The following is a 144,179-nucleotide window of genomic DNA, read 5'->3' as shown; positions in this document are numbered from 1 at the left end:
GGGCAGCTGGAAGGGGCACAGAGAAGGTTTCTATTTTCTCAACAGCCTCACAGCTCTTCTTGTCTTACCTTCCAAGAAGGTGCTGACAGAGGGACACAGTAACACAGGTGGGAAAACACGACCCTGATGGATGGCTGGGAACCTTGAGGTCTGTGTTCTTTGGAGGAAAGGGCTCAGTGCCCAGCAGGCTGACCATGGGGGGCTTTAATGCCAGCTCTGAGGTGCAGAGCCTGAGGCAGTTGGCCTGAGTCTCAGCTGGAGCCCAACACCATACAAGCTGTCACATATTATGCTCAGGACAATGCCATTTGCAGAAATGCTGGTGGGCAGACACTACTTTCATGGAGATCTTTTGATGGCTTGATAATCAAGTGTGACAAAATCCATCAGCAAACAACCTCACTGAGCCTGCTGGAAAATCCTCTGACTTCTCACTGCCATGTTCCTCGGGAGGTTATTCCTACAGAGCTGGGTGGGAAATGCTGCCAGCATGTCGTGGTGGTGATGAACAGCAGGAAGTGAGCACACAGCACCCAGGGCAGAGGAATAAAGGTCTCTCAGAGGTGACTGTGTGCCAGGAGAGGTGCAGCAAGTGCCTGGCAGGCAATGCCTTCCCCCTACCCCCTCCACCCAGGGGAGGCATTTACACTGTCCAAAACTGGTGCTTTCTGTGGCCCGTGGGTGTTGTTTTCTCAAGACTCCCACCGTTGACTTAGCTGTGAATTCAGTGGGAGTTAAACCAAATTAGTGCATGTTGGAAAATCCTTTTCAAAAGACATAGTCTGCCGTCATGGGGATGCTGATGGATGCCTTCCAGAGCAGCTCCTAGCCCTAGCAGGATCGTCACTGAGTGCTTGGGGGAGTGACAGACTCCACCTCTGGGATGGGTGGGAGGAGTGGGGACACCTGGCTGCTGACTCCTTATGGGCAGAGCCACGGACAGTGCTTGGGAGGTGATCCCACCTCCTCCTTCCCACAGCTTCCCTCAGGAAAAAACATCTATCATGAACTTGGTGGCTCTAGAAGATCTGTTTGTTGCTGTCTTGGAGCCAGTCCTATCAAGAAATTCTCCTTTGCAATCCTAGTAGCAGCATGAAATGTTCACTCCTGTTTTGCTCCAAAGCTATTTTTGATTAGCTGCAGATAATTGTGCTGACTGTTCAGTGGCAGCTTCTCTGCATACTTAGCCATATTTGCATGTAGCAAAGAGTATTGGACCAAAAAAAAAGATGTTTCCTCATTACTTTCCAATATCTCTGATTCCCTCTCATCCAAGCACAGAAGCAAATCCAGCAGTAGTGGTTTAAGAATTAATTGTCTAACAGGGAGCTGGAGCAAGCAGATTATGGAAATCCTGCTTGCATTATCTTTGGAGAAATGGCTGTGGACAACCAGTAGTTTCCAAGCAAGGGGTTTGGTTTTTAACTGATTGGAAATCAGACATGGCAAAATCCATCAGCAAATAGCCTGAATTAGTGTACTGGAAAATTAACTAATAGCTGGAGTTATGCTCCTCTCCGAAATTATTCTTTCTGTGATTTGACAGCTCTAGTAATCCAATTGCTGTGAGTTTAATTTCATATTTATCTTTCTGTGAGAATGTGTTTTAATGCCTGCTTCAGCTTGCTGCCTTCTAATGAAGACTTTTGTTAAAAAAAAACCAAAAACAGAAAAAGAAGGTGTTTTGCCAACTAGATTGATTCCACAGTGAGGAAAGCTGCAGTGAGGAGTTCCTCGTGCCACATGCTGCAAGCAGGGGTGGCCATGGTGGTGTCCACAGGAAAACCTCCCACCCATGGCAGGGCAGACACTGCTGCAGAGGGAAGGGGACTCTGGGGAGATGCTGCTGCACCAGCTGTTTTTCAGGTTTTTCTAGGCCCTGTTACGTTCCATGTTATAATGCTGTTTCTTTGCTGCTGTAGTTTCTGGCTGTGTGTGGAGGGTGTGTGTATGTGCACTCACTCTGCCTTTCTGCATGAGAAAATCTGTACAAAATTCCTTTCTGCAGTGCCCAAATGAACATAATGACTAAACGGTGAATAATCCAGTAAATGAGACATTTCAGGAATCATTTCATGATATGAGAAGTGAAAATCTGAACAAACACATGGTAAATTAAAGAACTTTCCGTGAGGGTGGGGGTTTGCCAGAAAAACATGGTTAGTTTCAAATCTACATTTCTCTGTGATTACAAATCAAGGCAGAGAGATCCTTTAATTTGCAGAGGGAAAGAAAAAATCACTAATGTAAATCAGCACCTCTAAGAGAGCTGCTCTGTGCTAGACACTTGGAGGTGGCTCTGTTTGGGTAGAATCTCCTGCCTGGCAGTGATGGGGTGGTTGTGCACTGGGGTGGGAATATGTTGAAACCAATAGAGGTCAGCTATGAAAAAAACCCCTGAAAACAAGAAATGAAGGCAGTCCTGTAATATGTAATCAAGGCAGAAGCAGAAAGCTCTGTCTCCTGCTGAGATAAATGTTTTCAAACCTGGGAAAATCATAAGGCTGGAAATCCTGTGAAGTCTAAGCAAGACAATTGAGACAGCTACCTTATGAAGATTAATTTTTTTTAAGGCACAGTGCTCACACTTCTAGCCTTTTTCTCCTGTTTTTGCCATATTCCAGTGTCTGAAGTATATTCCTGATAATTACCATGGGAAGAGCCAGTGTGATAGTGATTCCCTTGCAGGGAAAAAAGCCAAAAAAAAGCCCTCGAAGCAGTGACTGAGTTATATTTTTTAATTCTTCAATGATTGCCTCAAGTAGGTGAAAGCAAATCTCAGATAATGGGTCTAGAAAAATAATACCATTAAGGGTGTGCTCTCTATAATTCCTAATGGAAATATCCAGGCTTATGTGCTTGCAAAGGATACTCCACCACCTTGCTATTTAAAAAAAAAAAAGGTAAAAAAAAAAGGTTAAAAAAAAAAGTGTAGAGCTGCTAACCTTTCTTTGCCACTCAGATTTTAATGCCATCCTCAGTTACTTGTATACAATTTTTCTCCTTTCTTCTGGGCTTTGTTTTGCATCTTTTGCACCCTTTGATCTTTGCATGTAATCCCACACCATGCCAATAGATACAGTAGGATTTATCCCGCAGAATGTGGCTGCAGACCTTTCCTTTCCATTTTTCCTGGCTTTGCCTTGTCCTTCCCTCTCTGGTGCCCTGGGGAGGCTGGGGCAGGGCAAGAGGGAAAAGTGGAGATGTGAAAAGAGGTATCTCTGACACTGCTGCTGCTGTGAGCTTCTCCCAGAGCTTTTGTGGGGATGAAGAGATGCAGGTGCCTCCCTCATGCCTCTGTTGGTGTTCAGAGGGAGAATCGTCCCTCCTTCTAAGAGTTTGAACCCCAGCTGCTGTGGTGTCACTAGAACAAGGGCTCCTGTCCCTCTGCTTTCATCCTGGCTGATAATAACATGCCAACAGAGGTGCTAGAACAGGATGAGGAGACATGAAAGGGACTACATGAGAATTTCTGCCTTTATTTTCAAGTGATAACCCTCGTGCAATGTTACATCAAATAAACGGATGGAAGGACTCAGTTGTGTTGCTGTCCTTTTTGGGCATTGGGATTGGCTCTTTTTAGACCTGTCCTCAGTCACAGGGCAGAAATGTGTGTTAGTATTGCTTTTCCACAACTATCTTCCTTCTTTACACTGCTGGAAGATGTGCTGCTGCTTTACTTCCCTGGAGCTGAAGGAGAGAGAAGATTCAGCTGCAAGAGTTGTGCACTTTATTACCTAGGAAGGACACTTGTAATTTAATCAAGTTACTGCCTATTTACAGACTCCTAAAGATACTGACTGCCATGAGATGGGCCCTGTTTTCAGCAGTTTTTCCCCAGGAACCAACTATGGAGTTAAAAAATTATTTAACCATGGTAGCCAGGTGTTGCCAAAGCAGGAGAGTTGTTTTCCTGTAGCAGTTCATATCCTGTAGGAATATTTTCACTGCACTCAATATATGGGTGTCAGTTTCTTTTTAGGGTGCAACTTGCTCCTTTTGCTCTCCTGTTGCAATTTGCTTTCTAGATCAGTTAATGCTAGAGCTATAAAGCACAAAAGAATTAGGCTATAAGCCAGTTTAATTGAGCACAGCAAACTAAACTGCTATATCACAAATAAATAAACTAGCTAGAAACCATTGGAAAAGGAAAAAAATAACTATTTACATGTAGTCTATTAGAAAGAGAAATGGGACTGTTCTTAATGAAAGGCTTCTGAAGGAAAACTTACTTTGAAATGCTGTGTTTGCCTATTAAAGGAAAATTAATGTAAAATCATGCAAAATAGCTTTATTTTTATCTTTGCTCATGTGTCTGCTTTCTCTCCTTGTTTCCCCCTCTGCTTCTCCACTTCCTTTCCCTGCAGAAAAAAAACCCCTTTCCTTATTTTCTGTTCCCTTCATGAGCCAGGTGTTTAATAAAGGGATCTGAAGGTTTTCATTTTCAGCCCCCTCTCCTCCATGAAAGGAGGAGGAGGACTGACAAAATATTTACTTTGAAGAGGCAGTTAAATGCCTGGTCATAAAGCTTTCTAAAGGGGATTTTTGTGGGGAAAATAGAAATTTCTGGGCCAGTTTCAGTAGTAAAAGGGCAATGCGGAGGGGACACACTTGATTTCTCAGCATCTCTGAGCAATATTCTCCTTTTCCTGGGGCACACAGCAGCTCCTGGCAGAGTCTGAGGCCAATTTTTCAGCCAGGCTATGGCAGCCACTGAGCCCGACATTGTCTCTCCCCTCTCTATTCCAAGTGTGTTCATTTGCTCTCCTGTTCACAGGCTTTGTTTTCAGGATCCAAATGGCAACGATGGAGGACTCCCTGGAATGTTTAACCACTGCCAGGCTCCCCATTGTCATTTATAATTGTTGGTAATTCCCCAGAACAAGCAGCACTTACTTTACATAACAAATCCTCTTTTTTTTTTTTTTTTTTTTCCCCTATTTTCTGCAGTGGTATTCCTATTTTGCACTTCTCCAGTTTTATCTTTAATTTTACTTTCACATGCTTTTTAGTTTTCCTTAGGCCAAGCCCAACACATTTAGGCAGCCTGACTTTTCTTAATCAACAGCCTCTTTCTCCAAAATTTTGGTTGCTGTGGTTTCCTTGATACTTCACTGGCAACTTCATAAACTTAGTAAAGAAGTTCAAATCCTTAATGTGTTAATCCTACCAGCCAATGGAGAAGGAGTGACTGGGAGTCCTAAAAAGAAAGGGAAAAGGAAATTTTTAGGGGCATGTTTGTTTTTAATGAAATTCTGTGATTGACTGTGTAATTAAGAAATTAAAACTAATTTAGCTGGAAATGGGATTTTGAAGAGAATTGCTCTAAGACAACTTAACGCTCTACAGTGGATTAATCCTCATTTCTATTCTGGATTTCTTTTGTTTTGTTAGTGCAACAGAAAAATAAATCCCTTCTGTAGAGAGAAATGACCCTGGCAGGGAGGCTGAAATGTGCCTGGAATCACAATCCCCTAATATAGCTGAGCTGATCATGGTACTTTATCAGATTTCTCATGCAAATAGATATTTTCTCCAATATGGTATTAAAACAGTGTGCTTATTGACTACAGCATCAGCAGAGGCAAAGGTAGAAGGGATCCAGACAGAACCAAAGCTGATTCTGCCTGTCTGATCTTGTTTTCTCTACTGCTCAACCTCTGAAATAAAAAGATGTAATAAAAAAGGCCTTTCTCAAAACCTGTTTACTCTCAAGGGCTCACACACTGAGCTCTGTCCAGTTCCTCTCTTAATTTTCCGTAGAACAGTGGAAAAAATTCCAAGTACATCTGTTTCCTTATCTTGTAAACAGATGAACCTAAAGGCCTTCCTAATGGTGTCAGCAGTTTGAGTTGCTACTTCTGAATTGTTTGAGGTTGTCCAGGTAAGATCAGAAAGTATTTCCATTTGGTTCACTTTTGGTTGGTTTGTAGCTTTCTAATTCCCATTGAACTTTAATAACAGCGAGATAATAATTGCTGGCATTTGATAAATGCTGGTTGCTTCCTCTCTCTGCAGGACTCTCCCTCCATCTCCAAAAGGAGTCCCTTCTGAGCAGATTTAGGCAGGAACATGTGCTGAAGCAGAGCTTTGGATGCCTCCAACACTTCACCCCCATGCTCTGGAACCCTTCCAGCCCGTTGGCGTGCTCTCCCTTGTAATCCAGGGAAATCTCTGCAGCAGCCAAAGGCATATTTCCACGATGATGTCTTCTGCCTTAACGAGGACAATCCTTTGGAGTGCTCTGTGCATCTGCTGTCTTGTGGAGCTGAGTATTTATAAATGTGCCACGGAAATGGTATCTCGCTTTGGCTCTCTTTCCTGACTCACTTCTGCTTCGAAATGGCTGGGAAGGAGGAATGAAATCTTTGCATGCTGACAAATATTACAATCTCAGAAACTCCAATCTGGGAGCCCCAGGCTTTTCTCCCCCTAAATTCTCAGGATCTCCTCACCATTAATGACTGGTGGAAATCTCAGGCAGCATGCCAATAATTCTGGGAATCCTGACAGCCATCCCAATGACCCCATTCCTAATCCAGCAGTTGGGGTGAGCAGGACCCTGAATCCATGGCATGTCCTTTATGCAATCTGTGTGGGACCAAACAGGGATATTTCTTTATTTCTTTATGTATGTATTTATTTATGTGTGTATGCACACTTGTGTTTTACCATACACAATACTTAAGATTGATCCTTTATTACATCTAAAATAAGGGTGATTTTTTTCCCTGAATAATAATAATTGTGAAAGCAGTGAAATTTTGGAAGAGGTGGAGTGTGTTGAGCCATGGAGGTTCAGAAAGGGGCAATGATATTCAGCTTGCTAGGGAAGCAAGAGGTTTTTAACTTCAGTTTTTATAGCTGTATCTAGCTGTTCTTTTCCCTGCCTGCCTTCACACTGAGTCTGTGGTTGCCTGAGGCTCAGAAGAAAGTCTGAGTATCAGAAACCTGTGTTGCAGGATGAGGAGGATCCTTTGATGGAGACATCAAGATGCACTGGTTTTTTTCTTTTGTGATTTTGTTGAAAACTGATAATTTAATTTTTTTTTTTACAATCTTAGAGTTTCTCATTTAACTTTTCCCCATACAAATCACCAATTGCTTCAAAATCAAGCTAGTTGAGACCCTTTATTTGAAACAGCAGAGTTCATCAGGAAGCTGTAACTCATTGGAGAGGACACTGAAGTAGGTTTAAACTCAAAAACTCCTAAAACTTCCAAGTCAGAGAGTGCTGTTCTTTAGAAGGCTTGCTGAGTTAGCACACTGCTTTTGCATACAAACTACAGAAAGCTGTTACCATCACATAAGCATTTTTCAACTTTCTGTAGAATGTATGGATTCTGGCCTTTTCCATGGCAAATCTCTGGAAGGGCTTGGTTTTCCTGAGTTTTGAAATTAAACTTGCTGACTTCTTAGTGTGAAATCACACTTTTATTTAAAAAACTGACTTATTCTTAATGGCATTTGAAAGGTCTCTAAATCAGTAATCCTGTTATAAAATAAACAGGGGTATTTTTTTTCCTAGCTGAAAGAAATGGTGCAGTTTGACTGGAAATTCATTTTTTATTGCTGAAAAATGTTATGTAGCTTTTTTTGGTTAAACCAAGCAACCCTGTGTATGGAAAACCTAGCTCTGGCCACTAATAACGATAATGATGATGAGTGTGATGATGTATAATAATAATAATAATAATAACAATAACCCTCCCTATCCTCATGGCCTCCTTTGGATGCTCTCCAGGACTTTAGTGTCTTTTTTACATCATGGTGCCCCCAGCACTTGAGGTGAGGCTGCCCCAGTGCAGAGCAGGGCAGGGTAATTCCCTTCCCATGGAAGTCTCATTCTCATCCAGCCCAACCCAGTCTCCAGGTCCCAAAATTTGGATTTGGGATGTGCACAGCCTGGCTGTCCTCCCCCAACAGGCATGAAGCCTTCCCGAGGTGGGGACAGGCTTGGTGGCACTCAGCAGATGGTGAGTTCAGCCCTGGCAGCTCTGCCAGACAAAATGAGGCAGAGGCTGTGGTGATTTTTTAGTTCTGATGTCGTAACTCTCCCGCTGATGGCAAGAAAAATATGGGATCATGAAGAAGCACCTAGTGCCCTCTTCAAGCTGCCAGCCTCACTCAGAATGTAGCAGCTTTTCAAAAAGATCAGCAGAGAAAAACACATTTCTCTCTCACAAGCCCACGTTTTCTGAAGCAAGTAAATTACCTTCTGAAGGTTTTAATCTGAAACAGCATGATTTCCTGTAAGGAAGGCATGGAGCATCCATCTAGATGGCTAAAGCAAGGCATGGCTCTGAAAGCAGCCACAGGCATGGCTCTGTGCAGGCAATCCTGAGCAAGTCCAGTCATTGTTGGTGTTATCAGCCTTGCCTCTGAAAGAATTGAATACATAATGGGAGATTGCAGTTCAGCACTGTTATTCAGCTGGTGCTGAGACATGGGGAGAAGCTACTGTTATTATGCATTTGAATTATGGGGCAGGAAGATTAATGATGTGCAAATTAGCTTCATTCTACTATGAATTTTTGCTTTCATTAGCCACTATCATCCCCCAATGCCAACACTGCCTTACATTAACAATGCTCAAATAGTATATTAAATACCAAATTATATATTGACTCATCTAATTTTCTGTGCTGAAATGCATCGAATACAGAGAAAGTTTTTGCTTCTGTGAACCCCTGCTGCCCCTTTGTCAACAATTGCTGTCAGAAAACATTCATGATGTGCAGCTTGCTTTAAATTGCAGGGCTTTGTGACTCTCTAGTATTCTTTAGCTTTTTAATTAGAGACAAAGTATTAACTCAGTCTGCAGTTCTTGGTGATTCTTACCATATCATTATCATATCATCATTTTCCATTTCCTGCATTCCTTATGGCAAAGGGATTTTATTTCCTGGGAGATTGTTAAAGAGAATTACTGCTTTGATTGTCACAATGCAGTATTTTTCTACCAGGCACTTTTTTACCTTGTGAAGAAGCTGAGAAGTGTCAGCAGTTGCCTTCTTCACTCTGGGGTTATGTTGTCTGTGTCAAACATATTTTCTCATTAATCTCACTGTTAAACCTTTTTTTGTCTTTTCATATAATGGCGGATAAGCGTGAGTCCACGTGCAATGTTTGACAATTCCTTAGTTTTTGACTCTGACCTCTATGTAAAGAAGTATCTTGCTCTTTGAAAAGAATAATTAATTTCACTGAGACTACACAGGGGTTTAAAATACCAGAGCTGCAGCACAGAGCAGAGTGTGTCCACATCAGAGCTCGTGAATTCTGCCAGGACTCAAAGCATTAGGATGCTGAGCCAAAGTGTGCCAGCTCTTCTGTAATTTGAGGTAATGACTTTTCAAAAGCTCTGACCAAGTTTAAAGACCTCCTTCAACCTAGCTGTCTGTGGGTAACTCAGCTTTTAAAATAGCTCTGACTTGCCTAAAAGTCACCTTTCTTAGGGGCAATGAAAGAGAAGAATAATACCTCCTGGTACTTCTTTTATGCATTAGACATAAGACTATCATTAAGGCAGGAAAGCTTTAGCTCAGGGAAATATAGACCATATTTAAGGCAATTTTTTAATGAAAATAGTTTTAGGCTGTGAACAGTCCAGGAGAATCTACCTGAAACACTGAATCAGAAGTGATAGTGAACTTAGCACTTGTTTAAAAAAAAACAACCTGGATTTAATACTTAATTATAACTTTCTGGAATTTAAAAAATTATATTTTATTGCCCTGGGTATATAAGTTCTGTGCTAGGATTTTGCTAAATGATCTGCTAAAGAAGGAAATATTTTCCATTCATAAGACATATTGCTGCCAGAAGTTTTAGAAATACACATCCACCTATGTTTATGCCCTCATGGGGCAGTTTGGTTTGAGTTTCCAGCTTGGAATCTCATTTACAATGTGCTGTGATGATCTGAAACCTTTTGTTTCTCAGTGCATCTTTTACTTGAGGAGAGGTTTGCTGCAGCTGTTTGTAAGATAGGAAAGGTGTGCAGTGATGGCTGAAAACATGGGAAACCTCTGAATTCAAGAGCAGTGAGTATAATGTTTTTGATAACAGCATCTTCAAATTGCTTGCAAAAACCAAAGAATTAAACCCCACAAAATGCACATTTCCTTTAGCCACCTGCTGGACAAATGTCTTTCCTTTGGTTTTCACCCAAGGCTGGGTGTGAATTGTCATCCTGCTGCCTGTTAACCTGACATGAGCAGCAGCCAGCTGCCAGTCAGGAGACATAACTCAATACTTGCAGAATTTAATTTCTGCTGCTTCTTTAAGTCCAGTCTGGCATCTGCACAGTATTTAAAAGTCCTACAGGCTGCCTGGTGACCTGTGACACTCCATCAGTGGATGTCATGTTGTCAGAGTTGTGTCTTCTTGTGTTGGTAATGGAAACTCATTTTTGTTTCTGCTGCTTCTTCCTTTGGGCCCTGTGGGACCAAACCAATTGGAAAAAGTGAGTTACATGATATATTTATGAGTTTTACTTGCAACATAATTCTGAGTGGATATAGGGTAGATTGAGTTTTGTGAGTATTACAATCTCTGAAAGGAAATTGAATGGGCATTGGATCACAACCTTTATCCAGTAGTGCTGATACACAAAACCTGGACTTTTGGGAAGACTAGGGAGAGAACAGACTGTGGTGATCAGAAACAGGGTGGCTGTGTTGGAAGATGTTAGGATGAGCCTCGATCCTGTATGTTGTTATTCCTTAAATAACTTTTAAAATGTGTCCAGTAAAGAAAAACCCAGCGTGAGCTTGGGCAGCCAGACCTAAGGGACAGGGAAAATCTCTTCAATACACAGATTCCTGAGAGGGAAACAACAGGTAGCACCAGTCAGGTCTGGGGATGTAAAGTCCAAAAATTGCCACTTCAGGAGAAGCCAGGCAGCTTCTCTCAAACTGTGGTAAATTACTGATATAAAGCTTTTCTGTAATATTTGAATTAGCTTTGAGTATATATGTCAGTGTTCTGTTGGCTTCAGAAGGAGCAGGGTCAGTGCTTATTTTTGGCAGTTGCTTTGTCATGTTCTGATTGTTTTGCTTCTAATCTGTGTTCTTATTTCTAATTAAACCACTGGAATCCCATGTTATTTGTATGAGTAAGGGTGACAGAGTACACTCTTAGCAGAGCTGATACCTGCTGAATTAAGGAGGGAAATGAATAAATACATAAATAAATCCAGGATGGAAAAATAGAGCAATAATTTGAAACAATCCTGTATGAAAGACCAGTGAGAGCAGCAGCCTGAGCCCTGGAGCTTTTGCACCATCCTGCCTGGGTCAGAGCTGGAGATTTATGCATGCATGAACAGGTAAAAAAAGCCAAACAAAAAGCCACTAATTTGTTGCTGTTGAGCCGCTAGCAGAGAAAGAAGACCTAGATTCTCAGCGTGGCATAAAAAAGAGAGCTTTTATTATTTGATTCCAACTTATATAGATTTTTCAGAGGTCACCCAGATTGGTCAGTTTGAAGCCTCCCCCTAGGCCTGATTGGCCAGGCCTGAACTGTCCACATCCCGAGAAACTGTTTTTAATAACATCCAAACTTTATCTTTGTTTATAAAACACAGGAAGAAAAGAGAAAAAGTTCCCATGGGAAAGGTCTGTGCTAGCCACACTAATTTGCCACAGCATTTGATTTTCAAGCCCACATCTGTACATGCAGGCCTAGAAATTAGACCAAAATGCACCTCCTTTGGGAAAGTGCTGGGAATATTCTGCACAAGAGGGTGAAATGGCCTCAGGTTTGGCACAGAGCTTCCTGTTGAGGATTAAATAATTTCTGTTGAGCTCTGGGTGCTGCCAGGGCTATGTCTGTGGCTCCTCCTCAGGTGTGTAAGAAGACTCTCAGCTCTGTCTCATGGCTTCTACACAATTGATGCTTTAATCTCCTGCAAATTCGCACTAATGAATACATCTGCACTCCCCCCACCACTATACATTTAGACACCAGGCAGGATAAACAAGGCAAATACAGTTATTATCCTTTTAATTTGACCATATTGTAGAAATGTCAAAATATTAGCTGGGAAAATTAATTCCTACCATTTAGCATATGGTTTTGCTGAAATGAAATCAAGGGGATCAGTCATCTCCCTTCAAGTCCTCCCACAACATTTTTACGGAAATCTTTTCCAAAAACTCATTTGAAACACCCTCGTGCATTTTGCTGGCAGGAAGTCAGAAGACAGTTGTATTTCTACATCCCTTTCCCATTTTCCTTTCTAGTGGAAGATCAAATAGGCAGGAAGATACCTGGATTGGTGGTGGTACCTCAGCATTGGCTGGATGATGGCCTCAGACACCTGAAAACACTTCATGAGCAGTAATATTCAATTTTCTGCTGTTGTAGCCTCAGGAACTGCCTGCTTCTTTCAAGGCTTTGCTCCAGGACTTGGAGAGCTGAAGGTTTTTCATACTGAAGCCATTGGAATTCTTAGAGAGCGTTTTTCTCAGAGTATATAATTTCCTTTTGGGTCAAATCACAGAACCTTTTAAAACTGTATATGCTTTTGTTTCTTTTCTGTGCAAATATAACCTCTATTTCAAGGTCCTAAAGGTGTCACAAATGTGGATTTTTCTGTATGTGCCCATTATTTATTGGGAAAAGTCAGTATTTTGAGACAATGGATTTTGGATAATGCGATTACGGATTATAATATTTTAAATATAATATTTTAAATTATTGCAGGGTTTATGCATTATTTAGGACAATGCTTGTTGAAGGGGACAGTTAGTGCATAACCCTTATCAGACCTGGCACAACTGAACAGGTTATATGGCATTACATATATAAATATATATGAGATATATATAGCACTGCCACATCTCCAACTGGGACCAAGCACAGAGGAGTCACCACAAGGGGAATAACAAACTAAATTATTGGAATCTCTTTCAGGAAGCACTTCATCACCCTGCCTTCCTGAATTATTTTTATCCTCATCTGTATGTATGCACAGCTGAAAACAGGGTGCATGCTGTGAGCATCGGAACTGTCCTAATTGCTCAAGGTGAAAAATGAGAATGTTCAGGGCTGTTTTGGGGAATGGAGGGAGAGATGTGAAGGAATTTGTAACCAGGCAGGAAACTGGTGGCATCTCATGGCTGTGAGATGCAGATCACAGCCTCTGCCAAACTGAATTTACCAGGACCTGAAGCAAAATCATATAAATGAGTGATTTTTAGATTGGTGCCTAAACATTTATATTCTGTATGAGTACAGTCTTTGTACCTCCAGATTCCCTTCATAGCCATGACTACTACACAGCACCATGTAGCTGCTCTTCTACCACAGAGACTGAAATAAATGTCCATCCTTTTCCCCATATGACTTAACAAAAGCTACTTTTGTTGGCTGCAAATAGCAGGAAATTGGGGCTCTCTCCTCTAAGGACAGGGATAATGTCTACTTTTTCCCACTCCTCTTTTTGTGTTTCTTCTTGTGGGGTTTTCAAGCCACCTTTTAACTTTTCTGGGAGCTAGTGATGAGTTGAAGGGTCCAGAGCTGCCATCCTGGGTGACAAATTGAAAGGCAGTAATCTGCAGATCCCTGCAGAATTTGAATTAATGACACTTTTTTTCAAGTGCTTGAAGAAGAGGGTAAGGAATGTCAACCTTCTTCCCTGCCTTTGCACGTTTTTACCTCTCTGCTGTAGTTTTGGAACTTGGCAGAAATCAGGGATTGTTGTCACTGGAGAGACCTGCAGTGATGAGGAAACCCCAAACAAAACTAGACCAGTGCTTGTTTCTGAATGTAAAGCGAGGCAAAAAAGCATCTGGGCATATTTGTAAATATGTCAAGTGCAGGGGATGAAAAATTTTTGATTAAAAGAGTATTTTGCTGGACATTTTCTACTCAGTGTGCACAGGAATGTCATGCACTACTGCAGGGTTCACTGGACTGCAGCTCCTCCAAGAAGTTTTCCTTTCTCCAAGGACTCTTGCACATAGATTTTCTCATTTTCCTCTTTCTCCTCTATTTGTAAAAGAGTGGTACAGATCTTAATTCCTGAAAGGAAGGTATTTGCACAAAAGTCAGGGATAGCAGCTGAGGTATTTCTCTTGAGGAACTTTCTTGTGGGAAGTGTTGAAAGGTCCTTGAGAACAGGTGGCTGAAAAACTGAGAACTCAAACTCCAAATTAATTGGAGCTAATCAAGTGATTGCATGTCTGATCAGCACAAATCACCTGATCCTGTAATTTTCATGGTTCACAAGAAGTATTTATCTCCAAGGAACGGTTTGGAATTGAGAAAAGATGTACATTCCTTTCTGAAACCATTACAGTTCATCAGCAAAATTGCTCAGTGGAGTCAGTGGCTGCTCCAAATCCTTTCTAACACTGAGCAGTGTTGTGTAATTCACTGCTGGGCAGGAGCCTCCAGGCTGTAAAGGGACCTTAAATATTGGTGCCAGGGGGAAAGTACTGTGGATTCCTGTGGTGTTGTGCTGGAGAGAACAGGAGCACAGCAGATCACCTGCTCTCCACAAAAAGATGTTTTACTGAACTTCCTTGACTACCTGACCCTTTCTGTATTTTTTCTCTTATCTGTGACATAAATTCTTGTCTTTTAGGACTTTTTTTTCTCTTTTTCTGAATGCACAGTGTCACTATGAGGTCAATTTTTCCTCCTTCATAAGGAGCTGATATAGGGACTGGAGCTATTAGGACTTTCTGCACAGCTAAGCTTTCTAAATCTGTGACTTCCATTACATTTTTGTCTGACTTCTGAATTTTTTCATCCTTAGTAAGACAGCCTCAATGTGATGCCACCGTTTTACATTAGCCAATAGCCTATTCTTAACGATGGTTTCAGCATGACTTTTATTTTTTTTTCTGAGCTGTATCTGCAGGTTATGGCCATTTTTTTTTTTAGTTTAAATAGGACATTATTCTAATGTGGATGTGCTGGTTAAAGTATGACAAGGATGTCTGAGTATGCCTTGAGCCTTCCTAAGGAACAGAGAGATTTCAAAGCTACTGGGAAAGCAATTTGACAATTTTTCTGTAAGAAACACAAAACCCTCAGTAATTCAGCCCAAAACAGGTTTTGTATGAGTGTAGTGAGTGAAGCACGGTCTAACCTGCACATGCTGGGCTGTTGTCACCGAGACCATGAAAGGACAAATCCTGGTAACAACCACTGGAGACCACCAAGCATGAAGTCTCCACTCCCACAGGGCTTTTGCACAGTCCTGAGAGGAAAAATCTACTCCTGGGATTAAAGAATCTATTTTATTGAACATGAACACTCCAGAAACGCTGCAAGCAAATTCTTGGTTTTGAAAGCAGATAGTTTGTTTGCCTCATGCAATGGAACCCAGAGATGCCAAATTTCCTTTAGAGCATGGTTAGAAGGCTCCTGCTGATGCTGAGCTGGGAGAAAATTTCCCCCTCTGCTCGTAGTCAGCCAGGAAACTCCTCCTCAACACTGATGGGGATCCTCAACCTCTTGCCCTCACCAACTCAGTGGATTATCTCACCCCTCACACAACTGCTTATCTATAATTGTTCACACTGGAAGCAAAAAAAAATAAAAAATCCTGCCACCACTGAGTTTAACCTGGTGTCAGCTCGGAGCACTGGCAGCTAAGGCAGTTTATCTCCTCCTGGCCTGGATGGAGTGAGGGGATTTCAAAGCAAACTGGTTCCACTCCTGCTGCTGGCAGGGGAATGAGCCCACCCTGTGCTGGTGGAGCTTTGCAAGACCTAAGTGCTTTGAAGTGTGCTTGGATTGCTCTGTGCAGTGCTGCAGCTTGGAGCAGAAATATATAGAATGTGTCATCTACCTGCCTTTTCCCCCCCATGTAACTGAAGATTTTTTTACTAATACATACGTTTTATGGTGCATTTGTTCTGCTTTGTTTGCTCATGCCATTTTCATTTCCTTTTGTAAGAAGAGTACTAGATTGAAAATAACTGAAATTCCAAAATTAAAAAAAAAGAAATAAAATAAAATAAAATAAAATAAAATAAAATAAAATAAAATAAAGAAAAAGCTGGGCAACAGCTGTCAACAAAGGAAACTTGACTAAGGACCATGCCTGTGTGTGTGGAAAGGAGGAAACTCCCATGGCTCTTCTGCAGCACTGCTTCTTGCTCTCCAATAAAAAGTGTTTCTAGGATTTTCCTCTAGTCACCATGCCATCTGCTGCTTCACTTTATGCCCTATTGTCTTTGGATTTAATCACTTTTATGTGACAACAGCATCATTGTGTTCTGGCTCTGTTCTGGAGGTGTGCTGCCTGTGGAGAGACAAACACCACTGGACCCCAAAGAGTTTGCCTGAAAAGAACTGAAATGAAAGAGCAGAGGTTTGATGTGTGTGACCCCTCAAGGGACATCTGAGCTGGGATCAGGACTTCTTTCTGACTTCCAGCTCAGGGTACCAAGTCAAGTCTCACACAGGCTCTCTTCCCCTGAGCTGAAGTTTACAGGGGCCCAATGTTTTAGTTACCTGCCTGGTTCGTCCAAGTTCCTGCTGTCTGTTCACACAAAACCCAGTTCATTTTCCTTGGCAGCAGTTCGTCATTTCCTCATGTGATCAAGAAATGAAACAGCAGCTGCAGTGCAACCTTCAGTCTCTTCTCTGCTTCAGTTTTAACTGTGCTGCTTTCCCCTCTGCTTCTCTGGGGATGCTCCCATCTACCTTCTCTCTGGGATCTGGCATTTTATCCATCTCAAGGGCACATTTAATTTTTTTTCCCCCTTTCCTGTAGGCTACCCTTTGCTTTTGTTATTCTTCCAAATTACCACGGTCTAGGGCCATCCACCACCATTGGTTACACCCATTCATCCCCATTTAGCTGTGGGAAAATCAATGTCAAACAAGCTGCTGTACCAAGGCAGCAGTCAGTGCTGCTGTCAGCTGGTTGTATTTAGTACTAGAGCTGAGGTTTTTTCAAAGGGAGAAACTGTTTCTTGAAGCTGGGCACCCTGTCTGTCTTCTGCAAACACCTGAGCCTGTTAATCTGCTCTCACAAAATACCTTGTTGTCACTGAATCTCTGTGCTCTTTGTTATCTGCCTTTCCACAGTAAAGGCTTTCTGTCCTACTGTGGTTAATTTGAAGCTCAGCAACAGAATTCAGACTCTTTGGATCGAAATCTGCAGAGAGCCAGTAGCCCTCAGCTTGCTGAAGCTCCTTAGCTTGCAGGTTGGGAGACTTGTTAAGTCTGGCAAATATCATAAAAGACAGTGATGTGGGAAACAGAAACAACTAGAGGCACTTTTGAAAAATATTCTAAATACGCAGGGATACAAACCAGCAATGTGGATTTCTTCTCAATGCGATTAAAATAAAAAGAACAGGATGTCATGAAAATAGGTTCTGACTGCATGGTCCTTCTGAGAAAAACAGGCTCTGGTGGAAGGACAGGAGGGTTTGAAATCGTGTCTGGCCACCATTTCAAACAGACACAGTGTGACTGTTTGCAGGAGCTGCAGTGGGTGGTTACATCTGGGAAGGGCTCTGAGTTATTCCCTGGTTTCAGTGCCCACGGGGACAGGCTGCACCTTGGGTTATTCCAGACCAGCTGGGCAAAAATTGGCAGATGTAGTTTTGTTGTAGTAACACCATCACATTCCTGATTTGGCAATTCTGCTGGAAGAGAAATGGAGTTCAGGACTTCTGTTGTCATGAGGCTCTTTGCTGTTAGATGTTGAATGGCTTTAATCTCATAAAAAATCAGATTGCCTCAAACTGATTGTGGACATTTTCTCCATGGTTTTTGGGTGGTTGTGTTTCAAACTAAACTTTTTTTATAATCAAACCTTTTTTTTTTTCTTAATTTTTTTTTTCTTGGGGGTGGGTTTGGAGATTAGCATTGGTTTTGAAGCCCAGCTACATCTAAAGCTAATTTTTTCCCTTCCACCTGCTTGAACACTCCTTACACCTCCCTTAGGGATTTATTTTATCCAATTACCACAACTGCTGGGCAAAGCTAATTTTGAGACAGGCTCATGGACTGGGGAGAAAATGTTTCCCATTGAGTCCTTGAAAAGCTCTTGGAGCATCAAGACTGATAGTCCCACCAGACCTTGTCTCAGCCCTGATTAGATCCTGCCTTGCTTTATCATCTTGTTTGCAGTGAGATATTCCTCTGAAGGAAGACTAAATCAAACAGCTCCTTTTCTATCAATTCTCATTTGGGAAAGGTAGTGCTGGATACAGATATTTTCAAATTTAAGACCAGAAGGTCTGCTTTCTGCTTTCAATTCCCAGCTCTGCTTTTCATTCCCTCTGAACTCAGGCAAATTACACATTCTGCTTACTGGGTTTTTTTTCCTAGCCCTTTTTTTGTTTGAATTTCTGATATTATCTTTCCTCAGCTTCCCCTTCTATCTGTTTAGATGCTGTCTTTAACAGTGTGCAGTCAATCCTGCCCTGCAGCAGAAGGGCTGAAGCACCAATGCTCCCCAATTCCTGGATTTTAAAGCAATTTCATTCCCAGCCTGACTGAGGTGTTTCAAGAAGTGTTGAGGCAGCTGGTTCTGGTGTCAGCAAGGGAACATATTTGTAACCTCTTCTGATGGGAGCTGGAAAGTGTCAGTGTGTGAATTGGGTAGGAAGATATATTCCTAAAGTCCAATACCTCAATTCAAAATTACCTTCAAGGCAGCACGATGGATTGCCAGGATTTAATCTTTAATGAGCTTTTGTCTCTGACTTCATAAAACCTAATGTGTCTTAATACTTTTTATCATCCTTGGTTAAAACACAGCAAGCCTTTGGATGAAATTAATATTCAAACGAAGGGTTTTCAATTCAAAGTGGTAAAGAAAAGCAAGGTTTTGTGATTTTTTTTTATTCACTAGAGGTGTAAAACAATACATGAAACAAATTCTTCTTAAAACAGTAATTTTTATTTCAATGCACTCTCTCCAAATTTGGTTTAAATCATCCCAGAACTACCACATTCATTTCCAGCTCACATTTGCTGTTGCTGCTACTAGATTATCATTATTACTTGAAATCAAATGAATATGACATTCTGACCTGCTAGATTGGAAACTATTTTCTCACCTTTTTCATTCTTTTAATTTCTAGAGTTTGTAGAAAGCACTTGTGTTTGTGGTGCAGAAAAAAAATATTTACCATCACTTAACCAGACAATGGAGTTTTTCCCAAAATCCTTCTAAACATGCTAACCAGCCATTTTGAAATGGCTGTGGGAGGAGAAATATTAATCTTAAAGGATCAGTCAAATGCTGTGAACTGCAAATAGCTGAGAGAATGTGCTGTAGCAGAGCAGTGGTTGGGCAGAGCGAGGGGTCTGTGTGTGCAAATATCTGACACAAAGAAAAGCAGCAAAGCCCTGCAGATTATGTGTGATGTTCAGCAGCCCCATATCAGTGCAATTGTGGGGAGAAGGAATTTGTCATGGAGACAAAGAGGGATTTGTTGGAAAGGTATATTTTGGAAAGGTTTCCTGCTTGCAGTCTGCTCAACAGCTTATATGATATTCATAAGCTGCTGTTCTAATCAGAGTACCTGGTCTGTGAGCTGTTTTGTTGTGCCTAATGGAGAACTATGACAGAAGGAGAGAGAATTTTAAAGCTGACACATTTTCAATAAGCACTGTAATTAAATTCTCCTCTATCCCAGTCTTTGTGATGAGGAAATTTTGCTGAAATACTTTTTGCCCCTAATTAAACACTAGAATGTGCACAGCTTTCTTCATTATAATGTTCCTTATTGTAAAGGTGAATAATATTTGGGTTTTGATGGGAAAAGAAACCCTCTTCTGAAGTCCAGTCCTTTGCTCTTTCAATTCTGTTAGGCTTTGTCATGCTGAGTGTTGCTGATGTGCTACAAGGCACAGTGGCAATTTGGGTGGTGGCCTTTCAGCCATTCATGCCTTGCAGTTTCAGACTAGCACCCATTTTTCAGTCTGATGCTAACTTGAATCCTAGCAGGGATAATTCTGGCTGATCAGAGGCTTTTTTTGATAACATCTGATGGATGTTAGTCTCCTGTTTTATAGCTACAAGCTGTTGAGTAAATTAATATTTTAGATGGGAAGAGAAGAATGGGAGCGTGTACGAACATAAGAAAAAGGGAGAGAGTGCTTTTTTGAGTGAAAGTACTTTGTAAACAAGTAAAGGAAAAAAGGATTAATTATTCAATGTATCATTTCCCACTCCAAGACAATCTTTCAGTCTGGTTCCTGGTCCAACTTTAACAAAAGCAGCTGGTGGAAGCAGAAGAGATAGGTAGATCTCATTTGTATAAACAGATCAGCCTGAGAATGACTCAGTCTTCAGTTTTCCACTCTAATTCTCATTAGCTCTGTGACAGCAATGGCCATTCCAAGGGTTTCATCAGTAGCTGTGTCACCCAGCTGCTGGCATTGTGAGGGCTTCCATCACTGCTGGACATCTGCAGAAAGGTAGAGCATGTGCAGAAAAGGCCATGCAAAGGGAAATCACCCAGCATTTGTGAGCACTTGACACCTTGTGCACCACTCAGGCAGGGAGGGAAGGAAACCTGCCACCATCACCTCCTCCCATGGCAATACAGAGGGACAGTGGTAGAAATGCTTTGCAAACTGACAAACCTGGTGCATCATAACTACCATTTTTAAAGGCATTTGGTGACGTGGAGTGAAATTTCCTGTTTGGGAGGCTTAGGAAGAAAGGGAGCCTTTGTTATCCAGTGACACAGCAAATGCTGGTATTTTTAAACATAAACTCAATACATCCAGCACATTCAAGTAAAAGAGTACTTGCTGGTGAAATCTATTCCAGGGATTACTAACAGCTTCTAGAGATGCTGCTCTGACCTCAGAGATCCCAAAGCCCGATTGACAGCATCCCTTGAATCAAACTCATTGTAATCCTGCTGATAATCAAATTATATTCTTTATAATGTTTGGCATTGCATCTCAAAGGAGCCCAGATTTTTTAAATATTCTGTTTAGTGCCTGCAAAATGCATGATGGAGATGGATAGAACAGTTTGGTATAGAAGAAGCTGCTTTTAGGAGCCATCTGTGTTTTTATTGATGAGAATGAATTTTAACTAATGAAAGTTTCAGTGGTGAATGTTGTGCATATTGAAGCAACTACACAGTGTGATTAGATTTTATGCAATGAGGTAAAAAGAGAGGTGGAAAATCCTGCACAGGCCATCTGCCTTATTATGAGGTGCAGGTGAGTGTTGGTCTTTTCATTTTGCCTCAGTTCTGAATTGATAGTTGCAAAATTTTCAGGTAAATTTTGCAGAAAAGAGCAAATGTGCTTGAAAATAGGGGTGTTCACGTCCTTGCTGGGAGTGAAGTGATCTGTGACTATTAAGGTCATGATGGGCAATTATGTCCTCAAAATCTAAAGACCTGGATTTCTTTTTATGGTGCAGTTTACAAGAGCCTGTTCTAAGAAATAAAAAATAAATAAATTAAAAAAAATAGACAAAATCCTGATGGTGATTCTTCTGTATATGAATAACTGTTCTGGGGTGCTTGGAGGGAAAAAACCCCAAAACATCAGAAACAGAAATGCCTTTATCTTCCTGGAAATGAAAAATGAGATCCTTTTATTCCATTCTTAACCTGCATGTCATTTTACAGGAGAGATTAGAGGAAGCTATTTCCCCTGCCCTTCCCCACCATCACATTTAATCTCATCTCTGATGGCACAACACTGTAGAAATAGTAGCAAGTCCCTGTAACTAGTTTCAGTTTGTTCATGCCGTGTTATTTTGGTTCCTGGAGATGTGACAGCAATAAGCTCTTTTCTTGCTCTATGTAACCTTCTGTAATTTATTGTTTCACACAAAAAAAAAGCCAAACCAAACTGGTTTGTTTTTGGATAACTGCTGCTTGTCTGAACATGAGTGAAAGGAGTGAAAAAGTGCTATTTTCAGCCTTGAATACCTAGAAAATGCTGGATATTTAAGAAATAATTACCAGGAACTCTTGATTCTTCCTCTGAGCTTTCCAGCATTTGTGTTATTCTAATTTTTCTTTTCGGGAAATATTAGATGCCTTTTTTCCCCCACTTGAAAGAATGCAAGTTGAAGTCCTGGCATTTAGAAAAGACATCAGGTGTACTGAGAGAGCTGCATGAGAGTGCAGGTTTACTCCATCCCATGAGAGATGTCTGGGATTCAGCCCCTTTGCTCTCAGCTCTGTTGCACTTTGCTCCTGCTGAGGTGCTGGCCACCATCACAGCATCCGAGACTTACATCTGTTTTTATGGCAACTCAGTATCCTGGATGTCTTAATTTTCAATATGCAAGGATATATGTAATTGGCATGGCAAATCCACAGTCTTTCTGTTCTTTGGATTTGCCTGCAGCTGCTGTTTCCTGCCACACTAATTTGATGTGGTACTTCGCAGGAGACCTTCTCTGAAAAAAGACAAAAATAAAGCTGGAAGGGGGAGGAAAGCCAGCAGAAATAGCTTTTGCTTTCCTTGGCTCTAAATGACAGGGGAAGATGTGTGGAGAGGAAAGAAGTCAATATGTGAAATGAAAATGAATGTGTTTGCACAGGGACCTGGTCACCAATATCTAAATCCAGCACTTCAATATTTCAGACTTAACAAGTTTGTGTTTTTTTAAACACAATTACCTCCACAAGGCTTACAAATTATTAGTATTTTGCAGGGGGATTAGAACACATCATTAAAGATGAAAGGCTCTTTTCAGAGCTGAGTTTTCAATTGCATCCTTGGAGACCAGGAATGACCTTTCAGTGAGCTTTGGGAAGGCAGTTGAATCCGAAAGGTGGATCAGCATGAGGCTGCTGAGCAGTGATGCCTCTCATGGAGGGGTGATGGATCATTAGAGGGGTCACTTAGAGTTTTGTGTTATTCAACTTTGAAATGGTTTTCAATACTCTCTTCATCTGGCTTATTCTTCAAAAAGCAAGAAATACAAAAAGGCTTCTGTTATGAAATGCTATCAAATTGTTAGTCAGCGACTGAATACACACACCAGCTCACTTGTGTTAAGCCGGTATTAGGTCTGAAGGAACCTGTACAGCTAATTCTAAATAATGCCCAGAGATTTTGGTTTTAATTAAACAGCATTTACATTCCTAGCATCCATTTTATTACCTTTTCTCCTTAGGAGAAGATATCTCTTGCCAGTGCTATTTGCCCCCAGTAAATCTTTCAACTTTTTAATCTCCAGCAAATGCCTTTGCACAACTGCCAAAACCTATAGATATGTGAGTTTTGTGGAACTTCACAGCTCCCAGACTTATTCAAACACTTCCACCCTTCCTCCACACTTTTGCCCATTGCTGCTGACACTTCTCCTGTGTGAGAAACCTCGGTTTTGCCAGCCTGTTCTTCTGTGGGAGAAATATTTCACAGGACAAGAGGGAAATTGAGGAGATGGCAAGGAAAGAAAACTCTCCTCTTCTAATATTTTGTTGTACAAGTATGATTTCCTAGGGTTTGGACTTGGAGGGATTTTTGATAACTCTTTTTCTGCTTCTGCCTTTATGAATGGCTAAGTTTTCATCTGTTATAAATTGCCAGAACTGTGGGGAAGACAATGGAATACTCTAAATCCTCATGGAATACTAGAAATCCATCCCTTACAATTCAGGAGCAGAATGATAAAAAATTTTAGGGAAAATTGTGCTCTATAAAGATACTACAGTTTTTCAAGCTTTTCAAGCATTTTATATTGAATGGCTGGTAAGAGGGACCTCCTTACTCATGTATTAGGATGTTTTGAACTGAAAACACTGCATTGTAAAACCTTGCCTTTATTTTGTGACTTGTGGCTTTAAGATGGGAATAGGTGATGGGGATGCTGAGTTGCTGAAATAAAAATGGGCTCATTTTCAGAGCTGACACTGTGTGCTGGCTGAGCTTTGTCTTGAGAGCTTTAGGGCAGTGCCTTGACATTTTCCAAGAGGCATCATGAGAATTGTGCACACATTTTCCCCTCGGGAACTCTGCATCTATAAGCAACTCTGTGTGCAGAGCATTTAGCTGGCTGTTGAATTGTCTCATTTGTACTTTTAACTAGGAGGCATAAATATAGATGCCCTTTGAAAAAATGTGTTCTTCAATATCAAAACAATGTGAGAAATGCATCCTTTTGCTGTTGTTGCCCAAATGGGTCTGGATCTGGTTATGCTTGTTTATGTCATGATGCTTGTTGAAGGCATTTTGTCCACTTGATCCCAAACTCCTCCCACCTGTGGCAACTGAACACCTGGAACTGAAGATATGTGATATATGCCTACATATAGATCTATATAGAGATATATATATCTATATATATATCTATATATCTATATATCTATATATCTATATATATATATATATATATGCAACTCTACTGGAAATTAAAGACGGGGGGAAAGGTGTCTTTCCAAACTGAAATTGTATAAAGTGATTCCCAAGGGGCAGTGGAGGGAGGAAATAGTCAAATTAGAGGCAAAGCAGGAGGCTGGATAGTCCTGCTTGAACAAGGTTGCCACAGGTTCAGTGAGGACAGGATCTTGATTTTTTTTCTGTCTTGAACAGAAGAATAATTCCCTGTCACTGGCGCCTGCACCAGAGGGATTTTGGGTTTTTTCTTTAGTGATCTCTGGCCAGGATTTAGAAATGCTGAGCAGCCTCTACATGGGGCTGTTGAATATGAGCAGTTTCTCATCATTTATACTTGTATCCACTTGATTTCAGCATGTGGTTTTTCATGGGCTCCTGCTGTTAGTGATTAACCCTGTGTGGTTTTTTCTGAGGACTGGATTTTCCTGTATTTTTCAAAGGAAAAAAGCCTTAATTTTCCAGAATTAAGAACTCCTAAATCCTACAAGTGTCATAACAGAGTGTTAAGAAAGACCTAATACAACCAGAATTAAATTTTAAGGCTTAATATATTTTAGTATGTCAGAACTGGAACATAAGTGGTTATTTGTTTTGCAGTGGTGATTAAATTTATTTTTAATAGATCTCATTGTGAGAGCTGCTATTTTGTGCCTGTGCCTCACTGAATCCTCACAGTACTTGACAGCCCCTCTGCCTGCATGGCTTTGCTCCCTGCTTTCTAATTCTAGCCCCTGTGTATGAAGTAATTTCATCCAAGCGATCTTCTGTCACCTTCAGTTGACTTGACTGTCCTTTCAAAAATTCCTTGGCCTCTTCAGACTGGCACTGACTTTGCCAGCTCACTTCAAATCCAGCTTCAGTTTGTATCTCAGTGTTAACCATCCTGGCTTGCTTCTCACCCCTGTGACTGGACCACTGATAGCCAGGGACTCTGCAGCAGTGATTCTTCCATCCTTGATGCATGGTCATGCTGAGTCATTTCCAAATTCATGCTAATTGCATTACTTCTATTCTCACAAGAGCAATTAGTTGTATGATGCTGATGTACTCCAGTTGGCTAAAAAACCTTATTTGACAAGCAAAACTCTAGGGTTTTTACCTCCTGAACAGATACGTTCTGTGTCTTTTTTGGAGCATATTTTAATGTGTGCTGTTTTCCCAGCAGCTGGAAAAGATGGGGGTTTGTTTGTTTGAGCTTTCTTCATCCTGAGATATTAAAATTTCAATACACTCCTGTGATGCCAGGGGCTGAGTCTTTGAGCAACGTGCCTGACCTCTGCATCTTCCAATAGAGTGTTCCCTTATTTTGGTGCACATTTTAGGAATGTTTTAAAAGTGCACAAATAACCTTGTGAACTCCTTAGTACCCTTTCCCCTTAATCCTTTTGACTCTGGAAAAAAGATGCCTTTATGGTTTATTCATTTTATTTATTGATCTCTTTCCCTTTCTTCTACAAAGGTTACACTAAAGTGTATTTTTAAACATAAACTCAATACATCCAGCACATTCAAGTAAAAGAGTACTTGCTTTCACTCGAAAAGAACTATTTCTGCAGGGAAGTTTACTCACAGAAAGTTTATTTTGGCCACTTGTCTAGTGGCCAAAAGAAGGTGCAGGAACTGTCACCTCCTGGAGAGCCAAGCCAGGAGAAAGGAAAGTGAATAGAGTAACTGCTCCCTACAGTAAATAGAATTTACACAAAGGCTGAGGTTGCTGAGAGGAGGCAGCCCTGTGAAGAAAGAAAAGCAATTTTCTACTGGGACACCTAAAGAAAGGATAAAAGGATAAATTACAAACCCACAATGCCTGGGAAGGGTTAGGGGAGTGACAGAACAGATTAGGCTTGTCTGTGGCCCTCAAGAGAGACACTTCCATTTGTTGTTTTGACATTGGGCAACAGACTAATGCTGCCTCACTTACAAAGCATTGCTATGTAATCCTGAAAGAAAAAGGTGTTCTCCAGTTTCACTGGATAGATGTTTAAAAAAAAAAGAAAAGAAAAAAAAGCTGCTGTTCAGCACAGAAGTGCTCTGAGAGGGCCACCCTGGGTGAAATGCTTGGCCCAGGGGTGAGCTCTGAAGAGCTGACCTCTTTTGCAGGATCCAAGGTGGCAAGGTGTAGTGCTGTGATAAAATCCAGACACTACCACAGGGAAGTTCCAATGTTGAAAGCAAGGTGAACATCTTTTGTTGCTGCTCACAAGGCTGAAGGAAAAAGCTGAGGAAGTTAATTCTTGGACCTCCATCAGCCATTTGGTGTTGCTTGCCCACCAGACAACACCTGCAGGTTGTTCTCATTTTGGAGCTGTAAAGCTGCTGTTCCCAGCATCTTCCCTGTCCTGGGGAATGTGCTGTGACACTTTGCTCCTGGCTATCCCCATGCCAAGGGCTCTGCAGGGACACCTTTCAGTGCTGTTAAATACTCAGTCCTGGGACTGATCCTGTTGAGTGGGGTTATGGGGAACAGAAGAGCTTATGAAGTGGTGCTTAGCTTTGTAATAACTTCCTGAGAATCAGTGCTCAACCCTCCAGCAGATTAATTTTTGTACTACCCAATGTCCTACTTGTTTGTGAATAACGTTCCCAATCTAATTGCTGCCACTAGAGCTGAATTGAACTTTGGTGACACTGAAAAGGTCACACTGGTGACCTTTTTTGTTGCCAGACAGATGGGGAAGAAGAGGGCAAAAGGGTAGGATGGGGAAGAATAGGACAAAATATATATGATAAATACATCACATGACAAAACTGATCTGAGAAAGCTGTGGTTGAACATTACTGTCATTGACACAGACATCCTAGAGGTTATTCTCCTTTTCAGACAATTACAGGAATCACAAATGGAGAGAAACTACAGGAGTAATTTTGTCCCTTTGATTGCAACTCAGTGCTCCTGCATCACCCTCACCTGGTTCTCTGCACATCCACAAGCACTTTGCCGTGGGATACTACTTAGCTTAAATTAATCCTCAACTTATCCAAGCCTTCTGAATGAGGATAAACAACATTTAGCTTTCTAATTGTTTTGGAAAGAGATGGAGTCTCACATCATAGAGGGTGGAGGTACTCTGGTGTCAAAAAGGGAGGAGGCAGTCTGCCATCACAAAGGATGGAGGGAGTGTGGCACCATCGGGCAAGGGAGCTAGGAGAAATTTTTGTTCTTTCTCTCTGCCCTGCCTTTCCTATTTCTTCTGTTAATTCCTTGTATTTTCTGCTCCTTACACAGTGAAACAAAAATGGTTTTCCTTTTGTTTCTAGCTCTTTTATCTCTCTCCTTCTTGTGAATTAGCACAATGCTGAAAAATCTGGACTGCAAATCAAGCAGAGATTGGACTCTGTAAATGGGAAATTAGATCTATTTTGCTAAAAAAAAAAAAAAAGAGTTATATCTCAGACCTAAGAAAAGCTTAGATAAAATTCTCTAAGACTATTGCTTTTAGAGAGTAATTTCAACTTACAAGAGTGCTCTTCATCCTAAGTGTGGGCTAAATGGAAAATACAGATGAAATAATTTTATAAATAGATTTTAAATCATACATTCATTCCCTAATTTTTAACTTAAGCAAAACTTAGTCAACTGCCTTAGCACTAGATTTTCCAATAATTTTTTAAGTACCGTCTTTATTACCATGGAGGATTATTTAGCACGAACTGGCTTTATAGAACAACATCAATTTAATTCCTCCAACATTTGCCTTGTACACCCACTATCACAAACACAGATGGCACGTGGCACAACAATTTTTATTAACACGGTTTAATAAGCAGAGTTCTCATTTGTGTTTTTTTCTGCACATCCACCTTGACATGAGGCAAAAGAGAGAACCTCAGTGAAGGAAAAGCTCTGCCAGGCTTCAGGCTGGCTCGACTGAAGGTTGGTACCCATGGAGGTGATGCAAAATTGAGCTCAGCTCCATGCTGGAATGCAAAACTCTCCCAAGCTTGCTTGGATCTGAGCTGTCTGTGCTTCAGTGGCAGGCTTGCCTGGCTGCTGAGCTTTGTGCTCTGCAGTCCCTCAGGACTCTTTGGATGGAGGGAGAGGAAGAGAAGAAGTCTGGGAGAAGGGAGCTCTGCTGAGGCGCTGGTGACAGCTCAGGGGTGTTGCTCTGCCCCAATGCTCACCCTGGCAGCAGCTGATGGCTAATTAGCAAATCCTGTTGGTGCTTCGCCTGCCAGCTCTTGTTGCTTTCCTGTTGACTCTCCCAGTTTTAACACGTGCCATTCTTCATGTTTCATGTGCATCCCTGTCGCTGTTGAGCCGCTAGCAGAGAAGAAAACCTGGATTCTCAGTGTGGCATAGAAAACAGAGCTTTATTATTTTGATTCCAACTTATATAGATTTTTCAGAGGTCACCCAGATTGGTCAGTGAGAAACCTCCCCCTAGGCCTGATTGGCCAGGCCTGAACTGTCCAAATCTCGAGACACTGTTTTTAATAACATCCAAACTTTATCTTTGTTTATAAAACACAGGAGAAAGTTCTCATGGGAAAGACCTGTGCTAGCCACACATCCCCTCTTCCTTTTCCAAAACTGGGCTAGGAGGGCTGAGCTTGTCTCACCTTGCAAAGCTTCTCTGCCACGGCAGGAGCAGTGCACAGCCCTCTGTGTATCCCTGCCCTCACAACCCAAAAGATTTGCTTCCTGAGCCACCCAGAAGAGCATGTTTGTAATACATTGAACCGCTGAGCCTTATATAGCACAACAGGCGATGGTTTCTCATTTGCTTTATGAATTGTTTAATTTAAAACAATGATAGGACAGTGGATCTGAATGCACTGGTTGACCAGAGGTTGATGTAGATGATTCTACTGAAAAACATACAGGGAACTGGGAAATGTTAGTATTCTCCTTCAGGACTGGGATGGTTTTTTCTGGGATAGAGTTAACGTTCTTCATAGTAGCTACTATGGGGCTTTGTTTTACATTTCTGCTGGAAACAGTGTTGACAAGACAGTGATAGTTTAGTTTTTGCTGTTATTATATGAATTCCACCTTTTGTTTTTCAGCATTTGCAGTTGACCATTACAGCTTTTGACTCTTTAGTTCGTTATTGGTTACATTTCTGCTATTTGCAGTAGTCAGTCAATGAGTCATACACAAATTTATAGCTGTGTTTGCCTCTTACTGTACTTGTTTTGATCCCCCTGACCAAGTGGTTTTGATGTGCTTTAGTTTAGGGAGTGACTGTACTTGGGATTCTGCTGCTTGTTCTGGTTTTCTTTACTGTCTCCATCTATGGCAGAGCTGAAAGATGCTGGACATCACCCCTCTGGAATTTTAAGATTACTACAGGCTGCTGAATTAAAAAGTAACAATTGAAGGAGTACTACTGGCCCAGAATGAACTGCTTAAATTCAAGTGCCTCCAGTTTGGAGGGTAGAAGGTTCCCAGCCATCCCAAAGATGAAGTTCAAGGCAGTTGAGGCACACAACACACAACCCCACAAATCACCGAGGAAAAGGAGTTGGAACTGATGATAGAACTTCATAAATTCATACAAGGAATGTTACAACGCAACAGAGAAATCCATGTAAAGAGAAAATAGAACTTGTGGCTCGTGTGTAAGTATTTTTAAGGAGCTTCCCCAGCTCTGCTTCCTACCCCAGTGGTGCAGGGAGACAGGGAATGGAATCTGGAATACTCAGCACTACAGATCTAGACCTCCACTGATGCAAGGAGCAAAAAGGTGACTGTGAAAGTCCAGACTCCCTCTGCTCTCAAAACACGACAATCTTTTTTATAATCATCCAATTTTATGATTTTCAAAAGGAAAATTGTATTTATCAACACAGAAACTTTCTGAAAAGCTTTGAGAAAGACACAGATGCAGAGCAAGGCCTGACAAAGGAAAATGATGCTAATGCATAAGGCTTGTCAAGCTGTTGCTGATATGCAGAACAGAAGTAATTAACTCTCCATGAATAGATAAATTTGTGGAGTTAGGAACCGACTCTTTTCCACAGCCAGCTTAGCAAAATAACTGCATCCTGTGGGCTTTGCCATGAAGTTATCTGCATTTGGAAGGCTGGTCCCAGAGTTTTAGTCAAGCTGTGCAAATACTCTGAGCACATTTAATATATGTAAATTAAATTAATGTTAAATCACTGTGTCTCTGTGGCAGTGAATAATACAGGAAAAGCAAATGGGATGCACAGCAAAAGGAGGTGATTCAGCTGTCAGACTGTGTGCATGAATATTTCCCCAAACTCTTCTCTGAATGGTGAGATTACAAAAGTACAACTTTACTTGAAAGAGCATATATTTAATAACTTTTAAAATGGTGATATTATTGTGTCCTGATTAATCCTGTACTGCACCAGCTTTAGCTTTAATGTTAAAACTTGATAATTTGGTTTTCTAAAATTAGCCTGCCAGGCTATTGTGATAATGGCTGCAAGTTCCCCACACCCCTTTCTTAACGACTGTACTTGTCACCTATTGTCCTGCCTTCCCTACTCCACATAGTCCTAGCCACGCCCCCAGTTTTCCCTATTGGTTCCTGTACCCTAACCCCACGTGGCCCTGGCCACTCCCTCGGGTTTCCCCTATTGGTTCCTGTACTCCTAACTCCGCCCCTGTACCTCCCCTGTACCCAGAGGTCACTGGGCCTGTGTGCTGTCCCTGCCCCTCTCTGTTTCCCTATAAAACCCCTTACCCTCCGCCATCTTGCTGTCTATGCTCCACGTGTGTTTATGCTCCACATGTGGCTGTGCATGTGAGGCCTTCGCCCTCGAGGCATCTCTGCCTCAGGGAGGTCGTTGGCCTCTGCTGCACCATGCGAATAAACATCTTCCATGGACACAACGCATAGACCCTCCTCGCCTCCTTTATCACCGCCGGTTGTGGAAGCAGACGAACCAGAGCTAGCCTTATGGCTCCCCAGCCGGTGAGAGCGCAGTGTCCAGCCCTGGGACAGAGGGTTTGGAGCACTGAGGCGCTGAACTGGGCTGGGTAGAGAAGCTCTAGGGTAAAGTCTGCTGTAACATCCTCTAAACCACAACACCAGGCTATGCCTTACATTTCACTATTTTTGTGAATACTTCTTTGGACATTCCAGGCCATAAAAATCAGCCCCCAAACTTGCACTGTAAAGCAAATAAAGTTCCTTCCTTGGGCAGATGAATTATTAATTGAGGTTGGACTTTTTTGGTGCAGGAAGTTCCAAAGTGTTCAGATTTGCAACAAGGAATACAATGATATCTCCAAGCTCTTACCGTAGGCAGGTAGACATAACACTGATGTCTGTAATGGGTTTCTGTCAAAGTTTCTTTTCTGTTTTTTTTTTGTTTCATAAAACCAGTGGCACTAACATTGACACTCACAGACTTTTAACAGGAGTGGGTAAAGGGACAAGAGCATGAATAAAAGTTATTCTCTTTTGCTGCTTCTTAGAGAAAGCACATTAAACTTGCGTTGAATGAAAAAAGAAAGTTGCCTCTAGGATAATTTTCAAAAATAATGTGCCTTATTGATGTTTTACACTAATTGGGAGGGAATTACTGAAGTGTGCAAATGCTGTTCTAACCAAAGTTCCTCAATAATCAAGCACTGAGGGACTTCTTCCCCTAGAGTCACTTGTTTGCCAATTATTTCTGAGGTGACTCATGCACATAAAGGAAGCATTTATAAAAACATGTGCAGCCCAAATATATGCTGGAATTATTGGTGTTACAACAGCTGGCAAGGGCCTTGTACAGAGGTGGGAGCTCCCCTGAAGACAAGTGCTACCTCAAAAAATCGTAGATGCCTCAGAGTGATTTATTTAAATCGGTAAGGGTGGGAAGGAGAGGGAAAGAGAAGAGCTGAGATGGAGGTTTTGCTCTGGCAGCACAGCAGAGATTGTCAAAGGAGCTGTTTTTTCTCCGGAGGTGCAGCGTCAAGAAGTTCAGGCTTCTGTGGGGATGTCTCAGCCATTGTCAGCAGGAACAGAGGAGCTAATTCCAATGGTTCTGGCACATTTCCCTTTAATGTGCGTACTAACGTTCACCTTCTGTTCAGGAACAATCACACCGAAAATTCTTGGCATGCAAGCATCAAATTACTTGGAAATTTCTGTTCCACAAGGACATTCTGTGCATTTCAAAGCTGACAATGAAAAACAAAACAGAATCCAAAATCTTCAGCCATTTCTTTTGGATTTTGAAAGTTTTCTGCACACTGGGTTGTTGATAAAACAAAAGTATGAGCCTGGGTCTCATGAAAATCAGTCCTTGCCATGGGAACACAGAGCTTTTGAATGCTCAGCTTTGCAGAGTGCCCATCAGTCATTGCCATCAGTCTTCACAGTGTCCTGTGGCCAGAGAGCTGCACCCTACCACCCTTAATAAATAAGATGGGAGGCAATTGGTTTTTGAGACTTCAAAAGCCAAAGTGAATATTTCTAGATATTCATCTTGATTTGCCTTCTAACAGTAAAATATCAAATTTTCTTTTTTCAAGCTGTGAAAGCTTTCTCCTTTTCCCTGGGGCCCAAAGGTCCATGTCCAGGTGGACCTGCACACCAGGTTCTGCAGGACTGCAGTGGGGAGATCTCTTTTGCTCACCTGAGCAGCAGCAGCAGACCTGGAGCACCTTCTCATGGCAGAGTTGCTCATGTGTCAGAGGATGAGAGACTTGGGATACTTTTCCTTTTTCAGGCTTGCCCCCTAATTTGTGTGGGGAGAAAACCATTTCTTTCCATGTGTTTCCACCAGCTACTCCTCAAGCCCTCTCTGAGCCTCTTGCTCCACGGAATGCAAGCGGCCAGGAAGCCCCAGGGTTGGGTGCCACCAAGTGCTGCCTTCCCTGGGGCATGATGCTGGGATGTTTTCTGTCTCACTGATCCTCTCTGTGGCTGTGGAGGGGAATATGGGGTGTGCAGTGTTGCTCTGGCTGCTGAGGACCCTTTGCTTTGAGCTGATGATGGTCAGGAGACCTTGTTTTGACACTCTCCTTGTTCAGCTGGGATGGAAAGTGCTCTGGGGGTTGGTTATTTGTTTTGTGGATTATACATAACATGAATGGGAAAGCAGTGAGATCCCAGGAGAGCCCTCTTTCATGATGATTAAAGCAAGAGAGATAAAATTTGAGGTGTTCTGTTACTTTCTTTTTTTTTCTTTCAGCTACCTGAGTATAGCTGCACTTGAAAGGATTGCTTGATATGAGGGCAAAAAACAAATTCTTCCTTTCAGAAATGGCGGAAGATACTTCTTTATTTATATAGCTGGGGCCAGATTCATTCCTTTGATCATGAATTGCAGCTTGTCAGTTACCAGTATTATTTCATACTTCGTCTTTTCTCATGTAGTTTCTCTCCCTTTTGATCTTGCTCTGTTACTTCTGCCAGTTGTGCTACGTGAGGAGAATAAGCAAACTTCAGACCTGAATTGGCGCTGGAAAAAAACATCTCTCTAGCTAGTAAATTGCTCTTGTTGGATGCCTTGGAAGTTTGACCAGGAAGCAAAAGCTTAGTGGTTATCCTGGACAGTAAAATGAAGATTTGTTTCTGGCATCCATCTGGCACCATCTGCAGAGCATTCCCCTTGCACTTGGCTCCTCGTGGGCTGCTGTGCTGTGGTGCAAACCAGGCACACAAATCTGCAGTTTCTCTGCTCTCTGGAGCAAATTCCAGGGAAGACTGGAGAACTTGGTGACCTTTTTTCTATCAGGAGCTCTGGAAGGCTGGAGGCTGCAGTGTAGATTTTTTTTTAACTTAGAGGTTAGGGCAAAAATCTTAAATATGCTCCTTGTGAAACCTGGGGGGACAAGAAGCTACAGAGACTCCTCTTCCTCCACACTGCTGTGGCAGGTAAACTAAAATACACAGATGTTATATTGTTTTCCTATTTTTTATGTCTATGTCTGGCTGCATTGTTGATTCAGATCTCATCTTCTAGCTGTAAAAAGCTCATTCTTCTTAAATCTTTTCAATAAAGGGTAATTCCAGGATACAGAGCTACAAAGCCTTCCCAGCTGAATATGTAAGTATACTAAATACATTGATTTTTACAATTTTAGACCTTTTCTTCACCCCCACCTTTCTTTTAACCTCAAAACCACAGAAATCCCTGTCCAGTGGCAATTTACCTCTGTAAGCGATATCAGCAATTTGCATTCTAACAAAGAGAATTTTTCTGTCCAGCTCATTGGAATGCAGCAGTTATCCTGTGTCTGCTGTGAGCTTCTGTGTCCTGCCCATGTCCCTTTGCCTCTACAGCTGTGTGATGCCCCATGGCTGGTGGAAATCTCATCTAAATTTAATTGTAATAAAATATTTGGAATATTGGAGAACACTGACCATCATTGCAGCTGCAGGTGACCCCGATGAGGCACCAATTTGCTTCAGGGGTGGCCCAAGGGCCCTTGTGGGAAGCCTTCAAGAAATTTCCTCACTGACATTTGACCCTTTTTTGTCTTCAAATTTCATGTCAGGCTCAGCTTCCAAGTAACTTATTCCAAACTTCCTATTTTTGTGCCTTTGAGGAAAATGAAGTGTAGCTTGCCCATTCTCATGCATCTTCTCATGCATCTTTTAGCTTCGTGGCTGTTTCTTCTCCCTATGGTTTGAAAACTGTTTAGTGAGGATATGTAAAGAGCCAAAGTTACTTTTTGTAGACTATCACCCTTTTTTTCTGTACAAGGCCTGTTAACATCCTAAGAGAAAACACTGCCAGTTCCTCGATGGTGAAATGTCAGGCAGTGGGGTTGCATCATCCCCAGGCTGGCAGGGGCATCAGCTCAGTGATGTTGTACAAAAAAGGAATAAGTTAACCATCCTCTCTTATCCCAGGCACAGCCCTGGGGAGGGGAAAATGACTTTCTGAAGAATCTCCCAGGCTCAAAAGAACACCCCTGGGCAGTGTGTGCTGGGCTGGGGGGGCACAGGAGCAGCTGGGGACAGAGGTTTCTCCCTGGCTGGGGTTTGGTCTGTGTGGATCAGGCCAGTCTCTTGTGGTGGGCTTGGTCTTCTCTGTAAGAAAGGGTTCCTTTGGTTTGCTCATTTGTTTTTGTATTTATTTCCCTTTGGAAGTGCAATGCTATTCAAAGGTGACATGCTGCTTTCCATGTGTAACTTGAGTTAAAATTTTGGGAAGTATGGGCAGAAATGTGTTTGGCTTTGTATTTAATTCATCACCCAACAGCCCTCATGAAGATACAGTGTTACAGCAAGTCCTGATCTGAGAGCTCATTAATGCTCCAGGTAAGCTGGGCATGCACAGTGGATGGATGGATGGATGGATGGATGGATGGATGGATGGATTTTGTCTGTGGCTCTTGGGGTACACAAGCTTTGTGTCAAAGTGGAAACAGAAGAAAGCAAATAGGCCACAATGGGGGCATCTAATTCTATTTTAATGCTGGTAAAGGACAAATCCATCCTTTTTGGGGAAATGTTTTAGAGGCTGATCTGTATTTTGTCATTACTGTTATCATGAGGCAACAGTAACTGATATATCTTCAGCCTGCTGCCTTGCTTTTTTAATACATGTAATTTAATCTTCAAAAAGCTTTTCATATTGCTGCAGTTACACAGCTGACAAAAGAAGGCAATAAAGGGGGGAAGAAGAAAAAGACTAAGTAAAAATAAAACAAAGTAAGTGAAAAATTAAGTGGACAGCAAATAGAGACTATAATTTCCTAGTACTGTCAGCAATCTGGTATGAGAAGATGAAGAAGCAGGGAAGAAGGCGATGATAATGATTTTGATAATAATTATGAGGATGAGGCAATGACAATGATAATGAAATAGAAATCCTGGGGCCACGTGGAGCATGCTGGACAGCAGCAGGGCATCTCTGCATCCTTCACAGGTTTTGGGAATGCCAGTGATCTGGGCTGCTGCTTCCCACCTGAGTGATTCCATGCCAGCAGCAGGCTCTTGGTGGATACAGATGGTGGCAGGCAGAGGGTGGCCGAGGTCTCAGAGATCAGCTCTCCATGCCCCATCAGCTCTGCAGACACAGGCAGTCTCAACCCCTTGCTTGCTTGCCAGTGTCTCATTTTCACAATTTGTTGTTCTAACTGAGCAAGTGAGCACCAAATCTGACTCGAAAGCAAGCCGCAGAAGGCTCTGTGTGTCGCTGGAAAAGCAAGCCTGATAAAATAAAACAGATGCTGCCATAAATAATAAAGCAGAAAGTCTGTTAAACAGTGCTTCCCTTGAAGAAAAGGCAAGTATTTCATGCAGCGTATATTGAATTTTCCGTGGTTTATTGTGTTTATTTTGACCTGTGAAGCTGCTGAAGCCTTGGCTGGGTGTGTGTTGCTGTGAGGCTGCATCTGCTCAGAAGGGTGTGCACCCAACACTGAGAAACTGCAGAAGCTGAGTTTTCCAAGCAATACCTCAACAGCGGCACTCTGGCCTTTTAGAGGAGCCAGTTATTGAGTTTTACATGCAAAGAAACACAGCTGAGGAGTATTTGTTTGAACTCAGAGGATCCCGACTATTTTTTGAGGTGTATAGTTTTTAGGAGAACAAGACTGCTTCTTGCAGGCTGCTTCCTTGCAGAAAACCTGCCAAGATAAAATTGTGAGATGTTGTGAGGGGAGGGTGCTGTAATGGAAACCTCACAGCTTCAGGGTAGGCTCAGCTCTCTGAGAAAGTAAGAAAAGATAAACCCTCAGTCTGGGATCCTTCCTGAGGATAAATGTTACAGCACTTCTGAGGGTGCAGAAGAGGCTTGGCAGATTTGGGAGCAGAGTCTTGAGGAAGGCTGGAAGATCATGTATACTCTTTTTCTCAGTGGTTTTCAGATACTTTCCAGACTTTGGCATTATTGAGAAGACATTCAATGATTTAATCCATATTAATCCCTCAGTTTTATGGATAACGTGTGGCTGATATGATGCTGAATTACTGCACTCTCAAGCAAAAGCAACAGCAACTATTAATGAGCAGTAAAGGAGGAGGGAGAAGTGGTATTGTGGCAGTGATCCAGGAATAACATCAATATCTGAGCCTCTTTTCAACCTGTCTGTAGGAAAGGGCTTTTTGTGTTTGCTTTTTTGTTCTTGCATTTTTTTCCCTTTGGAAGTGAAATGCTATTTAAAGGTGATCAGTTGCTTTCCACATGCACTGTACCTCTGTTAAAATTCAAACAATGTCATGTCATTACTAGTTTTAGCTTTGTTGACATGTTATTTTGTCCAAGACATTCACATTTTAAGGTCCTTCACTCTGACATAGTCTCTTTTTTTTTTTTTTTAATTGGATTTTTGGTACAGTCTAAACCACCTCTGTTATAACTTAGCCCTAGTACCTTTACAAGGCCATTTGGAGCTGCTTGGATTTTGCAGTGCCCTGGCACACTCAGGAATGTGTTTCCCTCATGGTGTACCATTTTTTCAATAGTTCCTCAGGGGTGGTTGGTTTGGATGTGGTAAGGCTTGTGCTCTCACATAAACACCATCAGACCCCTCAAAAAGTAAATTGATTCATGTTTTAGGGTTCCTCTGAGAACTGTTTTTACACGTTAGGGGAAATAATTCCACAACTTCTATGAAGTTTGAATTTCCTGCTCCTTGTCAGCCCTCACACCTCTTTAGAACTGATCATTGAGAAGAATTTTCCCAGTAAGTTGATGCTAAAAAAAATATTCTTTGTCTTTATTTAAAAAAAACCACTAACAAAAGTTTTGCATGTTACGACATTTAAGATTGATCTTTTTATGGCCTCACAAAAGGAAGGTGATGGAAAATATCCCTTCACCCTGCTTCCTGCACTAGCTGCTGACAGGAGGAACACCCAGCCTGAAAACATGAGCTTCTTCAGCTCCAATTAAACTTCCCTTTTGCTGTAACAGATGCACATTTTCTGTGGATCACCACAGACTTGAGTAGTATCTAAAGTTCTATATCTGCTTGCAGTGCTGATCAGAGAACAGATTGGTTTACTCTGAAAAAAAGCTGAGATTGGTGGAAGCTCCCCCTCCTCATGCCAAGTTCAGTATTTGCAGAGACCATGTGCAAGAATTTATTTTATTTCCATTTTAAGCTTCAGAGAAAAATCTAATGTAGTACATACGGCCTGAAAGATTGGAGTTTTTAAATAAAATATCCATTTTGGAATGTGTCATTCTGAAACATTTGTGATAGAATAAGGTCCAACTTCATTTTCATGAGATTTTTTTTCTTGCAGTTCTGGTAGCATTGAAGCAGCATTTTTCACTGAAAGAACTCTCAGTTAAAAAGTCAAATTCTCTTTGGTTCTCTCTAAGGGCTTGACCTTCTCCCTACTACTCAGGCTGGCCAGCATTTCTGCACAGCCTTCATTTAGCCTCCCACCACACCAAAGATTTTCTCCACCATTCTGTGGTGCTCTTCTGGAAAGTTATCCTTGCCTCTGTTTGCATTTTTCCATAGAGTTGGAAGTGGATCCCTCATAATCTCAAAAAGGAAAAATATCACAGGGCCTGTTGTTGGTGGTGAATTAAATAGAGAGGAACAATAGCTGTGCTCTAAAAGGCATGATATTTCTTTTTTTGTATGGAAGGGTGATACTTTAGAGTGTCAGCTGTGAAATGACAGCAACTTTGCCCTGAAAAAAATTCCATATGGTGACTAAATAGAAAGTTACAGGTAAAAAATAGAAAGCTAAATGCTCACAGGTTGTACATGACAGCATTCCAACGAATCCAGTTGGACCTAGAAAGATACCTTAAAAGCTGGCATGTGGAGACCAGATCAAACTTTGCTTCTTGGTGCAGTCTTGGTTGGCTTTTTCTCTCTCTTCTGGTTAAGGATGTTCATGCTTAACTTCTCAGCTTTGATAAGTGCATTTCTGTAATTGATTATTTTTTATTTTGTGGTGTTTTAGTGAAGAAATTCTTTAACAAATCTAGCTGCTAAGGTGGTCATAATCCATCAAAAACCCCCAAAGCCTCAGCTACCCCACTTTCCTTATCTCTACCCATACCATGCAAGCAACCAGCAAACTTAAGCTCCCAGCTCTTTAATCTCCTTGTCTTGAGCAATGCTATAAATTAGCAGAGTACCTTTATTCACCACATTCCATTTTTTTTCTTGTTAGAAAACAAATTCAATTAGCTTTATTCTTCCAGAATGAAAGGCAACGTTGTGGGAATTGTGCTTGAGTTGAAATGTTCCATTTCTTGCTAATATGTTATTGCCAATATTTGCTTGTTTGTTTGCTGTGTGTTAATTTTTGGATAAAACAGAAAAGTCCAGAGACAGCTGGATATACATTAATCTTAGCTAAAAGCTTTTCAGCATATTAACCCTGGAAGGCAAAAAGGATATGAACACAGCTGGAATAAATGATTGTTTTCTATTTCAAAGAATAAAGCTCTTTAGTTTGGGGATTCACACTGAGTATTACAAAACTATCTACTCTGGCTTTTTTTTCAGACTTCTTTTTATAAGTATCACAAGAGTAACTCACTATACCTCTATTTCTGTTGAATTGATGAAATATATCACCCAAATCCTTCCCATCCCTCTCCTGGACTACCAGTGGTAACTCTGCTTTCTTAGGGATTTTATCTGTTTATGGCAGATTTGCTGGGAATGCATTAGCACTCAGACCAAAATCAGGGAGTGTGAGACACATGCACAGATTGGTGTTTGTGCCACACCATATTCCTGTTGTGCCCTGTAGTTTCCATCTCTTACTCTTTGGTCCTCCAACTCAGAACTAAAAAGCAAACAACCCCCCTCTCCCCATTGCTTTGATCCTGAATGTTTCCACCTCCTCTTTACATATTTGGGACTTCTACACTTCAGCCAGCCTCCAGCAAGGCTTGCTGCAGAGGAGGCTGTTGCAGCAATTCCAGCTGTCTGGCAAAGGCATCTGCTGATGGATGCAGCACCACAATGTCACTGCTGGCCTTGGGGGATTTAGCCTGTGGAAAGGAAGCTGACACTCAAAAGGGCACATCAATTACAGAGATGACTTGGTGACTCCTTTCAAAAGGTCCTGATGTGGTGCAAGGGACAGATTTGTACCCATAGTGTGTGGTAGAGAGGTCTGGACAAACACACTTCAATTACTGCAAAATTTTTGTTTTTAAGCCAGTGCCTGACTGCAAATCCATATGGACTCTGTCTTTCTCCCTCATCTTCATCACATGAAAATTTCATAAAGGTTTCCAGGTTCTTTCCTTGCAATACCAGACATGGACACAAGCCTCTTTTTAGGGACCTGCGCTGGTTTGGGCTGGAGTGGAGTTCATTTCCTTCCCAGTGGTGGAATGGGTTGTGTTTAGGCTTTGGGTTGATAATGCAGAGGTGTTGTTGTTCTTGCTGAGCAGGGATTGCACAGAGCCAAGGCCTCTCCTGCCCCTCACACAGCCACGCTGGGAGGCCTGGGGGTGCCTGGGAGGTGGGGAGGAGACACAGCTGGGACAGGTGACCCCGACTGACCCAAGGGATGTTCCAGAGCCTGGAACACCATGCTCAGGGTAAAAAGGGGCAGGAAGAAGGAGGAAGGCAGGGACATTGGGAGTGATGGTGTTTGCCCAAGTCACCCTTCCAGGGAACAGGGCCCTGCTCTCTTGGAGGTGCTGAACACCTGCCTGCCCATGGGAAGCACAGAATTCTTTGTTGTGCTTGTGTGCATGAATTTTGCTTTCCCTATTGAGCTGTCTTTATCTCAACCCATAGTTTTTCCAGCTCTTACCCTTTTGATTCTCTCCCCAGCCCCGCAGGTGGGGGAGTCACTTTGGGGTGTTTGGTTGCTGCCTGGGGTTAGACCACAACGAGGACCTGAGATGGTGAGAGCTCAACTGTGCAGCCCAAGGGCTTAGAGAAAGCTTCTGATAGCCAAAAACCCCTACAACCTCTAGTTGTGGTTGGGTATTGGGGTCGTAAAATGTGTCTGGCACATTCTCGATGACAGACTGATTTCTCAGAACATATTGACAGGCAGATTTGGGGAGAGGATATTTTAGATAAGAGTGGTGAAAGAAGTGTTCCAATATGAACATCCAGGAGTGTTCTGTAGTTTGTTTTCCAAAAGCTCATTGAAAAACAAAGCATAATGAAAAAGGAATTAAAACTTTTACTGCCTATGTCATTGTATTTCCTGTTGAGCTAAATGTTTTGATGAGAAATATTGCAATTGAGTTTCAGCTGATCCTTTAGCATTGGTTTGGTAGGGACTACCTCAAGACATTCCTGTAATAACATAAGATCACAACAAAATTTTGGCTTTGGTTTCACCATAGGCATTTATTTCCTTTGTGTGTTTCAGTATATGGGAAACAGGGAAGAAAAATTCAGACCATCCATTTTATTCTTTCCTGGGGTTTATTAATCACCAGAAAGCAAGCAATACTTCCTGTAGAGTGTGGTTATTATTGCTTTGTTCTTGTTTCTAATATAAATATTTTTGAGATGTCCTTCTAACTGAACATGTTCGCCTTAAATCAGGGGTTCTGTTCTGTTTATTAAAACCAAACTTCTCCTTATTGAGTATTGTTGTAGAATTAATTACCAGCCTGTTATTGAGTTCCTTGCTTTTCCAACAAGGGAGGATTAAAGCAGCAGATGCTTGGAATGCATCAGCCAAAGCAGTTTTCATGAAGCTTTCCCCAAATTTCCTGTTCTGTTATATACACGCCTTGACCTAGAGATCAGAGGAAGGCACTAGAAGAAACCCCTCCTCTTTACATCCAAGAAGTCCCTACTAGGAGGGCCTGAAGAGAAGACAATATTCTGCAGGGTGAGTGTCCTAGGTTGCAATATAGATGTAGTTAAGTATTCTATTACCACCAGCTGTGGGCCATTAGCTGCTATCACCCACTCCGGATGACAGGCAATGGGCCATCCGTTAGCTGTTATCAGCTGCTAATGACCCACCCCGCATGACAGGCAATGGGCCATCAGGGACCCACCGTGTGACTCATGGACTTATCTCATCCCATTGTGAGATGCTCTGCCCAGGAGGGAGGAGCCAGGTGTTCCCACCTGGATATAACCTGGCCTTAGAACTGCCTGAGCTAGCCCTGTCTACTGGGTTTCCAGAGGACCAGAGCTACTACTGGATCTTCAGCTGGAGACTAGACCTTCACAGGATCACCGCTTCAACTGGACTACTTCAGTTGGACTGCTACTACCACCCTAACAGGGTGTTAGGTTGTATCTGACTTTGTCAGTGCTTTTCCTTGTATTATTTCACTTATTTTTAATTTCAATCTTGACTTGTGATCTCCCACTGGTTTGTTTTCAAACCAAGACAGTGAGCAATTTTCTTGGTGTCCTCTCTCTGACAGTCTGTGGCAAGAAACAGCCCAACCTTTTGCTTTATCCTCTCTTCTGCTAATGTCCTATGAACTCCAGGGGCGATGCTGACCTGCCAAGATCTGCCCCCAGATGTATCCCACCCAGCCTCTGGGATCTGTACCTCAGACACAAAGCACATGGAAACCCATGGGTAGCTCAGCTAAACCAAATGGCTTCAGGTACACCAGGACAGGTTTTTTGGATGAGAAACATGGTTAAAATGGCAAAGAAAATAAAAAAAAAGGTCCTGCAGCTGCTTTGGCAAAAGCTTCATGTTTTTGATGAGACCACACCCATGCCATCCAGTTTTAGATTTTCCTGTTAGTTCTGATGATTTCTGTGTGTCTTTCAGTGAGTAGCCATTTGCAGCACTCCTGTGGTGCAGACTGGGTAGACTGGAAGAGCAGAGCGTGGGTTTGAATCACAGATGCAAAGCACACACTTGAAAGTGTGTTAAAAACTGCTTCCTTCCCTTAGGCCATGCAGATGTCTCTGGCTCCCTGGAAAACAGAGGGAAATGCCTCATTGCCTGTGATGGAGTGAGGCAGAGGTGCCACGGTGGGGCTGGAAAACCTCACCTGCAACATGGGGAGCCATGGCAAAGGCAAGGGCAGTGCTCCAGGAACTGGGCCCTGGAGGAGAGCACAGCAAGGGACCCTGGGCCAAACCTTGGGAAGTAGCCCTGTTAAAATCTGCCCAGAGCAGCAGGTTGCAAGTTTTACATGGTTTTTTGGATGAGAAACGTGGTTCTGACAGAGTCTCTTCAGGAATAAGGCTTGGTCCAGAGCACGCCGGACCTCCAGTGTGGGCTGGTGTTAGTATTGCATTTGGGAGCCTCTAGTGACTGCAGAGGTTTGGGCTGCAGCAGGGAAGGGTGTTCTGCAGCTGGTGAGGAAGGACCACAGCCAAAATATTCTTTCCTCAAGTGTGGCGAAGAAGTGAAAGGGAGAACTGGACTTGCCCAAACTGTCCATTCCTGCCAGCAAGGAATGTGTGTCTCTGCAAAAGATTGCTGGAAGCTTTAGTGCCTATGTAGCCCTGTCATGGCTGAGGAGAAAGGAGATTTCCAAATTCCAGTGGTTCTCCCATGGCCTGATTTCCTGTTGTCTGAACACTCAAAACTGGGAGGAGGAGCTGAAAGAGTGTTCAAGTAGTCCAAGTATTCTTGCTTTACTTCTGCCCTGAATCAGTTCCACTTCTGGGCACTTTTTCTGAATGTTTGTAGTTCCCTTTCTGTTGGTGTAAGGTGAAGGACCTGAGGCAAAGGAGCAGGTCCCCAGCTAAAGGCAGCAGTCAGTGATGTGCTGACTGAACAGAAAAGCCTCCATGCACAGGCCAGGAGGGGCAGTGAGGCATGGCTGGGTGTCAGGGAGGGTGGGAGCACCTCCAGCAGTGTAAAAGCACTGCCTGCTATGCTTTGAGTGCTTGTTGTTTATGGGCAGTGCAGGGAAAAGATGGGAAAGGAGGAATGATGACTGCACAGCACAGACAACAGAAGTCACCTCCTGTGCCATGGAGCTCCAGCCTAGAAACTCCATAAAAATGCAACTGTAGCTTAAGCAGTGCCTTTTATTCATGTGCCATTTCTGGGGGTAGTATAACAAAATCTGCGAAACTCACAGTGTTGCATGATTGCTTTCCTTAGGGTTTGGGGCTTTTAAGGTTTTTTATTAGCGGGAGATGATTTCTTTAACAAACATCCATGCAGCTAGCAAAGAAAAGAGGGAAGGATTTTGAAATGTCTTTGAGCTCCTCTATCTGCATAATAATAGCAGATACAGAAGAGGGAGGCTGTGTCTCCTTGCTAGATAAATTCCCAACTGGCTTTTTCTGGTGGCTGCTGGGAGCACATCCATTCAGGGGAATAGGAGGTGGACTGTGGGGTTAAAATGATAATGGAGTTTATACAGCAAATCCCAGCTATCACTAACTCACTGGAGGTGGCATTTCCTACTGTGCTCCCACCTACCCCAGCAGCATTTCACAACATAAATTCTTCCAACAAAATCCAGGCGTGCTTGAGGAAGGTGGCTTTGCAGGGAAGAGTTGGATATTGCACAATAATAGTATCAATGATGCAATATACTTGATTCCCAGGCCAGCAAATACTGGAGAATAGAGGAGGTAGGTCCTATGCTGGGGAGTAAAAACCTCAAGGTCAAATGGAGCACAGCTTTTTGGATGTTTCAAAGGTTTCAACAGTTTTCAGTAGCCCTATATGAAAAAATGGCATTTTAAGCAGCAACTCTAAGGCAGTAGAAACAAACAAAACCCATTTAATTCACTAAAATGGCTTAAATTAAATCTGTGTAGCTGGCTAAGGGGAGAGTATTCTCAAATGTTACCTAGATCAAGCCTTTTTGGTTTGTGTGTTGTCAAAGCTAAGGATTTAAACCCAATTGTCACTGCTAATTCTCACTACAACAAAGCAGTAGCTATTCATACCTACTGCAGAGGTATGTTTTCCCCCATATGTTTCTCCATTTTCCAAAGTAAATTAAGTGTTGGGAATAGCTTGGGTGAGGGTGACAATGTTTTGTTTTCTTGGAAATAAATACCAAATCTTAGCTCTCTTTTCTCCCCTTGTCCTTCTGAATGTGTGAACAACCAGCAAATGAACGTGGTCTCTGCTTTCCAGTAAGAATAAACAATTCAGAGGAACTGGCTGTGATATTCCTGTTTGTTTTTGACTCAGTGATAATGCCTTGGTAACAGCAGCCTGTAAGTCACTATCAGCATTTAAACATCATCTATGGAAATTCCAGAGATATGTAATTTGCTCCTTGGTATATAAAAGCTATTCCTGCTGAGAGTAATGTGTTGAATATAATTCTTACTCAATTATGAGAAGCACACCATAAAAATGGTTGAAACTTGGTAAGGGAGCTGTAACATACCCAATCTGTCTATTTACTTCGTTTTGTATATTTAGCTGCTTTCAGTTGCAAGAGCAGTTTGAGAAGGGGAGTGGGTGGTGATTATTTGTAATTTTACATATTTATGTATTTTTAAAGCTGCTTTTTGTTCTCTTTATTTCTGCAATATGTTCCATATATTTCAGCACAGTGGGATGCAATTGTAGTCTCTTCCAGTTGTAAAACCCCTAAGAATTACTGAAGTGTTGCTTTAATGAAAATGATCCTTTTCCACTCTTCAGCTGATGTGCTTTCTTATAGAAGCTCCAGAAATGAGCTCTTGGCACATGAAGTGACATTCCAAAGGATTTCTCATCCTTCCTTTAAAACAGAGCAAGTTAAACTGTGTTTGCCTCAGCTGGGGAGGTGGACCTACCACAAGAGCCTTGTGGGGCAGAATACTTTATTTGTGGAAATCAAAATGTTGCTTTCTTTCTGCTCAGTTGCAGTCTGGCCTTCTCAGCTTGCCTGAAGTAGTGGAAATATTATGTTTATTTCTTAGCAGGCTCTGTTCAGTATCCCACACTTCCCTCTTAAATATCTGGTATTAGCAACTGCGGGAAACGTGATGCAGACTAAATGGAACCTTTATTGATTTATGCAGTGGCCTTAGTGGGGTTTTTTTTGTGGTGTGGTTTGGTTTCTTGGGGCCCCTTCCCCCCAGAAAAAATTTATTCTTTGGGTTAGATACACTCTCTTCATTCTACCCTTGTGCAGACCACGGAGCTCTGGCATCTGGGGATTTCCTGCAGATGGAAAGGAAGCCACGAATTTTGAAGCTACTGAAATCCTTGGAAGCTCAAATCTCTACAGCTATTCCAGACAGCCTTTGAAACATTAAAGCCAGTTTTATTACAGAGATTAGTTTACGTTACATTCATTTATTAAAACCTAAGGACATCTTTATAAAAACTACTGTATATAAAGACAAGAGCAGTGCAATAGCAGTGTAAAACACATTTTTGGTTTACTTGGCAATCACTTTAGAAAGACAACATGATTCATAATATGAAGTCAGAGAATGCTGCAAAAAATAGGACAGGATTAGACCAGAAACTAGATTAGCAAATCACTGGACACTGGCACGTATCGATTTCAAACATCGTGTTATGTAAACAGTATTCTTGTCAATGTATCAATAAAGAGAAATCACTGCAACCCTAGAATTTCTAGTTAGCTTAATTAGCCTAAAGTAGTCTGCTGACTATTAAAATAGACTATTGTACTGTATACATATTATCTTCTGAGTAATTTACTACTTTTGTAAAAGGAGGACTAGAAGAAATGCCTGTCTTACAGAAGAGAACTTTAGAGGCTGAGATGTTTCTTCCTGACGAGTAGTTGAGGTTTTGTTTTTGTTGCTTTACTTTTCATACACAGTCACAGGTGGTGGAATAGAACTGACTTTAAAAAATAATTTTGACATTACTTCACCACTTCTTCAAGTGGACAGTCCTCATACAGAAATTACAGCCGTAGTAAAACAATAAAAAACAGGTGTCTAAAATAGTTGCTACAATATGCTGAAGGATACATTAAGAGGCCAGATTATTGTCACTCTGGTTTTTGTAAAATTGCTAACCAGGCACAAAAGATGGTTAATTACAACACCGAGTCCTGCACAAGCTTTGTAACTTATCTTTTTATGTCCTACGCTATACACAGCAATTTGCTAAGAAGTTGGACACAGTTCTCAGTGAAATAGAGGAGAGGAAATTATTTGGACAAGGGAGGAGGCTTCTGGAGCAGGAAGGTCACTCAGAGCCACTGAGACAGAGAGATGCCATTGTCACAGAGGGTGTATAATTTATGCAATTTTGTAAATGTTAATTTTAGACCCCTCATTTTTCCAGCCATATCAGGATGGACGTAGAGGAAAATACAACTCTTTTAGTCCAGATTGTTTATTTTAGAGAAAGACTGTGTTTGAACCAGCCTCTTTCTGCAGAAATACAAGAAAAATTCATTGCAATTTATCTGGTTCACCATAATTTTGATCAAGGAAATGCAGGGGGAGGTCAGAGCACAGCTTCAGAGGTGGCTGAGATGTTCAGGTGACTGCTTGGGTACCCAGAGCTCTTCTCCAGTGTCCCAACAGCAAGGGACAAGGGCTGATAGAAATGGTGGGAGGGAAATACGTGGTGCACTATTTCCCTTTAATTTAAGGCCCAACTAGCATTAGTCCTATTCAGGATATTATATTCTACTAAAATAGAGAGACCATTGAGTGATTGTAACAACACAATTGATGAAAAATTGTTCACCAGCTACAATATGGATTTATCCATAAATTAATTGGTAGTCAAAATCAGAATGTCAGCCAGAGAGTATCTACCTTATATTAACTGGCTCTGTAAAGAGAATAAAAGAAAACAAACAAAAAGCACATCCATTACAAGGTATACATGTACTAGAAGTAAAGCATAAAACTGCTCATTAATAACGCACAATTCCCAGAGGGAAAAAAACCCTTACAAAATACAGTAAGTCACACAAACCAGTATCTAATACAAATTCCTTTATGAACATAAGCTTTTTCCAAAGCTCTCTGTGGCAGTCATCACCTCACAATGAAAGTAGGTGCTGGGAGAAGGTAAAAGGACCAAGCAGTCACTGCAGAGCACCAAGGTAAGACTGGTTACTGTGGATACTTTTTTGGGTGTCTGCAGGGATTATGGATCTTGGAGCCAATAAGGAAGGGTGGAGAATTCATTTATTCCTGCACAGTTTTAGTCATTTACCATCCTGAACTCCAGTAGCCGTGAATTAAATCACTGAGAAGAGTATCCCTTTGATTTCAAGAGAAGACTGAAATTCATTCAGCCAAAGAAATACAAAAGGAACATTTGATTACTCATTAATGAGGTGTCCCTCATGTTGTGGTTACATGGTAAAATGTATGGTTATTTTAAAGTTACTCAGATTTGCAGGACAAAATATTAGACATGAAGGATTAAACTGGCATTATCATGGCTTTGTGTTATGATTTCCAGGTGAACTCCTCTGTTTGGCTGCTATCGCCAGGTTCTCCATGTATATATCTTAAATAACTGAATTTCACAGGATTTCCTCATGTAATTGATACTGTATAATTTTAAAATAACCCTGTCACATAGTAAATTACGCCAACCAAGTGCTCCACGTACATCTGTGGCAGAGCCATTGCCTTTCTGTTTTATAGGCAGATTCTGAGATTCGTGTGGGGTAAACTCTGAAGCCAGTCAGTGGCTGAGGAAATTGGACTATTGCCTTGTGAAGTACAGGGACAATGGTATTATTGCTTTTGATATATACAGTTTGTCGATTTTTTACTGTTTCTCTTTTAGCTTCAAGGATTATGGGAGTGCAATAGTGTTACATCCTAATAAAGTTGCTCTCTTCAAAAGGGTGTGTGAACCTGAATTTAAGACGTGCTCAGATGTTTGATGTCTTAGAATCACTGCCAGTGATCAAAAAAGGTGCATTAGGGTTGAAGGGATTGCTACCCTGCAGCTGACTCAGTGAAAGGGCTCTGCTTACCTTGCAATGCATAGGACAATGTGGTTAACAGTGAGGTGGACTGCCAGCATCTACCCTATTGTGACCAAACGTTCACCAGAGAACTTTGGAAAAACTCACATTCAGGATTCTGACACTTAGATTAGGCTCAAATGGCAATTGATGGATGGGGAGGCAAAGAAAAGTTATCTACCAAAGGTTTGTCTTGTGGTTGTTTTCCACCTTTGGGTGGATTTGCCAGAGCAACTTAATTTTCTTCCTACTGAGCATTTTCTCAAATATGATGCTTTCTTTCAGAGATAATATGGTCAGTCTAGAATTAAAATATTGCTTACAGACTACTTTCTCCTGGAGACTCTTTCTGTATCATTTGCCTGTAGAAGTTGTTTGAATGGTGTCTGTCTTCAGGTGACTTGCTCAATCTCCCTCTTGTAGTCTTTCCTGCTTATCCATAATTTTTTCAGCTCTTGTCATTTAGTTGATTTTCTTGAAAGCTGCTCCTTGAAGTCTGGTCTTACCTCTCCCATCTTTAGGCACATCAATATATTTTTCTGGAAGACATAAAGCACAAATGTTTCCATAATGCTTCATGAGCACCCAACAATTATTTCCTGTAAAGAAAAACTTGTAGCATGCTCAGATGTGGAGGCAAGGAAGGGGAAGGAAAAGCATGAAGAAGAAAGAGGAGGTGCTAAGAGGCTTCCATCTTCCCTCCTTGGTCCTATCTGAGGATTTAATCCTTCACCCAAAACTCAGTCACATGAAACCTGTAAGGATTTGACAGCTAATTCCTTTCTAATAATCAAATAGCCTAGACAGCCTCATTCATGTTAGAAATACAAAGAAAAAGTTACGTTGTTTTGTTTTGTCACTGTCCTTTTTTGATATTGGTAGAAATGCGTATTAACATAACATGCAAGCCTGCCTCTTGGGAGGTCTGCACAGAAATGAAGTTTAAGGTGAGTTGTTCACATCCAGAAGAGAGTCCTGGGAGATGTAGCTATAACTAATTAAAAAAAATAGCTGGGGAAAGAGAAACTGAAGAGTATGAGAACATATCATGGCTTGCAGGCACCTCTGTCCTTCACAGCACCTTCAGCTGTTTCTTTTCACTCTTCTGTAGATTGCCACATGTGCTTTACATCCTACTAAATGCTTTACTAATCTGCTACCTGCATAATTTAAATCACTAGATTGTCTGACATGATGCAGGTTCTTTTAGTTTTCTATTTGCTTTTAAGCAAATGTTTAGAGATGAAGCAGATAGAGCAGGCATTTGGGTGTTCCAGGACAAAATGCAGTTTTAAACACATTGTAGCTATCAGCCAGTTATTCTTTTCCGCTACCTGAGTGTCCCAAAGCTGCTTCAGGTCCTTCTTCAGGCTAATGCAAAATCAAGAGCATCACCAAGAAGGTGTAAAGTGAGAGTTCCTGGATCCAAAGACCCTAACAAAGTTTGTGAATATTTGTCTGCAGCACAGAAGCTAAAATATCACTCCTGTGAGCAGCCTGGATTTCCTGCCAATTCCTCTCATCTGTCTAAAGTTTTGGGAGAATGAGTGGGAGGATGTGAACAGCAGAGCCAGCAACACACAGACCCCACTCAGCTCTGAAAACCTCTCACAGCAAGTAGGAAGTGTTCACCCTGCATTTTCCAAGCTGGCTGAGGCTGGTGCCAAATCCACAGCTTCTCCCTGAAACCAAACCCTGACAGGACAGCTGCTAGGCTAAAAGGGCCTCTTTCCCCTACCAACAGGGAAACAGGGTGTGTGATTGATTCATTGATTGATTGACTGATGGCTGGACAAGTAAGGTTAAGGGGTACTGCTTCAGATCATTCTGCAATAGCAGGATCCTATTAAAAATACTTGCATTTTCCTAAGAAAGATGAATGCTAATTTCCATGTGCAAGTGTTACATTCCAGTCTCCCAACACAGCATGCCTGGCAACAGAAACCCTGTATTTGTCACTCCTGGTCACTTCTACAGAATTATAATGCATTTAGAGCTGAAGCCTATCCTCTGGAAGTGGCTCAGGGTGCTCCTATTCCCTAGCAGAGGTTATTGTCACTGGACAGCACCCCTGGCTGCCACTGCTGCTCCTCATGCTCGTTGAACAGCACCCAGTTGAGCCACATCAACAGGGGAGACTTTAGATCTGATATTGGGAAGAAAATCTTCCCTGTGAGAGTTCTGAGGCCCTGTCACAGGGTGCCCAGAGGAGCTGTGGCTGCCCTTGGATCCCTGGCAGTGTCCCAGGCCAGGCTGGATGTGGCTCTGAGCAGCCTGGGATAGTGGAAGGTGTCCCTGTCCGTGGCAGGGGTGCCACCGGATGAGCTTTAAGGTCCCTTCCAACCCAAACCATTCTGTGATTCTATGATTTGCATTGCCTGACAAGAAAGCTGATAGCTAGAAGACTTGCCTACTCTTTGACAGCACTAACTGCTTGGTGGCTTAGTTCTGCTGGAATGAAATGCCATTCATTAGTAATAAAGGAAGGATTCAGAGTCTCTGGAGGCAAGTTTTTTCCGAGATTTCTGCCATTTTTCTGACAAACGAGGTAAACAGTTGCCACATTCACCATTACAAGGCCTCTGGTTAAGTTAGTGTTGACATAAAAGCACCATGGATCACCACAGTCCCTTCAGGCCTCAGATACACCCTGGACTTACACAAGCTGTGGCTCTAAGTTCACAGGAAAGCAAACAGTCTCTGCAACTGTTCAGGTTTTGCTCTGGCACTGATCTGAGACCTGCTGTGATCTGCACCCCATGAGGTTCTGCTGCAATGCCTTTGAATCTGGTCAGTGGGAGAAGGAAAAAAGCTCTCTCTCTCTCTCTCTGTTCACAGGAAGAGATGGGATACCAGGGTAACAAACATCTTTCTGCAAAAAGAAGCCTGAATGGCTTTCCTTACAGGAAATAGGAGTGTGCCCTCCTTCCCCAGAAATGGAAGGACAAGGCAGGACAAAGTACAATGCACTAGGCTTCCAAAAATCCTCACCAGACCGAAAGGAAGGATATGAGAAATTAATTGCAGGACAAGCACTAAGTGAAAAGCCATTCAGTTGTCTAAATATATTTCAAACCAGAAAGAAATAGAATATAATCTAATCCGTCTGCCTGTGGAGTCTGCCAAAGAGCAGGGAAATAATTTTCATAGCCTGGCATCTGTAGACTCCTCTGGCTATATTATACAGAGCATATAATGTTATATCCAGCATGTATACTGAAAGGTTGCTCAGGTTACCAAGTCTAAGTTAAGAAATTCCTCAATGAACGCTGCTGATTCAATCACAATTTGGCCATCTTGTTTGCGTGAAAGAAAGTGGAAAATCTCAGAGTTTTACATGGGGCTCCTCATCTTTCTTAATTCGGGAGAACACTGAAATAGCTGAATGATTCAGGTTTTTCCAACGCTGAGAAAACACCAACAACAATTTGCTTCAGATTGTCTCAGCACCAAAGAGATTGAATGTTTAGGTTTCTCTGAATTGACAAGGAACACTTCAGCATTAAGCAGTGGCCCTGGGTGTTGCCATGTTGCCATGAAGGAGCACTGGATTTGCCCCTATTTTTATCCCCACGCTGAATCACCTCACATTTAATAGCTCACAGATGCACCTCTGGTCAAGCTGTGAAATGCATCCTGTCACCTGCATGAGGTTCTGATGCGAGGAAGACCTTAAATGGTGGCAAATCAATTTTGTCACAGCCACTGTGTAAAATGACTGCCATCACTGATAGCCATCGCCAAAGTTTCTAAATAATAATAGCTGGCTCAGGGCTGACAGACATCTGGTACTTAAGAGTTTAAACAGAAGTCAGGCACTGGGAATTTTCAACTTGAAAAACAGACTGAAACTTCGACTCAAGTGCTGTTTCTACCACAGCTGACAATTCTGCAAAAATTGAGAGAAATGTCAAAATATGTTTGAAAGCGAGTACCTCAGGATGGTGTTAAGGTTTAAACAGAATAAATGTGCAATGCATGCCTGATCCACCAGAGTTAAACAATCCCTTCCCTGCAGACCTAGGAAAAGAGGATGGAAATAGCTGGGAAGTGTTACAAACAAGAGGCTTCTTCCCTGGTTGGTGTGCTCTTGGTGGCTGGGGGAAGCACATCAATGGGGTCAGCTGAGAGAATCCCTTTACTAAGGAGCCAGAAATGTCTGGGATGCTTCTGCCTATCAGTTGTTACAAATCACCACGGGGATTCCTAACTGGTCTGTAAGCTCCAGGGAGGCACAGGACAGGTGGGCTTGTTAAATCTTGATCACACTCCGTGGGGACATTTTGGAAGGGTTCCTGTCTCAGTGCATGCATCAACTGTGTTCAGATGGCAGCCTGTTACTTACCTAGTGCAGGTGGGAATGGCAGCGTGAAAGGTTATTGTGTACTGGATGAGGCACAGATGGAGAACTGCGAACTACAGCTTGTGCGAGTCACGATGTGGGGAGGGGCTCCCGAGTGCTCAGGTGATAGAGCAGCTCCTTGTCAGTCCAAGGGAAGGCTCTCAGCAGGATTCCTCTGCCCTGCTTCTCCTTTGGAGGATATGAACCACCCTTTTGCTATCAGAGCTTGTGAACTGCTGTCCTTATTTAACAGGACCAAGCCATTAGAACAGTTACAGCAGTGAGCACAAGAACGTGCATTTAGCTGGTGTCTTCTGAAAAGGCAAGGTGTACTTAGAAGCTTTCTGCAACGTGCCCTGAGCAGTCCTGGGATGTGCTGTGTACCTCAACATCCAGGAGGCTGTCAGGAGAAAGCTTCTGCTGGGGTGGCTGAAAGATTACACCATGCTCACAGCAGTCCTACTATGCAACAGCAAGCCTGCTTTGCATAGCTGCAGCTGGGAAAGCCACGGTCATGTGAGAAATGCTGACTGCTCACACTGCTGCTTTGCAGGTGGGAAAATACCATTTGGATTATTTAAATTTCCTTTGCATTGTGCTTAGAGCTGTGTATTTTTTCTGGCTGCACATCAGCACGATGGCTGCGAGGTCACACACGAGGTGTGAATGTCACCTGTCAGGCTGCTCTCCATCCCGCCTGGGAAATGCAGGTGGGGAACAGGCATGTGCTTAATTCCACTGCTTCTTCCCAGCAGAATCGCTTGTCTGTGTAATGGAAGCTAATTATCACCCAGGGGCATCATGTGTCAAAAAGGTGATTGCTGTCAGCTCTCTCAGACACTGCAGCACTGTAGAATGTGTTCAGGAGTGGAAATGGCTGTTTACAATGGAGAACTAGCAAGGATGCCTAGGAAAAATCAAGTGCACAAAGTGTGAAGCCAATTTTAAAGACGTTTCCATTTGAATAGATTGTAATGAGTGCTGATAAATCTGCTTTTTAAATTGCTCACTACATTTCTTAAGAATCTTCCCTCTTACAGACCAGTTTAAGCTTGTGTAACTCCCATAAGAGCCCGGAGGATATAATCCAAACTGCACATCACATCACATCTCATCACTTCTGAGAGCTGCTCCCTGGCTTTAAAGGGACTTTGGGAAGATCTTGAGCTCCAAAGGGACAGGCTGGCTTGGGCAGAGGGAGTTGCTGGGTCAGGGGAGGTGCAGGGCTACTGTCCACACTACTGGGACATACAGGAACTTGAAAGATTTAAACTCCACTGCTGCTTATTTTCCAGATAAACCTAAACCCAACACTAAGACCTTCTGATTAACAACAGCTGTGTCCCCACTGGTGTGCAGTGCCCTATGAGACTGGGTCGCTCACACCAGTGGAGGGGTTTTGTTTGCCTCTTTAAATGACTTTCAAATTCGGTTCTGTGACTTTGTTAATATTGAGTTCAGAGATGGTTTTCAGAGGAACACTTTGTCTATAGCATGTGTTTGGGCTTCACACTGGTAGGTCCACTGGTTTCCTGTAGAGTCTCTGGAATATCTATAACTTCACAAATTAAATACATCTTTTGTCCCATCAGCTGGGGTGGGAGGGAGAGGAATGAAACCACACAGGATACAATTTTCTCTTTTTTTAACTGATGGCCATATTTTTACAATACTCACTTGCAAAGAGCAGTGATGTGAGACCAGTTGGGTTGCTAACATAAATAAATATTACCTTCTGTAAATAATGGTTTCTGAAGTAATCCTATGCTCCTGAAAATCAAGTCTTTTCCAGTTAGTAGCTATGTTTTTCATTTGGTACTTCCTGAATTGGTTGACAATCCTGAATGCTGTTCTGGAAAGGAAAAACATCCAGGAGAATTTCTGAGGGTTTTTTTTTTCCTTTTTCTTAATGGAAATATGAAACATTCAAAGTTTGATTTTCAAGTTTTGAATGGAGGAGAAGATGAAGGTTTGAGGACATAAACGGAAAGGTGATCACTGAAAAGCTGTGGTTTTCCTCACTAAAGAGTTGCAATCTGACTTTTCATGATCTGAAATGTTTTCTGCCTCCTCTTAAGGTTATTGCAGAAAAATACTCAAAACACCCTGGGCCTCCCAAAGTGTCTTAAAAGAGTGGATGGCCAATTGCAGGTAAACTGAAAATTAGTTGGACTTATTAATTCTCCAGATATTTATGAAACCCTTGTGTCACCACCAGGCTGCCTGAATCAGATGTGCCGCTTGAGGCTGAAATTCATCTGGCTGATTGTTGATGAATTTTCCTGTTCATGTGTGGCAGCCATTAAACAGCTGATATACCTGAACCGAAATTTCTTTGATTCACAAAACCCCCAATGCTGGTTTTGCTATGTAAACAGTTTGAGCTGCCTTCAATTTTTTTCAACACCCCAAGGCATCATAGTTCCAAGCTGAATGTGGGTATCATGTAAGGAACTCTAGACTTATTATTCCACTTGAGACTGTGCTCATTTTCACATTTTTCACATAACTGGAGTGACCAAAGAGCTTTAACTGCACTCCTGCCATAGAGGAAGATACTTAAAAACAGAAGATAAGAGGAACTATTGATAGAGGCAAGAGAGTATTTTTTTGTCTGCTTTTTTAAGGTACAAGCGTGTTGCTTTGGGAAGGAGATTTATTGCTCTGTGTAGTGCAATTTAATGGCATAGATAAAAATTATAAAAATGTGCAAAACTAGTACAGATTTCTCTTAACAGCATCTTCAGTCTCATACTGCCACATGCAAATATACAATTTTCTATGTAAATAGATCCAACTCTGTTTTACAACCCAGTACCACTAAGTGGAAGGGTTTCTGCAGTCTCCATGTTCTGGTGAGAAACCTTCTCCCCTCATGTTTATTCAAAACCAGATTTGATTAACACACACAGACCTATAACATCCTAAAACATTTTGATGGAAAACCCAAGGCCTGCAGGTATTTCCTCAAACACAGCTACCTCTGGAAAGAGAAGCAGCTTCTTATCTCCATGTGGAGCCCTAGATTTTTTTCTCCCTGTGTCACCAAGTCCCATTGGCTCGGTGGCAGGAAAGGTGAATCCCTGGGGCTCAGGACATGCCAAGGGATGCTGTATGTTCCTGTGGGTGGGGGAATGGATGGGCACTCTCTGGAACAGGGCTTGATATTCAACTTGTTCTTGGCACTGCTGTAAAAGCATTTTAAAAAATCTGTGAACTTGAATATTTCTGCATCAGTAGTAAGGACTGAACTATCTCTGGTTTCAGCTCATCCCAATTTCCCAAAAGCTGATGTCACCAGCTTTCAAAATCAGTTCCTAGAGAGTGGCTCTGACATCCCTCAGGTACTGAAATATTCTCCATGTTTGCTGAGCTCTGTTACAGCAGTGCCAAGCCACATCTTAGATCCAGGAGAGCACAGTGCAAAGTACAAGAGGCTTTACAAGAGCGTGTCTTTCCATGTTAAAATTCAGGTACATGATGGGAGAAAGAGGCCTCCTTTCCTGCTGACTGACCATTTGGATTTAGCAGATCTTCTAGAAACTGAAAGAGAAGTTTAAAAAAAAACACAAACAGTAAAACTTGCCATGTGAGTTATGATGCAGCTTATTAGGACACTACCCTTCCCTGCTTACACAGTCTCCACATGCACTGAAAATACTGATAGGAGTATTTTAAGAAACCACAAATACCAAAACCTTGGTTTAACAGTATGGTCTGGGTCAGAAAGAAGAGCACTTATAGAGTAATCTAGTAACTTCTAATATTTTAAATCTTGTAGTATTTTAAATCAATTTATTTATAAATGAAGGACATAATTTAAAAGGCTGTCTATGCAAGCTGTTCTCAGTCTTGCTCAGAGTATCTTCACTTATGGGGATGGTCAGTTCTAAGTGTTGTAACAGGTCTTTGCAGGTTACAGCTGAGGTTAAATGCAGCTCATTTATACAGGACAATGTTGTTTGTACCTTGGCATTAATTGAACTGTACAGAAAAGGTAGTGAGTGAAGGAGAAGTGTGGCCAGATGTAAGGAATGCATGTGTTTGTTTATATATGTATTTATCTGGCCCACAGTTTCTGTGTATAATCTCAGACATTTTATATACATGTGTGGCTTAGTTTCTTTGTAAAGCTCAAAAATAATCTAGTGAGCTAAACAACAGCTCAGGTCAGCCTACATCAGGTGATTATCCTGCTCTTTTTGCCCCAACACTGTCTGCCATCGTGCCATCAGCAAAATTCAATCTACTGAAATTGCTGCCCAGCATGTCCTGATGTCCAACAGAGGCTAAAACCCAACCCCTTTGGTGGAAATTGAACTGCTGAAACATGCTGCAAGGGGAAAAGGGGTCAGCCAAGCATCAGGTTGGAACGTGCTGGTAGCATTTGCAGAGCTTCGAGGTGCTGACTTCTTTCGAGGCTCACAGAAGCCAATAAAACTAAAAGCCCCTGAGATTTCACAAGGCTTGTGTTAGAAGCAAGACCAGAGTTTCTCCTGGATTTGGTTTGAAAGAGGGCAGCAGTGTTGGTTTCCAAAGCAGATCAAATGAATGCATTATTGAGCTGGATCCCAGCTGGATCACTGAGCAATAGCCCAGGCTCTAGTTGCCCTGCAGGAGGGTGGGTGCTGCAGGGCAGGGGAGGAGGAAGGTGCCCAGTTCCAGGGAGTCCCTCTGCCTGCTGGAACTGCTCCTCAGGCCCCACGCAGCCTCTGCACTTCATTTCACTGAAATCACAACCCCTTTCTTCCTTCCATTTCCGATTTTCTCTCCTGAGTATGGACAATCTTCTGAGACAAGATGTATGTGCTGCTTCCCTTCGCCTTGCCTCGCCAGAGGCTCCAATTGCTCCAGCTGCACAACCATCTATTTAGGAGTCAGGAATCAGTTCCAGCACTTGAATTTTGAGCACCAAACCCATGGTTTAGCCCAGAGTTGCGTATTTACTCCAAGTTGAACTAGCTTTTTTATTTACCTCTGCAAAATACAGGAAATTCTGTCATTTCTGGAAATAAAATGTGTATTAATGACATGTGAGAAAAAGCATTTTACACACAATTCCTTTTACCAAAGAGCTTTATTTTCTGCTCTCACTTTTCAGTATTCTAGTCTTTTCAGACAGAGCTCAAGAGAAAATATGTAGCAATTACTGTGTTGAGAGCTTTCATTGTAGGATGAAACCAGTCATGTTTCCTGCAACTGTTCCTTCTGTGTATGTTTTTCTTTTCACACTGAATTTACGTGGCTGTTCTGGCAGTAGGAAATTTTAAACTACTTCTTTTGAAATAAGTTTCTGAAGAGACTTCAAAAAAACAACACAGGACTGCTTTTTAACATTTACCAAAATATCAGCAGCTAAAATAAATAGGAGTAAAGCCTTTGAATTTTAATCTGGTTTTTGTCTGTCTTCCTGTTGTAGATCCAGTGTACGTTTCCTTGCACACAATCATCCAAGCAATAAATATTTTTTAACTTTGCTTCTTTGCCATCAGAAGCAGAGGGGTAACATCCAAAACATCACCATTGGTTACAGCACTACATGGAAGCAATGTTAGAAAGATGATTTTATGCAGAAATGTTTCTTCCCTCTTTCCTCCCTGCCTTTCCCATGTAAAAAGCAATAGGAGAAATTGAGGTGTTTCGTGATGTGGAAAGAGAAGAGGCCAAGGAGCTGGGCAATTTCAGCAGAGTGCAAAAAGCAAGAACATGATTTCTCTTCTGTGGTTATCTGAGCTGTATGGCTGGTTTTTCACAGAAACATGTTTTGACGCCAGCGGTGGAATGGTGACTGGTTTATTATTTTTAAATTGTCTCACAGCTGCATCTAGCTATGGGTCTGCTGGGGTATCAAATGTCCTCTGGCTGCAACAGGAACTTTGTGCATGGCTCAGTGGCAGTGTATGACCCCTGCTGAGTAGCATTTCCTGAGTCACAGAGAAAGGAAAACAGTGCTTGGTTGGTGTCACTGCACTGAGGAATTCCACTTGGTATGGCATGGTTTGAATGATGATTTATGAAGCATGGAAATTTTTCGGTTTGATCCATTACGACTGCCAGCTGGTGGGTCATTCTCCTTTTGTTCTATGTTACTTTTCATTATTTGCTTTTTTTTTTTTTTTTGCATCTGTGTGCACATTTCATATGGTGGATCTATTCTGTGCTCATTTTCTCATGACAGAAATTGGAGCTTCTTAGAGTCGCCCAGTGATAACTGCAGCTATCAGGTGTGCAGTTAACATCAGATGACAGGTAGAAAGGCTATAATAATTCAGGATGATTAATTCAACAAAAGCTACTACACTGTAACAGACCCCACTGCTGGATGCTCTTGTGTCCACTATAACCTCACAGCACTTCCACACACCAAGCTGGCAGCCTGTCACACACCAAAATAACCTTCAGTGCTGCTATCCCCAGTGGCTCTCTGTGCCCACAGAACCTGAGGGGTGAGGGCTGGGCAGGTGGTGCTGAGATGAGGCTTTGCCCAGAGATTCCCATTCTTTGGAGTGATTATGCAATCACTGCACAGTCCCACTGCCATCAGCAGCTATTATGCAGCAGCTGCACCATCAGGCATTTATTGGAAGAGGTGGGGAGGAAGGAGGCCACATATTTGTCCCCTGCAGTCCTGAATGGCAGAGGATGACACAACGGGAGGCAAGCATTGTGTGAGTTTGGCTGTGCAGCTGTTGGTTTGTGTTTTTCTGACTGCTCAGTGAGCATGACGGGCTTGTGATGCTAGAAAAATGTGATGATTCTTGGGTCACACCAAGCCCTGCAGCTCCAGGCTGGGCTGGAAAGCTGGGAAAGGCCCTGGGGGTGCTGGGGACAGTGGCTGGACTGAGCCCAGGTGTGCCCAGCTGGACAAGAGGCCAGTGGCACCTGGGCTGTCCCAGCCATGGGGTGGCAGCAGGGCAGGGCAGGGACTGTCCCCTGTGCTGGCACTGCTGAGGCCACACCTCGAGTGCTGTGTCCAGTTCTGGAACCTCAGGACAGACATGAGGGGCTGGAGGGTGTCCAGGGAAGGGAACAGAGCTGGGAAGGGTCTGGAGAGCCAGGAGGGGCTGAGGGAGCTGGGAAAGGAGCTCAGCCTGGAGCAAAGGAGGCTCAGGGGGACCTTAATACTCTTTACTATCTGGAAGAAGACTGAGAACAGGTGGGGGACAGTTTCTTCTCCAAGGTAACATGCAGTAGGGTAAAAGAAACAGCTTCAAGTGGCACCAGGGGAGGTTTAGATTCGGTATTAGGAGAATTTTCTTTACTATAAGGGCTGTCAAGCATTGGCAAAGGCTGCCCAGGGCAGTGGTGAAGTCCCCATCCCTGGGCAGATTCCAAAGCCATGTGGATGTGACACTTGGGGACATGGGTTTGGCAGTGCTGGTGGAATGGTTGGACTCAGTGACCTTACGGGTCTTTTCCAGCCTAATGATTCTATGAAACTGATGTTGGTGTGATCCTTCTGGGACTGCAGCCTCACCCATTCCCCAGATCAATCTGATTTTTAGAAAGCCATTCTGTTAGGGTCTTCAGTTTGGCCAGCTGTGCAGGCCTGGCTTCTCATTCTTCCCACTGTTGCTTACATCCCACAAGCTCCCTTGCCAATTTTAAAATCACAAGTAATGGGTGCTCTGCTGCATCTCAAGACATTTCCTTGATCAACTGCCAACTTTAAAAGAAATGCACATTTGGAGGGGATGAATCCCACTGGCAAATTTTAGCTGGATAAATAACTTCTATAAACTCATCTTCCAGCATAATGTCAAAAAAAATTAATCAAGCCAAGCTTCCAAGCAATTTCATCCATCTTAAGAAAGGTGGCATGAAAAACCCCCTGGAAATGCCTCTTTCAATGTGTTGGTGAGGATAACTAGTAGATACAGGAGTTTTAGATGGCTAAATTGACTGATTTTAATCCTGCTCTTTATCATCAGTAAAGATTTGTATAATTAGATCTTCCAGGTATTGGATATTTTTCTGTCTTTGTTTGTTACAGTCCTCTACTATCTGAAATCTCCTTGCCATGATGAATTTACCAATTGAGTTCAAATTGCCTTTTAATATTCTTTTAGCCTTGAGCTTCTTAAACCTCTTAGTTAGACAAACTTTCCAGAAGTCAGATAAGCTCTTCAGCTCCTCCTGAATGCTTTTCCATCTGTCATTATGATTTTTCCTGCTACAGTCCCTAGGGAAGGTGGTGTTTAGTATTTTTTTTTAAACATTCCAGACCATGTTTGCACTTATTTAACTAGAATAAAGGGAAAAAATAAAACTGAGGTAGCTACTTCCCTCACAGGTAGAAGTTATTAGTGTAACAAACACTGAAAGATTAGGATTCAGAATGGGAAGATGTTGATTATTAATCACTTTCCTAATGCTCAACCAGGTTTTTTTCCCCTATTATTTCACTCGTCTCCAACTCCTTCAAAACCTGTCCCTTGCAGCCCAGTATGGTTGTTGGGCTGCTTCAGGTATGTTTACTTCTGCTTCATGTATTGCCAAGGAGAACACAGGAAGAGTCAGCCTGAGGCTGAGCCAAACTTTTCTTCAATAACGTCTCAATTAGGGAATATTTTTAACACACCCACAAAAATGCATCCCCATTTTTTGTCTTCTTTTTAGTTGTTTATGAAAACACTGGGGCTCTTTTTAATTGTGATGCCTATTTTTGTTATGGTCTGAGAAGTTTCAGTGAATCTTTTAAAAAAACAAAATGGAGTCGACTCTCAGCCCTTCATGTAATTTTCTTTAAAATGTCTTAAAATGCAAATTAAGCAGGTGTTCTGGTTGCTGTTCACTTCAGCAGCATAAGAGAAGTTTGGGAGGTTTTTGGTGAGTGAAAGGCTGATCTCTGGCTGCCTTCCAGTCACAATTCCTTCAGACCATTTTTGGTGAAGCTGTGCTGGAGATGAGCAGGTAACAGGTGCTCCCTGTGACTCACTGCTTTCCAAAGGCTGTGAATGCAACAGAAAATGACTCTGCCTCCCTTCTCTGCGTGACTGATTAAAATCTGTATCGCTAATCAATGCAGAATATAGCTAATGAGTGTTTAATTAATTTACTGTGATTTCTGATGAAGTTCCTTTCCCACGTGCCAGCCGTGATTTCCAGCAGGCAGGAGGCAGCCTGGGTGGTGTGTGCCCAGCAGAATTCAGCTCAGAGGGATGCTCAGCTCCTTAATACACGCAATTCCTGCAAGCAGGAGGACTCCTTTGTGCATAAACTCCTCCCTGATGTACCAGAGCAAAAGCCCTTAGGGCAGAAAGATGGTAGGTGGACCTTGTTCCAGCTTTGAGCCCAACATTTTTCTGCTGTGAGCCACTGTGCAAACACCTTTCCATCCTGTGTCTGTCCATAGTTCTGTCTCCCCAGTCCTTCCACCTCTGAGTTTCTGTGGAAACTAAGTCCATGTTACCTCTACATAGAAACACCAGGAAAAAGAGAACCTACTGGGAAGTGAAGTGAGGTAGCTTATTTCCACACAGAACCACTTTTTATACATCTTTTTTGCCCTCCTGCATATTCTGATGGGTGCCAAGTTTCAACCAATTATTCCTCTGCTGCTGCTCTGTGGAGGCTACATACTGTTGTGCTGTTTAAATTCATTTCTCCATTGTCTGAAGCAATGTGTTCCACTTGTTCTGTTTTGGGATCATGTTATCACCAGATGTGGGACTAATTAGCAGCATTTCTAATTGTGTTCCAGTGACATGTCACATTCCTGCCATTTCATGTCTTAAGCTGGTTTTACCTCTTCAGCATTGCACATTTCCAAGGAACTTTTAATGTGGATTTCAAACTCTTTTCAGAGGCATAGTTTTTCTTCCTGCAATGAACTGTAGATATCTGTATGGATGTATTTATGACAGTGTTGATCATGTAACTTCCCCAAAACCTTTTAAGTTCCTGAAAATTGTCTGCTGATTGACATCAGCCTTCTCTCGTGTCTTGATGAAGAGTAAAATGACTCAGATTTCAATGCTTCTTGATTTATTTTGCTTTTGAGACCTAAACTGCCATATATCTGATATCTTGCTAATAATGAAAAACTGTGTTCAATTTCTGGCCTTTCCTTGAACTGTTCAGTGACACATCATTATAAAACCAAGGTCATACAGACATGTTTTATCACTTTTCTGATGAAATTACTACTGTGGTTGTTTTCATCATGATCTAATCAGGGGACAAGGACAATAAAAGTAAGGATGTGGTAGATTCTTGACCTCAGCTCTCACTGAAAATAATTGTCTGCCATTGTTACCATTTATGGTCCTGCCTTCAGCATTATCTCACAAGTTTCTGATGATTTCATTAAATGTCTGGTATTCCACAATATGCCACCATTTCACAGAAATTTTAGCTTACTAAAAAGATCTTCTGCTACCCCATAAAAGGATTATTTATTACATATGGCTTTTTGTTTAATAATAACTCTGAAAATAATAAATAGGTCTGCACAGGATCTTCAGCTCTATTACCTGCTTCCTCCTCCTTGAGTTAGGGAGTTACTTGTTTTTTTGGCATCCAAAATATACATTGGGAGCTCATTTTCCAAGGTGAAAGCAATGGCATCTTACTTCAGAGACTCTTATCTTGATTTTTCTTCTTCCTTCTCACGTCTGTTAAAAGCACCAAGTGTATATAGACAGTTGTTGTGGGGGTACTCTGAGTAGTCCTCTGGGACATAAACTACTAAAGATGGGCAATATTCTGTCTATTTTTTTATTTTATTTTTGAAAAGCGCTTTCTTTCAGTTCAGAACAATGAATTAAACTAAATCTCCTACTTAGAAATGCTGTTCCCACTCTGCATAAATGCAGCAAGGCTTGTCTGTTTAGATCATTAACTCCAGCTCCTTAACACCTCCCCTTTTATTTTTTCTACCACTGGAAATATCTTTGGCTGATGCTTAAGTTTCTCTGTCATACTTCAGAAGCCAAGTGAGGGGCTTATTTTATTTTTCCATGCATATTTAAAATGTGTAACACATGCAGGTGCTGTTAAAATTACTGTTAAGCATCTGGCACCTGAGGGGATGCAAGAGGTAGGACTTCCTCTAACTACTGAAGTATTTATAGAGTCGTTGAAAGTTTACTGGTTTCTGTTGTGACAGAGGAGATGGAATTGGTTGGTACAGTTTGAGATGTCACACGCCTTCCTGTGTGATGCCCCAGTGTTGTGACACTATGCAGTGAAATTGTGGGCTTAATTGGAGCTTTCTGATTTCACGAAAATTTTGTGCTGCTAGCTGCTACTTCAGTGGTGTCATTCCAGATCTGTATCATGTAGATGAGGTAATGATCTCACTGCAAACAATTCCATCCTGAATAGATAGAAAATTTAAATATGGAGGATGTTCAGATCTGCATTCCAGTAATTTTACTAGCTTTCATTTCTCAGTGTACAGAGTTCATTCAGCAAGAGGACTCAGATAACCTTCTAACCACTTGCTTTTGTGCTAATTACTATTTTCTCACAGTTCATTACAACATTTAAGTTAAGCTGCTTCAACTGTACAGTTCATTTAAAAGAAAGCTGATGAGTGCAACAGTCCCAATTCAACGAAAAGGCTGAGAAACAGCTAAAATAGGGAATATTAATCAGCCCACATCCCATGGATCTGAAGTGAAGAACAGAGAGAAATCAGTGTGGGGTCTGTAATTTACAGAGCCAAAGGAGAAGGAGAATATGGCATGAGATGAACAATATGTACTACATATGTATCTAAAAAGATGCAGTTTATGCATATTAATATACACAAAGGTTTAAGATTCAAGTGGGCAAAACCCTTGCCTATTGGCTTAACTTCACATGCTAACAGTGAATTTCTAAATACAAGGAAGAGAGCAAGCAGGCACTCAGTAAGTTACATATCTTGAATGATTTAAGTGCAAATGATAGAACCAAAATCTCCCAATTTATTTGCATGTCATGGTATTGAGGCAAGCAAACAAGACTCAGAGCATTGCAGGTTTTGAGCTGTTGGTTTCCTGCCCTGATGGGCTGGTTTGGGCTGGGGCAGAACTAATATCTATTTTTAAAGTTATGCAGTTCCCAGCAAGCAAGGTAAGAATATTTAGAAGAAAATACACTCAATAATATCTGTTATTCTACACCAATATATTCCAAAGGGAATGGAGGCCCACATAAAATGGAAGATGTTGCCCAACACACCTAATCTTTGTTACCAAGCAGATTTTGTCAATTCCCAGAGAGTTCTTTCAAAGAAGCATAATTTAAGTATTCAATTTTATTTCTTTCCATCCTTTTAAAAAACCCAAACAACTACTGGTGCTCTGATTTGCCACACCTAGTCTAATATAAAAGTCTGTGTAGGGGCTCTAAATAAAAACTGTACTTTTGCTCTATGATGCAAAATTTTGCATCTTTAAAACACCATCATCCTACTCCTGTTCAGCAAAGTAATTTTGCACATGTGAAGTTAAAATCTTTCTTATTTACTTAAAATGGAAGGAGGCAGCTTTTTTCCCCTTGCTTACTGTAAATAACTTGTATCAAGAGCAGCCCCTGCACTAACTCCTCTGTCCCCACAATGGCTCATGATTTTGGTGATCTGTGTTCACAGTGACCACTGCAGCACCAATGTCCCATGACACAGGCAGGACTGCAGCTCAGAATTTGGTATCAAAGCCAATTCTTTCATGTAGCCTTTTTAGCCATCAGCAAAATATTTATGTGTTTTTTGAACAGTTGGTGTGGTCATGCTCAGTTACCTGCTGGCTCCTAAGCTCTGCCAGTATTTTTATAGGCTTTATTCTCTCTTTGTGTGTAAGTGCTTTGGAAGTCATCTGAAAAGGTGTCATGTAGCAGGTGAATAGCAGCAGGCTAAAAACTATTCTATTTGTTAGCCAAAACACAATGTACCCCAGAGGAATTCACAGCAAAAGCAGATTCCAGCATTTAATAAAGGAAAGTAAAATAGACTTGCCTGTGCCTAATCCATTCCAGCTGTGTAAAGGAAATAACAGACTAACCCTGCTGGGCTGAATCCTTTCCTGGTTCTAGGCAAGCAGCAGGTTCCTGAAGCTGAGTCACGGAGCTCGTGTGTGATCACAGCCATGGCCTCTGCCTGAGGCTGTGCAGAAAGGCAGCCAGCGGGGAGGCAAATGGAGGACTCCAGAACAGCCTTTGTGCCCTGGGATTTGCATCCTGGGTGCAGGTCAGGAGGAGTTTAACATCAGCAGAGCAGGGCAGAGGGAGCAGGTCTGCCCCTCACATCTGGAGCACAGCACAGCCTCGGAGGGCCTGGAGGGCCTGGACAAACTCTGCCAGGCTGCCCTGGTCCACACTCCTTTCTAGCCTGACCATTTTAATTACTATTAATTAACAATATTACCATAGTTGTGAGAACAAGCTCTTTCAGCAGTCAGAATTTCAATTCCCCAGCTTGCAAGACTTCATTTTATCACCTCCCTGGCTTTTACTTGGTTGAGCATCAGGTTGGATGCTCCTGAGATTAATGATTTTCCTTCCTATCCTTGTACAACACTGCAAGAGCAGCCAGCACTTTGCCTAATGGATTCCAGACCTCTTTACTTGTAATAATATTATGGCTATACATGGTTCTCTTTGTCTCAAGTAAACAACAAAGTGATCCACTGTGACAAAATGTTTAAACATCACAGGGATAGTCCTACCCACTCTATATTATTACTAGCTCGATTTTTCTCTCAGACATCCCCAATTCATTGCCAACTCATAGCATTTAAACTAGGACAAGGAAAGAAATAAAAAACAGTTACGTAATTTTTTTTAATCCAAGAAGATCCCAAAACTACTTTACAAACTGTAGGTTAATCCTGACATCCTTCTTGGGACAGTTTCTTACACTGTCACTACTCTGCAGTACTCAGGGGATTGTTGCTGAGATTCTTGATGTGCAAGAATCCCTTTCCTATTATTATCATGTAGTGTCTTCTGGAATGGGCATATTTTTAACTCAGATGAATGTAGTACAGGAAGTTAACATCTGTCATCATGAAAAGTTGCAAATCGCTTTGGAAAATGTTCTCAGCAGTATTTAAGTTTCTATGCCTGGGGGTATATTCATACCTCTCAGGATGAAAAGATTTATTCTGCATTTTTAAAATGCTCATCTGTAAACAGGAATCATTCTTGTAGTCACCTATATCTATATATATATACACACATATGTAGTGTATTTGTGAGGTGCTAAAGAAAAATGCTTATTTTCTCTACAGACAGAAAAGTTGGGATAAGTTTAGGACACATTAAAATGGCAACATAAACTGAAAAGTTGATTTTTTTAGACTGGAAACCTGGTGTTAACTAAAGCAGGTGTCATCGTCTAGAATAATGGAAACTCAGGTTTAAAATTTGAAAGCAATATTTTAATAGATCTGGTAATTTAAAAAATATTGATGGAAATGATAAATCCAGTAAATCCATTACACTTCTTCACTGATAGTATGATTACATTTTAAGAAGGCAGCATTGAGGTCATTCATCAAATATAGACTGCAGCAGAAAATCTGCTTAATTTCTGTAGGGCAAAATTAACATATTTTCATGTATATAACCTGCAGATTATCTAACAGAGAAATAAATAGCCAGGCAACCCACTCCCCACTGTTTTAGAAATTGCTGTAGTACACAAATCTGTCATTTTCTGAGGGAGCTGTTTACTCAAAATCCTCTTTTGCATGCTAAACATCTTGCCTGTGATCACCAGTGCCTATTGCTATTTTTCATGTATTCAACTCAGACTGAATCATCTATGCACTTGGTTTCATGGGCTCTGAATTCCAAGAGTTTCAGGTTACGAGAATGAAAATATGGCACCTCTTGTAGTGTTTTCTATGCTGAAATACAAGGGATAAATAAGGTTTTGATGGGGAAACATCTACTTATTTCTTCTGCTGAGCAATGAAAGGATTAGGGGGAAAAAAAGGAACAATTTTACAGGAGCTGAGAGCACAAACAGCTCACTGGGGAAGAAGTGAGTGTTACTGGAGTGCCTTATCAATGCTCATCTCCTGCCAACACAGGAAAAGGAGCATGTGGGATGTGCTGACCTGATCCTAACATACATTGCTGACTTAACACTTGGAGAAAAGCAAAGAGACAGAACAACAGGAGTCAGCCTTGAGAAGTGACCAGGAATCAATCCTTCAAGGTCTATTGAATGGTTTCAATAGATAATGGTATGGCAGACTGATAGTATATAAATTTACAGATTCAGCCACTTCTGTACATGTACACACACACATATTAAGCCAGGATACAATTATTGTACTACAAATGTGACTCTTATCTACATGGCAATTTCAACTGGAGACCTGGAAATCAATGCGCAAAAGAGGTGAAAGAGTAAGGGGGAAGAAAAAGGAAAAAGGAAGCAAAAAGAAGAATGCTTACAACTAAGCACAAACAATTCTCTCTCTCAAGTAGAAGCACCAGACCCTTCTGTTGGAACAAGAGCTGGTGGAATGTCCTTAAGTCTGATCTGCACTGGATACATCCAGTAATGGCTCCAGTGCCAAGCAACTCCCTCTTTCACTGAATTAATCACCCCTTCTTTCCCTCCTGCAACAAATCTGCAACTCTATTTGCTCTAGATTTACACTTAAAATTAAGGGGTAAATGATGAAATCAAAGGACTATGACTTATCATCCCATCTGCAACACAGTAATGCCCAGAAGTTTCCAACTGAGCTCAGGGCTGAGGCTTTATGTGTTTTACATGTCATCTTTTTTACCCAACACATTCTTAGATCATTTTATTTTGCCAAAACTCAACACTTGGCCTTCTGGAACTCTTCTAAAGTATGCTGGTGACTCGGTGCTCTTTCTGCATCCTCCCAAATCCTAATGCTTGCTTGCCAAGAAAAAAGTCCCTGCCTTTCTTGACACCTTTTTCAGACAAATGTTTTATTCAGCTCTCTCCCTTTGCTTTTGTTGTCTTTGGCAAAACCAGTCCAAAACAATTCAATGTCATTTCATCCCGTGGCTATCTGTGTTTAATTCCTTCTATTTATACTGCAAGTTCTGCTTGGTCCAACAGATCTGTCTCCCTTTGGTCAGGGCTTTTTATTTTTTAGCATTTAACCTTACAGTAGCCTACTTGTTTCACTCTGTCAAATGACATCAAGTAAAGCTTTTTTTTTGGCCATGCATATAAAAAACTAACCTGGTTTTTATGGTGTTTCTGTGTCTCTCATGCCACAAATAGAGTGGATTTGTGACATCTCACGTTGAAGCTATTTCAACGTTGCTATTTATACAGGCTTTTAAAACCAGAGCAACAGATACACATAGCAATTGGTCTTTGAAACCAGATTGAAACTACTTTTATAGTGGCTGATGTAAATTTGTAGTTCTTTGGTATGATAGAGGGGTAAAACTGTTTAGCACTGCAAGATGGCAGCACCTATTACCCTGAGAGAAGGATTACAAGACAACTTAATATATTTCAGAGTAAGACATTACTCCTAGGCAGTAATTCTATAAGACAGGTCATGATATCAAGAATTATGTGCTAGAAATGGTGCTGTTCAGCCTGAATCCACAGGCATTCCTAAATGTAGGTGACTGTTCCCACTCCAAAACAGCAAAAGAATAGATATCACTATGGCTTAGCTTACTTACCAGGCAGATGTACTCTGAAAAGACACCAGGGGTGGGCTTAAAGCATCTCCTTTTAAAGTGTGTACTGTCTGTGATGTTTGAGGCTGGGGCTGAGTTTGAGGCTGTGTCTCTGGCTGAGGCTGTGTCTGTCGAGGGTCCTGAGCAGGGTTAATCCATCGGCTCTGTCCCTGTGTCATCCACTTTCCCTGGATTCCCCAGCGGGCCAGGTAGAATTTGCAAATATCATAGTTCATTGAGGAGTAATATAAAAGGTCCAGGATCAGTAAGATGACCACAAAAAAGCCATAGATCCACACTCCTAACAGTGCGCTGTAGTTGCTGTGAAAGGAAGAAAAGGGACAACAGAAAAGGTTATCTCTCAGTAGTGGTCACTGTGTTAGCTCATCAAGGTTGTTTGTTTCATTAATTACATAGGTATAATGAAGAGATGGCTGAAACAAAGTCTTATTCTAAAGGAGATGTCTTTACAAATGAGTTATTTTTCCAATCTGAATACTGCTATATGCATGACACGGGAGATTTTTAAAAACCAAGGCCACCTCTCGAACAAAAATTTTTATTTGTCCTTCTCTTCTGTGTATTTCTATCAGCAGACACACATGGTGTACAATCAGCTTCAAGGCATTAGGTGAGACCACTGATTTGCAATTGGTCGATGGCTCCCATGTCCTATTCTGCAAATTCTCACTCCCAGAAAGTCACCCTCCTGAGAGTGACAGGGTCCTTCTGAGACTGAGGGTCAACCACAGAATGTTGGAATAACTGAGACTCAACAGTGTCCAAGCTATTGGAAATATTCACTGCCGACCTGCTTTATGAACCATTTCTCTTACATGGTGTTTTATGAGCTTGAATTTCCTCTGAATTGAATAATTAATCACTGATAAAGATGATACCAGTGGAAGTATAGGCTTTCCAGAGTGGCTGCTAAAGACCCCTTACTATGGTGGCAATACATTTAGAAAGGAAGAATATTGACAAATTCATGTTAAACAATGCATTTCACAGGAAGGAAAAGATGTACTACATTGAAATGTACATGTTGATATAGTTATAATGTGTATATATAGAGGAAGGCCATGAAAATTATATGGCGCAGTGAGCTGTAATGCAATGACAGGTGACTAAAGATGTTAAAAGAAAGGGGAGAAAAACAGGAGGAAAAGGTGTAAAGGGTCAAAAATTTGGAGATCAAAAAGGGGAAGAAGTGATAATGCTCTGCTGAAGATGAAATATTATTAAAAGAAAAATGACTGTCAGGTGTAAAAGCAGTTTGGATTGGAAACTGTGTGAGTGGGGAGGATGAGGTCAGAACTGAGAAGGGAAGAAATGTATGAAAATGAGATTGTTAGGTAGGAAGCAAAGCAAGGCTGATCTAGAGCTATGAGCTAATGTGGAAGGACATGCACTGGAGACTGTAAAACCAAGAGGAAGCTGAAGGGATGTCAGTAAAAAATGTCATTAGCAAGACAGTCTTAGAGAAAAATTGTATCAAAGTAATAGGTGGGCAACCCACATCTACATGGAGCTGAAATCAAAACTGAACACACACTCAGCCATGCTCTCCTTACACAGACAGGCAGAGGAACTTGGAGGGAATCATATTTTATCAGAACATTGATCAAAATGGAAGTGCTGCAAGAAGGAAAAAGGATGAGAAGACATATTATACATGCAAGCCAGGAGGATATTTTGGTATTTTAAAAACATGTCCCCCAGCCTTTCTGGATCAAAAGATTTCAAGTCTCTGCTTTGAACTTTCGTTTCTATTTAAACTATTGTATGACTCTTTCATTTCATACTGTAAAAAAATCAGGACTTGAAACAAGAAATCAGAATTTTACTTTCTGTGTTGCTGCCTGTCAGCACTTCAAGAGACTGATTCTTCCCTTCAGGGAATGATTTTTCCACTACACAGCTGCCATGCCCTTAGATTAAATGAGGTTCCAGAGCAAATAACTGAGCCACAAGAAGAAGGTCCAAGCTATTAATGGTTCCCTTTCTGTAAAACTTTAGGGCTATATACACCTAGGATAAATAAATAAATTAATAAATCTGTAAATTTCCAGGAAGATTGGAAGTAGGCAAAATGTAACTCTTCTGAAAACCCTTAACTCCAGAGTCTTTGCCTCTACTATAAAGACTTACTCTTGCAAGCCTAACTTCACACAACAGAGTGTAGACCTCAGTAATGCACTCAAATCTGCAGTTCAGGCCCTTGCAAGTAGAATAGGATCTGGTTAATCCAGGCTTCTCAGCAGTGCTACTCTTGATTTCCAGTGGATTTATTCCTATTGAAGAATATTCTATTTTCTGTTAATGTAAATAAAAGGGAAGCGAAGGCTGGAAATTCAGGAAGAAATGCACTTGAACAAATCCCATTCTTCCTCATCACTGATGCCATTAGGATCCATTTTGCATACAGGTGAGTTGTATTTGACCCACAGTAAGGATGAAAACACTGAAAAGCTTGTTACTATTTGTTTTGGCAACAATATGAGAGGCAGAAACATTTCTCATAGTTAAAAGAATTTGTTTGTGTTTTAGGTACTTCTTTTCATCCACCCAATTTTTGATTAGTGAAAATTAGAGCTATTTTGAGTGTTCCAGTTGAAAGCAACAGATTTTTTAATCATGCCATATGTAAGTTATTCATCTGCTCCTCCTAAATAAACATCTGTTTCTCACAAGTACAAAAATGAAAGGCTGCTTTATTTTAATTAATGGACGGTGGGACAACAGCACTATCAAAAGAGCCCTGTGAAAAATCATAAGCAAAAATAGTAATGCATTTAGTACACAGAAGGACATTCCATACTTTGATGCTTTCTGTTTCTCCAACTATTAAGATGGTAGAAAATGTTAATTTTTCTGATGGCCACTAATTTTTCGTAAAAATTAAAACTGCCCTGCAACTCAAGAAGATGTCCTCATCAGAAAACAATCTTATTTACACAGAATAACTGTAAGGCCAGAAACACAGAAGAGAACTCAGAATCCAAAAACTTGTAGGATTTGCTCTCATTACATTGACCTGAATGATTTAATTGCCAAAGTTTATTCTTGCAATCTGGTTTTCCTTTTCTTTTGGGCAGAACTTTCATTTTTATTAAAAATAAGGTGTGAACAGATTCCAGATTTGCCAGGATTCAAATTATAGGGGTTTGTTCCATTACAGGGTGGATCAAGTTGCATCCATCTAATTAATTCACTTTTTGAGACAAATGGCAAGCCAGTTACAACCAGGCTATATCTTTTCAGTAGACTTTCTTGAGTTTTATGAGCAGCACATGAACAAAAAATCGTTCGCTTGGGAATTCAGGTTTGACAAAACAAAAAATCAAAACAATTGTGGGCTGAACTCCACAGCTGCAGAGTTTAAATGTGGGCAGATGGTCATGGAAACAGTTTTTTACCCTGTTCTCCTAAACAGGGAGAACTGTCACTGGAGTAGTAACCGTGAGTGTTGCCCCTAGGAAATGCAAGGTTACAGCCTGGAAAATGCCTTGGAGCTTTTACCACTGAGGAAATCAGTGCAATTGATGCATGTACACCTTAAATGAGAGTTTATTCCCCCTATTTTGTTTTTATAATTATGTCCAGACTTTAGTCCAATCCTGAGTTCTCCTGAGGAATCTGTTACTGTCGTACCTAAGAGATCTTCCCTGCCAAATTACATGTTTTTGCAACAGTTGGTAGTGGGATTGATTTTTTTTCCCCTCCTTTCTTGTGAATACAACTTTCTGAGTGCTATTTAAGCAAATGCCATTTCTGCAGGGGACATTCAGTACCTGGAGAAAGATGGTGCAGTTCTATTCTCAATTGCTTTGGGTGCCAATGTTGCAATGAGGTGTGCAAAAGCCACCCAGCTCTGAAAAACTGGACTAGGAGATAAGGAAAAACATGGATACACTACAGACTGCCAGAACACTGTGCCAGTATCAGATTAAGGACCCCTACCAGAGCAGTATTACTGATAATCCACCAAAATATGCACAAGAGAAAATCTGAGTATGAAGACTAGATTCAAGTGGATACTATTTTTAAGAACAGCTAAACAGTTTCTTAGATGGTTCTAAGGGGAAATACTTTGGGTAACAGAACTTCTCCCATCTGTCAGCCATCATTTGTATTTTTATATTCAATACTAAATGCATTATTCACATTCAAAAGTATTACAGACTGATTAATCTGCATGATTACAAGGATATAATACTCCCATATTTTGCTCTTCTAAAAACAAAGAAATATTGTTATAGCAATGGAAAGAAGTAAATAAATGTGGCTATTATTGCTTTGTAGAGTGTGGAAGAAAAATGTGCCTTTTCAGGTTTGCCATAACAAAGAAGTCACAAGCTACTTCATTAACTTTTTCTCTCAACTGTATTATAAAACAAGAAATTTGTTTTGGTGATCACAAGAATGGCTAGGGGGAAAAATAAACCAAATAATAATATTGAAATAAACCAAGCAATAATATTGGATCACTCTTCCCTGAAAACTTTAATCCTTTTTTTTTCAGTTCATTGCTATTCCCATATCTGAAATTATTTTCCCCAGCCACAGTACAATAGATTTCATCAGAATTTTTTTCCAGTGGTGTGTGAAATTAGATCTAAACAAAGAGCTGACTTTGTCACTGTAAACTGAACCCTGCATGTATCAGAAACCAAATAATCCTGTATGTTAAATAAAGTCAGAGTATTAAGTAAGAAGCTTTTTACAATGTTTTTAATGTAGGCACATAGGGTTCGCTTCTTTCTGCTCCTTCTAAAAATACCAGGAAGTTTTCTACCAATGTCACTGAGCTCAGGGTGAGGAGATCTCTCCTCTCTGTCTCACTACATCGCTGCAGTTTTACATTGGAAACAGCATCTCTTTATTTTCCTGGCCCTGACAGATTTATCAGAAGGGATGTTTGAGGAACAAGGCAATACCAGTTCCATTCTTGCACTTCTCTAAGCTACAACTCCAGGGCCTTTTTATTGTATTTAGTATGATGCCACAAACCTTTGCAAAAGTTCACACACAGCTGATGTCCCCAGGAAATCCTGGACTGAATGGGAAATAGTCTGCAGGTGGTTCTCAACCATGACTCTTACCAACAAAAACTACAGGGACACAAAACTAAATAAGGTGACTTTTAAAAAAAATCTAAATGAAAACTAATATAATACCTTTTGCTGTAAATATTTTTATCAGAATAAATGCTCTTGTCCATAAAATACTAAACTCCTTTACTTCCCACTGAGGAACTGCTCACAAACACAACAGCCCTGTGATGTGAAGAGCCCTGGATTTATTTCTGGGGGTGAGTGCACATGTGAGCAGGCAAACAATGCTGGAGGCAGAGCAATACTCTGTGTCCCAGGGCATCCTTTGCAACCTGTTTCTCTGCCTAGGAAATTGGTTGCCCTCTACATTTCAGGTTGCTGGTGAAAGAAAGGGCAGAAGAGCCTTACCTGAGTAAGCTCTGGCTATGAATACACAGAGTAGCTGCTGAGACACTGAGAAAAGCCTGCAGCATTGGCTTTCTGCTTGGCTGAACTGCCTTTGGAGGGCAACATCCCAGCCTCTGTGAGACAGGGAGCTCAGCAGTGTTGGTGCAGGGTTCACACAACAGCAGGGGGAGAAATAAAACCAATTTTCTGCATGCAGGACAAAGACCTGGAAAAGCATGGGGGCAACAGCCACTTGAGTCCATCCAGGAAGCTCTTTTTCAGTGTGCAGCAGATGCTGGCTCTGTCTGTGACTCTGTGCCCATCCTTCTGTTCTGAGAGCCCTGCGAGGACCTCTCTGCACCCAGGCTGACATCCAGGACTGCTGAGGGAGCAGGGGCACCCCAGCACACAAAGGGGCAGCACATCCCAGATTTTCAGCCTGTGTAGAGAGCACACTGTGTGGGAGCAGCGGGGCACATTGCTATGAGCTCTACCAGGCTGCCCGGAGCTATTTATGTTGCCAAAGCTGGGCAGCCCCAGGTGAAGGTGCCACCAGGTGTTGGATTGTCTGGACTGCACAAAGGGTAGGCAAAGTGGATGGTCTTTGATGGGTTTGGTATTGAATATCTTCCCAGTGCTGTGTGTGATATGTTCTCGTGATGTTCCCAGGTGCACTAAAAGCCAAGACAAGGAAATTTCACCTGACGGACATAACTGTACATAAAGTAACAAGACAGTGTAGATTTACATTGATTTAAAGCTATCTTACATGGGTAGAGTCTATTTTTGTCTGTCTTTGTAGGCGATTGACACTTTAACACCTGTAAATTTAGAGAATGCAGCTTCTACACCTATGCAAGACTCAGATTTCCCTGGGCAGCTCTGTGTGAGGAGTGGCTGCTGAGGAAGGCAATGCTCTGCTGACTCCAGGAGCTGAGCACAGCTGCACACAGCGAGCTGGACCAGCCAGCATCAGCATTCCAGCTCCATCGTCTCCTGACAGCCCTGCACCTGCTTCCATGGCAATGAGCACAGCACCCCAACTGACTGGCGCCACAGGAAACACCAAAATCCCTGCTGTGAACAGAAATCCATACACTGCGATTCCACTTGTCTCTAATCTGCCCCCTTCCTTGTCCTGGAGGAGCTGAATGCCAGAATAAAATGGCAGGGAAAGCAGATTGATCACAATTCCACCTTGGGGATTACACCAAGAGAAATCACAGCAGATTAGCGTGGCCAGAATGTCAAAGGCTAAATAGGAAACTGACCAAAAGTAAAGATTTTGTCCTTCTAAATAGGTAATCAGTAACAAAGATCTACTTACTACTTCCCAGTTCTTTATAAAAAACCCCCAAAGCTTAGACATTTATCTCGGGGGACAGCCCTCAGCAGAGGAGCAAAGCATCCCAGGGAACAGCAGGCAAGGAGAGCACACAATGTCAGTATAAAAGCAGATACATTCTGTTCCCCAAGGCCAGTGATTTGTTACAAGAGATTCAGATTCAAAACATCAGGGATTCCAAATAGTGCATTTGGGTTGATGTGGAAAATGTCAACTCACTCCCTCTCTCACCTACGAACAGCTTTGGGGTTTATTTTTACTGATGCACATTTAAACACAGTTTGGATCCAATAAGGGTCAGGGAAGAGACTTTTCTAACTTTTATATGTAACTTTTAATTTGTCACACTTTTATGCAACTTTTACTCTCCCTGCAACGTTTACAGCCCACGTCAAAGCAAAGACAGCAAAGCTGAAATAGTCTCTCTTTTAGGAGTTCTGCAACAGCAAAAACCTTTTAGTAATGTTTTTCTGTATATGCAATTAATCTAATTGCTTCCATCATTAAGTGCACCTCAGACCACATTATTAGATCAGGAAGAGTTTGGTGAAAAGTACTTTAAAACTCATTTACTTACTTATGCATATATCCATCTGCATTCCCTGTTAAGTTCATCTGCATAACAGTCTGAAATTCTGTCTCATTGCAGCAATATTTAAACACTGTGTTGTTATGGTGACAGCAAAAGATGTAAGATTTATTGTCAGAAAGACGGGGGCAGTGAAAACCGAAGTGGTAGCGACCCTTGTAGTCCGTGTATGGCTCGCAGACCCGAAAATGCGCGGACAGCACTGTAAGACAAAAACAACAGCAGCTTCGTGAGTCACTTCTGTTACTGCATGTTAGCAACTCTCATTGCTCACTGGCAGGGTTAAACAATTGTTGGCTGATTTCTGGAAAACACTGGTGTGTCAGAACTTTCAAAGTTGTAACATTTAGAACTTAAAGGTAACAATGTTCAGACTCTTGTGTTTTGAATTTTGTTGTTTCTGTGTTTCCCACCACCACTGTTTGTTTTAAGGGAAGGGAAGAAATGCCCCCCATGTTAAGAGGCACAAAAATATTTTGGGAAATGTTTTCATATTGCTGTTCTAAATATAGGGATATCCATAACACACCACAATGCTCATGTTTGATTCTCCTGGGACTTACCAAAACCAGAAAGTCTATGTAGAAACTGCAATAAAATTTTGTTGACACTTGGTTTACTGTTCCTGATGTCTTCTCTACTGTAAAGGTCAATCTTTGATAAGGAATACTCTATCAGAAACAGTAATTACAAACAACATAACAAATCTGAACAACTCTGAATTTGGGAACAAATAGAACTAATAAAATACAGGTGTTCCTGGGAGCTCTTCTGTTTCTTCTTTAATAAGTTCTCATGTAAATTGCTCTGAGAACATTTCTTTTTTTGCAGTAATGTGTCACACTGATTCCACAATCACTTTTACTGGAGGAAAAAAGATGTCCACACATATCCTGTTATCATTTTAGTTTCCCTGAGCTTTTCAATTGTGCAGAGGGGCAGGATAGAGATCCCTTCCAGAATGGTCATGAGCAACCATATGCAGCTTCTTGGAAGTCTTTTAGGAGCCAATCTGTGGTTCCATATTCATAGTTTGTGTTATGGCACAATTTAAGAGTCCATGTACCCTACAGACACCCCAAAGGGCTTAAGCTCTGAGCAAAGTGAAATGCAGAATGTCTGAATCCTCTCAGCAGTGAAATGTTTTTGCCCTGACTGGAGAACAGAGGCTCAGCAATGCTGTGGGCAGCTGCAGCTCATAAGGTTACCCCAATTAATAAAGGATATTCACTCTGGACTGGCAGAATTAACCCTCCTAATTTGGTGCATCAATCTTCTGTCCATTTACCAGTGCAAGAGGATACACATAATGACTTGCATGGATTCAGCTGAACTGCACTGCAGCCCTCTGCACAGAGTCCCTGTTGATCTGCAATTGCATCTACACACCTTACCTGTCCAATCCTCCTTTTCTCTACCTTGCTCAAAAAAAACAAAGCCTATTCCTAACACTTTTGATCCTCAGTTTTGTAAAGTATAATGATTTCAAGAGAAATTTTAAGGATTGTGACAGTGGAGATCACTTATTTGTGGGTAGAGGGAGCCTGGAACAAAAACCAGAGTACTAAACTTAAAACAAGGTAACCTGTAGTGCCAAGTGAGTCAAGAAAGCCCACCCTAAACATTTATGTACACACACACATACCTGTCATCATTACTTTCACAAAAGAAGAAATAGATTTGTGGATTAATTCAGTCAGGAACGCAAAGTGCTGGAAGAAAGCCATTTCTAAAGGAATACAGATATTGTGAAAACTATCACCTACCTGTTCTGGAAAACCATGTGTTCCAAAAGTGAGGATGCTATCCTCAGTGAAGACATTGTCTTTGTTTAACTTAGGTTTTCACAGCCTCTGTAACCCTTGTCACAAATCTGCGCGTTCAAACTGTCCCAAAATCCACAAAGCATGTAATTGCATGGAGAGATGTGTTTGTTTGAGCAAGTACTTTTATCCTTTAATAGCAAAATGTGTCAGTGATTGAATAAATGCACGATGTGAGGGCTGAATCACATTCTGAAGTCAGTGTGGGGTGAGGTACCCCTGGTGGGCACCACACAGCTGCTTGCTCACTCCCCCTCCCAGTAGGATGGGCCAGAGAACTGGAAGGGCAAAGAGAAAACTCATGGGTTGAGATAAACACTGTGGAATAAATGGGTAAGGAAAAAACCCATACCACCATCAACAATAAAAAGCAAAGCACAAGTGATGCTAAAGCAATCACTCACTACCAGCAGAGTGAGGTCCAGGCAGTCCCTGAGCAATTTTGGATAAGCCCCAACCTCAATTTTATTGCTGAGCATCCCTCCTATGAAATGGGAACCACCTTGGCCAGTCTGGGTCAGCAGTGCCAGCCTGTCACCAGCTACAGCAGGGGTGTGACACCAGCTCTGCCTTGGTCACCAGCCCTAAAAAACAGCTTCTACCCCATCCCAGCCAGACCTAGCACACAGTGAAAACACTTCATCTGTGACATTTCAATTGCTGTCTTTGCTTCTCTGTGAATCAGAGAGCCAGTAAACAAAATGGGATTTATTTTCTTTCAAGTACTTTTTTTCCAAAAATAACTTGGCATAAAATCCCCAGGTTTAAAGAACCTCATTTCTATAGAAATACTTCAGATAGAAGAATTGTACCTGTAAAGGTCTTAAGTTGTCTGTTGCAAAGACGCAGCTGTGTCTGTAGTGGAGCTGCAAGTGCAAATTCTCATCCTATTTCTGAAAACTGTTATTGAACAGTTGATACAGATGCTCCTCTCTCTGTTCCAAAGGATTTCAGGAGAATAGTCTGTCATGCTTCATCATCACAAGACTTACCCACATTACCTTAAAACTACACAGCCAGCAGACATCAAGCTGTTACTTCCCTATCTGGTCACAGTTAGAGATCTGCCTAATGTACATTTTTAATTTAGATACTGAATTTTTAAAGCCTCAAGACTTTCAGAATGGCTGGTGTTTTTAAGCTTTCCATATGGAACCACAGAAATATTCATATATATGCATTTTACCACATGTTAACTTGCTATCTGGATGTTCATTTCCTACTTCAAAGGAAAAATGCTGTAACCTGCAAATAATCTGACAATTTTTGCTTGTTAATCTAAGCCTTGCTGTCATCACTGATTTTATAAATGTGTTTCAATCCTTTAAATTTCACAGCCAACCTAAGAGTTAGTGGTCAGAAAGTCATTCTTGCTGCATGACTGCACAGTGCTCCTCCCTTTATTATTAATTCCTTGTGTGCCCAGTACAACTTGTAAGTGTTCACAACCCCTAAAGTGTCATTGTGATCTTGCTAGCACTGAAATAAAGTATCTGAAGTTTCAGTTTCATCAATCCAGAAATTTATCACTAAGATTGTGAATCTCAGCATACAAAGACTTGGAAGTAAAGCAAGACCTTACAGATGGAAGTCTGTAAATCTAGGGCACTCAAAGGGAGTCTTGCAATTAGATTTTCATTTCAGCTCAGGTTAAAAATGATGTTCATATCATTCCACTAAGAGTAGCATCCTTTTTTTATCCCCCCTGTCATTCACTGCATAAAGCCAGTAGTTTCCCTTTATGGAAGCTGGTCTGTCTTGGACAAAAAAATTACATTGTCTGGCTGAAAAATAATTATAAATTTCCTCCTGTAAAATGGGTGTGAGTTACCAATGACCTAAACCCATTCCTACAGACGTCAGTGGCAAAATTCCACAAGGAGCAGAGCTCAGTTGGCATGAGAGGCTTGTGATGATTTCCAATTAAGTCTGGACTCTACACACTAATAGTGGATGTCAGATATTAAAAATACCAATAGCCAAGGAGCAACAGAACAGCATGGTACACATTTACAAAGCCAAGAGTTAGCCATGATACTAGATAAATTGTGTATGAAGTGTAAAAAGCTATGTGTAATTGGTTTCAAACAAAACCACTGCACTTCAGAGGCAGTACTGCTAAGAGAAGAAAAAATAATCAGAACACTGGCTTTATGTCTGGGTTTGAGGGAATAAGGGCTTGAGGGAACCCACCAGTGGCTGAATAAATCTATTTGCAATCACAGCGCAATCCCTGTGTCCCATCCAACGACAACAATTATATCATCTTGAGGAAATGGGTTAGAGGAGTGGGAGCTCAGGAAAGCTCCAGTAGGAGTCCCCTATAAAGACTGGCAAAGGTATAAAAACTTTACAAAAATGGACAGAAGAGACAAGCAGCTGGAAAAGTTTTGTGATGTTTGACCCTTGTTTGATCGCTTCTTTGAAGTTTTCTTGATAATTGCCTTCATTCCTACACCAGGGAAGTAGATCTTTGAAATTTCTTTAGCCTAGAAGACACCAAAGCAGCAGGTCCAGCCCCTGTGCCTGATCCCAGTCCATCAGAAGAGGAGGAGGGCAGTTCCATAATTAGGGATGCAGCTCCATAATTAGGGATGCCAGAGCAAGGGCTCCAAAGGAAAAGAATGCTTTAACATGAGCAGAGTAGTCTAACTGATAATATTATAATATTGTTAGCAAAAGGGCTGTGTCAGAGCTAAATAATGAACTATCATTAGCAAGAATCAACTGGAACACTGCAAACAAGCAGTGAGACCGTGGGCAATGAAACACATGCTCAGACTAGGTGGAGAGGATATGAATATTAATATTATATGAATATTAAAGACACACACTGAGTAGTCACAATTTTGACTGGAGCACAAGGATACTTTAAGAAACATGATGCCTGGTAAAGTTTTAACTAGGGTGGGTGGGGATGGGATGTACTACAAGGGAGTAAGGAGCCATGGTAGAAAAAGTCTTTTTGTATTACAAACTGCTTCAAGAATGGAGGATTAAAGATATTGAACTGCAAGCTAAAAACCTGTAGGACCAAATCTATTTGGAATGAAAACCTTTTTAATTTTTTTAAAAATATTTTTTCACAATTACAGAAAACCCTAATGTCATAAGTAACTTATGAAAAACAAATACAACTAAAAATCAGAGCACTCAACTAATTCTCAGCCTAACAACTGGCACATTTCCACACAAACCCTTTCTGTGTGCTAATAGCAAACATCTAGAGCAGAACTACCAAGCACCAGGAGAAACATCTCTGGTCCAGTGAATTGTTTAGATTCAGGAAAACAACATGGATTCCAAGTTCAATCCTTCAGATGCTTTACATACTCTGGTGTGCACACAGAAAAACACACAACTGGAACCTGACTTGCTTTGCTTCCAGTGGATGTTTATTTAGCAAAATGGATGTGTTTTATGGTGGTATGGAAATAATTTTCTTTTTTCAGATGAGCTGAAAAAACAGCATATCAAAAGAAATAAAGCTACACTTTCAACTTTCCAGTCTGCTTGCTTCTTAAACTGAATTTTCAATTCCATTTCAAATTCCAGCTTCCAGTCCTTAAACACAATGAGGTTTTGTTTATACTGGAACTAGGTGATCTTGAAGCTCCCTTCCAGCCCTAACCATTCTGTGATTCTATGATTTATTTATTATGCAATTAAAACTCACTTGGTCTTGTTTGTTTTGTAGGAAGCCAGTATTAAATTGCAACTATTTTTCTCCTGTGGCACACATCAGTAAAAGAGAAATTATAAAAGTTACCTGCTGACAAGAATAACGAGAGCAGAACCATCAGCACATTCAAGGACTGTTGACCACAACTTGTCATTGTTGGCTTTCATTGGTCCATTAGAGAATCACCTGTTTGACAAGATGCAACATCAGGATTAAGTGTCTGTTTCATCTCCTTTCATTGTTTAAATGTTCACTTCCCCACAAAGCTTTGGTAAAATGTGATGGCTATGCACAGTAGCTAAAAAGTCGTATTTTTTCTGGACTTAGATGTGAAATAAATTCTCCTTTCTATGTTTAAAATTCCTTTCTCATTTCACCATGAATATACACATCTGTTTACACACTTTCCATTAACCCAGAGTAGAGATTAATCATATAAAGTCTTTACTGAATATTCATACTTCCCTGTAATCTACATTCAGCATACCTGTCCTTGTTTCACTGCAACAAGAATAGGCTATTGTATCACACTTGTAAGGGCTAGAAAGGAATAAACAACATAAAAATAAATTGGCTGCTTTGGAAGTCAATCTGTTTCACCCCATTAGAGGGTGCAGTCGCTCAGAAAGTGGGTCAAGCCACTGAGATGGTTGGAAACATTTCAAAATAGGTCTTTTCATCAGAATCTGAGCCTTTCATGGGATTGTTATGTTGTGTTTTCCTAGGATGAGGAGTGAGCAGTGATGGGTTTGATGGCAATCCTCCTGCAAAGGCTCTTCTCGGTGTTTCCTACACAGGGTGAGTCCAAACCCCTGGACAGGATGGCCCAGGTGGTGCTGCAGCAAACTGCTGTGGTGAGCCCAACTCCTGTACTGCCAAAATTGTCCTAAGCTGCTTCCACTGGAGCAGGCTTGGGAGAAAAATGGAAGGGAAATGGCAATTGCAGTAAAAATTACGCTGCTCCTGACACCTCAAGAGACACATTTTGCCAAATGCTTATGGGATAAGTGCAGTGTCCTATAAATACTGAGTAGTTTACTAGTTGGTGTCTACTACAACCTACTGAATCAGGTTCAAATCCCCAAACAATTGCACCTCTATCTACTACAACCCACTGAATCAAGTTCAAATCCCCAAACAATTGCACCTGTGCGTAACAAAAGGAGGAGGGGGTGAGAATTCCCACACTGTGAGTAAGAGAATTCTGAGTAACCAACGTGGGCACTGGAGGGGAGATGCAGTGCTGCCTACGAAGTGTTGAGAGGCAGAAGATTTCTCACTGACACAAAGGCCTGTGTGTGGCACAAGAACTGTCTCAGCATGTGAGAAACAACAGATCACGAACCTAGAAATCAATGTAACTTTTGTACAAGACATCCTGATACTTTACACTGTGATCTGCAAGCATGATTAGCACCCAAACCACTGCATTTGCAGCTTTAAAATAAGTGCCTCAAGGGGAAAACAATTCCTGCAACAATTCCTGCAGACGCTGCAACACTGTTAGAAGAAAATAAAAGTGCAATAAACTATAAATGCTAATTAAGAATATTTCTCATCAATATTGTTTGAAAAAGCTGCCTCCCTTTTTTTTCAGGAGGAGTATCATATTGATTAGAAAACTAAGCAGGCTTAAAGTGGGAATTGTATTTAAAAAAAGAATAATAATGAATATAAGGCAGAGGGTTGAGAATGTAGGAGTTTAATCAAGAAAAACAGCTACAAATAACAAGCTATTGCCAAAATTGATAGGAAGAAAGGGAATATGATATTTTCCTGAGTAAACCAAAGCTGCAGGAATTCTGGTAGTGATTCATTACTAAGAGAAACCTTGGCCTTCATAACAGTTAATTAAAAAGAGATCAATAAGCACTCCTGTTGTGTATCTGGGACGACAAAGATGTTTGGTATAGCTGAGACTATTAAATATTTCCATATAAAAAATAATTCAGAATGACATTAATGAGTTGATACTAAGGTTTGTAATTTGATTTTTGCAATTCTCTGAAATTTGTATCTATTTATTTCAGCAGAGCTGGCTGGGGGACATATATAGATAATTTTTTCACTTTGTTGGGAAACAGTGGCAACTTTCAGATGACCTGAAGAAATATAAGGACGTTTTTAGAAGTAAATGAGATAATCCAGGTAATCACAAGCTTGTGACCATGATGTGGATCTTGACAAAATTAATGCCATGGTTAATATACATTCCAATTAATAAATAACTAAGGAGAGAAATATAATTAATATGATCATTGTGGGCTTATGGCAAAGTTAATTTTATTTCTCTCAGGGTTCTTGACTCAAGTAGCTTAAAAAAGCTTCTTATCACTTGTGGAAGACTAACTCAGTCTGGAAATCAGATGAATCTCTTGGAAAGTACAATCCTGTTAGTACCTGAGCACAGCCTCACTGGTAATTTCTTAAACAGCACTCAAGGTAGAACTCTAGAAGCTTTTCAGGGAGGGAAAATTTATTCAATTATATCCAACAGAACTGGCTCAATGAAATTGGCATTTTAATCCAAATCATGCAGTACTTGTATTTTATGGCATGTCAGCTGGGAGGGTCAGAGTGAGGGACTAGAATGGCAAGAGCTGCACATCAAAAGCCAGCAGAGTGACAGAGTCTGTGCAAATTAATACATCTATACATCTGTGTGTATATTTGTGACAGTAGGGAAATGCTCCAATTTTATAACTTAATTAATTAATAAGCAATAATTTTATCACTCCAGTGATCATTAAACAAAATAAGACCATTTTTCAGAGGTCAGAAATACAACTAACTGTTCACTCACTGCCTATTTTGAATTTTTGACGTGCTGCTGTCTGGCTAAAGCCACAGAATTTCATGCAGTATTGTTATGACATCTCTGAGCTCTTAGAGCCCAATCAGCCACTGGGAGATGTGCAGGGCAACAGGTGATACACCACCAGGAAGAGCCTAAATCAAAGTATTTCCTGATGTCAGGCCACAGAACAGAGAGGGCAGAAACATGGTAATCAGCACTGATCTAGAAAAAGAAATTATTATTAGTAGTAATATTATCATTGAAGACTGATGGCATTTTAAAATAAGAGAATTACATCCAAAGGACAGAGGAAAGGAAGATTCAGTTGTATTTCTTCTGGTTTTTGGATAAAATTTGAGGGCCTGGAGGCCGTGGGATTAGGTTTTCTTTCTAGTTCTGAAAATCAGCATTAGAACCAGTCTAATGCACTGGTTTTCATTTTTAATGAAAACCATTCTAACCTTATCTGTGGTCACTGTGGAGATAATGCCCATCCTCTTCCTTCTCCTTTGGGATTTGTACCCTCACACCACCTCCTCCCTTCTGCTGGCAATCACAAGTAGCTCTGCAGCTATTATTATTATTATTATTATTGTTATTATTGAGCAAGCAGCTGCATGGCAGGGGTTAAACCATGACACACAGAGAAGAGAATAGAAGAAATGACTAGAATAGAAGAAAGGCTCCCCACTCATGTTTGTCAAGTGTTCTGCTCTCTTGTCATGAACAAGGATTCTGATCAGAATACTGCTTTCCCTTGCAGAAGACACTGCCATGGATGATCCCAAGAGAGGAACACTCACAGGAGAGCTGCTGGGTTGTTATGATCAAGGCACTAACATGAGACACATCAGGATGGCTTTTTGTGCACTTGAGATTTCCTGAAGCTCTAATCTCACCACCACTACAGCAACTGAACTGCTTTGCCTTCACCCTCCCTCCTCACCACGGACTTCAGCTGCAGAGACCACAGAAATGTATCAGATCATGATGCCAGATTTTGCTTCTCCTTGACATTTTAGCTCTCACTCTGCTCCTACATACACTGCTTTGGTTATCCTTGGAGTTTTATCTAGCTGTCTTTTCTTGAAGGGAATCAGTGAATCACTGCAGAGAAAAGCTGCCAAGAGAAACAATCCCTTCATGAGGTAAGATTTTGGTGAAGAAATTATCTTCCCCTGACTTTGAAGGAAAAGTTGTGTCAAGAAGAGATGTTTGAAAAGCAGTGCACATTTTGCATTTTTTGGTTGGCAGGAAGAACAAAAGGAGCTAGCGAGGGAGTTTATTAAATACATCAGCACTGCCTCACAAGTTTGCTCTCTGCATGGAACAACAGAAAATAGGGCAATTCAGGAGATCATTTAATCCATCTTCCTGTCACAGGATTAAGTACATGTAAATCATTATTAGCAGAAGTTTGCAGGATTTCCACCACCAGTGGTTTTCTAACCTTCTCAGGCAATTCCCTAGAGGCTTTCTCTACCCTAGAAAGGTTTCCCTTTGCCCAGCTTGCAGCTCTTTGCTTTGCTTTAAGTCCTCCCTATTCTATCCAAGCTGGAGAATTATTTACCTACAGATACATTGGTTACACCTCTTTGCATTAATCTTTTAATTAATACATGCAAGAAGTGCTATTGTATCTTCACTCAGCCACTTCTTAGGCTAGCAACTTACACTTCTTGCAATCTTTCCTGAAAAAACATCCTTGTTATACCTTCCAGACCCCTCTTTTATCTGCCTCTAATCCTTTATAGCAAGGCTGTGCAAGTAACTTCAGTGTCATTTTGTTTTCACTTGCTTGTATTTTCCTAGTGCCCTGAAAGCCCTAATAAACATCCCAACAGCTGCCAGTTCCTCCAAGATAAATAAAACCACAGCATCACAAAAGTACAGAGAGTCATGGAGCTTCTGCTAATTCTCAGTTCCTCAGAAGACACACAGGTACATCCCTAGTGTACCAAGAGAGGCACATTTACACACAGACAGAACTCCATGGGTAAAAATGCATCAGGGCTACAAGACAGACAATGCTGGCTCACTGTGGGAGCAGTAAGGGGATGAATAACACGACCACAGCATCACAGTGGCTGAGAAAGCTGTTTAAAATTAGATGGGAAAGAAAAGGCTGTGATCCAAACCTAACTCCTAGTGCAGCTCTGTTCACTTCTCACATTGAAGAGGGCTTAAAAATGCATCCAGTATGTGTTCATGAATGCTATTACAAAGAAATTACAGGCTTATTACAAAGGAAGCAATATAACTGGCATGAAAGAAAACCTGATTATTAAGAAAACATGTGGTTTCACACTGCAGTAACCTCAAGAAAATGTTTATGAAAAACAGATGCTAGTTTTCAGTTGACAGTTGTGCTACTTGAAACAACCTATGAAAAGGAGCTGCTGGTAGAAAACCTTTTGGATTGTAATGCAGCATTAACATTACTCAGTGTCTCTTCCCTAAAAAGATCTTACTACACATATGCTGGAAGTGAAGCATGTGTGAGTCTCTACCCAACTACAGAAAAAGCAGTCAGGGCTTCAGTGCTGCTAAAGATTGCATTTGGCAGAATAAATGTTTGATTTCCCAGATTTATTGCTGATAAAGGTCAGAAATTTTTAGCTTTTTTCTGTCTTAAAAATGGCCCTTTGCTATCTACATTAGACCTCATTATGGGGAAATATACCTCAGTTATCTTGTGGAGACAACACAGCTTTGTAGAAACAACAGCTGCAGTTGTGATGATTTACTGACACTGAGAACTAACTTCAGCTCCAAGTTAGTGGCGACTTTCTCACTTGTCACGAGCAAGAGTCATTCTGCAGCTAACATCTGCAACCTTCCTAATGCTCTGAACCACTGAGACTGAAATATTTGTATATTCTCATTTGCATGCACTTTATCAGCCTGAGTGTAGGCAGCTGATAAAGGCTTGCTGTAGTCATCCAGAACCCTTATTTTTAGTGAAGTAACCCAGCTCAGATGTTCACCTGGATTCCTGAGTCAGCTGAGGGATTTTGTACAACCAACATCTGCAATCTGTGGAAGCTCAAGCAAGTGCTTCGTTCAGAAATTCGCAGATCTGGCAGGGTGAGAGTGTCAAACCACTCCAGGCATGAAGCAAAGGCATCTGAGACAACTGAATTTTCACTCTGAAATTATGAATGGTCTTGGTCTCCCACGAGGCAGGAATGATAAGGAAATAAGAGTTTTGTAATAAAATGCTAAGAGAGCTTAAGAAATGGATGAGATACATTTTTTTAGTGATTACAAATCTCTATTGTTAATCAAGTTTCAGTTTTTAAGAAATGCAAGGCTCTTCTCTAAGGAAACTTCTGCTTGTGTTTCTCGAGCTCTTTTCAGTATGGAACCAGAGCAAATGTGCTTTAATTTAAAATATTAACAAGTCTTAAATTAATAATATAATTTCTACTAGTTTATGTGAAAATAGTTTCTCCAAGTAACTGTAAAGAAGTTACTGAGAAATAAAATTAGTTTTGATGGTAATGTTAGAGATTTTATAACAGCCAGGTTTTAAAAGACTCCCCAATCTAATCCCTCATCTCTGCTTTACAGTATAGCTCTAAAACTTGAGAATGTGTGTACCTGTAAAAAGGGCAGTAAACCTGACTAGTGTATTTTTAATACCCCTTTGAGAAAAAAGTGATATATCAGCCAATTTATCTAGTGAAAAACGTGAGTACATTTTTGGTTTCCCCAATACACTCTCAGCTGTACGTATACAGAAACCAAAACCCACCTATAGTCTCTCTGAGAACATTTTGGACACATTTTCCTTTCAAAATGTGAAAAAATATATTTTTCAAATATATTTCAAAAAAATATTTCAAAAAAATAAAGCTTCCTGTGCAAAGTCTGTGACATCTAAATTTTATTTCATTGTCGCATTTCTGAACATCAATTATCAACATCTGTATCTAATCAGATGGGTTTCTAACCTTCTGCCATTCTGGGTCTGTAGACATTTCCAAACACTGTTCTGTTCCAAAGTGAGAAAATATGAGGAGCAAGTTAAACAAAAACTAAAATCAGCTCAGAAATACATTAATTGAACCATGTAAAATACTAAGGAAGTCTCATAAATAATTCTCATAAATACTTTTTTCCTCTTTCCATCAACTTTAGAAAAGATGTTTCCTTTTAGAAATACAAATTATTACTCCATGCCTTTCCAATCTAATTAAACATTTCAAGTCTCTCTGTAGGCATCAAGTTGTATTTTAGCTCTGGCTAGACACCAATCCTTGTGAAGTTACTTTAACCATGCCCAGTCATACAGCACTAGTGCTGCCTCTGAAAGGCTCTGAAATGACCTTCTGGCCAGCAAGTATTGAAATGATAACTTGTGCTCCTGCTCAAAAATGTCACCATTCTATTTAGGATGTTTTAAAACCAGGCCACACTGCAATGGGAAAACCAGCAAAATTTTGCTGGCACAAGTCACTCTTTTAGGAAAGGGAACAATCCCTGAATAATTTAGCAGTGCTGGAAAAAGCTGCCAACTGTGGTTAAACTACCAAAAATACTTTTTTTTTTCCCCCTCATGAGGATCATTTTACCATGCCAACACAAAGTGTAGCTCATCTGACACAGTGGATCTGCACTACAAGTATTGTGGCAGCATTATTCTGGCTTTCCTAAGGAAAACACCTCAAGGTGCAAAACGCAAGACTTCTTAATTTTTTGAAATCTGAAACTAGTCCCTTAGGAGGAAAATAACTCTTTGGATTCCTGCAAACATCAAATCTTGCTCTCCCTCTCGTTAAAGACATTGATGGAAAACACCCATGGGAGTGAACTGAGAAATCCCAGAACCAAGATGAGCATTGGACAAGCATCAGCAAGTCCAACTCCAAAAGAATTTGCCTTCCCCCTTGAAACATCTGCAGTGATATATTGAAATATTTCACATACTGAATGTTTCCCAATGCCATCACAACTAAGGTTGTTCCTAAAGCAGACTCCGACAGGAAAAGGAGCTGTCACTGCACCAGCTAAGGAAAAAGGAAACTGTGTGGGAGTCTTAACCAAGAAATGCTGGGAAGAAAAAAATGCACATTAGAAGGTGGGAGTGACTTCCTTTCACCTGTTTTTTGGCTCATTCTGATTGAACACACCAGCCTCATACTCCAGCAGAAAATGCCATTTTTCACTGCTGCACACATACCTAACAAATACATTAAAAAGCTGGTTTTAAGGGCAGTGCATGGCTGTACTACTGCAACCATCCTAGCTCACAGCCATTCTAATTAAAACCCCTAAGCTTTGGAACCCCAAGAACACTGGATTGTTAACAAAAACTTAAATTTTGAAAGTAACAAGGCAGAGGAACCAAGAAAAATGCTAGTGAATCCTTTGTCCCCTCCTCTTAAGCAGAAATACCTGCAGGACAAAAGAAAGGACAATTTTTAGTAGTGAGAACAGCAGGTGTGGAGGTTGCCAAGCAGAAGGAGGAAAAGCATGCAGAGCAACAGAAAAGTGGCTTTCAACAATTCATCTTTTTCTTCTTTTTCTTTTTTTTTAGGTGTGCGGTTTTGGAACCACAAAACCAGGTAAAACAAAGCTGTGCTGCTGGTGGTGACACCACATGCCCCAGACTTTTGTTTCACACCCTTTGTTTTACAAGATGTACCAACTGCTCATTTTACGCCTCGCTTGGGGTGCCTGCAGATTTTATGCCTTGCACAGAGGTGGGTGAGAGAGGAGATACATCAAAAGGCTTGTACAGAATTCCACAAAAATTCTGATTCTTGGCCTCCCATGGATCAAGCATCAAACAGCTCTCTCCTCACAGAGCCCAGTGGAGCTGAGCAGAATGGAATGTACCAGGCTGAAGCCACAATTGCTCCATTTCTGTTTGTATCTGCTCGGTGGGCAGGTTTACATCCCTCACACTGAGCACAATCCAGGCTGTTCCAGGCACTACAACAGCACCTGTGAACCTCACCACCACCAAGCTCTGCCTCCAAACAGCCCCATCCCTACAAGTGGCTTCCAGCTGAACCTCTTCTCATTTATAGTGGTATAATTACAGTAATACACAGAGGACAGTTTGCCAGAACTTTCTGAGATGGTTCCTCTGCAAGTGACATTAATTTCCCATTTTCCTTCAAGACCAGCCTAGAGAATAGCACCAAACAGAACCTCTCAAGTCCAAAGAATTGGTATGTAAGAAAGAAAGTACAGCATTCATCACATATGCAACACAGCAAAGCTATTTCCCAGCAAGCAGTACTGCAGTCATTCAGACTGTTCCTTCTCACAGATATTCTGGACTCTAAACAAATGGGAAAAAAATAAAAAAAGGCAAGTGGAGAGGTGGCACTATTTCTAGTTTATAGAAAAGAAGCTGATGCTCAGAGCAGGAGGAATACAGCAGATTTTAGGACTGTATGTGAAGTTTCTAGGCCTAATGGTTTGAATAGGAAACATTGATTAAAAATGCCATGCAGAAACAAGCAGGGTAGGAAAAAAGAACATGACCTATGAGAACACAAACTCACTTGATGTTTAGAAGATTTTCACAAAGATTATGTACAGAAGAGAGCATGGCTTGGGAATTCTGCTGCACCCAATGAAAAATGGTCAACTTTCAAGTCCTTGCAAGGTGCATTGACACCTTCTGGACTAGTAAAGCTGAAAAGTGGCACTCAGAGGTGGATTATGACTTTCTGATGGGAAGCAGATGCCAGCCACTGTATCTTTCAGATGCACTTACAAAGTTTCTGACCCAAAGAACTTAAACCTTGATCATACCTCTGTATAATTAAATACACAAATTAATGAAAGATTGTGGTGAAGGGATACAGGGATATCAATATCACTTTGGATCATCTTTGCAGAAAACAAGCTGAGGTATTTTGGAAAGATCATACTTAATCTCCACACTCAGATAGTGAAGAACAGCTCATAATTTTGTAATGGTAAAGAATGTGGAGTTTGAAATCACAAGAATTATTTCAAAAATTAGATGCTTTTTTTCTAGAAATCTTTGCTGAACAACTGCAGCTCCTCTCTTCAATACTACTACATGACATGCATTACCTCCTCAAAATCGACATAAAAAAGCCCTTATTCATACAGGGAACAGTTTCTCACTGCCTCCTAATGACCCATTCTTTGGGGTATTTTAGCAACGTGAAATTAGTTACATTTGGTAAGTAGCAATTTTATTACCATATAATACAGATGGTTTTAGGTATTTCCCTTAAATGGGGAACACAGAAAACTCATCATAATACCAAATCATAAGACATCAGAAAAAAAAAATTTAAAAAAGGCTGAAACTACAGCATCTAAGGCAGGGAGGGCACAATATGTTTGCAAATTTTATGAGCAGTGTTATTTTAATTCTGGTATCTCAAGGCATTTCCAAGGTCTGTTCCCAAAACGTTAGGTCTCTTGTAACAACACTTTCAGCTTCTTTTCTAATAAAAATATAATCCTTTTGGCAGCTGCCACAGATGCTCAATCTGCAGTGATTTTCTTTCCACTAACCATAAGGCCTTTGATGCCCACTTTGTAATATACTTATCAGTATGGATGAAGTCACGTAGCCCAGACAATCAATTTTGTGTCTTGGTAAAGTAAACTACATCCAAAATATATTGAATTGTGAAATCCTTAGAACTTCAGTGTAACTGGACTGAATCTAATGGAGTCTGTGAGGAGCAGAGAGGCTTTGTATATTTAAAATTAACCCACTTCAGTTACAGCTTACAAACTAGAATTCCACTCTTCCCCCACCTAAAGAGGCCTGATATGGAGAAAGGAGGATTGAAATCAGCCTTCCTTATTTTACCTGGAATGACAACTCACAGAGACATCTCTGGACAACTCTAGGGGAAAGACAGCTATTATTTTAAGGGGAAAATGATGGAAATATCTCATTTCTGTATCATATAAATGAGATAGAAACTGAATGACAGTGTAATGGGAAATGGAGCTGTCCAAGTAAGGGAATGGTAGATGCAGACATGATTTCTCCCCTTCTGCACAACCTTATTCTTTTCCTTCCCATCCTCTACTTCTTTCAGCTGCTTAAGTCATTAGTTAGTTCCTCCAGCAAAAATGCTCTGAATACAAATGATCAGATCTGAAAAACCCTTCCTGTTTTTGATTTTTATTCAGAATAATTATTTGACTGAAAATCAAAGTCAGCAGTCCATTCCTCAGCTTCCTTGGTAATCAGCTGTCTTCTACACTATGAAACACATTGCTTTGGTTTGTGGCATTGCAGCAAAGGTCATATGTCACTCTCCATTCTCCTGGCTGTCCTGTTTCTTTCTCCTCAAACAAATCTTTCTGTTGGGTAAACCCCTCATCCCTGAATCCTCATGTTTTAACATCTGGACTTCAGCATCAGTTAGAAGGGTAGGCACAGACTGGAGCAGGGTTTGGCGTGACTTCCACCATGTAGTCACCATCTAGGATTACTGTGCTTTTCAGGAGCCAGAACAGGGGTAAAGGAAGCTTTTCCAAGGGCTCTTGAGGAGTCAGTGCATCAGCTGTTGGAGATCTGAAACGTAACCTCAAGTCAAATAAACTTTTGAATACATTGTCAGTAAGTTCTGCTTTAAGAACATAATCTGGATTTGTAATTACAGCAAAATGAAGCAAATAAACACAGCCCTCCTAAGCAGGCTTAACCAATCCAAGGTCTTTCATGCAAAGATGTAATTTATTTTGATTTAGCATCTTACCGATTTTGTACTAATATCAGTGCAGAAATTTGATTGTCTTGGCCACAACACTGAAAGCTTTGAATGAACAATGAGCAGCATTGTTAGCTTTCCAATTAAAGGAAGTCATCTGCCCCAAATATGGTGTACACAGTTTTCAAAGGCCAGAATAATATCTTATTCCACGTGCATGAGACTCAAAGCATTGCACTAATCACTGGAACTGCAACAGTTGTTTTTTTTTGTTGGGAGAATTACACCTTACAACTGCTAGACCTTTAGTTTATCATCCTAGTTTTCTGCTGACTGGTAGCACTATCAGATGGCTGTACATATCAGTGATGGGTCAAGCCCAGTATTCCCTCTGCAGAACTGACTGCTGGATGGGTAGGCATGAGAAGAAGTTTGTCTTAGAGACAAATTTCTTCTATATTCCTCTAACGAGGCTGAAAACATTTTGAAGAAAAAAACTAATCCCTGAAAAATCTTTACGTAATTATCTTGGCAGTAAATTATTTAATTGTTTAAGTAAATGTCTGTTTTTCTCCAGAGTTCTTATCAGCATGGATATCTTTTAGTTCAGTGCCTTCTGTTGATCAGCTGTAAATAAGTAGTAAATGCTACTGGACCACTTCACCACTCTCTTATCCTTGCTTTACAAAAGGGCTGATCTGCCCTTACTGAATCACTGCTTTTGCATCCCATTTCCCAGTAAAGTTTAATTTCTCAGTATCCTCCTCTTTGGGACAAGTCTTGTATCACTTGTCCTGTGAGAAGTATGGGAGAAACTCAATAGCATTTGATTAGGAAGCTAGGCTTGGATCATAATCCTTATTTCAAAGAAGCACTTAGAAAATGAAATATTGAAACACTAATAAATTTGAAGAAGAAAGCACATATATTACATTAGACTGATATTTACACTTAGGTTAAAAATAGTGTTTTCTTTGAGAAGGTACAAAACCCAAAGTCAGACACCCTATCAACCAGAAACACCATGCAGAGAGTAACAAATTCAATTTAAAGGAGGCCTTGTTCTTAACCTGATATATTTCTAGCTAAGAAATATCACAGGATATTTTTTGGTCATATCTTTTTTCTCCCCCCAACTGTTGTCTTTACCTCAGTTGTGTACTGAAAACATCAAACCAAGGGGCAAACCTTCATCCTTTTCATAAGCTCTAAGCACAGCAGCTTCTGAAGGCCATTTTGAACAATCAATTTCCAAAGCAAGTCATGCAATTAATCATCTTCCTTGCACTACAAGGTAATTAACAGTAATTGGGAAGGACACTCTAAATTACAGAAATCTCCCTCTCTCATCTTAAGAAGAAAGCTCACCTTGAAGCAGATTAAAAAAGAATTTAAGAAACATCACACTTACAGAAACATTTCTCAGTTAATCAGTTCTTTAGCTTGAAACTGCAACACTGTGGGCACCAAATTCCACATCATCCTTCCCATTAAGGTGCCTAACCAGGTTTGGGATCCCTACTGCCTTCCAAATTCTCTCCTTGTCATAAAGGGGCTCTTCAACTGAAAACTGTAAAATGTGCTCAGAGAGGAGAGCAAGATTCACGTGGAGAAAGGCTAACCTTCCGCAGAGAAGTCAAGAGGTGGCAACCAGAACTGAAACATCACAGTGTGCTAGAAATCCCTGCTGCATATCAAAGAGTCAGCCTGCTCGTTTCTCTAGCATGAAAATACCTGGAAGCTCCAAATAGATGAAGCAAGCCACAAAGAAATCCAAAAAATATTGTTTCTCAAAGCAAGCAGAAGGGAAAACTGGCAAGGAATGAAGACAAATAAGACAATTATTTACATCTGCCTTCCAGAGCAACCACTGTGTGCTGGAGCCCTGCTTGGATGCTCCTTGCTGATGGAAATAGAGAATAAAATCTTTGGGTTTTTTTTCCTTTCCTTTTCCAGCAGTGATTGGTGCAGAGAAGGGTAGGGTGAGATGTGCTGAGCTGCCCTTAAGCCCCATTCCCAACTCTCCATGCTGCTGGGAGGAAAGGAGGGCGAGAATCAGGAATAAAGTTAAGCCTGGGAGGGAGGGAGCAGTGGGGGGAAGGTGTTTTTAAGATTTTCTTTACTCCCCATTGTCCTGTTCTTTGTTATTAAATTCAATCCTTCTCCTCAAATCGAGCCTGGTTTTCCCATGCCAGTGATGGGGAGGGATCTCTCCCTGCCCTTATCTGAACTCCAGAGCCTTTCATTATCTTTTCTCTCCTCTGTCCAGCTGAGAAAGGCAGGGATAGAGAGGCTTTGCTGGGTACCTGGCATCCAGCCAGGGAAAACTGACCACACAACCCCATTCCACAGCCATACATTGACTTGGGAAGATTTCTAACTGGCTGATGAATGCTTGAAATGCAAGACAAAGAGATGCACTTCAGAAGAGACCTGTGGGGATATCAGCTCGATGAAGCAGGAATGAGCTGTTCCAATGGAACCACCTCAATTGCAAATGCATGACAGACAGTTCAGGAGAATGTCCATGGGAAGGACAAAGCATCTGCAACTGAAGCAATTAATTAAAAAATTCAGGCAGTGTGGCCACCCACAGACATCTTCAAACTTTCTGCAGGAAGGGAGTGATCAGCATGCTTTTGAAAGCAAATATTGCTATTACAAAGGGAGATCTCCCACGGAATACACAAGGTTTCAGAGCACATCAGTGCTTGAAAGTGGTGGCAGCTAACCTGGGTAAAGCTGTTCTGTTGTTTTTCTTAGAGATGGAAAGGAACAAGAGCCAAGTGAGTTCAGTCTGTGGCTCTCTGAGGGAACTCACATGGAGCAAACACCAGAACTACCAGGAAATTCAGTGGAAACTTCCTTTTTGGTCCCATAACAAGGGGGAAGCATCTAGATTATCCAGCTTTTCTCCAGTCAGGAAAGCAGTTGCATGGTATTTCAATTTGCCTTTGTATTGGGAACATGAAAAACATTCTGCAGAGGTTTGTTGTGCCCAAAGGAAAAACAATAATCATGAGCATTAAGTATTTATATTGCACCATATATATTAATGCCACCTATTTCTACCACTAAAAGCCAGACTAAAGCTTTTTTGCTTTAAATAAAATTTATTATTGAAAATAAAAACTCTGTATATCCTGTATAATTCATATTGTTCTATCACGCAAACATATGGCTCAGATTGCTCATTCATATAAAGATAAATATGTTTATTCTCCCACTGACTCAGTGCTATGAGAAACTTAATTCACTCTAAAGTTACCCATAGTATAACTCAAAAAATGAGTATTTAAATCCTTCAAAACCTTTTTACTGAAAAAAGATAATCTGATAATTAAAGAGAGCTGCTTTTCATCAGGAAAATCAGCAGTTTTACAACAAAAAATAACTCCTGGTGCAAACAGTAGCATTTTCTCCTCTGTTACAAATACGATTCAATTTGAATGTGTGCATACAGGTAATTCCCATATATTTAAGCCCAGTCTGCAGACAGCACCCAACAGCCTCGAGTGGGACTTTTATTATTCAGCTGTGCACTGGCTGTTGCTCATCCAGTTGCTCAGCACTTCACAACCAACCCACAACTTGGGTCCAAATCAGTGGAACAGAGTTATTGTTATTAGCTAATTAGCACCACAGTGCTGACAAGCCGCTGCAGGCACACCCTCCACCCCTGCACAAGCACAGCTCTGTGACAGGACTGCAATCCTTGAGTATCAATGCAATCTGCTCTGTTCAGGCTTTGCAGAGTGAGAGCCAGACTGAAAAAAAAAAAAATCAAAGATCCTGCTCCTTTAAGTGGGCTTGGATCTTTTTGATGTCTCACTCTTCTAAGGTGAAGCTTTTTAAAGATGAAAATTACTCTGTCGTTATTTACAAGCAGTATGACTTGTGTTCAAATACCACTAGTTTTGCTTGTGGAGAACGAGTGATGAGAAGGTGATTTTCTTCATTATTTGAAAGATTTCTGTAGCATTTTCAGATAAAGTGTTTTCAGGCCTTAATCTTCAGTGACAAGAAATATTCTTGGATATTAGTATTCTTTTTCCTTGGAAGTATTTCTGAAGGGTTTTAAAACCTGACAGGTATATTCATAGTGCCTTAATGAAAAGACTCCCCATTTGTGTGCAGCAGCTTGACTTTCCCCCTCTGGATTTTGCAAAGTTATCCTTTTGGTCAACCCAGAAGGATTCTATATTGGACAAAGCCAGAATACTTCATGGAAGCAACGCCTGGGATCAGAAACTGGTTCCAAAGATTTTGAAACATTCTTGGGTTTAACCAAATTACAGAAAACTTGCCTCTGAAAGTTTCTTCTTCCACTGTACTTCACACTAGAATGGAAATGGCATTTTAGACTTTTCTGCTTTAACTGCCCTCGGGTGTTTGTTCTAAAATGATTGAAAAGGATGTGATATATGTGATCCATGTGACATGGTACATGGGATGTGATACCTGTGACATGTAACACATGACACATAGATGACATCTTATAGACAATATGATCCATTAAAAAATCATATATAATGACACATGGCACATAAAATATGTGATACATACAATTTATGGTGTATGTGATATATATGAAACATATTATTATTAACGGCACATATATAATATATATGATGTGATATATGGCTTATATATCATATCTTATATACCTCTCTCAAATATAACAGGACCATTTTTTTTCCTAGATCCCCATAAGAATATGTTCCAGCAGAGTAAGCTCACCTGCTTTCTGGATTTTTTGTATATTTGAAGAAGGAATAGGTTTAGAAAAAAAAAGATGAGTCACAAGCTTGTGCAGTCCTGAACTCTGAACCATCAGGAAAGCAATAATTTTCATTACCACAATGCCACAATGCCCACTTCATGTTCAGTGAAAACTTTAAATATCATTAATACCTTGATCTTTTGGAATCTGCCTGGATTAAGCTCCATTGTCTCAAGATATTAAATGTGACAAATCTCATTTTCAAACATACTACAACATGTTTTAAAATCTATTCCAAAAGCCTTCTTACTGTCTTCCAGTAAAAATCACCTATTAACTATGCTGAATCACAGTGCACTATATAAATGGAAACAGGAGGCTAATAAAAGATAGGATATTAATAAAAATGAGGAGTGGGAAGATGGACCAACAACTGAGAAAGCCGCTTAGCAACGGGAAGGGTGCAGGAATGAAAAGGATGCTGCACATAGGAAGCAAATTTATGCAAAACATAGGCTAGAGTACAACTGAACAAGTATCTGTCTTTGAGTAATAAAAGTGCATTTCTTTCACATCTCTAGGAAAATGTTCTTAATTAAAAAACATTAGCAATCGCTACAGGTAACTGGGCTGCCCGTATGGGGACAGATTTTTTCTACACTGTAATGGTCAAAAAGAGTTTTCTGTCCTAAATACACTGAAATTAAAACCCCTTGTGCAGAATGAAGATTCAAAGCCTGTTCCAATTATTTGAAGAGTCAGTGTAGCTAAGGAAGAATGTAAGTGAAAACAGGAGGACGGGTGGTATTTTTATTTACATAGTAATCATCAAGGTATAACACTTCACCACGAGCAAAGGTAATTCACTTTACAAATGACTTGGAAAGAACAATTCCTTGAGCACTTGGAACTCCAGGACAAGGAATCTGCTGTCTATTCAATGCCTCTTGTAAAAGAGGGATGATTTAAGGGTCCCTGAGCAGAATTCCCCTGGCAGATATTTAGACCCTCCTGGGACACCTCTCACCAATCTTTAGAAACTTTCTGCAGCACACAGATCTATATCTATACTCAGTTCAGTGGAGAGGGCCTTTCCATGTGCAAATCAATATGAACATCTCCACCTGGAAGACAAAGGCTCTGCTGACTGCACTGGGTGGAGAGAGCTCTGTTGTGCATGAATACACCAAGTCAAATAAGTCACTCCTATCTCCTGGCACTGGGCACCAGCTAAGGATAAGACAGTTTAAAACAAACAAACAAACTTATTTCTGGCAACAGTTGACTGTCTTTTAGTCAAATATGACAGAGAGGACCAACTCTGGGTTGGCCTCATCATTAGAGATAAGTAAGGAATTCTGCACTAAGAGACCAGACTCTAACTACAATACACAACAGAAACAGAGAGACCACTGGGAGATGCAGCCCTGAGCTTTCTGGAGAAAATGAGGATGTGCCAAGTGAAGAAAATACTACTATATACAGTGAACAACAACTGTGCCAACTGCAAAGAACCCAGACTGTTACAAGCAGAAGAAATCTGATCCTGAAAGTTGCGCATGGACCTCTGATGAACGGACAGCACAAAAACTTCTTGCCATGTGAAGGACAGATGCAGGGACTGCAAGAGGATTACAATACTTAGCAAGAACACATAAGAACCAGAACTTGCATAACCTGACTGAGAACCATGTCACCATGAGAATTAATTCAAAAGCACTCTACTTCAGAGTTACGTACGAGGTTTTAGAAGAAGATAAGCAAGACTATCAGCCTGAAATGAAACAGGCTGTTTATTACATTTGTGTTTGGAACACTCAAGTAAGCATGGTTAGCCGAATCACAAGCTACAAATTTAAAGAAAAAGCAATTCACAGAAAGCAGTTAAACTGAGGTTCAAGTGTACTTTGTTTTTGCAATGGCAAAATATAGAATAAAATGCTTCAGTAAATGAATTGAGAACAGAGTAGCACATAATGGAGGAGAAATTACCCATCACTGAGATTAGCTGGTTGCTCACTAGCCAGGCCATTCCTGCACATATCAAATTGCTAAGGCAAGGTCCAAGGACAGTGTTAATGTGATACAAGAAGGCACAGAACAGATCTCAAAAATACAAGCACTCAGTAGTCTGTGCTTAAGACACAGACCAGAGTTCTTCTGGCATATAGCTATTGGAATAAAAAGCAGAGTGTGAGCTCACCTACAAAAGGAGGTAGAACATCAAAATCCTTCAAAGAATTTGTGCCAGAAGGCAAAGAAATGCACAGGCTTAAGAGAATTTCTTGACCAAATTTATCTCAGTGAACTCACGAGTTCCAATGCCTCAAAACTCCGACAAATCCCAAGACACACTTTCCCTCACACTGAGCTGACTCCCTCCTCAAAGCATCCACAGCTTGCAGGAAACTTCCTTGCTTTCACCCAGAAATCATTCTAGTAGGATCCATCACTCACTGAGGAACTGAGGGATAAAAGGGTAAATGAAATTCATGCTGGTAAATGCCAAGTAATGCAGGGAGGAAATCCCTTTCCCTCAGCACTGGGTGGGCTCCTGCATCTTAGACAGGAAAGCTGTAATAAAATTATGCACATCAGTTCTATGCAGATAGTGATTTAGTACTCAGCAGCAGATAGAATTTCTGAAGCTGATGAGAAAAAAAAAGGGAGAAAAAAAAAGCTCATTATATCATGGTATGATTTTTCTACACCTCTAGAGCTGGGAAGGGATCAGGAATGACAAGGATAGTAAGAGGAGTAGAATGTTTTCTGTATGCAAAGCATTTAAACAGACTAGGAAAATTCAGATGGGAAGGAATCTGATACAAATCTACAAAAATTTACAAGCAGCATTCACAAATTGAATAGAGAGCAATCATGCATCTCTTCTCATAATACAAGAATTACTGTATTATCAGACAGCACTCCGAAAACAAACCAAAGGAGGTGACTTTTCCCACACAGCACGCATTTTAACTGGATTTCTGTTCATGACAAAAGCTTACTTATCTTTCAAGAACAATTAGACAAATTCTGTGGGTAAAAACTTCTACCAACAGCTATTAAACACAAATCCACGACTCTGCTGCCAGACAAAAAGCACCTGTGAGGCAGCCAGCCGGAAGCTGAGAGGAAATATCTGGAGAAATAAATTTTCCCTATGCTTACACAGTAAAATACCTGGCACAGCCAGTATCAACAAGCTAGGTGGATGATTAACCTGGCCAGACATCCCCCCTTACACCATTCTGCTAGGTCTTCTGCCCAACCCAAGAGTCATGCCAGTTGTTGTTTCCAGGAAAGCAGCTATTCCCTTTTGTTGTCACAATGAGACTGGAATGAGATCTTACCTTTTTTTTTTCCTTTTAAAAGAATCTAAAATTGTATAGATATTTATGCCTTACTGTGTCCTGCTGATCCCTTCTGTTTTGACAGCTTTACTTCCAGTTGTATTGTGCTCTATATGGTGTAAAACAGTGAAAGGGTTGTGTCATGCTGACCTTCAGCTTTGACCAAAAACTGCCACAGCATACCTCCAAAAAAGCCATACCACGCAGAAGAATTTATTTTTAAACTTTTAAGTGAGACTTTACTACTTCTGTCTTAAAGCAATATGTTCTTCAGACATTACTTCATCCTTCTAACGTGCAGAAGTGCTCCTAACTACTCATACCATTACATTTGCAGAGATCATTCATTCTTATGACAGAACAAACTTCAGTATTGAGGAGGTACTGGTTTATGTATTTTAACTCATTGGCTGTTCTGCTTAGTCTTGTTGGAAATTCTGGATCCCTTCCACAGGGGAAGGAAGGCCAGAGAAACTGCCATCCCCATTAATTTCCATTGCATCTATCATCACTTGGTACTTCAAAATTCAGGCTCTGCACTTGCTGGGTCACTGGTTTTGGTCTGTCATTCCATCTGCTAGCAGCACAACACACAGCTTGCTTTACTGGGTCTGCTTTGCTACTCAGACTAGAAAACTCAATTTTAGAGAGATCCTTCTTCCCACTCCCCTGAATGAATAAAGCCATCATTCTGATGGACTGCACTCAGCCTGGATATAGCAAAAATATGTGAGATAATTCCACCTTACAATTCAAGAGGTATTTATCCAAAAAATGCTTTTTACACTTTTTGGAGGAGGATTTAAAAAATTGTGATTCTATGATAAGCAGAGTCATTATGGGCTTAGGAACTGAAGATACCAAATTCCTTGAGGATCATGTCTTAGCTATATTTGCAAGAACAGGACATAGGTAATTGACTCAAACAAAGCTTTGGGGGTTTTTTTAGTGATTTCCTGAACTGTTCAAACTCTACATCTCTGGCTGTTCAATCCTGGAAAATGCTCTTGTGCAAGAAGACAGGACTTCGGAGGGCTTGCAATGATGATGGCTCTGGAACAAACTGATCCTATTATGTGCTCAGCATCTCGATTCACAGGAAAGAACATGTTCTTGTGGAAGGCCACTGTGCCAGATACAAATTCTCCAGAAGGGCTATGCAACTGACAGGCATTTTTTGTTGTTCTGGCAGCTGAATTGGAAGAAAATTAGCAAAGAAATTAATGTTTAAATGGGCTAAACATTTGTTTGGTTTTGATGCTTGAAACTAAAACACCAGAACATTTACTTCACACCAGGCAGGAAGGAAAAGGAAAGGAAAAAGCAAAGGAAAGAGGAATTAGGCTCATGAAACAGGAAAATAATTTTCCAAATTCTGCCTGAAACAAAACCATTGCTACCAGTCCCAGTCCCACTTCACATGGAAGGCATGAAGACTAAGAAGATCCCAACAAATACTTTTGAGACAGAAGTCTGGCTCATTTTGGAAGTTTGTTGGCAGCTACTGGACAGCCAGCCCATGCCAGCAGTAAACTGCAAAACAGCCAATCCCAACGCTGGTAACTAAAGCAAATTACAAGATTCCCATTTGCCTGCCCAAACCCACCTGAAGAAGGATACAGGGTTGACAACACAGGACAGAAAAGGCAAAACAAATCCAGTAATGAAAGAGAAATCTTAGCTTTGATCCTGATGAGTGATGGTACTACAGCTTCATTTACATTATTTATGTTATACAAGGCTTTTAATTGTTGGTTGTAACACACAGGAGGTAGCAAAACCAATACTTGCTTACTGTGCCCAATTATCAAAAAAAGGCAGCAACATAAATACATCCTGCTTAAGAAAATGTTGACTTCCTTCAGGATATTGCTCCACTTATCTTTTCTTGAAAAGCAACTGGGGCTTTCTGTGACACAGGCACTGTATAGGCAGCTCCTGAAAACCATGGTGGGAGCTCTGGCTTGAGGCTTTATGGCTGGACTATAATTACCATTGATTTAAGACTGTTGGATTAAATTTCAGTGATCAAAAGAGAAAAATAATGTCTTAAATGTTTCATACTGTGAAGCCTTGTAAACATGTTTATTCTGTATTTCATTTCCACCACTGCTATAAGTTTGGAGCAATGTTACTTATGTTCAACACAAAGTAATAAATTGTATTCTTAATAGTTCACAGTCATCTGAATTCATGTTCATGCTACTGAAAATTTCCCACTGCAGTCCCAACTCAGGAGATTTAGGGAGAAGCTAGGTGGAGTTAGAAAGTAGTAATAAAGGTTAAAAACTGGACCAAAATTTGCCATAGGCATTAACCTTGTTGCAGCTCTCATCCCAGACAGAGCAGACCAATAGAAAAGAACAAAATGAACACATGTAAAGCAAATTAATTTTAAGGAGGGCTATGTGCATGTAGATCCATATTTATTTCTCTCATGTTTAATAGAGTCTGCCTTGCTGCCCTGTCTTTCCTAAAAGGAATGTAGTCATCCATGAGTGCATTCCCACCATGTCTCTGTGGCTGCAATGAGATCATGGCTCTGATGATAAAGAGCAGAAAGGCAAACATAGTACCATTGCTGCCAGTTCCCTTCCTCATTAATTTCTCATTGTTATATTTAGCTTTCTGCCCAGGAGTGCATCCTGACTCCTGAAGAGGGGACTCAGCAAGGGTTCACTTTCACAGCAGCAGCCCTCAGGCACATAGGCTTGACCCTGCTCCCATTCAAATAAATAGGAATTTACCCATAGACTGACAAAATTAGGATACCTGCCTTGAAAAAAGATATCTCATATTAGAAAAATATTAGAGCCCTGCTCAGTAACTCTCCACTTGTACCCTCCTACTCTGAAATAAATGTGAATTTTTGCAAGACAAGCCTGTAATTTATCAATATAGTTCTATGCGTGAGGCTCCTAAAAAACAATTATCATCAGTGATGTATGATGTAAGCTGGTTCCTTGTGTAAAAATTGTTTCTGATGTAAATTCTCTAGAGTTTCAAGGGAGCTGCTTTGGACTGACCCATGCTAGGAGATGAACAGTGAAAAGGAAGAATTTCCAGCAATATCTTAACACAATATTGCCCCATCTCAACACTTTATAGCAGGATCCCAATGAATTACCCTTAAAACTCCACACAATGAAAAATGGGAATGAGCATTACATGGAACTTACCTCTTAGAAATGGCTTCAGTGTTGAGAGCAGCCTCTCACTGATTTCTGCTGTGACCTTTGCATTCCAGCCCTGCCTGTCAGCAATACTATCTGGCTCCCAAAAAAACCAGATACTGAACCAGTATTTTACTCCTGTCAGGGCTCCTTCACCACTAATCTATAAGGGGAATTTAAACTGACAATATGAATGTTAGAAGAATTCATGTCTTTTTTCACCACAAAATATTGAAATGAAACCCATCCTGTTGTCCAGTTCCCATTCATTTCCATTCACACACGCTTGACATCCACCTCCCTTGGGACAAAAACTTCTTCAGGACTATGAAATTTTGGGCTACAGCTTTCAAGTAAATCATTCAAGCAGTTTGGTGTTCAAGTTCTGCGTTTTGGAATATTTGTCTTTAGAAACAGAAATCTTCTGTATCTTTAGGATAGGAAGCTCGGTTTATTATCTTGGCAGCTTTCTGTCCAAGGATATGCAATGATCATACTGAGAAAAACAAGACATGAACAAAGAACCCAAACTTAACTCTGGATTTTAATGCATATTGAACATTCATGTTTGGAATTCAAGATGAAGTATCTGAAGTGGATGCAATTTCCTTGGAAAAGTTCATGTCTCTAGAATTTTGCCTACATTTTTTGAATGTTAAAATAGTAATTACCTGAAAAGTGACATAATGGGAAAGCATGTGAGCTACATGCTTTACAAGACAAAAGTGTTTTTTTGGTTTTGGGTTTTTTGGTTTTTTTTTAGTAGGTGTTAAGACACCACAGGGAAAAACAATGCATTTTCCCAGACATTCACCACAAAAACAAACAAGTCCAACATGGGAGATAACCAGAGAAAATGATACTCTGACTACCACAAACTGAAAATTGTGTGAAAAAAGCAGCCTTGAAGCTCTCATGTTTGGGAATGCAACAGATGGCAAAAGCACTAATCTATATCTCTCCACCACTTCCTTGCATCCTGACAGCTCTAGCTGGACAGAACAGTGCCTTTCTAGTGGCAAAATTAATGGAATAGATGAATTTGGGAAAGGAAGGAATCACGGATAGCTATGAGTTACATTTTGGAAACCCTTGCCTCCAACAGGCTCTCGGTGATTCATTTCAAACCCTCTTACAGAAAAAGCCTGCAACTGGAAAGGTTTCATTGTCAAGTGATGCAGGAATGTCAGTAAAATGAGGGCTGGAACATCTCCACTTTAAAAAAATTAACATCCAAAGGAAGAAGAAGAAAAGAAAGTTTTAGTTAGGAACCAGTCTGGCTAGAGTACAACAACTCAAAGAAGTAGAATTGCATTCCAAAGTTTTCCCTGGTAACTTCCAAGAGTCTCCCACATCAGTGTGGGAGAGGGCATTTTTCTTCTTCAGGTAAATTGAAATCCCACTGCCTTTTCTGCTTGAGGCAGCAAATCCTTTGTGCAAAAGCTACTACATTACACCTCACTGCTCCTAGAGTTCCACTCCTCATATGACCTAAGGGGCTCAGATGGGCATCCATCAGAATAAACAGGATTTTATCAGCAACACGCTGAAGCCTCAGTTGTTTCTCTGGGCAGAACAAGAGCGATAATCCTCCACAGTGCTGCCAGGCATGGCCTGAGATTTGCTGTTTGCAGAGCTTGGTCTGCAGACATGGCACTGTTAAGAGCTCTGAGGCCTAGAACAATGCTCCATGTTCTGTGTTATGTGAGTCTGGTTCTTTATTAGGAAGTCTCTTTCTAGCTACTGAAGTATGTTTAGGAATACATCTTGTTCCTATGGAAATCAGCGAGAATTCTGCCCTTGCTCCAAACAGAGCAGGAGCAGACTCCCTGTCTGCAACATCAGACATCTTGGCATGAAGTGAGAAAATTGGGAGGGCCTGCTAAGCTTCACCGGTGTGGAAAGGTCAGCCCACAAATCAAGAGACTGCAGGAGAAGCAGGCAGGCTGCAGAGGGAAGTCTTCTCCCTGCCTTATCCCCAGAGAACATCCCAAATCTGCTCCTTGGCTGTGCTCCCCAAGAAGGAGGAGCTGCCAGCCCGTCCCAGCAGCTGGAGGGGAAAGGCAGAGCAGCAGCAGCATCTCATGGTGCTGCTCAACTCCATCACTCCCCGAGCAGCACACAGCTATGGCAGGAGCCTCAATTCACAAGTCACTCGAGCTGATGTCTCTTTTCCTGTTGTACAAGTGGAAAACACACCCAGGTCCAAAACTTCCAAAATGACTCGAGAGTTTGAGCGTGTGGATTTGCGTGTGTAATCAGGCAGCTTAAAGATGGGGGAGAGGCGTCCCTCCAAAATGTGTGCTTTGAAACACAGATTTCTTTGGGCTGTTTCAAACTAGGGCCTAAAAGCCGAAGCAGTTTTGAAATTATTATACCCAGAATATGGTGAGCAAATGAAAGGTCAGAAAGGAGCTTTCCTACATCTTCATGTTTAAGAAGTTAAGAACTTAACTTCATGTTAAGAAGTTCCATTTTTAAAAAGAATAAAATGACAGAAACTGGCAAGTTTTACATTACCACTGGTATGTAAAAATATATTCTTTGTTTTATCTTAAGTTTGGCTGTTAAAGTCTAATAAAAGGCAGGAGTCTACCATAGATAAAAGAAGAGAGATTGCTTTAATAGTCAGTTTTTCATCTGCAAACCTTTCACACAAAACAACCCTGTCTCAATCTATAAGACTGGTTTATCAGAAGGCACCAGCACTGATTATTAAGGTGATTTTGAAATGAAGGCCAAACAAAAAACCTCACAGCTGAACCAAGTACATCACAAGTTGAAGTATAAACACTTTCTAGTGGTTTACGGAGAACATAATTATTCCAACTGGAATAACAGAAACATCTCTCACACCTTCCTAACACCATTACTCACCCCTGTCAAATGAAGTTGTGTATTTTATAAGCTCAGAAAGTATACCTGAAAATTCATCTGCCCAACACTCTCCTAAAAACACAGGAAAAAAATATTCTCTTTGGATAATTAGTGCTGGTTTCTGCCCTTCATGAGCCACTTGCTGCCAATCTGCCTATTTTAAATCCAAAATTAGTTTTTCTTTACATCCAGAAAAATGGATGTAAAGAAAACCTGATGTACATTGGATGTACATTCAACCTGACAGCAAACATAGGTGTTCAGGAAAAGCAGTGATGAGCCAATTTTTATTTGCAAGTCCTTGGAGTACACATCTGTGAACTTTTCCCTCTGAAAGCTGTTTTCTTCAAATACATTCAGCCATACAAATGTTAAGGAACTAGCACTAGAAGCAATTCCTCCACTACATCTTCACACTGATCTCCAGCAATCTCACTGCCTCTCAGATCACTGGTGATGCACAGGGGACAGAGACAGTAAAAATGTTGGCTGCCATTTATTTTTGTACTGGACTAACTTTTTGCTGCTCCACCAGAGATCTGTCTGGGCACTACACATGCACATGGGAAGACTCTACACTCCAAATAAGCAACACTGAATGATTGATGATGATTGATGGGGGTAGGGAAAAGTTAAAATAGAGGGGTAGAGTGGCTTGTCCAGAGTAGATCAGTCACAGAGAAAGGAGTTCAACCACCTCTGCTAAATACTGGTCCAGTATCTTATCCATCCCTGGTGTGGGACTTCCAACACCAGAGAAACAAAAAACATTAAGCCTTTTTCCCCACGCAGACAAAGTTTAAGCAATAGGCAGCTTAAGCAACATGTAGTATCTTGAATATAAGCACCATTAGAAGCATTTTTGTTTATGAAATCCAGTGCACATTATATTCTTGCTACTTTGGTATAATGTTGAGTAAAATACAATGTAAACCAGCATTGTTATCCATATCTATAGGTTTAACCTTCATGTCTATGTACTTCTTTCCCACTCCCTCAAACAAAACACCTTTATCAGTGACAGCTTATATACTCAGACATCTTCTCACAACCTTAAATGGTTATTGTCCTGAAAATATCTATAAGGGCTTGTAATGAATTGCCTTTCTTGCTGCCTGTTATCAGTCTTAAAAAATAAAACGAAGAATTTATTTTTTTTCTCTCGTGGCAACTAGGGTCTGAAAAATGAACTGGAATATCTGTTGGTCTTACTACCACCAATAACAGAAGACTGAGCTTTACAGAGGATATAATGCACAAGTAAAACCTATATCACTTTCTCTCTACTTGTATTGATTGTGCAGCACTAAGCAGTAAAAATTTAATCAGTGTGGAAATTTAAGTCAATGACATCCAAAGGAGACAAGATGCCAACTAAGATTTCTTTTCTTTCTTTCTCTTCATGGGATTATTAAAGTTACTTCACTGGTAACTGGTGGCTGGTGATGGTCCTCAACCCACAAGAAGTATTTTCAGACAGATACCTTGTTCCTAAGCTGCTAAAAACCAGAATACAAAAGTCAAGGTCACAGGCCTTGATTCTTTAGGGTTCTTCAGTCAAAGCTTGAAGTGTGATTTGCCTACTCTAACACACTTGGAATGAGGCATGTTTTAGCACTTTGGTGGACTGAGCTGAGCTGGGGATAGACTCTTACTCGCAATATGAAAGAGACAGCTATTTTACAATAGTTTATTCACTCAGAAGGAGTGCTTCAAGAAGAAGAAAGAATATATGCTTCATACAGAAGTTCCCCTACTATTATAACTTCCTACTCCTGTAATCTGAAACAGTCACAACTCAACATCTCTCGGGCAGTATTTCAGCTTAGAACTGAATATTCTAAAGCATTCCTTACACATTCACAATGCTTCTCAACATAGCACGATACATTAAACTGTTCCTTGCAAAACTAGGAACATTTCTAGAAGAGTTTCAGATGCTTAACCTAACCCATATTTAAGTTAGAAGTATGTTTTCTCACTCCCTCAAAAAAAAACTTTTCAGTCCCTCTCAGGTTGCAATACTAAGACAAACAATCAAGACTGTCATTCAACTTTACAGTATTTTCTTCCTTACTCTTGAACCTTCTCATTGGATGCATACTCTTTGTGACAGTGGACATTCCTACAAATTTCAGAATGCTGAAGACTTTCCTTTTTATGTGACTCTAATGAAGTTAACCCAGGAAAACAGTTAAAAATGGCATTAGAAAGACAGTTTTCAGCTGGAGGATAACAGTAGGTATCTTCTGAAGACAGCAGGACCGTGCAATTTTAAATAAAGACTGGAGTGAAAAAAGGGGATTTTGACCTCTACCATTAGAGAAAAGGCATGTATAATATATGCTTACTCCTTGTAATAGGAGACAATACACTCATATACTCAGTTTTAACAGTACTCCATCTTAGACAAAATATTTAGCTTGATTAGCTCAGAGCACAGGTGCAAGTGAGCAACATTTCCTTTTGCAGAGCAGAGTGAGGCATGAAGAAGTTAAAGAGACCTGTCAAGGTCACACCACAGCACGATGACAAAGTTACACAGGAAGGCACCACTGATTCCCAGCTCAGCTCTAACAGAGCCTGCAACAAAATGCTCCTCAAAGAGCTCTGTGCTGCCAAACGAACAAAAAGATAAGTAACATCACAGTTTTTAGCCCTAACACATCTAGGGAGTACCTTGAACACGAGACAAGTCAAACCACATCTTAGTTTGAGCTTTACAGACAAACGAGGGAATGCAGCAAAACGAGTACTAAGAAATCTCGTATAACTCTCACACTTGCTTAATCACATCCACGTATCATTAATTAAGTCTGAGGAAATAATTGAGCCTTGGAGAAAAAGCAAACAGGGGCCGCAGGATCACGCAGGGTTTATTTGCTTGCTTTTTTGCTCCGTGACAAAACACGATACTAGTGTGAATATGAAAAGCGAAAAAATCGGGCAAACAGATAACCCCGAAGGCTCCGAGGGGTCCCGTTGTCATGGAAACAAGTCGCCGCTAATGAGCTTTCCACGGCATGAGTGATTAATACCCGAGTCCTGTGAGCAAATATTGATTCAGAACCCAAACACACACACACACGCCCTGCCAGCCGGCGGGTCGGGGCGCACGGCAGCGCGGCCGCGGCTGGCTGCGCACACAGGCGACGCGCCAAGTGTCCCGAGCGCTGCTGCCACCGCGCTGCGCGGGGAGCGCCGGCGGCCAGAGCGCAGCACTCCGCGGGCAGGGCCGGGAGCTCTGCCCCGCTCCGCTCCGCTCCGCTCCGGAGCTGGGCACGGTGCCCGCGGGTCTCCGGGAGCGACCGGAGCAGCGCAACCCGCGCCCGACCCGCGCCCGACCCCCGCACAGCCACACCGACCCCTACCCTTGCGCTAAGTCGCTCCCGGGCGCAGCCACTTTTCCCAACAGTTGCACGGCGAAGGCAGGAAGAAAAGCGCGGCTCCGGCGTGTCGCCGTGCAAGGCAGCAGTGCCCAGGCGGCGAGAGCACCTCGGACCTCGGGGAGCAGAGCACGGCGCTTCAGCCGACGAGCGGGGGGACGAGGCACCGATGTACAGGAGCTGCTGCCACCTCCTTCCCCAGCTCCCCCATCGCCTCTGTCCCCGCCCGCTTCTCCACCTTCTCTCTTCCTCCCCCGCCCCCGCTCCGAGCAGCTGCTCTGGCCCCACCTGGCTCTCCAGGTGCCTCCCGCTCCCCCGCGCATCCCCTGCGGCAGCTGGAGCTCCGCGCCGCCTCTCGCCGCGCTGGCTCCGCTGTCCCGCACGGAAACTTGCCCGGCTCCTCTCCCGTACGGAGCGGGCTGCTCGGCTCGGCTGGGGACATCGCTGGCCCGGCTCGGGGACGGGCAGAGCCGCCCGGAGGTGGCCACTCACCTCAGGAAAGCCCGGCGGTGCCCTCCGGGGATGGGGGTGGACGCAGCGCCGGCGGCATCACCGGTGGAGGTGAAACCTGGCGGGGCGCGGGGCTCACCCCCTGCTCTCTCCGCCTCCTCCCGCTCCTGCCGGGCTCCCCGGGGAGGGACGCGCCGCCCGGGCGCTGCCGGCACTGCCGGGTCGCCTCTGCGGTGGCTGCCGCCCGCCCTCCTGAGCCGGGGAGAGGATGGAAGGAGGGAGGGGGCGCTGGCAGGGCGGGTGCGGGCGGAGCGGGAGCCGTGCGGTGCCGCTCTGCGGTGCACAGGGCTCGGCTTCCCCCGGGCAGGCTGGGCTCTGTCACCAGCGAGCGGTGGCTTCCCCAGGGCTCCCAGCCGGGCGCTGGTCTCTGCCCGGCTACGAACCGGGCCCGCTCCCCTCTTCCTCTTCTTCCTCTTCCCCCTTCCCGCACGCCGCCCCCCTCTCCCAGTCGTTACGAGGGCACCGGGGATTAAGCGTACTTTCAATTTTAAGAGCATTATATTAATAAACAGCGCTTCGGTGATTTTAAATTACTCTGCGAGCATCCGGCAGCCTGTTAAGAAGCAATCCCCTCCAGGCACGCTTTAATCGGAGGGATCAGAGCGCGGCCGCCGCGTCCTCCTGTGCCTCCGGCGGGGCTCGCCCGGGCAGCCGCGGCCGAACGCCCACCTGCTATGGGGTTCCTGAGGAAAATGCCTTACGGGAGAGCCCTGCCCGTCCCGGGGAAGGTGGCGGCCCGGGAAGACACGGAGGCAGCACCGGGCGAGCCCCGGCCTGGGAACAGCCCCAGAGTTTGGGTCCCGCGTCTCACCAGAGACTAAACCAGCCCAGGCGAGGCAGGGGCTGGCCGTGCAGCTGGGGTTTAGACGCTGTCACGTCCTCAGGGCAGGGGAAGCCTGGTTTTTGTGCGCCGTGAGGCCGGCAGACCCTGGGGCAGGCGGCGCGGTGTGACGCTCCCGGCGATGCCCCAGCTCACCTGCGCACCCGCTGGCCCCTGGCTGCTGCCACAGCACACCTGCCGCTCCGAGACAAAGACTAACGCGGCTCGGAGCTAGGAAGAGGAGGATGAGCACTGATTTACTCATTTGAGGGCTCAGCCCTCAAGAAATGGCTAAATTTTCCCCTTTTCCCCCTCCCTCCTTCTGCATCACGCCTCCAGAGCCCAACAGGTGGCTGTGACCTCAGAGAAGTTCTAAACTTATCTAAGTAACGTCTATAAATGACCTCTCTCATGAATTCAGATTACAAGGAAAAAATATTTTTCATTTACATTTTAATGCATAAATCATGCAAAGTAGGGAGCTCCAGACACTGTTGCAGGAGTGATGACTCATGCCCACCACATGTACATTATTTATTGTCTGAGGATGGGACCGTGTTTAAATTAGGCTGCTTGATAACCTAATCTGGATGTTCTGAACTGCCTCCCTATAATTATGTTCTGGAGAAAGTAAAGCAGTGTTTCTTAAACCTTGTGTGTTTCCCTGACACATTTTAATTCGGAGTCCTGTGTGGAACTCATGTTTTGAATTTCCTGGCAGGTGGAGTGCCCTTTCTGCACAGGCACTGCACGTGGAAAGGAGTGATCACAGATGTACTGCTCAGATCAGGCAGGAATATAAAACTATGGTTTTCTTCGCACTAGGAAATAAAAACTGTAAGTTGGACAATTTCAAACAGAAATGAAGATGTCCTGTCAGCTTGTGCCAATTTCTCATACTGGGATGTCTCACTACACAGCTGTGTAAAACTAGGCTTCACTGTCCCATTGGGACTAATTCTGCTCCAGACACCAAAAAAACCCTCCTTATGGCTAGGTGGGCTGCTGTTACTTTTTCATAAAATAATTACAGAGCAGAGAATGGTGAGCCACCAGTTCATCTGTTTGTTTCCTTCTTACAGTCCTGTACTACTGCTGATTCCTCCATTTGACTGAACCTCGAGAGTGCAAGGGCAATAAACTGTTCTGTTCCCTATTCTTCATTTGTTTTTTCTTTCTCTTTTTAAACAGATGGTGTCAAGGAAGCTCTTCCCACACATACACAAAGATTCAAAGCCGTTCCTGTGAGGAACTCAGGCTTCAGCTACTCCTTTTGTTCTGTGCTTCTCTTTCTGTTGGAGTGATACACTCACACCCTCACCTGTTTCATTGCTGTGAGCGGCCAAAGGAAAAGCTATGGCCAGAGTCTCTTTTAAAAACGACACAGACAATTCTGTGCTACTCATGTTTTGTGAGGAACAGACATTTCCCAGTGGATAAATGTGTGAGGGGAAAGACCAGGATGGAGGGTGTTTATTGTTAGTCAATATTTTGAGGGAAAGAGAGAAGTGCTGGACTTTTAGGGATTTGGGCTTTCAATTGGCCTTTGGTCAGATCCCAAACCCACAGGGCTGAAATGCAGGAAACAGTAACAGGAAATGCAAATTAGGACAAGAAATTAAAATTAAATTCTGATCAATGATTCTGTCATCCCATGCTAATGCCAGATGCAGCAACCAAATGCTTGTGTCCCAACAGCCTCATCATCATCTGCTTGATGTTGTATGGCTCTTTTGGCAGTAAATGTAAAATGAAACCAATCCTATATTTTAGTGAGTTAGTAGACACTTTCTATTTTTTAAAATACTTACAGGTCTTCCTGCTATAGCCCTCCTGTCTAATAAAATAAGAGCTGTTTAAAATCTTGTCTTCTGCCACAGTGTGAGCTACAAGTACCTCTTTTGTTATGGAGGGTGACAGCAAACAGAAGATGGGTGATTTAACTATCACACCTGCCCAAACCAGTGTGGAGCTGGTGTTAGGATTCAATGCCACTGAGTGTGATAGTGTTCCCAGTCAAGCCTCTACTGTTTCAAGGATTTGAAGGTTTCAAAATCCAACGAGGCCATGTTGTTCCCTCCTTGGAATTCCACACACTTTCACCCTCTGTATGAAAGCTTTTCCTTGGCAGCATCAGGAAATCTTGATAATACCTTATAAGCACAGACACACAGCATGTCAATATCAGGTTCATTTTTGAAAAGGCTCTTTCACCTTTTATCACTTTTAATAGTTTTCATTGGACTATGATGACATGGAATGCACTGTTTCCACATCGTATTTGGAAAATACCATGAGTAAGACAGTTTCAAATATTGTTTCAGTCATCTTTCACAACTCATCTTTGAAGATCACCTGCATGGGAACCTGCATGGGTTGTCTTTTGTGAGGGACTTGCACACTGGCAAGGTGCATTAGGTCCTTCCAGATGAGAAGTGTTGACATGTGGAGTGAATTAACAATCAAAGTGCTGACTGCAAACAGGGCAGTCCAAACTCAGGTGGTTTGGACATGGCCCTGGCTACCACATGGTCCTTGAAGAGTGCCAAAGATAGGTTTTCAGGGAAAATTACTTGGGGACCAGCCCCACTGTTGCTGTCCAGACTGTATATGTGTAGGTAAATGTATGTATGTTTCATTTTCAGGAAAAAGGTTATCATTAAAAAGTGTATGAGAACCAAGAGCGTTGGCTCTTCTATAAACGTTCGTGTAGCCATGGGTTTGAAAAGGACTACCTACAACATAAATACTTGGTTGTTGTTTCAATTAGCTGGGGTTTCCAAGCTGAAAAAGAAGGAAAATAACAGAGGTGAAACAATAGTCAATTATAACAGTGCAAGGACATCTGTCTGTGTGATTTATGCACACATAGAGGCACATATACACAAATCTGTACATCCAGGGAAGTAGAGTGAGTCACAACATTACACAGTGCAGGTGCCACTCCATGCTAGCTGGTGCTAAGGGCTTGTACTGATAGATCCACCTCAGAACACACTCAAATGTGTGGGATTGGCATTAATCCTGTTAGCCCAGAGGGAAGGACATTCATCCCTCCTCCCACAGAGCAGCCTACTGTGAGTTCAGAATGCTCTCTCCTCCACTTGATGCCTCAGCAAGCCAGACTGCAACACCTCTCTCCCCCTCACAGGCACTCCAGGCAGCTGCTGCTCAGAAGGGCAAGACAGGAGGAAAGCTATATTTGTGTAAGCAAATTAAAAATATTGGTCGCTTCTGTGTGTCGACAGTGGGTTCTGCTACAACAGGCGACATTTAAAATGCATTCACACATGTCACAGAAATATTACACAGCATGTGGATTGTCCCTCACCAGCTCAGCGAGGTCATCCCCAGCCAATCTCTTTCTCTCCACCATGCTTTAGAAGCTTTTTGCTCTTTCCCTTTGTCTGATTGCACAGGGAGAATGTGTGATTGCTCCCAAAAGGTGCACAGAGCTGTGCTGCTAGGCTATGTCACACCTGTGAAGCAGAGAGCTGCAGAAGCATTCCAGTCTGGCATTAAAAGCAAAGGTGCCCTCATGGTTCTCTGTAAAAAGGCATCCTGAGTCATTCTGCACACAGCAGAGGAGTTATCAGTTCCAAAAGAGTCAGAGTTGGATGGGACTGGATAACTTGGTGTTGGTGAAGAGAGGAGGGAGGAAGGGGAATGAAAGAAAGAGGGTTTGGCTCTGCAAAATCCAAGGAGATCTTTGTGGCCACAGTGTCCAGCCAGTTATGAAAGCACTCCAGTTATGAAAGAAAGAGATGCAGCTCGATGCAGCATTTGGACTTGGATGTGGAATCCTCAATAGGAGAAAAAAGTGATGGAAGAACAATTGCGATGTAAATAGATTTATGCAAACCAAATGGGAACTGTGAAGAGAAAAGAAAGCAAACGCTGGGATAAGTTTTATATTCTCTGCAATTTACTGTTTAAATTATTGGGCAACACATATCAGCTAATAGTTTTTCCAAAAGTTCAATTTTGTCATTGTTCACTTTCTGTCAGAGATTATTACACAGAGTTGGATTGTTGAACAGTGGCTACATTTCATTCCAAATATGGCTGCACTTCAGGGGAGGGATTGTTATTGCTGAATTTTCTCAATTTTTAAGGGAGTCTGAGATCCTTGACATGGAAAAAGCTGTGTAGATATGTGATGACTATATTTTACTGGAAGATACTAGCCAAAGCAGGGAGGAGAGCCAACAGGGTGGGTTTTCATGTACTCACAGCACAAGGTACTTGGGAATCCTTTTTTTTTTTCCCTTCCTGGGTCTTTGACAAGTGGCACATGTTTTGGTTTAGTTATCCATAACATAAACACCAAAATATCTGGTCTCCCAGATGTGCTGCAGAACGTATTGTCTGTAAAGCATTTTAAGGTTCTCCAAACAAGCAGGAATTTGTATTGTTGTGTTTTGCTTACTAGAAACCAGCAGGAGCTTTTCCACAGCCAACTCTCACCACCACTGGCTCACACTGGGGGGTTTGTAGGGTGGTACATGAGAGACATTTGGGACTGACTCATGTCCATGTTTGTCAGCATCAGTGACCTTTTCAGGATGGATTGGTCAGAAGTTTGCTGGGAATATAGGTTAGCTTTGGGTTTTTCAGTCCTCTTGTAGCTATAGGACATTTAAGGAGCTGGTCCAATGAGGGAGGAAAGGAAGGCTGCTTTTCATTGAGTCAGAAAAGGTTTTATTTTGATGGGTGCACGGAATGAGATTTCCCTCTAATCCTCTGTGTAATTCATTGGTGTAATCTCTTTGTAGGCACATCATATTAATCCTTGTTATTACAGAGAGGACTGAAAACGTGGAAAGTTTCAAAACCTGCTGCTATATGGAAAAGGCCAAGATGTTGGATCTCCCTGCTCTTTATACTATAATAAAGATTTACATTGTTTATGCCTTAGCAGTTCACAGGAAATAGTCCTTGAGGTAAGTATGCTCAGGGAAAAAAAAAAAAGAATAATAAAAAGGGAGAAAGTATTTGAATTGGGAAACCTGCCATATAACATTGAGCCATGCAAGCTCATGGTTTTTTTTACATGAGCTGTATTTTTCTCCTGTGTGGGATTGAACTGCAAAAGCTGGGTGAAAGGGATTTTAATGTCAGTGGAACCCAGAGACTGAAGCATAGTTTTCAGAGTTGCTTATAATTTCCTTTATATTCAACTCCATGGATTCTGTCAGTGCAGAACAGACACACATGAGAAAATAACCTGCAAAACCAGAATGTTTCTGCTGCACAATATTCCATGGTCACAGGTGTAAGATTGTCATCCTTGGGCTAAGATTTGCATGCAGTAGATGTGCCTTTTTCATTGTATGGGCATGGCTTATAACCAAAATCCCCTCTGCATGAATAAGTGACTACATCCAGAGCAATATTCCATCCTCCTGCTTAGGATTTCTTCCTGATGGACTGGAAGTGTTTTACTCCATTGCAAACAAACTGAGATGGCCACTTTCCTCACAATTCTCCCTCACTGTAGTGTTGTATCCTTCCTTCTACACATCACTGACAGCAGCCAGTCCCAGAATTACATGTCAGGAGCACCACTGAGCTCACCAGGGTCTAGGTATTTTCTGGAGAGTCTCACGAGCTCGCACGGTGTTTTTATTTCTCTGATATGCATTGTAATAGTCTCTCTTCCCTATTTTCTCCTTTGCAAAAACAGACACACCCACCATGGGCAGAGTGAAGGACCCATGTTAACATGTCCTAAATCATCTCTGTCCATACCCTTAAAGTTGTTTAAGCATCAGAGTGAGATTGCTCCATATCCTTGAGGATCTGGGTCACAGATATATTAGAAAATGTTGTCTTCACTTTGAAGTCCAACTTCAATACAAATCTGTAGCTTCCCGTTGCTCCTTCTCTTGCTCCTTATTTAAAACAGAAACATTTTTGTTAGTGAAAGAAACAAAAATTGGTTACTTTGTATCTCAGTCCCTTAACCACAACTCTTGGGCCACTCTTCATTCTGAGGAAAATAATATTTTTTTAAGGGTGGCACACCTACATGAAGACAACACAAATCACTGGTAGAAAATGAAGGGATTACAGATGAGACTTTAAAAATGAAGGTTCTTTTCTGTCCAACACAAACCTAATAGGATTTTGTGGTTTTGCTGAAGGATGGCTGCAGACCTATGGTGTTCTGTGGGCAACGACTGGTGGAATTTATTTTCAGGATTAAATACATTAAACAATATCACTGTCTGCAAGTAGTGGCCACTGGCTAGTTGCTGTTATAATACCAAGCTTGCATTTCCATAAATTTCATAAAAACGAAGCCTGTTCTGCATGCATTTCCTCAGGGAAATTTTGCTTTGTTTTGGATAAAGTATTTATTTTTCCTTTTCAGCAAATAATACACATAGATTGTAAGGGGTGAAACAGAAAGCAGCAGTTGATAGAATCACAGAATCCTTAAGGCTGGAAAAGACTTTGAAGGTCATTGAGTCCAACTTTGACCCAGCACCACCTTGTGCCTGACATTTACATGTCAGGGCTTCTGAATCCTGAACTCTCACACTGAAGCCCTTTCAAGGTAGCCAGGGAATGGTCATGCCTGCTGGAATTGTTGACACTCTCTTGGGACAAAATAACTTGCAAACAAAATGACTAAGCAAAAAGAAGTCACGAATATTTTCAGAGCTGTTTCTCAGTTTTGAAGGTAATGTTCAAGAATATCTCCTGTCCCCCTTTCCCACATGTCAGTCTCCTGAGGATCAGAAACTAATGTGGGAGGAGTTGCAGACACTCCAGGTGGAACATATTATTATTATTAATACATTACTATTATTATTATTAAAAATTGTTACTATTATTATCATCATCATCATAATTTTTTGTCTGTATTTTACACTTTTTACATTTTTTCTGACTCGTGTGTTTTTATAGTACTCCTGTATTTAAAAGGATACTGTTTAATCAGAAGCTGTCACCACTTCAATTATAATAGCAATATTTGCTCTACAAAGCTATGTAAATAAGGCACACTCCCATTCTAATCTAGTATTTCCACATCCCCATTTATTTGCAATATTCTTAAGCATCTTGTAAGAGCTATTTTATAATATTATATTATTGTATTATATTATAACTGCCTCTGGTCTCCTCTGCAGAAGAATCCCATTTGGCTGGATTTCTCTTGCCATTGAAGCCAGCCTGGCCACCTTCTCTTGGGCTCTTCACAGCCCATTTAGAGATGGGAACAAGGATTTGCTGGGAAACTCTATCTACCTGTTCATTTTTGCTTCACAGCGGTAGGTAAAAAACCCCCAAAAACCAACAAAACCCACCTAATTTAGTGCTTGTTCCTTCATGGCCAAAGTCTGAGTGGAGTAGGCAAAGCTGCTAACAGAAATACAAAATCACTTGACCATGCCTGTTGTGGTTGGAATCAGCCAGGGAAGACTGAGGAAGAGCCTGGATTTTTTTCAAGCGGCAAACAGGAAGATAAATATTGATACCAGATTCCAAGAAACCTTCACTTGACCAGGAACTATATCCAACTGTTGCCACCTTTTGAGCACAAGGCAAACCTCGCACTCTTCCCACAGAGGAAATTCCCACTTGAATTCACAGGAATTTGTGTGAACAAGGATTGAATAAGTGCAGAGTCGCAGCCCAGCCCGACAAGTCTGTCCTCATGACAGCATCCAATTAAAATTAATGAAGTAACTTGTTCAAGGATCACCCAGGGAAATTATGGGAGAGGCAGGGCTAGAACACAGATTACATGAGTCACTGCCAAGTTCCTTGATGTTAAAAAGTCAAAAATATGTAGAGGACAGAAATGGTGAAGAATAGTGAGAAATGAGAGCCATTAGTTGAAGTGGCTCCCAGGCAATCTGTCTGGGGTGATCGACTTACATATTTATCACTACCAAGATATAAATCCTGAGCATTTCTAACCTCTCCCACATCTAATTGGGCATTGTGGTCGAAATGTGAGGAGGAATGTGTAAAGGAAAATAATTATGTCTTAACATGCCAGGTGGACTTGATCTCTGTTTTCTTCACCTACCCAAATTTCAGCTCCCCCTTGACATTTCAAATGCAGCTGGCTGTGTCTGATTTTGCCCCTTACCCAGCTCAGACCAGAAAATTATATTCTGCCTGTGACCACCCCTGCTCCTTTCTCTAGCTGACCCTCTGCACTCAGGCAGCTAAAGGGAGGTGACATCCCTTTGCAGGCCAGCAGAGAAAGCAGCTGCTAAATCAATTTATCATCACCCATGCTGGTAGACTGGCATGAGGGGAATGGAAAGGTGTAAGGATTTGGCCTGCTATTTATAAAATAAACAAGTTTGCTTGCTTATGTTGCAAGTGCCACATGGGAGTCAGGAGAAACGGGAAGAGTTTCAGAAAACTAATTTGCTTTTCATTGTGTGTGCTGTTTGATTACCTTGTACTGTTCTTTTCTGTTTGCAATAAAAATAGTGACTTCCCAATCATTTTCATTTTAGGTCTCTCTCTGGCACTCACACACCAATATAACATTTGAATTGCAAATACTGGAAGAAGTTATTAAAGACAGTCACTTCCTCTGGATTTTTCGTATGCATGTGTCTATATCTTTCTAATGCTTTCATTTGCTGTGAGGGTTTTTTTCTGTTTGTCAGGTGCCTTTTAACTAACTCTATGGCCATGAGGGAGGAAGAAAGGAGGAGCTGAACATTTAATGCACTTCCCTGGAAAACTGTTCAATCACAGTTTTTGAAAGAAATGCCTGAATATTGCACAAGAACGTCAATGCTCAAAGGAAGTTCCTCTTGACTGGGCACTCGGAGCAACCTTGTCTGACACCCATGCAATTCAAATGATGAAATGCATTCAAGAAGAAGATCCTATAATGAAATTGCATCCTCTCCTATTTTTCCAGCTGCCTGCCCTTCTCCCAGCTTACCTAACCCGAAATGAGGAGATTGCTCGCTGTGGTCCATTACACTCCAAAAGGAACAAGAAAGAGTGTCTGAATGAAAAATATAAACCATGTCAACACAAGCCTACAAACACCATCCAAGTCCCTGAACCTCAGAATGCAATATCCTTTCTCCAGCATCCAGCTGCTCATGGGAAAAGTACAAGAGGAGCAAAAAAACCCTCTCCAACATGCAGAGAACAAATTCACACAGGCCACTGATAAAGGTGAAAAATGAGTAAGTCCCACATGGGAAAAACTATTTTACCGAGCTCCTTCCAGGCAGAATGTGAAGCCTTTTTCCATTTTCAAACACTGTTAACCTTTCTGGAAAAGCAACAAAAGCCACACTGGGTTTTCAGTCCCTTGGGCTGAAGTTGCAGAAGCCTGGGTGACTTTGAAGGTGCTAAGGAAGGAAAAGCTCCCCTGATCATATTGAAACCTAACAGTCTTAGCTTTCTGCTCAGCCCTTTTTTCAGCATTTCAAAACAACCTGATATCAGCATAAATAACATTGAAATAATGTCCTTTAATTGCTTTTCATTTCTATATTTTCTCTCTACTACTTTGAAAAACCACGAGGTTCCAGGTATGTTTTTCCTTAAGTTGATAGAATGTTGGTACTTTATGCTTGATGAGCCGTAAACTTAAGATGGAAGGGGTCAGGAATCCAGATTTTGTCTTAATATGTCTAGACCTGTGTGTCTGAGTGAAATAACATGACTGGAGCTGCAGACTAAAGCAAGCAGATTATTCTGTTGTCATAAAGTCAGCACATGCCACATTGAGACTTATGATTCCCCCTGGCTGTGTTTAAGGAATATGGCATGACCATGCATGGATCATGAAGTCAAACCACATTTCAAGTTGCTCAATTTCCTGACAAGTGTTACTTTAGCAGCAGGATACCCCAGTCTCCCACTCCATTACTGCATTCATAAATGGAAATCAATATTTTGAATTCAGACTAAATTATCATAGATGTTTTAATTTTGAGGTTTCTGCATTGAATTGAGTCATTAGTAGGATTTTCTCCCTCTTTTTCTCCCCTAAATGATGTCCCTGTTTTCTCTTCATGATAAGTTCTCCTAACTCCATTTTCAATAATTCCAGAAAGAAGTTTGTTTCTATCCTTTATTACAGAATATATTTTTAAGGTTCATTTCTTTCCTTTTTATAGAAGATGCACATAAAAAGCTGTTTCAGAGCAGCACCAATTGAAATACTATTTGAGTTTGGAAAGATCCAATTACTAATGTAGAAGCAGCAGGAAGACCTAGAGGCTATATAAAATCATTATTTTTTATAAGTCGTACTCATAGTTCAGTGAGTCTGGTGTTTATCTCTGGGAGAAACTTACACCATGTGCTTCATCTCGAAGCAAATCTCATTGCTGAGCTCATTCCTTTTGCTCTTGGCAGCAGCTTAAATTGGCATCACAATGAAAACTGAGATGTGAATTCAACAAAAAGCCCTGGCTAGTGTGGGACCTTTCATTCCCTGAAGAATGTCCATGTTGCTCGTGCTAAAGTCAAGTTTGTAGCTCACTTTGGCTACCTTATGACAAAAAGCTGCTACGGTGTTCAATTCCTTCCTTCCTCAGAAAAGAAACAGTTGCTTTGCCAAAACGTCAACGTAGCACAGTCTGAGAGAAAAGCATTGCAGGCAAACAGAAACCTCAAAGGAGAGGGAACAGAGAGATGTGGGGTTTTTTGAGACCACAATTTGGGCATGCAGTATTTCAAATAACTTCCCATTTTCAGTCTTCCCTGTTGCACCACTCCGAGAGAAGAGGGAAGATGGCAAATCGGGTTGTCGATGCTTCAGTGAGAATGAAGCATCAGAGACAAAATAATGCTTGACCTCATTCCCTTTCATTCCTGTGAGACACAGGGGCACTGCACCTCAGCCTCTGTCAGCAGCAGGATGGTTTATGCCCAGAGAGGATCTCTGGGGTGTCATTGGTACAGCACAGAGAGGACATGACCTTCAGACATACAGAATGAGACCTTCATGCTTGCCTGGGGAATAAGACACCAGAAAGAGGTCCTGGGAGAGTCACCCCTCTGGCCCTCCTCCCTTCTCCACAACCTTTCTGGGATTTCTGCTGACCAGCATCCAGTCCTGTCCCTTACCTAAGGGTCAGCATGAGCCCATGAAATGTGTGGGGCTCTGTTTGAAGTGCTTCACTTTTGGTCAGAGTGAGCTGAATCTGCTAATTTTGGCTGTGTGACCTGAAACACCAGGAACTGTCAAACATAATAAATGACTCAGGGAGAGAAATACTAAATAAAATAGGAACATGAAAATATCCTGTTATTACCACATTGTCTTTTATAAGGAACATGACACCATGATAAATGATAATCCAATTCATCTTTGATACCAAAGAAAAAATGTTGAAATCCTCCACTGAGTTATAAATGTAGACAGTAGCACAGCTCCTTATATATTTTGAGACACTCTGTTGTTTATTTGAGAAAATTGACTCTGGTTTTGATATTTGCTCTTATATTCATGTCCCTGAAGCTCTGGAAATCTGGAGAGACATTTTCTTAGTAGCTTGGCTTACAAAAAAATCCATGGGCATCCAGCCAGCTGTATAATCCAACCAACAAAAAATGCCAACTTTATTGCTAATAACCTGGCCTAATCCAGAGAAGCTGAGTGTCTGCTACCTTACATTTTCACTGGGCTAAACTCAGGGGTTTTTATTTTTTATTTTTATTTTTTTTCAGTAGCACAGGTTGTAAAAGGCATAATTCAGAATTACTGAATAGTTTCACTGACCAGAACAGAAGTGTTACCTTTCATTCTTTAATCTCTTCCTTTTTTTAAAAAAAAAGGTAAATGTTGGCAACTTCAAACTGATTTTGAAGACAAAAGTTGAAACACATTGTTTGGATTAAGCATATTTATATTTATATATCCAACATAGATTCCATTTCTAAACCAGCAGCCAAATGAGTGAGGAATTGTGACCATCCAAGAAATGCATTTTTAGTAAATAAATAGTAAAATTTATGAGTCTGATTCACTTCACTCTAGACAATGTTGGTCAGAATTTTCTAAGATCATTCTTTGTTTAAAGATCTGGCTCACTTTCATTTGCTTATTAAGCCCTGAGTGTATATCTAACCTTGAATTACATAAGCAATGGATGAGTAGTCACTAATATTTCCATAATTGCTGCTACAGTACAGCCCAGCATCCCCATTGATACCAGGCTCTCACTGGATTAAATTTTGGACAAATAAAGCTAATCTCCCTGTCTAGAATCACTCATAATAGGAGTGCTTGACTAAGATGAGAGTAACAGAAGAAAACTCCAAAATCTGCTTTATTAGAAGTTTAGTGTTGAGTGAATGATTTTCTCAAATTTCGAAGTGAAAGGCAGAGGGAATGATTTCCTGCAATTTTGCAAGAAATCTGTGAAAACCAGAAACTGACCCAGCATCTCCCAAGGCCATCTGCAGTGCCTGTCTAGAGGACAATCCTTCCTGGAAAGGAAAGGCAAACCACACTTGTTATTCCATCCTTTCCCTACTCCCAGGGTGGGGAAGCTGCTGAGATGAGAATCATCTCTGTCCCTGTGAGCACAAGGCTGATTTTGGAGGCTGTTGCAGGGCAGGGCAGGGCAGAGCAGCCCAAATGAAAGAGCACTTTGAGAAAAGAGATCATGATTTAGGCACTGCTGGTACCTCCAATCCCTGGAGTGGCTAAATTGTAGCTGAAATCAGGAGTGTATAGCAATGGCACATCATTATTTTTATAAATAATGACAGGCTCAGAAGCATATGTGGATCTGAGTTATTATATTCTGATGAAAGGTTCTGTATTTAATATTCTCATTTAAAAAATCTGTTTGGAAGGCATTTATCATAATAAGTCCTTCTTTTCTTCTTTTCCTATTTGGAATGTTATGTTCTTTGGGAGATTTCAAGTATTGATTCGCAGTAAAATTCCCAGGAAGAAAGTCACAAAGGGAGAAAAAATTCTTTTCAAAAGGAGAAATTATATGGAAATATGAGAGAAAGATAATCTATTTTTCTTCTAGCTGGCATGCAAATAGAATGGGTATAGTTGTTTTTAAGAATATTTAGTTGATAAAAGTAATCCAGCTACTTTTGAGAAAAGGAAAAATGAGAGATCATGAGGAAAAAAAGTAAGGGAAGGAGATTTAGCTAAATTCTTACCTTCCATTTTAATTAACAAGAAAATAATGTGGTAAGATAATGGTCTTTGGAGAGTGAATCCAAGAACTGTGCCCCACCTTCCCTCAAAAATTATGTGGAATTGTTGCTGGCTGCACAGATTGTGTATAAATAAATTTTAACTACAACTTATTTTGCTATTTCTTAAGCAAGCCAACTTTTACTCCCTATACTAACTTTTACTCTCTATTTCTGGTCTTTGGTTGATGATAATGAGCTGAGCCATATCATATAGAGAGTGACACAGAGAAAATGTGTGAAAATCCATTCCAAGGAAGCAGATACTGATCTTTTAGGCAGCATCTCACACTTCATGCAGCAACTTACTTATGCACCAACTCTACCTCAGAAACAAAACCAGACCTGCAGTATGGGACACATTTCAGTCATCAAGAGCCTTTTTCCAGGAGGAAGCAGGAGACTGGTCTGTTTAATTAATATTTGACACTACTGATCAACGTTGCTGCCAGTTTTTTAAATGCTTTGTGGAAAGTTTAGTACTCATTTGGTATTACAATGGCAGTAGAATTAGGAAATGGTCAGGAAAACCCTTTCCCCTTTCCCCTTTCCCCTTTCCCCTTTCCCCTTTCCCCTTTCCCCTTTCCCCTTTCCCCTTTCCCCTTTCCCCTTTCCCCTTCCCCTTTTCCCCTTCCCCCTTTCCCCTTCCCCCTTCCCCCTTTCCCCTTCCCCGTTCCCTGTCCTGTCCTTTCCCTACCTCGAGCACAGACTGGTTTCTTTCCCTTGGAATTTTTCTCTAGGTGTTTGCAACAGAGCACAAAGGTTTCTAAAGAAGAGAAGAAAGTTGGGTGAGAAAGGAGCTTCAGAATAGCCAGGGTCTGAAGGGGTTTTCAACATCCTTCCAGCTTCTGGTAAAACCCCTGATTTTGGTCATTCTAAAACATAAAAGTCACTTAGCACTAAAATTGCTGTTTTCATCTCACTGACCTGAATGCACATCTGCCTGATGTTACCAAAAAATTGTTGGAAAGAGAATGCTGAAAGCAGCTCCTTGGTGCTTGATTTGCTCAATGCAATCCCCTCAGGGGTTCAGTTTAGATTCACAAGGGCCAGAGATTTCCAAGTTCCCAGAGTGTGGGAAGGCTGTGTGCTTGGAGCCATCACTGGAAGTGTTCCCCAGCAAGCTGCACCACCCTTTATTCTTAATGAAGAAGATACAAGGTGGTAAACTGAACGACATCCCCAAGTCTTCTGCAGCTCTATTTTTTGTGATTTATGATCACTGGAGAGCCTTGCTTCTGGGAGCTACAGAAGAACATGTGTTGGTATTCACACAATTCCAGGGCTAGAAGGAGATAGCATCACTGCTGGGCCATGGCTGAGCTGCTGCCAGTCCTTCCAGCTAAAGCTGGGGAGAGCTGAGCCGGCGCTGGAACAGAAGACTTTTGGAGAACACCAAGTTGCTGAGGAACAGTAGAAAAGCTGGCAAGGGACAGGACTGCTGTCTTCAGCATGAGACAGAACATCATGGTTCCACTCACTTCGGATTATTGTTCAGGATATAATCATCATCTTGGCCTTATTCACAGCCAGCCAAGCATTTCTTGCTCCCTAAGCTCTCTTTGTGATTTAATGGATAAAAAACTGTTCTCTCTTTCTGTCCCAGCTTTGTGCTCAGGACTGAGAATTGACTGCTGGGGAGGAAGCAGCTCTGGGACAATCAGGTCCTGCTTCTTCTGGCTTTCTAGGAGAGAATTTTCCTGTTGGCAGGTTGGACCTGTTGCACACAACACCAGGTAGAGGTGCCTCAGCTGTGTGTGTGAAGTGAGAAGGAGCAGGAAACTGCAGTGCTTGTAGCACAGGCAGGTGTCTAGTTCATGTATCAGGAGCCTGTCCAGTTTATTCCACTTTCTAGTTACACTGCTGCACTGATAAAGGTCGACATGTGCAGCAAACAATCAAGGTTGAGATCCACTGATCTGATATTGGTGTCCACTGTTAAATTCCTGTGATGAAAAGTCACTGCCACACATTAAAAATATTTATTTTGGAGGGAGGGACTGGAATGCCCCTCAGCATGGTCATCCCAGTAGCTGTTACAGTGTGACCATCAGTATTTGTGGGAAGACCTGTGCTGGTTGGTGTTTGTGATCATTTCAAGAGAAAGGGACAAACACCAGGGAAGAAACAGAAATGAGCCTCACCGTGTGAATCTGAGGATGCTTAAACATTTTGCTCATCTGCAAAATGATGATACTGGAACCTTTCAGACAAAGGAAGCATGAAAGCCTCACTGAGAAAAATCCCTTTTGGATAAACACCCTTTTGAAAACATGAAGTATATATGAATCATCCCTTCATCAAATGAAAACTGAACTGTAAAATCTTGAGAAGCGACATTTAACTCTCTCACTGTTGATGTGGATACTGCCAAAACTGAAGACTCAAAACTTCTCTTGCTCATCTAATGAAATTCTTGAGGAGAAAACTAAAATTCATTGCGATAGTTTGTCAAGTTTTTCTGCTTGTGGTAGAAGCAATATTGTAAGTTCTTGCACACTTCCAGAAAGAAAGCTGAGGTAACCACAGTGTTACTCTGTAGTACAAGTAAGAATTGCTAAGTGCTCATTTTTAAGAATCACAGTCCATTAGATTTCTTACAGAAAACCTCATTTAGGCATCTGCTTTTTTTTTTTTCCTGCAGGAAAACACAAAATTAAGTCATCGTGGCAACGTTTTATTGTGTACAAAATTAGCTCGATTACTAAATCAGACAAGAATTCCAATAGAAACAGATGTAACAATAGTTTGGCAAATAAAATCCTGATGGCTCCTTCCTTCCTCTCCTTAGCAAATGAAGAAAGATTGGCCACATATCATGGCAGGTCCTGTGTTGTTGGCTCTATAGTGCAAAATTTTGGACTTTAAGGGGTATTATATATCTCCATCCTACCTATTAAACTTGTTCTGTTTTATCCTGATAATATTCTTTGTATATAAAAACTATCTGCAAATGGAGGATCCCAAGTGTCTATGCTTTATTTTTATTTATCATATATTTTGATTTTATATCCTTGTCACAACAGCTATGCAGTGGTTTCTATGGATTAGAAACTGGAAAGATCTGATAACTTTCATGACAAATGAGCATAATAAATCTCTAAAAGGATATAAGGAGCAAGGGTAGCAAATTCTGTTCCTACCTAACTTGAGGCCCTGACAAGTCAGGACACTTAGCTGATGTGTTTAAATTAGAAACAAGGTCATGTTAGGTTTCCTACATAGTTAATTCATGTTTCCTGAGGGAGGTGCAGCCCACCTGGGAAATGACTCACCCACTGGAGGTTCACTGACTGCAAAGGCACCCTCCAAGTGACCTCCATCCAGATATAGCTTCTTTAGCCAGGTACTTGAAGTTAGGTTTAAAGGAATCCAGGACTCTCTAGATAGTTTGGATTAGAGAGGAAAAAAAAAGGCAAGATGAAATGGGAAGTCACACTGTGTCTAAAGAACCCGAGCACTCTTGGTATTTGAAGTTTTGATAAGAAGAAAAACCAATCACCTTGAGGAAGAACTTTGGTCCCTCATTCTTTGTGTCCCATTTTGGCCTCTGACCTCCCAGTCTAGAAAAGAACCCAAGCCAGAAATAAACACCCCACTCTCCTGGTCTGGTTAGGATGGTCACTTGCTCAGGAATGTGAGACCACCTGTCCTGGGTCAGACCAAAGGTCTCCAACAACAGCCAGAATACTTCTCTCTGGGGGAGCACAAGTTTGGAAAGTTCTGCAATATTCTTCCTGTTTCTAACAGCGTGTGGCTCATGAGCATCCTTTGTAGTTAACAGCCTTGAACTGTCTCTTACTCTGACCTTCCAAATGTCCTCTTTAACTCTGCAAACTGTTGTCACCCACACTTTCCTGGGGCAAGGAACTGCACTGTTGAGCTGCACGTTGAGCCTGCCCTTTGTTTCTTCTGATTTTGTGGTGTTTTCTGTGCCAAATCCCTCTGCAGTCAGCACCAGGAAGCCTTGATGACCTTTCCCTCCTTTCAAACCTCTGCAGGGTGCTTAGGGAACTCTTTTCCCAAGTGACTGAAATACTTTGGGAATGGTGCCACTTCTTTATCTCTTTCCAGGCTCAAGAGGACACCATTGCCTGGTTTGAAGAAGCTGCTAAAACAAAACAGGCTTATATACACCTGCACTAGGGAAGAATGACATGGAAGGGAGAGCACTGATTCAGAGCAAGAGCTGAAAATTTAACATAGATAGGTTAAATACAACATATTGGAGAATTTCAAAAGAGGCCATTCTGCAACTGCTGGAGTTCCTGAGGGGACAGAAAAAAGCAGCCTCTGAAACTACACCTCTCCCCACTGCCTGAGGAAGTTTTTACCCCGTTGGATAAAAATAGAAATAATTTTGATGGGTAATTGTCTTCTAAACCAAAAATGAATTCTAAACCTCCAGAACTGACTGGGACATTTTTTCAAATTCCCCTTAAAAAAAAAGAGAATGTAGTTAGCCTGTGTTAAAAAAAGAAATTATGTTAGGGAACACAGTGTATTAAGACAATAATTTAAAAAAAAATAGGCACAAGACAAGCAAGAAGACAGCTCAGATTTTCAAGGAGATATGCTAAGCATATCACGTTTCTCAATGAACTTCGCAGCCCAGCTGCAATTCCAGCTCAGTCACAAAGTACCTCCTTTGCAGAAAGCAGAAGAAAGTTTTAATATTTGTACTGTTTTGTTTGGTTTTTTCACACCAAGCTCCTTTTAGTGGTTACAGTTGTCTACTCATATACAAAAACATAACCAATGGCTGTGACTAACACCTCCAATAACCTTCTCCCCTCCTAGCCCATGCTTTATTATCTCCTGGAATAGGTATAGCAAGTTTGAATGTGAAATAGTCCAGGAAGAGGCAAAAAAGCAAATCCCACATGGTTCTCCTTGAGGGAACGAACCAGTGGCGTGAAGGATGCATTTAAATCGCATTATTGGTTTCAGGTTCCTCCAGCCGTGGCAGGGAGTTAATGACATGTTGGCAGCACACCTAACCGGGCAGATCAATGGAGATAATTTGTTTGCAGATAGTACACTGTTATCTCCACACTGAAGTGCACCACAGAGATGGTTTCCCAGCAGGAAAGCACTCACTTTGCTTTAGAAAAGGAGTGGCTGCAGGAAGCCCTGCCGTGCCACCCTGTCTGGTTTCTCACAGTGCACAGGAGCTGCAGATTTCCACCTTCTGGACTCACCAAAGCGAGCTGCTCTTGCAAAGGCACCAGGTGATGCAGGAATAACCTCAACAATACACTGATGGGGGGCCTGAAAGGAAATAAAGATAAAAAAGGATACTGAGCTGTGGGGTACTGTGATTTCTACCCATCTACAGCTTTGCTTTACTACTTTTAACTTCCATTTCAGTCTCAGATGCTCCCACTTTGCTCCTGCCCATCCCCTCTTTTTCACAGGCCCAGTCCTTTCCCCTGTTTTCCCACTTCCTCTCTCTTACCCAGAATCTGAGCTTCCCTGACCCTATTTTGTAGTCAAAACTCCTCAAAAACACTCAGACCTTGAGTACAACAACATGGCAAGCCACAAGTACTAACAGGAGTCTTCACAGGGAAGCTCATGATTCATAGCTATCTGCTTGTTTTAATTCAGTTGTTTCTCTCTGCCTTTTTTATGGGAAAGGAAATCCTCTCTGCATGTAAAGTCTCTGAGTGAAGATACAGAACTCTCACAGTTTCAGACACTTCAGTTCAAGCCTAAATCTCTGTTGAAAGCACTTAGGGGCTATATTTGGCAAACTTATTAAAATGAGAGGAGATTGAAGAGCTTGGCGGTGCACTGAGGGCCCAAACATCAAGAGGAAAATGGATCTAATGTATCTGAGATATAGATATGGATATAGATATAGATATAGATATAATGCATAGGCCTTTCCAGCTTTTCCCCTTTTAATTGACTTTTTATATATACATGAAATCACACACATGGCAGTTGTGATTGCTTCAGTACTTTGATTCCCTTTCTGGGTCCATCTGGCCCCAAACTCCTAAACCAGCCAAAATGCAGCAGTGCTGGAATTACACTGCAAAATGTAGAGTTTAAGTAATACCTGGAAGTTAATATATCCACTACATGTAGATTATCTGTACTTTTGACATTTTCTGGATCTGTACTTGTGCAGATTTCCTTCTGCCTTGCAATGCCTCAGTAATTTTCTCTGTCTCTTGTGTTGCCACGGCTGTTTCCTCTGATTGAGCATCTGTAACCCTCTGAATGGAAAACACATGCAAGCAACAGACACTGGGGATTACACATTTCTGCTAGAGGCATCCTTCAAAAATTTTACAGAGGAAAAAGAACTTCCTGGTGAAAACGAAAGAAGAATCTCCCCCTTCAACTTGTAACACACAAACTGCCAGATATATCCTAGCAAAAAATTAAGTTAGCATAGAGAAATTTTGGGAGACCTTCAGAAATAAAAGCAAATTACTGTGTTCTAACTGGCACTGCAGGCTCTATTTCCAAATAAGTAGCAAGCTCTGGCTAATAGCAATATGATTTCCAAAAGTACATTCATGTCAGGCTCAATTCCTCCTTTATGGACAGGCATTATGTCTGGGCATTAGCTGAAAAAGCAGGCATTTCTCATCTGATTATGGTTGAAAGGCCTGATTAAACAGCCCTTTTGGGTAGAACAGTAGCCCTCTATAATAAGAAATGGTAAATTATTAACATCATCCAAAGATTTCTGAGAAAATGAAAGAACTTTTTTTCAATTCTTGGAACATGAGGACCTGCTGGGTAGGAGCACACTGGTGCGGTGGGGTTATTTATTCAGAAATTGCCAGGAGCTGTGGTAGCACAGGACAGACACTTTCATCATCAGATCAGAAGGCAGTTAAGAATCTGAAAGTAGAGGAAGCCTGGAGGACTTTCCCGGTCACAGAAATCCACACACCGTTCCTTGAACTTCTTTTCTTAAGAGGTACTTAGAATTATTTTTGAAGAGTGAGACCAAGGAAAGCCCTGGCTGAAGAAGAGATGCCCCAGCAATGAGTCTGAAAATGCCTTTGAGCTTCATGTTGCATCCAAATCCAATTGGATTTGGTAAAAGTTTCCACAACCACTGAAATTTATTTGTACCACTGCATGCAACCCAGTGATCAATGGGGTGTTTTAGGCTTACATGGAGAAAAGGAGGTTTATCTTCCACCATCTACAAGCTTTAGTGTTTCAGTCTGTGTTGAATTCCAGCATTCAGGTCTTGTACTCTCTCACCAGCTTCTCACATCCTGAGCTAAAGAGTCTCTGACACTTCCATTATCTTCAGAGGCATGAAGCCATCATCACATTATTCCTTTGGATTCACTGCTGAAGCAAAACACTTGGAGAGCTCCTGTAGACAGCAGATATTTCAGTCATCCAGTGGGGCATGAATTAATAGTATATACTCTACCCCAGCACACAGATATCCAGCTCTACAAATCAGAAATTCGGTCTTATTGTCACGTCATTCCCCAAACGAGTCAATATTTGAGTCTGAAATTATTGGGGAAAAATGCAAATTGTTGGAAATCATCTGGCAATCGTGTGATGGAGAAGCTCTCTCAAAGGCATCTCCACTGGGAAATGAATGTAATTAAGGGCCAAGGTAATAAACTGCCAGGAAATTTTAACTAGTTAGAGAAGCCTTATTTAAACCCTGAGTCCTCCCAGTGAGGTGAACAGGGAGTGTCATCTGCCTCTGAGCTGCTGCAGAAAGAATTTTAAGTGCAAAAATTAATATTCTGCATAAATACCTCTGTAATTTCTGTTGCCACTCTGTATATATTCTCCTACCTTATTAAAAATAAATTAATAACATCTGTAGAGGTCTGCTGTGCAGTTCTGGTTAGCACCCTGTCTATCATTCAAAGAAATCCAAATTATTATAGGCGAATGTGTTCTCCTTTCCCCAGTGCTAAGCAGTTTTCTGAATTGCTGCCTTTACTCCTGTAGCAATAATTAAAATTAAGAAATTAGATCAGATAGCCCTGGACACCCACAGGTCCCAGAAGGCCCTACAACACTTTGCTAATGAAGAAGTGCACCAGCCTGAGGCCCTTTATGAAAGGAGGTCACCCTGTGAAGGGATCCTGGAGTGCAGAGCATGCTGTAATACGAGATGGTTTTGTGTCTCCCTCATGGCTTTGCACAAAAATATAAATATCAGTTTTATCAGGCACACCATGGAGTTTGAGCTGGCAGAATCCTTTTTCTCCAGTGCCTGAGAGAGCCATAATAAAGAAAATAGGGCAGTGGTAAGTGTTGCCTGGGACTGTCCAGCAGTCAGGCAGCTGAAGGAGTAGAGAGAGGCCTGAGACTGGAAATGGTCTTTAGGAGAAAAATGTCTGTGAACAAATCCCATTGGCTTTGTTTATTTGCTGAACTGTATCACATCAGGTCACTGTGACTCTGGGTTTTAGAGCTGCAGGGATCATGCCTGCATGAAGTGTGTGATTTTACAGGAAACAGAGAAATAAGCTTGAGCCCAGAATAGAAAAAAGGGTGTTTGTCTGTCGGGAAGGAGCAGAACAGAAGGAGCAGCTTTCCATCCCAGAGAGCACTGAGACAAATTCAAACCCACTTGGAGCATGCAGCTCCATACAATTGTTTAAGAACCACTGAGGCTGAAGAAGGAATTTGAGCCCTTCATTTCCCCCTCTGCCCTCATTTACTCCTTTCCTTATTATGCACTCCTCTTCTTATTTTATAACTGGAACGCTCCCTCTAATGTGTTATGTCTATGCTGCATTGTCTGGCCTTGTATTGTCTGCAGCTTTGACAAGCTTTAAAATTGCCTAATTGCAAAGTTCTAGCTAAGATCCTGGGACTTGTGCAGCGTTTGGGAACATGGGGGGAAAAAACTGAGATGCTCTCTGTTTGACTCAGTGAAACAATTGAAAAGGCTTCCCCAAATGTGCCAGAACACAAGTTCTTCAAAGAGAAGGGGATAAACCTTGTTTATCACTGTTAAAAAACCCCCCAGTGTATGTTTTTACACTGCTATCACAGAGGAATTCTTTGCTTCTGCTGAGAGGGATGGACAGCACAAGCAGTGTGGCAAGGGCTGGGGCTGGAGCAGAGAGGGCAGCTCAGCTCAGCTCCATCAGGAGAACCTGGACCAGGAGGGAGCTGAAATTGGCAGTAACAGAGGAGGAAAACTCTGAAAAGCAAAAGACAGGGAGAAGATGTCTGTGCCTGAAAGCAGTGGGCTAAGTGCCAGGTAGAGAGCAGAGACAATAGTAGGAACTGAGAAGCTGCTAGCTTGGAGACAGGGTCACAGGAGACAGGAGCTTTTTGGGAAGACAATGCTCTGGAAAATGTGGGACTGAATGCAGGCTGGGAGTGCGAAGGCCAGGAGAGTAACACACAAAGCCCACATGTAAAAATAGATGGGTTTGGGGAACAGAAATAGAACTGATGCTTTGGAGGAAAGATGAGCTCAGGCCAAAGTGCACAGTAAAAGAATTCATGAAAGATTTTGCCAACCCAAAGGATTATAAATCTGTGGCTGAAAGAAGTCTTTCTACATATTCAAAAGTCACATGTGTGGCAAGAAAAAGTTTATTGTCAAATTAACCCTGGGAACGGTTTCTGGAGCAGGAGTTCCTAAGTCTGCTGCTCAGTAAGGCCTCTCAAACATCTGAATTCCTTGTGGGTCACCATCTGAATTAAAACCATATTTTATCTGAAAATTAAGTTATTTCCTAGACTATTTGCCATTTGGTAAACCTCATGGAGCAGTGGCTTGAGAATAAAACCATTTTTGGAGACATTTTAAGCGGGCACAAGACTGAAGGAAAAGGTGGCAACAGGAGCTGAACAGTGAGTTTCCTCCTCATCTTGGGAGTTCTGCCATGTGTCCTAGTGGTCTGTAAATTCTGTATTCTTTGTGTCCATTATCAGTGGACATCTTTCTTCCCAAGCTTTGTTAGCCTCCTCTGGGCTGAGATCATTGAAGCATGTCCAGCCCTAAACCTTAACAATGCAGTTCTACAAGTAATTTATTTTTTTAACACCTGGACGTCACTTACAGCTTGTTGGCTGCTCTGTATTTCCTCAGTTAAATCTCCTCTTTTGTTGACTCAGCTTGAAAGCATCAAATGACAAAGAACAGCCTTTCTTAAGAAAACTTTCTATGTTCAACACTGTCAGAGAAAAGGTAAGATGTGGGACTAGAAATGTGGGGAAGAGATGATGAAGACAGGACAACATTTTGATTTGAGAGACTGAGCTGATAGGATGGAAATGCATACAAAAGGCAAGGATAAGGGATGAGGGAAGCAGAGTCTAGATGAGAAACGGGAAGGAAAAGATCAAAATAAGGGGGGTGGGTGGGTTGTGGTCAGAATCTCCATAGTGATGCCAACAAACAAGATATTGTGAACTTCCATGTTTGGTACTGAAACATGTCAAGTCTGATTATCCTGCTGGTTGCATCCCTTCAGTATATGGATATTTTACTGAAGATAACTGTACCAATGCAGGTTTTAAGTACTCACAGAAAAATCCAAGATGGTTTTCTGAATTTTTCCCCTTAAAGATCTTCGAGCATTCGGATGTTTGTAGTAGTGTTATACTGAGAATGATGTGCTCACACTGTGCTGGGAATAACAGCCCTGAGAGGGCTCTGCCTGGCAGAGAGATCTGCACTTTATACATCTTTCCTGTGAGGTGAGTCTCTGGCATCTGTTTTCTTTCCATATCTGTGTTTTTATTGAAGTTCCCTTCAGAGAGCCTACAGAAAACTACAAGTCAGAACAACGAAGAAGAGACCACTCCTGGCAAATAACACCTCCTATGCCACAGAAAATATTCATTAGGATCTGGCACTGTGGAATCTGGTGTTGCCCTGCAGTGCAGTTATGAATAATGGGCATGTACAAAATTAAGCACTGTTAGGTGTACATACATTATTCCAGATCAAGTGGGTGTGAAAGCCCACACCACTACTAACTTTTCATGCTCCTACTGAATTTCTGAGTGGTGTGCAAGATATGTGATTGGGGGTGAGCACAGCACTAACAGAAGTGTGACTGTAGTTGGAATTGTCTATGCCTATCAGCCAGGGAAAGTCCGCAGGGAGCAGCCACAGCTTTTATCAGAAAAACAGCCATATTTTGGGGAGGTGGGGGGGAAAGGCTAGACAAAGCTAGACATACCCATTTGGCTTTTTAAATATGTCTCTCATGGCTGTAGATTTGTGATTTTAGGAACTGGGGATATGCAAGTCTGAACTTCTCCTTTCTTGCTGCCTTTTGAAGGTATTCACCAAAGTGAGTCACATATAGAAGAAATACCATCAATTCTGGGTAGGAAAACAAATATCAGTTCACCAAGGGACAAACACATGTACAAGGATGACTATTCTTTACACAATTCTCAAAACTACAAATGGTTGGAGCTTTAATTTGAGAACTAATGATATTTAGTGAGGAACAAACTGAAGATCACTGTCATCAGAAGCCATAAATTCATGGAAGCATCAATTTCCTAGATACAAAGGAAATCCTACCAGAACATCCTGTCTAGACAATACATGGACACTTTTTCTTACTGGATTTAAAATTTTCCTAGTTTGTGTTCATAAATCAAATTGAAAGGCCAGGCTATTCCATTAAGAAAATAACTGCTGATGTGAGGAGCCCTTGCTGCTACTGACAGCACAAAAACATAGGATGAAATCCTGTTTGGATTAAGTTAATCAGCTTACTCTACAACAAAAAAAATCCCAACCCATTTGGGAAGAAAAATGCATAGGTTAAATCTCACTGGGGGTGAAAGATGGCTTCATGCAAAACAAATTTATTAGCCAAATCCAGAACAAGAACAAGAATTCAGGGTGATGTTCAGCAGCTCAGCTGCAGAGCTATGCTGGCTATTCAATTTGCCAGAAGAGTTCTAGTTCCAAATAAATTAACATAAAGTAGGTTTTGCCTACAAGGGAAAGGGGCAGTGGTTTCAGTGGGATTGGGTTTTAAACCAATTTCATTAAGCATCAAGCAAATCCACATGTGGACACAGTTAAATGAATTTACAACTGGCTTATGTTGATCTATCTTAATTCAAAGGGTGGGTATGGCAGCTATACATTGATTTAGCTATACATTGATTTAGCTATACACTGATCTACACAAGACTGCAATGGTTAATTTAAACAGACTGGAAATAAGACTTCAGTTAAGACACTTTTGCAACACTTTAAATAGCAGGTTAGGTTTTCCTAAGTAAATACACATTGAGGAAGATGATAGCCACTTTTCTAAAAACAGGAGATTCAAATCAATCCGAGTTCAGTTATACAGAACAGACAGGAGGCTTTCTATTTGTACAAAACCACCAAGGGCTGACTTAGAGGTTGACCTGAAAATTTTCTTTTTTGACTTATGATCATTGTATTATAAAACTGACCCTACTTTTAAATGGATTTGGTCAATTTAATCTTACATTATTCCTCTTTATTATTTCTCTATTGACTTAACTTTTACATGTACTTCCAACGTTCTCCCATTGCCACAATGACTGTTTGCTCATATTTATGGAAAACATATGTCAGGTATTCCAGCAGCAGTGATCATCTGAGCCTCTGAAGGACACCTAAAACCCAGAAGTTTTGATCACCAGGTGCACAGACGAAAAAAAAAAGAGATTTTGCTAAGATACTGAACACCTTTTCTTCTAGCTTTCAGTGGGACCAGGATTTCACCCCATACCTTCTCTTGGCTTAGTTGAATGTTCAGTGTGACATCAGTGGTTAAGCAGTGCAAATTCCATTTGTTTGTGTGCTGAAAGCAGCACTGTGGGGACAACAATTTCTCCATTTATTAGCTTTAATAATAGAAAGTTGTTGTCATCTCCCTGTCACAAACAGTGAAGAAAAGGCCACCCATCTGCAGTCATTTTATGGGTGAAAATAGTCTTGATTTTGATGGTGTTCCTCACAGTCCCATTTGGGACATTAGACATGAGGGGCAGGGGGCTTCACCTGGGAATTAGGAATGTTAATGTTCTTAGGTAATATTGGATTCCTTTTGCTGGTAATTTTTATATGTCACACACTCTAATTTTTCTTTTTAAAAAATGTACGTCAGAAGGCAAAATATTTTTCTAGCCTCAGCAATAAGTCATCTTTCATAGTCATGATTAAATGATACGTGAAAAAGGGCTGACCTTTCAGGCAAAGCAATTTGCACTTAGAAAAGTGATATTTTAACAAGATGCTCTCGGGAGAAGGCTCCTTATGTCATTACCAGTCCCCCAAGGTAAACCACTTCTGCAGTGAAGAGGCTGATGCAGAACAGTTTTTAGCTGCCAGTCATGGCACAGGCTACTGCTGCCCCTTCAGGGATCTTGGATGACCTCAGTCAGACTCCACATCCAAACAGAAAAAGAAAAACATATTTGCTGCCTGCTCAAAAGAAAAACTGTCTGTGGACAGTAAAGTGTCTGTCTAATACAGATAAGAAATTAAAGGCTAGCTGAGAAGGTTAGTGTATAGTGATGTAAGTACAGTGATGTAAATATATTAAACCCCGAAATAATAAAATGCAAATCCTGATTCCACTAAAGTAGATTCCAAAACTCCCACCAACCTAAACAAAACTAGACTTACTCTCACAATGTGCTTGTCACTGTGCAATGTGCTGGTCACTCCCACGCTCTGCTGTAATCATAAATAAAATGAGATTGACCCTGGAATTATTTTGATTTTACCCTTCTTACTTTCCCTGGTTGCCAGAGATGTGGTTCCACTTCCCAGAGCAGCACACATATTTAATCTCTTTCAGACTAAGGTGGTAAAGATTTCCTTGAAAATCAAAAGACACAAAAAATTCTGGCTTAGCATTATAGAATGTTGTTCAGACTTCAGATGGGAATAGTTTCAGGATGCCACTGAATATAAACATAGTAAAATCAAAAGAAAAAAAAGGTAATTTAGAGTAGCCATTTCTATCTGTGGCCTACAAACTGCTATGGCACTATAAAAAACCCTAAAAACCTAGGAAAGGCAATGAAACAAGGCATTTATCTTGCCAGTCAACATAAATTCAGTCTGCTGATCTCTGCATTGACCATGGGAGTTTTTGAGAAACAAAAAATTCCAAGAAGTTGAAAAATCAAATATGTTAGAACACTGATATTGCTCATCTTGATAACAAGGTGTCATAAGTGGATGTAGAAATTGAGAATGATCAATATTTATGCAAAATACTACTTTACAACAAAACAAAAAAAAGCGTAGCAAACCATTTTAACAAGGGAGTAGGATTTGGATGCAAACCTATTTATTCAAGGTACCTTCCTTAGGCTGAAATCCATTTTGATAGATTGGAAGCATGTACAAGAATAGATTCCCTGGGGTTATCCAGACTGGTGACTAAGGCTGGTTCCCTAAGGAAAAGAAGCTTCTTTAATCATTGCTTTCGAGTGCTTGTTTATCTTCTCTTTCCCCCAGTGGCTTCTGAGGGGTCTGAGTTCAGCCAAACTTGACCAATAATTAAGTTCCTACAAGTTTTTTAAGCGCAGTCAAAAGAGCAAAAAGAGCCTGAGAGTATGATACCCTTGGTGAGGGAGAGAAGGTCCAGGGTGACTTTTGTTTTGCTTAACGACAGAGAATTCACACAGAAAGCAAACCCACTAAGTGCCATTGTCTTCAGTCAGACCTCAACATCACTGCAGGATGCCAACCCATAAAAATGGCATTTTTATTACCTCTGGCAGCCCTAGAGTTATTTGTTCTGAGAATAGATACAACAATAGATTGTACCACTGATTAGCAGTTTTGCTGCTGTCTCAAGGGTATTCAGGACTTGAACCTCCCATACAGGAGGCAAAATCCTCTCCACTAAGAGCATGTAGCCCAGAATTCCTGATCTCTAATCAGGCTGGGGTGACTGAGTGCACAGTCCTGTGTTATTAATGATTTCAGGATTTGTTGATTTACCCAAAGGTTGCAAGTCCTGCTATAGCCTTGGCTCTGATTTTGACTCCAGGCTGAAAAATCTGTGATAATTTGTTGGAAAATCTCAGGCTGGGTTCTGGAAAGCATAATAATAACTGCAGTGACTGAATAGGTGTTCATCCTGCTTCAGCCTGATGGGATGTCAAGACATACGTTCACTTGCTACAATAATACTTTAAAATCATAAAGGCAGTCAGCTCATCTCGAGTGGGAATGATCAGTTTAAACATCTGAAATGATTGGCTGCTAACTGTATAAACAGGTTTTACTACACGAATTTTTCACTCGGAATAATTTTCAAGCAGCTGGAGCTAAATTACACAACTTATATTTGTTAGGTGAGCTCGATGAGATCTGAGGAGGTGAGCTGAGCTTCCTGAGCATTTCCCTGCTGGACTGCAGAATCATCTCTGAACCAGAGGCATCCTGTGGCAGCAGAAGTGCCTGGTGGCAGAGCTGATGCCGGAGCCCAGTGATGTTGCTTAGCAACTTCCCAGGGCTGGCTCTGACAATTAACTCTCTTGTGTGTACTGGGAACAGGGAAAAACAGAGCAAACAGCCCTCCAGAAGAGACCCCAGGAAAGCTGTGTGTGCCCATGTGCTGCAGCACTCCAAAGAAGCCAAAAAAGCCCTTGTGCTGGAGGTGTTTTTTTAACCAGCAGCTTTTCTGGATGCCCTCATTCCCTCCCTGCAAATGGAGCACAATTTCTAAAAGGATTAATCAATACCAGAATGTGCACCCCTGTCACAGAGCAAGAACTTCTGCGTGGGCATTGCTTCAAAAAATGACCTCTACCATTTGCATTCACACTTGAATCTGAAATGATTTTCAAGTGTGAAAAGCCCTTGTTTTACCTGAGCTATCGGCCCAACCACAAAACCATTTTGTTTCACCACCACATACTATTTTTGCTCTTCATCTGAAACCACAGTAAGCTGTGCCTTAGGTGAGGTGAGATACTGAGTGTCCCAAGATACTGAGAAGCAATGAAGAAAACAATGAGTCAATGCTCTCAGCTTCAAGATGGTACTGGGTTGCTCCAGAGCTGGGCCATGATCACAGTCTTCTCCCAGGCTCTGTCCCAGTCTGTTTAAAAAAAAAAAAACCCAAAACAGTTGCAGATCTTTTAAAAGGAAGAAAAAAGCATTTCCTGTGCACTTTGCAATATGGTTTCTTAAGAACACTGAAAGCCAACATTTTGCAGGAAATTGCAGGGAAGGAAACTTGGAAATAAATTTACATTTTTGTAGTTAAAAAGAAAAAAAATATCTGAAGGACAAACTTTCTTCCTTCAATAATTAAAATAAGCTGCTGTTCCTTTTCAATCAGGATGCAACAGTTTTAATACACTTTACACATGAACTGTGGAAAGAATTTGATAATACACCTGGAAAAAACCAACCAGCTTGTTTTGTAGTGGTCAAAAATAGCTGCAGTCTTTTCTGCAATTCAAAATTCAATCATTTAAAACCTTACAGAGCTCTTCAGACTTTCCAATCAGCTCCTGCACCTCAATGATGCATTATTACTGCAAATGCTTCTTTTTGTCTGTTCAGTCATGTCACTAAAAAAATGGTGGGAAAACTGCCCTAATGACAATGAACATAATTTTGAAAATTATTACATTGCATGAAGGATTTTACATAATCTACACAAGCTGATTTTTAACATGCCCGTGATTTATGATCTACCAAAGAAAACTCCCAGCAAATGGAAATGCTCTACGAAGACTCATTTACATAATGAGTTTACATTTAATCAGGAGCTGAATATGCATGAGCACAGGCTGTTTCACAAACTGAGCTCTGCCCACGTATGTCAGCTTTCATGGCACTCCAGACAGGCCATTTCCATGCCATCCATCCAGGGCTTCCATGGCTCCCAGACCACAGCCACTGCTGGAAAACAGCACAAAGCAGCACTGCCCAGCTCCCCAGGGCACTGACACTACACCAGGGCACCAGAAGTCCTTTTCCTTTGGGGTTTGGCAAATACAGCAGCACCTCTGCTCTCCTCATCATCATGTACAGGCAGAGAGAGAGAGGGAGAGAGAAGAAAATATACAGCCCTAAACTAGAATGGATCTGGTCACTAATATCTGACAGAGCAGCTATGAGAGGTGAGGTATAAGCTGGAAACACCCTGCCTGTTTGGAGCTTTCCACTAGCATCACCAGGCTGAGAGAATTCCCACAGCCTTCATTTCCTTACTTCTGTACTGGTTGTTTCCTTGGTAAACATAATTGGATTTTTTTTCATCATCTTCGACAGTGAGATTTTATCCTCTATCAGAAATAAATTGACAAAAAATGTGTACTCTCTCTTGTGGAATTTTCAGCTATTGAGGAAGAGTGAGTGCCAAGAAGCAGATCCCTCTGTGGATGCACTTGGAATATTCACTTTCCATTTCCAGGCTGTGGCAGCAAAGACACAAGCTCCCATCAGCTTTGGGCTGCAGATATTGGACCCCAAGCTATGTTGAACGAAATTGATTCTGAAGTTAGTTTTTCAGCAGTTATTAATGTTCTTGTTTTTTAAAATATTACTTCAAACAGATATGAAAACCTATGTCATTGCGACATATCCATCCTCCCACTCACACACAGTCTATTGAGGTATGTTGTCTGGCTGAAAATTGAGTTAATTCCCAGGCTGAATGGAGTTCATAAAACTTTCAGCAAAACTGGGCTGGATTTTATGAGCATAAAGCCACATCACAGCTTGGGAAACAGATCAGGACAAGCTCAGTCTCACTTGAAATCATGCAAAACGTACATTCTTGTGTGTCTTGCTTTGAATTTATTAATTTCCTCAACTTCTACATTGAACATCAGGTGGGAACTTGCTTGAATTCAGTAGGTGAGCAACATCCCCAGGAGATACTCCCCAGTCCTTCACAGCCCAACGAACACCTGAGATCCAACC

General features: G+C 41.3%; 1 protein-coding gene across 3 annotated transcripts; it reads right to left on the bottom strand.

Moving 5' to 3' along the window:
- Window positions 1–46,281: 46,281 nt before the first annotated feature.
- Window positions 46,282–112,473, bottom strand: SHISAL1 (shisa like 1). 3 transcript variants are annotated; one of them, XM_085048971.1, is made up of 5 exons: window positions 112,282–112,473; window positions 82,899–82,997; window positions 77,295–77,508; window positions 69,932–70,249; window positions 46,282–49,502 (listed from the first exon to the last, which is right to left on the bottom strand). In XM_085048971.1, coding segments are annotated over exons 2-5 (600 nt in total). In that variant the 5' UTR covers window positions 82,966–82,997; window positions 112,282–112,473; the 3' UTR covers window positions 46,282–49,501. The 3 variants fall into 3 exon arrangements, with proteins under 3 accessions (XP_084905097.1, XP_084905096.1, XP_084905098.1); XM_085048970.1 differs by lacking the exon at window positions 112,282–112,473 and adding an exon at window positions 111,775–112,012; XM_085048972.1 differs by lacking the exons at window positions 46,282–49,502; window positions 112,282–112,473 and adding exons at window positions 54,492–55,157; window positions 111,775–112,012.
- Window positions 112,474–144,179: the final 31,706 nt, after the last annotated feature.

Source organism: Lichenostomus cassidix, chromosome 1Aa (assembly GCF_008360975.1).
Source record: "Lichenostomus cassidix isolate B80296 chromosome 1Aa, HeHo_3.0, whole genome shotgun sequence".
In the NCBI taxonomy this organism is placed as follows: Eukaryota; Metazoa; Chordata; class Aves; order Passeriformes; family Meliphagidae; genus Lichenostomus; species Lichenostomus cassidix.
The sequence above is the reverse complement of the archived record's forward strand: the minus strand, read 5'-3'. Positions and strand labels throughout refer to the sequence as shown.

Excerpts from the sequence above, each read along its gene's own strand:
- SHISAL1 (XM_085048971.1), bottom strand. The coding sequence starts at position 82,965 with ATGACAAGTTGTGGTCAACAGTCCTTGAATGTGCTGATGGTTCTGCTC. Across the intron at positions 77,509-82,898 it reads CTCGTTATTCTTGTCAGCAG|TGCTGTCCGCGCATTTTCGG; the intron begins GTAACTTTTATA and ends TTTGTCTTACAG. Across the intron at positions 70,250-77,294 it reads GCAGATGGATATATGCATAA|CAACTACAGCGCACTGTTAG; the intron begins GTAAGTAAATGA and ends TTCCTTTCACAG.